This window comes from Leptodactylus fuscus, chromosome 8 (assembly GCF_031893055.1).
Source record: "Leptodactylus fuscus isolate aLepFus1 chromosome 8, aLepFus1.hap2, whole genome shotgun sequence".
NCBI lineage: Eukaryota > Metazoa > Chordata > Amphibia > Anura > Leptodactylidae > Leptodactylus > Leptodactylus fuscus.
The window spans coordinates 91,954,870-92,099,048 of NC_134272.1; the positions used below are offsets into that span (position 1 = coordinate 91,954,870).

Sequence of the window (144,179 nt, forward strand, 5' to 3'; positions counted from 1 at the left end):
TGTTATCGGCTCAGTGGTTAGTACAGTTGGCGGCTCAGTGGTTAGTACTGTTATTGGCTCAGTGGTTAGTACTGTTATCGGCTCAGTGGTTAGTACTGTTGGGGGCTCAGTGGTTAGTACTGTTGGGGGCTCAGTGGTTAGTACTGTTATTGGCTCAGTGGTTAGTACTGTTATCGGCTCAGTGGTTAGTACAGTTGGCGGCTCAGTGGTTAGTACTGTTATCGGCTCAGTGGTTAGTACTGTTGGGGGCTCAGTGGTTAGTACTGTTATCGGCTCAGTGGTTAGTACTGTTGGGGGCTCAGTGGTTAGTACTGTTATTGGCTCAGTGGTTAGTACTGTTATCGGCTCAGTGGTTAGTACTGTTGGGGGCTCAGTGGTTAGTACTGTTATTGGCTCAGTGGTTAGCACTCTTGCCTTTCAGCACTGGGATCCTGGATTTGGGTAACTTTTGCATGGAATTTGAATGTTCTCCCTGCGTTTGCATCAGTTTCTTCCCACATGCCAAAAATATACTGATAGGTGCAGAGGGTGCAGTCGCACCAGGGCCCAGGAGCCTTAGGGGGCCCATAAGCTCTTGCATCAGTATTGAGATTGCAGCTTCCATCTGGCCCATAAGCCAAGGAGACCCCATTATAGCCTATGGGGTCCGTGTGCTCTCACTGCACACCGCTTGCCAATGTGTTCCTTAGTCTATTTAAGAAGCCCCTATGCAGACTCCCCTGAACAGATTACTGATGCAGATGTGAACCAGGCCTTGGCTCCCATAACCATCACTATTAAGAATTTGCTGTAGGGATGAGGTAGGGGGCCCTGGACAAAAGATTGCACCGGGGCCCACAAGACTTTAGTTACATCACTGCAACTGACCCTTTTAGATGTTGGGGTGAAATGTTTATCATAAGAGGAAAAAGGCAGAGGCCCCGCATAGCGCCTGCCGCAAAAAAAAAAAAAAAAAAAAAAAAAAAAAAGAAGTTGCCTGCTTTTAGCTGAGCTGCCATTGACAAGCATTGAATAATTCTAAAACCATATTGGGCTGTACAACCTTATCTAGAGCCCTGGCGGCCTTACCTGCAGCTGAATCTAGACCTGAGGGGGACCCCTAATAAACACACCCGTCCTCCTATAAGGAGACCTCCTGTATATACTTGTTCTCGATAGGTTGAATACTTTTTATTTCACTCATTAGTTCAATTGTGCTTTATAAGAGACCCTAAAAGAAAGCCCGTGACCCCTCCAGAAATCATGTATTGCTCTGGATGTGTAGATCGATTGGGCTCCTGTTTTTCGGGTCCCCAAGCGAAGGCGAGACCCGGAGTAATGGTTATTGATTTTGTCGTCTCTCACATCATCTCCCATCTGCGCCATAATAAATCCCCCCATTGGGTGTAGACATATGAAGTGTGAAGACTTAATCCTGGGCTGCATTGGCTGCAGTTTGGTGTTGTTTTTAACCCCTTCTTGTTCATTTTCGATACATTTATTTTTGTGACCATTAGCTTCAATGAGAACAGCAACAATCCCCCCCCCTTCCCCCTTCTATCCATCCTTGGGAGATTATACTTTGTTTCATCCTGGAACACAAATGTAACAAATAGTGGAGCAAATCACAACAAAGGGCCAGAAAGGGTTAATGCAAAGACTAACTCTGAGGGTGATGAGAAAAGCCTAAAAGTTGTAATTGTGGGGGCTGCAGAGCAGAGGGGACCCCCTTGTGCTGGGGAAACTTCCCTAAAGAAGCCATTGATTGCAGCCTGTGTGACCACCCCCCTTCCTCCTGGGATGGGGGGGAGGGAGGCTTTAATAATGGTGTAAGCTGATGCCCGGGCAGTCTGCAGCTCAGCACCAGGCAGAGCAGACAGGGGAGCATGGCCCTGCTGGGGGGGAGGCAGATGGAGATCTGGGGGCTCTGCAGGAGGGGGGTGCACAGGCTCCCCAAGCTGTGGGCTGCAGAACAGGCAGTCAGGGAGGGGGCCAGGAGGGGGGAGGTGCTGGGGAAGAGTCTGGGGGAGATGCCAGGACCCAGCACCATCACCAACCTGCTGGAGTTCTTCTGGAGAGATGGCTTCAGTCGTATCCATGAGATCCAGGTAATGGGGAGGGGGGGGGGGACATCTTATCTATTCCACCTCTTTCATGTATTACTATGTTACTTCTATGGATTCTATAGGGGTGGGGGGCTGATTGGGGGGGGGGCATTGTCCATTGATTGTATTTTGTGGGGGGCTATTGCAGTATTGTGCTGCGACTATTGGGGACGCTATTATCACTATGACACTCATGCCTTATATTTGGGGAGGGGGGCTCTGAGGCTGCATTATTGGAGCTCTGTTTCTGGGGGTCATTGTGTATTCTTGCCGTATCCTGCTGTGACTATTGGGGGGGGGGGGGGGGTACTATTACGATGACATTTATGGGGAGGGTTCAATTAACCCCCTACTCTTATGTTTTGAGGTCTTATAGGGGAGGGAAGGGCAGCTCTATCCTTTTGGGGGGGGTCCTTGTGCACTATGATGATATCCTGCTGTGACTATTGGGGGGGGGGGGGGGGGGAGGTTAATTCAGGTTTTTTTCTTCAGGTGTCATCCATGTGGGAATCCCCATCAGTATCCGGACTGGTGGTGGCCGGCACTGGAGGGGTTAATGCTTGTGTTCTGCCGGTCTGGGGGTGCTGAAGGGGTTAAATAGTGTAATCAGCTGTTAACCCTCTCCTGTTCACCTCCCACGTGTTCTCATCTGTAGTTATACAACCGGGGGCGTGGCTACAGATCAGCAGGCCCCGCCCACTCGGGTGCAGATAAATTTAGGTGGGCGTGGCTGTTGTGAGTGTTTATATAGTGGAGTGAAACATTGTAGCAATCAGAGTAGTGGGAGTGTATCACAGCTGGGAGCTTAGATACACGGGCACATGTGGTGGGCATATACTGGTGAGCAGACAATCAAACAGAAAAGGCTTAGATACAGGGATCAGTATCACACAGGAAAGGCTTAGATACAGGGATCAGTATCACACAGGAGAGGCTTAGATACAGGGATCAGTATCACACAGGATAGGCTTAGATACAGGGATCAGTATCACACAGGAGAGGCTTGGATACAGGGATCAGTATCACACAGGAGAGGCTTGGATACAGGGATCAGTATCGCACAGGAGAGGCTTAGATACAGGGATCAGTATCGCACAGGAGAGGCTTAGATACAGGGATCAGTATCGCACAGGAGAGGCTTAGATACAGGGATCAGTATCGCACAGGATAGGCTTAGATACAGGGATCAGTATCGCGCAGGAGAGGATTAGATACAGGGAACAGTATCACGCTGGATAGGCTTAGATACAGGGATCAGTATCGCACAGGAGAGGCTTTGATATAAGGATCAGCATCACACAGGATAGGCTTAGATACACGAGCAGAGCAGGCTCAGCAGACAGTATCCCACATGATAGGATTAGATACAGCTTCTCCCATAGGGTAGCATTAGATAAAGCTGCCCAGTAGACCGTATCCCATAGCATAGGATTAGATACAGCTGCTCAGCAGACATATCACACAGTCCAGGCTCAGATACGCGGTTCCTGGCTGTTCTCTGCTGCTTTTGTCCTTTGTTCTCATCTCCATGGTGTGGACAGGTGTTTAGTATTTGGTCGCTGCAGCTCTCGGGGTAACCTAATCCTTTTTCCGTGTCTGTACCTGCACATTCATTGCTGATTTGTCTGCAGGTAGTCGCCCCAGATTAGTCGCTGTTCACATCTTGTTTTCTATGTTCCATTTGGCTTGTGCCCCAGGAAATCTTCTGGCGCCCACAATAAATACCTCTATAGGCGCCAGACACCCGGTGTATACAACGGAAGGACACACACTGAGGTCTACCTGTGACAGATGTGAGCAGAGCCCTGGAGTGTTTGCAGACGCTGCGGGTGCCGCACAGGTCTTATGGCTGAATCATGTAAAATAAAGGTTTCTCCTGTGAAATCTGCTCGGCCAGGTAAGATGGCTGCAAGTAGGGGGCGTAGCAATCCCTGCTGGGCCCTGGAGCTGCCCCTCTGCATGTTTTGCTTTGTGCACATCAAGTGACACCTCTGGATTTGTTGCAGATCCTCGGAGGAAATCTACACCATAAATTGACAGGTTGCAGATTTCCGATGTCCTAAAATCTCGTCCTCTCTGCTGCTACTGTATTTCTTACAGATTCTTCACCTGCAAATCTGCATGGAACATCTTCAGCGTATCTGCCACGTCTGAACATAACCTAAGCCTGCAGATGCGATCACTTTACAGGGCCACATATTGGAGCTTCCTAGGGTTGTCCAAATCAATTATTTTTCAGCCTGTGATTTGTGGGGGTCCAACACCTAGAACCTACACAGACAAGCTGTGCCAGAAGCTATAGCGGTGCTGGGGGGCCACACTCCGGCTGCTGCGCCCCTCTTATTACCTGCATGCCCTCCCGTATTCTGCTGTAACCTGCAGTGCCCCGGTGTTATCAGAGGGGCTGATATGTGCAGGGTCCGAGCTCATACTGACAAACTATCCTGTGTTAATTTTGGGAAAGACAACCCCTTTAACTGAGTTTATTATGGACAGCGCTGTATGAGCAGCTTGTTTTGTTCGGCTTCTGCCTCATTGATCTCTGTGTACACTGATCTAGAACCTCAGCCATGGTTGGTCTAAGGCATTGTTCACACATTGTGCCTTCTGTGCAGATTTTTGGATTGTTGTGCGTTACAATTGTGTCCGCTCTCGACAATCCTCTGTGAGAAACTGTACAAATCTCTCCTGTCTTGATACTTTGTTACATTTACCTGCACTGATACATTGTATCAATCTGGAGTTATTGTCTGCACTGGATACAATTGTAACAAACCCTCAGCTGTGAGGATCAGGTTCCCATTCACTGCAGCAGGCGCAGATCTTGAAATTTTGCTGAATGAGAACTTTTCGTTGCCCTTTATTTTCGGCTGACTGTTCCCTCCTGGACTCTGCGTTCGGTTCTAGGTGCCTCATCTTCCTCTAGTCACAGCTCATGCTGCGTCATTTCTGCTTGGCTGGTGGTTCTGATCGTTTTCCGTCACTGGGACCTGAAGGGAAAGGCTGAAATATTTACAAAATGACTTTATTTCGGCGCGCTCCCATTTAGTATTCGGGTTTCCTGGGCCGCTTGCCAAGCAGCTGCCTCGCTGAAAAATCCTGACAATTCCCCTTGTGAAATGGACAAATTAAATTCCTGAGTTATCCAGACAAATCCTTCCAGACGAATCTGAGTCTTAGCGTATCGTATTCGGCCTTGCAGAGTGACAACGGGCAGTGGCCGCCATTACAAAGCCCACTGGGGTCTCCATGAGATTCCCATGATAATATATATAGAGCTAAATCTGCTCCCCCATACTCCTGCTGCTATGGCTGTGTCAGTCTTCACTGCCATCCTATCATTCTATTCACAAGATGGTTTGTAACTTCTCCTACCGCTATTTTGTATCTTGTTCAGAAATTTCCTGTGCAGAACAACTGTAAAGCGTGCGAGCCTATCGCTGCAAAGTTTAGCAAATGTTTGAGTAAAGAGATTACATTTTTATTTTTTTCTTTGGATTTACATAACATGGACAAAGACCCACAATCCCAGTCTCTGCATCTGTCGTAGCCTGAGGAGGGATAACCTCCACCTTGGAAAGAATGACTCCACAAACCAGAGAGCAGCGTGCGGTTCCTTCATTTATTTTTTTTGCCGCCACAGAAATAAGCCGTCTTTTTCCATCCCACTCATTCCCACCCAACCCCTGACTTACACCTGCAGCGATGAGCGAGTGGCCCCTAGAATAGAGAGTGTGCGCCATCTGGTGGACAATGGTGTGTACTGTGGCCTAAGATTAGGAGGTGACCAGCAGGGAAACATTGAGTCTAGGATGGCGCACAGTAACCAGGGATATAATGTGGGGCCGATAGAACAGACTCTTATATACAATACTCTCTCCATTACAGCAAAAGCATATCCAGGAATATGGCCGAATCTTCAAGTCACACTTTGGTCCTCAGTTTGTGGTTTCCATTGCGGACAAAGACATGGTCGCTCAGGTTCTGCGAGCTGAAAGAGACGCCCCTCAGAGAGCCAACATGGAGTCCTGGCAGGAATACAGGGACCTGAGAGGACGATCAACGGGCCTCATATCTGCGTGAGTTATACCGGCTGTACATATATAATTATATACAGTATATACCCAGGTTATACCGGCTGTACATATAGAATTATATATAGTATATACCCAGGTTATACCGGCTGTACCTATATAATTATATACAGTATATACCCAGGTTATACCAGCTGTACCTATATAATTATATACATTATATACCCAGGTTATACCGGCTGTACATATAGAATTATATACAGTATATACCCAGGTTATACCGACTGTACATATATAATTATATACAGTATATACCCAGGTTATACCGGCTGTACATATATAATTATATACAGTATATACCCAGGTTATACCGGCTGTACATATATAATTATATACAGTATATACCCAGGTTATACCGGCTGTACATATATAATTATATACAGTATATACCCAGGTTATACCGGCTGTACATATATAATTATATACAGTATATACCCAGGTTATACCGGCTGTACATATATAATTATATACAGTATATACCTAGGTTATACCGGCTGTACATATATAATTATATACAGTATATACCCAGGTTATACCGGCTGTACACATATAATTATATACAGTATATATCCAGGTTATACCGGCTGTACATATAGAATTATATACAGTATATACCCAGGTTATACCGGCTGTACATATATAATTATATACAGTATATACCCAGGTTATACCGGCTGTACATATATAATATACAGTATATACCCAGGTTATACCGGCTGTACATATATAATTATATACAGTATTTACCCAGGTTATACCGGCTGTACATATATAATTATATACAGTATATACCCAGGTTATACCGGCTGTACATATATAATTATATACAGTATATACCCAGGTTATACCGGCTGTACATATAGAATTATATACAGTATATACCCAGGTTATACCGGCTGTACCTGTAGCATTATATACAGTATATACCCCACTACATGTATATAATCTCTTACCGACCTCCTTATTCTTGGTCTCTCTATAGGGAGGGTAAGAAGTGGCTCGCCATGCGCAGTGTTCTACGTCAGAAGATCCTGAAGCCTCGGGACGTTGTTGTCTATTCCGGGGGAATTAATGAAGTTGTTGTCGACTTGATCAAGAGAATCCGATTCCTCCGAACTCAAGAAGATGATGGAGAAACTGTGACCAACGTCAATGACCTCTACTTCAAGTACTCTATGGAAGGTGGCGCCTCTGTCCTCGCTCCTTCTCATGTTGCCATCTTGTTTTTCCCCCTCCTTACACACCCCCTGCCTTGTCTCCGCAGCCGTGGCCACCATCTTGTACGAGAGCCGTCTTGGCTGCCTCAATAACCGCGTCCCCCAGCAGACCCTGGAATACATTGAGGCCCTGGAGCTCATGTTCAGCATGTTTAAGACCACCATGTACGCCGGAGCCATCCCCAAGTGGCTGCGTCCCTTCATCCCGAAGCCCTGGGAGGAGTTCTGCCGCTCCTGGGACGGGCTCTTCAGATTCAGTAAGATTTGGGATTATTCTAAGCAGATTAATAAATATTTTTTGGATGTTTTTGAATTATTTTTTTCCTCTTTGGTTTTCATGTCCAGGTCAGATTCATGTAGATGATAAACTGAGGGAGATTGAATCCCGGCTGGAGAAGGGGGAGGCGATTAAAGGGGGTCTCCTGACGTCTCTGCTGATCAGTAAGGAGCTGTCTGTGGAGGAACTCTACGCCAACATGACGGAGATGCTTCTTGCCGGTGTCGATACAGTAAGTAGTATATGTATGACGGCGAGGTGGGGCAGGTCATGGGGGGCTAATATTTACCCACTACCCCCTCCTCCTTCTTCAGACCTCCTTTACTCTGTCTTGGGCGACCTACCTATTGGCCAAGAACCCACAGGTCCAGCAGACGGTGTACAATGAAATAGTTCGCAACCTCGGGAAGGACGTCGTGCCCACCGCAGAGGACGTCCCCCGCATGCCGCTAGTGAGAGCCGTCCTGAAGGAGACGCTCAGGTGAGAGGACGGGAACCTCCTGCAGTGTAAAGCATGGCGGTTCTGTAGTATCATACAAGATCTGACCACTGTAATATATAAAGGACCGGCGTATATTCCAGGCATTACACTATAGACCTCCATTCTTTACACTGCAGGCTGGATCAAGGGGGAAAAAAATCTGAGGACAAGTAATCCAATGTGTATGGCCTGTGTATTTCCTCAGTCTTTGGGGTGCCCAGAGCTCTGACTTATACCGGGGCGCACTGGTCACGGTCTGTAGTTCACTTGCCAGCACATGTCGGCCATCTCTTGCTGACCGTAGTCCGAGGACTGTTTCATTTTGCTTTTGGATAAGCGGCGTCTGATCTGTCTTGAGATGTGTTTATAAAGACTCCCTGACTAATGCACCTAAACATGGCGGGGTGATGGTGCTTAAAGGGGATGTCTAGGATTAGGAAAACAAATTTGTGTTCTTTCAACAACTTCTCCACAGGTTGTTGTATTCTATTGAAGTGAATGGAGCTGCAATACCACAAACAACCTGGGAACAGGTGTGGCGCTGTTTTTGGGAATGAGCTTCAATATTTTTTCTGATTCTTGAAGTGTCTTGATTGGGTGATATGTTTGTTTTCAATGCTCGGGATGATGAGTCAGAGGACCAGAACAACAGACAGACCACTCACTAGAACATCGGAGATCTATATGGAGCTTTGTGCACCCAAAACAGAGGACTTCATCATCCACCAATTTCAGGCAGACATTGATCCTTAGACTCCCGGCATGTGACTCTGAGCTGCTTTGTATATTGTGGACAGCACATTGATCCCTTATATTGTAATCTCCCCAAACGCTCGCCTGTGTATGACAATGGTCAGTGTATGGGCTGGGAGCCCGGGCCAAGCTCACAATGGTCAGTGCAGGCAGCACACGGATATCATACATGTGCCTTCCAGCCACGGACCCGGCACATACATGTAGCTTTACCCCTAGGAAGGAACTTTCTGTAACTTAATAAATAAAAATGATTGCATTTTTCTTTTCTTAGATTATTTCCAGTCTTACCGGGGAATGGGCGAGTGACGCAGGACGACATGGTTATCGGAGGATATTTCATCCCTAAAGGAGTGAGTATCATGAGCTGCGGCCATGACCGGGTCTATGCAGAAGTTTCCCAGGATTCCTAGCAGGGCCTGCAGGGTGTAAGAAGTCCCTGTACGTAAGACAATGGTCCGCCTTCCAAGGGAAAGTTCTGCTACGTCTCAGCCTGGCCTGGGATACAAGCACTCAGCACTAGCTGTATACACGACCTGCAGACATTGTATCCGATCTGCGCACAATCTGCTACAAGTATTTTCAGAATTGCAATGTTACGGTTATCCGTTTTCTTGGAAAGCTGAATGTCAGTACAGACACCGTAACTGTTGCCACCCAGCTTTCTCAGAAATTTCAAAGCCAAATCTGCTTTTTGTGTCAGGTCATGTTTGCAGAACTGGCAGCTTTGCCGTGCAGGATTTTAGTAAAGCTGGGTGACGAGCTATAATACTATAGCAGAGATCTCACCGCTCCTAGTGAGTGCAGCCATGACGGGTGTTTTCTATGTGTGCCCCAGACCCAGCTGGCTTTGTGCCATTACTCCACCTCCTATGATGAGGAATACTTCCCGGCAGCAGAAGATTTCCGGCCCAGTCGCTGGTTACGGCACGGACACCTGGACAGAGTCGAGAACTTTGGCTCCATTCCCTTTGGCTATGGAATCCGCAGCTGCATTGGGAGAAGGATCGCTGAACTGGAGATTCACCTGGCGCTTATACAGGTAGGTGGCGCAGATGGAGTGCAGGTGATGTACACAGCCTGCCCTGGGGTATGTTATGTACGTCCATATGCCAATGGGGAGACCAGACCTGATGTCCCTGGTGCAGACGTTCAGCTCTAGCCCCCTACTCTGCACAACTTCTCTTCATGGCTCCTGGCCAAGGCTCACTTACAATGGTCGGTCTTTGTGTCCCTGATGGTCTAGGGCAGGGGTAGGGAACCTTTGGCTCTCCAGCTGCTGTGAAACTACAACTCCCATCATGCTCCATTCACTTCCATGGGAGTTCCAAGAAAAGCAGAGCCAGTATGCATGCTGGGAGTTGTAGTTTTCAACAGCTGGAGAGCCGTATGTTCCCTACTCCTGGTCTAGGGCAATCGATAACTATACTTGTAGATGGATACCAGGGCAGTAGAGGGGTTAATAGTCCATGCCTGGGGTCTAGTGGTCACTCTGCAGACTCCAGTGTTGTCCTGGCTGCACAGATCATAGATATGAGATCGGGAGAGAACTATGCAGCTGGGACTATATGGCTGCAGAGTTCTCTTATGATGTGCAAAGAAATTCAGGAGTCTTCTGACCAAGAGGAGAGATGACTGTGAGCAGCTGTGGTCTTCCCTGGCCAATAGGTCTGGTCAATGCTGTAAATCTGTCTTCAGTGATCTCCCCCTAGTGGTGCCTGCCGGTAGACCGAATCCTATTGTTGTAGTATTATTGGTGCAGAATTTTAGATTAAAACAAAGACCATGAGTGCACCCTAGGCCTTCACAGTATATAATCGGGGTCTCCTTTTATTTCACAGCTGCTGCAGAGTTTTGAGATCAAGACCTCCCCGAAGACACAAACGGTCCTTCCGAAAACACACGGACTGCTCTGCCCAGCGGGGGCCATCAATGTACGTTACGTGGACCGTGAGTGAGGGCGCTGACTGTGGTGCTCACTGTAACTGTAGGACTACAACCTCCAGCAGGAAGAATTTTAATATTTCAGACTTGTAATTTTTATACATATATTTTTTTGGGGACTTGACCCCTCCCCTCCACCCCATGTGACTTTCATCTGGGCACAGACATGAGATCAGACGTCGCAGATGATTATACAGAACTTTTCACTATTCTTTATACATGTTGTGCTCTCTGTAACCCGAGGACTACCATCTCCAGCAGGAGGGTTTTTAAATTTTTATTTTTTTATTCTGGACCTTTTAAATTTTTTGCTCCCTTTTGTCTGCGGCAGCAGAGGAGCCTTTATATCATTCCAAACCTTGTACTGTACGAAGAAGCCAAGAACTGACACTTTCCCAATGTTTCCCCTCTCCAGGTTATTGGACTCCGGTTACATTAGGGTCCCATGTTATTTTGGGGTAATATTAACCCTGCAATGCCCGTTTACCCATTATGGAACCTGCTACAGGAACAGTAAATGATCTAGTGGGTACTTGCAGGGGTGGAGGGTGTATAAGGGTGAGCTGCGGGGATTTTAGGGGAGTTATGTCTCCTCTTGGTGCAACCCCGCTGGATTCTGCAGACAGACTGGAGTCTTCTCCCCATTGGTACCCTGATAAATACGTCTCCATACAATGTATGACCGACCAATGCAGAGGCAGCGTGACTATATAGTGCAAGGCTGCCACTAGGGGGCGATCAGCAGCTCTGTAACTTGGGCCCATCTCTATGTAGCAGTGTTAGTTTAGGGCAGTGCAGAGCTTAAAGGGTTATTCCATGTTGGCCTTTACTATGGCTGCCCGAGGTCACTGAGATGCCTAAGCCAGAACTCAGCCGTCACAGTCTTGTAATACCCCTTTAAATGTATAGCAAGTCCTACTGCCTCCTTTGGCGTGTGTGTTCCAGAAGTTTCAAACCTGATGCAATTGTAGCAAAAACTCAGCTGTGAATATTTCCACTCCCTAACAGTAAATCTTGGAAATGGTCTGTACAGGGCGCTGGGCATTGTGAGAGAGGTCGTGTTCACACCAGGCAGTGTCCCTCAGTGCATTGCATAGCAGTAACCACTAGGAGCTCCCTAACCTGGTGTGAACGCAGCTCTGGGTGTGACTGGAGTAGATGAATTTCTGGGGCTATAAGACTGACTTCTCTTCTGGAATAGAGCTGTGAGATCCAGATGTAGCAGAGCTGGATTTGTTATTACACCGCTATCCCAGGTCGGCTTCACTACGGGCTCTATAGTCACTGGTGCCTGGTCACAGTATGGGGGGTATATCGCCTGATACTAAAGCACCCACATACCCCCCCCCCCCCACCTCCCCCCAGTTACATTTCCGTGACGAGTTTTCATGTTAAAGGCGTAAAATTTTTATTAAAAAAAACATAATTCCACTTTTTGATTTTATATCTGTGACGACTCATTTGGCAGCGGATCAGACTTGGACGTTACTTGTGTCTGGTGTTTCATGGGATGTTTTTATAAAATACTATGTGACCCCTCCCCCCCAATGTTTTATTTATGTAAGGACAGGGCACAAGCAAAGGGCCAGTTTCCCCCCTCCCATACACCTGCACACTGGGCTCCGCTGAGCATCCATGTGTTCTCTATGGGCAGAGCCTTAGTGATGCCTCCAGACCCCGTTCTGCCCCCCCCCCCCCCACATATATCCTTCTATATTCTCCTCTAGACCCCTCTGTCAGCACTTGATTGAAATCCAGCAACCGATTCATGGACACCCCCCAAACCTGCCAACACAGGAGATATGAGCGCCCCCCCCATACACATGTAGCAGTTGGAGTTCCCCTGGTGTCGGTGCAATGTGTCTGGGCTGCTTTCTGTCCCCCCGTAGTATTTGTTACTTGTAGTGCTGATACTTTGTACACTGTCAGTAATACATATTATTGGTTTATGTCAGTGCTTGTTGTTGTTGGCTATAGCTGGGGAGTAACAGGCGCAATGTAAGTGAGGTCTCTGCAACTACTGCCCTGAGACCGTGGGAGCCGAGACCGCGCCACTGCAGAGTATACAGCGCTCCTCTTCACCATTGTACTCTACTCTTCTGTGGATGGGTTGGAGTCGAGACAGTCCTCTAAATGCAGGGCTGTCCTGTGGGGGCCACCATGGTTATGGTCCTATGGTTAAAGTGGCCCCAATGTCAAGGTAAGCAGGGCCTGGTGGTCTGATGATGATGATGATGATGATGATGATGATGATGATGATGATGATGAAGAAGAATTCCTTGTGTATTTCTACTATAGAGAATATGCAAATCTGTCTTCCATTTTGTAATTAGGAAGTCAGTGCCTCAGTCATGCAGCCCAATAGGGGGCGCTCCCTTTAACATCATGCCCGACCTTCCCAGAGGCCTTTGTTTGCAATGATGTTGGGATTTTACCAGGTGCAGTCTCTCAGCCAAGGACAGCTGTTTAGATGTTATTGCATCTTGTCAACTCGGCGCAGAGAGGACTGATCTGGCAGAGGTGAGAGGCTTAGACAGGGTTAGGGGGATATTGTCACTACATAGGGAGAGACCACCATTTAGGTGTGTGGAGTTATATTAAGCCATTAGCACTCCACTGTGCAAAGGAACATGGGAAGAATATGCAAATCAGTCTTGCATATCCTCAGGGAGCGCCCTCTATTGGGCTGCAGGACTGAGGCACTGACTTCCTAATTACATCATGGAAGTCAGATTTGCATATTCTTCCCATGTTCCTTTACACTGTGGAGCGCTCATGGCTTAATAAGACTCCACACACCTAATAGGTGGTCTCTCCCTATGGAGTGACGATATTTCCCCCCCCCCCCAACAATTTCTACTCCCTATTTACATTTTGGGAGAAAGATTTGCATATTCCTCCCATAATCCCTTGCAGTGGAGCAACTATGGCTGTATAAGTCTCCACACACCTAATAGGTGGTCTCTCCATAAGGATGGACATTATCCCCATATTTCTACTGTCTGAACTTTCTCTGAGCGGCTGAATGACGGGTTGTGCAAATATTTACTTGCCTGCCATCTAGTGGTAAAATAAGAACATGCAGTTGATCCTTGGCTGAGGGGTGTCCATTCACCTCCCACCCCTCCTCTTTTTGGACTGTCAGAGACCCTTCTAGTTCACTGGGTGAAAGCCTAACATTTCTTGTCTTGTCATTTTCTTGACTTGTTAGATTCTGGGACAATATTCCTGTAAGATTTTATTAATGCTTCATCGATTTCCAAACTCCAAAAGAGGGACCTTTATGGAGTCAAGAGGGGCTCGGCTCTAAGTGGGGCCAAAATGGGGACACTTGGGCGGTTTTTGTGAGCAAGACTGTCTGATGTGAAGCTTATCTATTGCTGGCCCCTGGGGGGGAAGTGGGGCTGGTTTATTGAGCAATGCCAGGGGCCGGTATCTAACTAGTCACAGGATCAGTTATTTGTTGAGATTTCCATTTTTATGTCCTAATTTTCATCACCGAATGTTCTGTGTTTTGCATTTCATGCCCAGGACTCTATAGATGCAGCAGAGCTGAGTTTGTTGTTTGCACCATTGGGCTAGTTTGCTAATCCAGTCACAGACGTTGCCCCGGATCTCTCCCAGTGGTTTCTTGTCGTGTTACTTTGTAGCGCACCTTGAATCTCGCACCCCACCTTAATCCTTTTGACAAGGTGCATATATCTGTCTACTCAGTAACTTTACATAGGACTGCAGCTGCAAAACACTTCATTATTTCCTGTGCAAGTTGAATGACTAACTCGGCTCCACTACATCTGTGGCCAGGCAGGAGAGAAGGTGCAGAGCCTATATGGACACATGACGGCTGCACCATTGTCACACATTGTCACCCTGTCCTAAATACAATCTCCGCCATTGTATCTGACAGCCCAGATAATTTTTCTCCCCGCCCCCACCCTGCGGTTGGTGCAGCATGTGCCTATATGGTAATGTTCTGGCTCTTTCTGGGGCCCGGAGTGGAGCTGTCACTATAGGGGATCCAGACACATTTGATCTCCACGTTTTAATCTCTGGATTGTAAACTTTCACAACTCTCAATGAATCAAAGACGAAAATGACAGTAAGAATGTAAACAGGGAGCGAAAGAAAATATCCTGACGAGAACCATGTGACCCCCCCCCCCCCCCCAACTAGATGTGATCAGTGGCTGAATAATCTGCAGGCTCCCAGTGCATGATGGGAGTTGTAGTTTCACAAAACCTGAGTGTGTCGGAGAGAGTTGGCCTTCATGTCCCATGAATATAACGGGATAGAAACTTGTAGAGAATTAAAATGTTTTGCAAATATCAACTATTATAAATTTTGCAGAGTTTTAAAGGTTTTCTCTAATTATTGTGGGGGGGGGGGATGTCTTTTGTCTTAATCGGTTGTCAGTGGATACGACCATGAATGTTCTACAGTCTGGACCTTGTCAGAAACCGAGCCATGATGTCCTTATTGTGGTCAGATTATCTTCTCATACATGTAGTGTCCCCTCCTGATAACCAGCCATGATGTCCTTATTGTGGTCGGGTTATCTTCTCATACATGTAGTGTCCTCCTGATAACCAGCCATGATGTCCTTATTGTGGTCAGGTTATCTTCTCATACATGTAGTGTCCTCCTGATAACCAGCCATGATGTCCTTATTGTGGTCGGGTTATCTTCTCATACATGTAGTGTCCTCCTGATAACCAGCCATGGTGTCCTTATTGTGGTCGGGTTATCTTCTCATACATGTAGCGTCCTCCTGATAACCAGCCATGGTGTCCTTATTGTGGTCGGGTTATCTTCTCATACATGTAGCGTCCTCCTGATAACCAGCCATGGTGTCCTTATTGTGGTCGGGTTATCTTCTCATACATGTAGCGTCCTCCTGATAACCAGCCATGGTGTCCTTATTGTGGTCGGGTTATCTTCTCATACATGTAGCGTCCTCCTGATAACCAGCCATGGTGTCCTTATTGTGGTCGGGTTATCTTCTCATACATGTAGCGTCCTCCTGATAACCAGCCATGATGTCCTTATTGTGGTCGGGTTATCTTCTCATACATGTAGCGTCCTCCTGATAACCAGCCATGATATCCTTATTGTGGTCGGGTTATCTTCTCATACATGTAGTGTCCTCTCCTGATAACCAGCCATGGTGTCCTTATTGTGGTCAGGTTATCTTCTCATACATGTAATGTCCTCCTGATAACCAGCCATGATGTCCTTATTGTGGTCGGGTTATCTTCTCATACATGTAGTGTCCTCCTGATAACCAGCCATGATGTCCTTATTGTGGTCGGGTTATCTTCTCATACATGTAGTGTCCTCCTGATAATCTGCATTCATGGTCATATCCATAGATAAAAGCTTTAAAACTCATAATTTATAATTATTTGCAAAAAAACCCCAAACATTTCATTGTCTACAAATTCTAAATCTGGTTCTGTTCATAGTAAAACCTCTTCTTCCGATTGCCTGGTGCTGCACTGGCTTCTGGATCTCAGGATAGATATTTGGGGTCTCTTCTGATGTATCTGAGCTGTCAGGGCTTTCATTGGGTGCAGTGAGACACTTTATTGCATAGCTGGAGGTCTTATAACAAGGCTCTTCCTGCTATAGGTGAAGGTCACAGCTCTCTATATTGTCTACCAGAGGTATAACCTGGGCCTTATGTGCACGTTATATGTGGCCCCTTTAGCCTCCATGGCCCACTTGTGCCTTCTATCACCACCATCCGTTATAGTTACCCTTGTCCACTAACCATTGACCTACTGTAGATCTGAATGTAGTCCTTTATAAATGTGGCCACCAGGTGGCGTCCCCCTCCAATTGCGAGCCATATATGAAGGTTGGATTGTTGCAGGGTTTGCACTTTGGGTTGATTTGATTGCACTGAACAGTCTCTGTGGCACCTGCTATTAGGACTTTACTGTACAGCCCAGCTCATTGATTTTCACTTGAAAAGACTGAATGGAAACACAAACTGTGGTCACAATAGCTGCAAAGTTACTCCTTCTAATGTAGCCCTCAAATAAAGAACAATGTCCCTGCAAAATAAATCCATCACTACTACACTAGGCAATTCCCTGGCAGGGCCTCATATGGACGGGGTGAGGCTTTTGGGGATCCACAGCTACCAATAGAATTCATGCACATTGCAGGGTTCTCAGTTTTTAGCATAAAATGCCACAAACCAAGTCAAAGCTTCTTCTTGCTATGAATGGAAGGACCTGTCACATGACCATGCAAGTTCTGAATAGGTAATGTCATATGACTACAATGATCCAGGGCCTAAAGTTTGTTTAATCCAGCCATGAGAACTAGGCACATCTACCATTCAGAATTACTAGAAAGATGGGTGAAAGATAGAGAATCGGATACCTAAAGTATGGCTCCAATAAACTTGAGGATGCCACGACTAATTTAAAGGGATACGGTCCCATAAGCAGGAATGCAGGAACGTCTCTGGTCCTGAAGGTCTTCGCTCTGGTCTCCATTCCCTCCTCAGACATCTGTTTATTTTCCACCACCGCTCGCTCTCATCTCTAGTTCTGTAAAATCTCAGATCCAGTAACAGTGGAAAAGTCTCGAGAAGAGAGAGAATGGAGAATAAATCACTTTTAGGTTCATGTCAAACATCCAGATTTTAACTGGGATCAGAACAGCCAATCAGCAGCGAGCGTTAATCAGGGTCGTGCACGTTACATTGTATCCAGTTGTATCTGTTTGGTCGCTACAACAACGGTTCACGAGTTACATTTATGGCTCTAAGACTGAGAGAAAGACCAAAGATGAATTATTTGTATTAATGATGAGGGATATTTATAGGATTAACGAGTGAGCAGAAACCCCAAAAACAATCTACACAGTATAATATAGGAAGAAAGGCAAAACTGACATCACAGGGGAAACCTGGTTTGTAGATTCGCTTGAGATCTCGTTGCATCAGATTTCGATAACTGGGCGGCTGAATACAAATCTCCCCCGCTCTGAGGAGCAGCACCCTGCCAGGAGGAATCTCCAGCGCTCAGCACTCAGTATTTTGGGACAGGGTTATAATTAGATAAGATATCATGAGCACATTCTGATCTTAAAGATCTCCGACCACTGCGAGGAATCTTGTGCAGGATTCTCGGCCACCTGCCCTGGTAATCCCGGGGGTATAGACATGGCCGCATCTCCCCTGCCTAGGAACTCATCATAGAGCAATCTATAATCTGATGGAATAATAATAATATTCCCTTTATCTGGCACCTGAAGATCTTAAGAAATGATATTATCAGATATTCAGACGTAGATAGAGATATAAGAGATGGATTATGCTGGATTGAAATAATTGTACTTTGTGCATAGATGTGTACAACTGTAATCCTATCCTATCCTATCCTATCCTATCCTATCCTATCCTATCCTATCCTACTAATATTATAAATGTGAATGTTCCACTATCACAACCAAACGCCTGTACGGATTTGGCTGAGATTTCGCCCATACCTAGATATTTAGCTGGAAGGAATGATAGGCCACTTCACCAGATGCACACTCCCCCGACAGCCCCGCCAGGACCGGCAAAGCGATATTCCGGCTCCACTGTAGGGCCTCAGATCACGTCCTCACAGGTCTGTCAGCGGCGTTCCCATTTGTGCGCAGCAGGTCTGGGCGGGCTTGTGAAGAAGCGGCCCAATACGTCCAAGGCAGTCTGTGGACAGGCCACTTTCCTCTTTGTGACCTGGCCAACATGGCGGCTACTCGCGGCTCCGGAGCTGCCTGCTCTGCCTGGCCAGACCACTCGGCGGCAGTGACTGGGCAAATTCCCTCAGGACCCGACGTGGCTGCGCAGCGGCACTCAGCGAGAGACATAACGTCCATCAGCTCGGCCAGCGCAGTACGTACACCGGGACACTCTATGGTGCGGGTACGGTGAGCAAGGGCAAAGCATTTGTGCCCCTGGCTAGCGTGCGGGAAAATGGTGCGCAGGACCCACCTTGGTGGATTCAAGAGGGGGCTTGGCCACGCGAGGCAGCGGGAGCACGGGAGAAGGGTTGCCCGCTCAGCGCCTCCGCCAACCGACGGACAAAGTGACAGGCAGAAGCTAGTATTCTATAGTTTATACTGTTGCATTTTACTTATTGTGTTACTGATAAATTGCCACGGACCAGAGATAACAACACAGCAGCTATAATGGCCGTCCTCTAGTCACACAGAAGCCTCAAAGATGGAGATTAATGAATTGACCATGCCCGAGGAGTCTGAACATAGAGAGGGATAACTGCAGAGAGATTGTCTTTTGAGGAGTCTACAGATGCAGAGTGAAGACTATGGAGAGACCGCCCATGAGGAGACTGGAGGTGGAGACTGATGACTAAGAGACCGCCCATGAGGAGACTGGAGGTGGAGACTGATGACTAAGAGACCACCTCTGAGGAGTCTGGACATAGAGAGGGATAACTTCAGAGAGCTTGTCTTCCAGGAGTCTGGAGAATGAAGGAGAAGAAAAGAACAGTCTGCAGTAAATACAAGGCAATTAGGTGGAAAAGACAGAAGGAAGAAAACAGATCAGTAGAATTATCAAAGTGTCAGACAAGTCACATCTGATATCCTGCTATGGTGCGGTGTTGTTAGATATTGGTCACAGGTTGAAGGTCAAGTGACTTTTTTTCACCGAAAATTTCCCTTTTTTTTTTCCTTTTTTTTTTTTTTCCAGCCAAATCGCAGTCCTAAAAAAATCATGTGACACCGGCAGCCGCACAACTGTTTTAGATGCTTGACTTGTCACTGGTAGCCGTAACCTAATTCTGTGAGATGTGTTCAGACAATGGCTGCAGTGAGTGACCCTGTGTCGGGCTATCACTGACCGCCCTGCTGCAGCGAGTGACCCTGTGTCCGGCTGTCACTGACCGCCCTGCTGCACTGAGTGACCCTGTGTCCGGCTGTCACTGACCGCCCTGCTGCAGCGAGTGACCCTGTGTCTGGCTGTCACTGACCGCCCCTGCTGCAGCGAGTGACCCTGTGTCCGGCTGTCACTGACCGCCCTGCTGCACTGAGTGACCCTGTGTCCGGCTGTCACTGACCGCCCTGCTGCAGCGAGTGACCCTGTGTCCGGCTGTCACTGACCGCCCCTGCTGCAGCGAGTGACCCTGTGTCCGGCTGTCACTGACCGCCCCTGCTGCACCGAGTGACTCTGTGTCCGCCTGTCACTGACCACCCTGCTGCAGCGAGTGACCCTGTGTCTGGCTGTCACTGACCGCCCCTGCTGCAGCGAGTGACCCTGTGTCTGGCTGTCATTGACCGCCCCTGCTGCAGCGAGTGACCCTGTGTCCGGCTGTCACTAACCGCCCTGCTGCAGCGAGTGACTCTGTGTCCGCCTGTCACTAACCGCCCTGCTGCAGCGAGTGACTCTGTGTCCGGCTGTCACTGACCGCCCCTGCTGCAGCGAGTGACTCTGTGTCCGGCTGTCACTGACCGCCCTGCTGCAGCGAGTGACTCTGTGTCTGGCTGTCACTGATCGCCCCTGCTGCAGCGAGTGACTCTGTGTCTGGCTGTCACTGACCGCCCCTGCTGCAGCGAGTGACTCTGTGTCTGGCTGTCACTGACCGCCCCTGCTGCAGCGAGTGACCCTGTGTCCGGCTGTCACTGACCGCCCTGCTGCAGCGAGTGACTCTGTGTCCGGCTGTCACTGACCGCCCCTGCTGCAGCGAGTGACTCTGTGTCTGGCTGTCACTGACCGCCCTGCTGCAGCGAGTGACCCTGTGGCCGGCTGTCACTGACCGCCCCTGCTGCAGCGAGTGACCCTGTGTCCGGCTGTCACTGACCGCCCCTGCTGCAGCGAGTGACTCTGTGTCCGGCTGTCACTGATCGCCCTGCTGCAGCGAGTGACTCTGTGTCCGGCTGTCACTGATCGCCCTGCTGCAGCGAGTGACTCTGTGTCTGGCTGTCACTGACCGCCCTGCTGCAGCGAGTGACTCTGTGTCCGGCTGTCACTGACCGCCCTGCTGCAGCGAGTGACCCTGTGTCTGGCTGTCACTGACCGCCCTGCTGCAGCGAGTGACTCTGTGTCCGGCTGTCACTGACCGCCCTGCTGCAGCGAGTGACCCTGTGTCCGGCTGTCACTGACCGCCCCTGCTGCAGCGAGTGACTCTGTGTCCAGCTGTCACTGACCGCCCTGCTGCAGCGAGTGACTCTGTGTCTGGCTGTCACTGACCGCCCTGCTGCAGCGAGTGACTCTGTGTCCGGCTGTCACTGACCGCCCTGCTGCAGTGAGATCTGTCATCCCTGGCCAGCTGGACCTTCTGTATCAACCACTGATTAACCCCTCCCTCATTAACGCTCCATCTCTGACTCATTTCTCGACCATTTGTCGTCACCGAGAACCCAAAGACACAAACACTTAAAAACCCTAAATTTATCTTTTACTTCAGTGCAATCTGGAGAACAGCTGAGGATTTTTCTGGGGCCCCGGGGGTTAGGGAAACCTTGCGGAATAATGGTAGGGGCGTCCAGCACCGCCATGTTGGGTCCTTGTGTGACCCAGATCTCCCAGTAATTCACTGATCGTCTTCTGAATCATCAAGACAACTCGTGTGAAATAACGATCACCCCCAACATCTCCCCAAGACCGAACATCTCCCCCTTCAAATAAATGCAGAAGATTCACTGAATAGTAAAGACTTTGTGTCTATTCATCACCAACTTCTCTCAGCTGAGGGTTTGTTACTATTGTATCCAGAATAGACAATCCTCAGTAACCTCAATACATAAGAGGCACAAACTGCAAACAAATATACAATGTGTGTGTGTATATATATATATATATATATATATATATATATATGTATGTATTCAGATAGATAGATAGATGATTGATTGATTGATTGATTGGAGATAGATAGATGATAGAAGGGGCCACACGGTGGCTCAGTGGTTAGCACTGCAGCCTTGCAGCACTGGAGTCCTTGTGTTCAAATCCTGCCATGGGCAAAAAACCATCTGCAAGGAGTTTGTATGTTCTCCCCGTGTTTGCATGGATTTCCATCCCATATTCCAAAAAAAGACATACTGATAGGGAAAAATGTACATTGTGAGCTCTGTGTGGGGCTCGCAATCTACATTTAAAAAAAAAAAAAAAAGATAGATAGGAGATAGATTAGATAGATAGATAGAGAGATAGATAGGAGATAGATAGATAGATAGATAGATAGATAGGAGATAGATAGATAGATAGATAGATAGATAGATAGGAGATAGATAGAGAGATAGGAGATAGATAGATAGATAGATAGATAGATAGATATTAGATAGATCGCAGTCACATGTGCTGATACTAATGTATATATGAGTATATTTTTAGGCCGCCTCTTGCAGTATTATGCTGACTATATCTCCTGTGGCCTCACCTGACCTCGGCCGTACACCTGCTTTCGGGCTGCGTTTCAGGGGGCACCTGTTGGGTTTGTGACCCCGCCGTCCTCCTCTGAATGTCACGCTCTCCTTTTAAGCTTCCTCAAGAGCAGATTTTTAGCAACTTTAAAGAAATCTCCACTTGTGAACATTTCACTACTTATTATATCATGTTACAGAATTTCTCAGGCTATATACTATATATATATATTCACTTTATCTGAAAAGTTTTACATTTTGTTTTCGGGTATTTTGGGGGGTTTCTGTCCATGGAACATTCTGTTAGACCAAAGTTCAGGCTGTCAGTTACCAAGAAGAGGATTTTGAATGCTGCTCTGGGTGTGACTAGAGTCCAGGGCGTGATGACTAGAGATGAGCGAACAGTGTTCTATCGAACACATGTTCGATCGGATACCAGGGTGTTCGCCATGTTCGAATCGAATCGAACACCGCGTGGTAAAGTGCGCCAAAATTCGATTCCCCTCCCACCTTCCCTGGCGCCTTTTTTGCACCAATAACAGCGCAGGGGAGGTGGGACAGGAACTACGACACCGGGGGCATTGAAAAAAATTGGAAAAAGTCATTGGCTGCCGAAATCAGGTGACCTCCATTTTAGACGAATAGTGGATTTCAAATCAGGGTCATATGAGAATGTGAACTTTGTGACTATGAGACAGGGATAGCTGTACAGGCAGGGATAGCTAGGGATAACCTTTATTTAGGGGGGAATGTTATTAAAAATAACTTTTTGGGGCTCTATCGGGTGTGTAATTGTGATTTTTGTGAGATAAACTTTTTCCCATAGGGATGCATTGGCCAGCGCTGATTGGCCGAATTCCGTACTCTGGCCAATCAGTGCTGGCCAATGCATTCTATTAGCTTGATGAAGCAGAGTGTGCACAAGGGTTCAAGCGCACCCTCGGCTCTGATGTAGCAGAGCTGAGGCTGCACAAGGGTTCAAGCGCACCCTCGGCTCTGATGTAGGAGAGCCGAGGGTGCACTTGAACCCTTGTGCACCCTCGGCTCTGCTACATCAGAGCCGAGGGTGCGCTTGAACCCTTGTGCACACTCTGCTTCATCAAGCTAATAGAATGCATTGGCCAGCGCTGATTGGCCAATGCATTCTATTAGCCCGATGAAGTAGAGCTGAATGTGTGTGCTAAGCACACACATTCAGCTCTACTTCATCGGGCTAATAGAATGCATTGGCCAGCGCTGATTGGCCAGAGTACGGAACTCGACCAATCAGCGCTGGCTCTGCTGGAGGAGGCGGAGTCTAAGATCGCTCCACACCAGTCTCCATTCAGGTCCGACCTTAGACTCCGCCTCCTCCAGCAGAGCCAGCGCTGATTGGCCGAATTCCGTACTCTGGCCAATCAGCACTGGCTAATGCATTGTATTGGCGTGATGAAGCAGTGCTGAATGTGTGTGCTTAGCACACACATTCAGCTCTACTTCATCGGGCTAATAGAATGCATTGGCCAATCAGCGCTGGCCAATGCATTCTATTAGCGTGAACTGAGTTTGCACAGGGGTTCTAGTGCACCCTCGGCTCTGCTACATCAGATTGCTACATCTGATGTAGCAGAGCCGAGTGTGCATCAGATGTGTAGTTGAGCAAAACTGACTCAGCACTGCTAAGTCTCTGCATTCGCATAGGAATGCATTGGCCAGCCTTCGGCCAATCAGCGCTGGCTCTGCCGGAGGAGGCGGAGTCTAAGGTCGGACCTGAATGGAGACTGGTGTGGAGCGATCTTAGACTCCGCCTCCTCCAGCAGAGCCAGCGCTGATTGGTCGAGTTCCGTACTCTGGCCAATCAGCACTGGCCAATGCATTTCTATGGGGAAAAGTTAGCTTGCGAAAATCGCAAACTGACAGGGATTTCCATGAAATAAAGTGACTTTTATGCCCCCAGACATGCTTCCCCTGCTGTCCCAGTGTCATTCCAGGGTGTTGGTATCATTTCCTGGGGTGTCATAGTGGACTTGGTGACCCTCCAGACACGAATTTGGGTTTCCCCCTTAACGAGTTTATGTTCCCCATAGACTATAATGGGGTTCGAAACCCATTCGAACACTCGAACAGTGAGCGGCTGTTCGAATCGAATTTCGAACCTCGAACATTTTAGTGTTCGCTCATCTCTAGTGATGACGATTAGTGGAAGGTTAGGATTACAGATTCTGATTTTCTGTTACTTTTGTTGCTGTATAAATCCCTGATGTAATATTCTGGGTTATCGGCTTTATCTTATTGCAGATAACATTCCCTCTCACCGGATTAATATTAACCCTTCAGCGTCCTGTGAATGACGCCACTTACTATTGTAGCTGGACCTTGATCTTTGACCATTGTGTCCCGGCAGTTCCATCAGGATTTTCTCACTTCTCCTGGTTAAAGTAAAACCACAGCAGAGCGGAGCTGGTCCGAAGGTGAAAGATCAGAGGCCGAGCGATGGGACAGGGACCCGTCCGGTGCGGCCTATGACTCAGAACCCCCATCGTGCCCTATTCTTTGCATTGACTGTGAGGGCACGTTCACACATAGAAATCTGTCATGGATGTGGCTACAGATTCTGCTCCTGAATCCGCTGCAGATTCTGCTCCAAATTTGCCTCCCGTTGTTTTCATTAGGAGGCAGAGATTGCAGCAGGACGCTGAGAAGAATCCCGATCCTGCCGAGTACAGAGGAGGAATTTCGCTTCACTTCTCGCAGTGTGAACATACCCAGAAAGCAATGTGTCACCAGAAAATAATTGATTTTTTTTAAACCAAATTTTTTTTATGAAACATTTTTTTAAAGAATTTTTCTTTTTATTATTTCATTTCATGTCACTATTCTATCCTGCAATATTTACTCAGTATTAAGCCTAATAATAGACTGACACTTGCAAATTCTGTAGAGATTTTCTTTCCAGCACTCATTTCATTTATTTTACAGACTAGCTTCTGCCTGCGACTTCGTCTGTGGGTTGGCGGAGGCGCTGAGCCGTGGAGAGGGCAACCCTTCTCCCGTGCTCCTGCTGCCTCGCGTGGCCGGGCCCCCTCTTAAACCCACCAAAGTGGGTCCTGCACACTATCCTCCCGCGCGCTAGCCAGGGGCATAAATGCTTTGCCCTCGCTCACCCTACCCGCACCATAGAGTGTCCTGCTGTACGTACTGCGCCGGCCGAGCCGATGGACGTGGTGTCTGTCGCTGTGTGCCGCTGCACAGTCATGTCGGGTCCTGAGTGAGGTTGCAAAGTTGCTGCCGCTGTCGAGAGAGTGGTGTGGCCAGGCAGAGCAGGCGGCATGGCTGCAGCGCTCCGGAGCCATGAGTAGCCGCCATGTTGGCCAGGTCGCAGAGAGGAAAGTGGCCCGCCCACAGACTGTCTTGGACGTATCGGGCCGCGCCGCTTCTCCACAGGCCCGCCCAGAGCCTTCCGCGCACCAATGGGAGCGCCACTGACAGACCTGTGAGGACGTGATCTGAGGCCCTACAGCGGAGCCGGAGTATTGTTTTGCCGGTCCCAGCGGGGCTGTCAGGGGAGTGCGGGTCTGGTGAAGTGGCCTATCATTCCTTCCGGCTAAGTATCTAGGTATGTGTGAAATCTCAGCCAAATCCGTACAGGCGTCTGGCTGTGATAGTGGAACAAACATCCAAACACACAAACACTCACATGTATAATATTAGTAGGATAGTGTTACAATAAACAATAACACCTTTATAGATAACACCAATGCAGCATCATGACATCACTACTGACAATAAATGACGTTGCATCTCCTCCCCTCCCCCTCCCCGCCAGTCTATTGCTGTCTATGGCCATGACTAGGCCGTAGGGCAACCTCCATAATCATGTACAGAATATAGAGTAAAAAAAATCTACAATTACAAAATAAAAACAGAAATATGTTTTTAAAAAATTGGTGACATTTTCCCATTTAACTTCTGCCAAAGCTGGGATTTCCAATAAATTAAAGCTAATGATGATAAAAAAATAAATAAAATTAATAATAATTTAACCCTTTAAAGGTTGCCTGCTTGGTAGTCCTCATGTCAGGACCTCCAATGATCAGCAATAATCTGTAGATGAATCTTGCAACAAGTGTTTGGTTTCCCTGCAGCGCCACCACAGGTGATACAAGGTATTACTATGCCCCTGGTGACATCAATGGGTTGTCCAATTAATACAGGGATGTCTTGGGTCCTCCAGAGTGTGAGATGTCTTTGCAGCTACTTTGACTGATCGATGAGGATCCTGAATGGGAGACCCCTGTGTTAACTCTTCACATTGCCCTAATATTAGAATAGAATGTCTACCCTGGACCACCCATGTAATGACCAGATATTATACCATCTGCCATGATTTAATAAGCTTATAGCATCATCAGCTTCCATAGAGATGTAGATCACACAGTATCAGGCAGATACATTGTAACAAATACATGACATTGTGGTCTGCACCCCATCAGGACCCCATGAGGGCAGGGTAGGCAGTGCTGCTATGAGGGTCCCAAGCAAATAAAGGACCCATAAATACAACTGCAATATAATGTGTCTGCGACACAATACCAACCTGTACTATATGGGAGCTGCAAAGGTTTATTAAGTAGAGGGTTGCGATAAATCCCTGAAAAGCTGAATATTTATAGATTTGTTCCTCTCTAGTATCATAAGACATAGCTGAGGTTATCACCTTGAGCCCAAGCGCTGATCGACTAGAAGAAGAGCATGAGAGGAGAGTCCAGGTTATGTTCATGGTGCCCTGTGTGATATACTCTGTTAGTGTCCACTATATCCATGATATACTGTCATATACTGTAGATATAGCCATATACAGCTATACACAGGCCAAATATATCTCTATCATACAGTTACTTAAATGATAGTGCTACACAGTGCCAGCACAAAATACGTCTGTAACTAAATACCACCATACAGTGCATAAACAACTTTAACCATAAAATAACCTAACACTGCTGTACAGTAATAATACTGCATTATAATTAATCCAAGCAATATAAATAAAACTGCAATATAATACATGCAACATAAATAATTTTGCAATATGTCTACAGCAATAAAATATAAACCATATAAATAATATTGCAATATACTTGTGCAATATAAATAATACTGCAATAGAATTAATGTAAGCAACGTAAATGATACTTCCATTTAATATCAGCAATATAAACAATACTGTACAACCCTCATAGATTGTAAGATTGTATTGTATTATTTTGTTTGTACCTGCACCTCATGATTTGTAATGATGTGTTAGTGTTACATAAAAAATGTATTATTATTTTTATACTGTAATAATAATATTCTAGGAAATATAAATACTACTGCAAGATAATGCAAACAATATAAATACTGCTGCCATATAATATAAACAATACAAATAATACTGCAATATAATACAGTATAAGCGATATAAATCATACTACAATGTTACAAGCAATATAGGTATCACTGCAATATATTATAAGCAAAATAAATACTGCTGGCATAGAATATAAGCAATATAAATAATACCGTAATATAATATAAGCAATATAAATAATACCGTAATATAATATAAGCAATATAAATAATACCGTAATACAATATAAGCAATATAAATAATACCGTAATACAATATAAGCAATATAAATAATACCGTAATATAATATAAGCAATATAAATAATAGTGTAATACAATATAAGCAATATAAATAATACTGTAATATAATATAAGCAATATAAATAATACCGTAATATACTATAAGCAATATAAATAATACCGTAATATACTATAAGCAATATAAATGATACCGTAATACAATATAAGCAATATAAATAATACTGTAATATAATATAAGCAATACAAATAATACCGTCATATAATACAGTATAAGCAATATAAATAATACCGGAATATAATATAAGCAATATAAATAATACTGTAATATAACACTGGCCGACAAAAAAACACTTTTTGAAAACTTTTTTTTGTCTGGTAAGGTGATTTTAAATGTTTTTTTAGGTGCTGATCACAAATCTGCAATTAGTTTTTCTGAATTTAATTATAAAACCATTTCTGAAGGAGCAGATTTATGTACAAAAGGACACATAGGGATAGAATTCTAGGAGGGAGGGGGTTGTTAGTAAATGGTAGAAACAATGTAACAAAACCAGGTTCTTATCAGTTCTCAGGGTCTTAGGTCAGTGATTGCTGTAAGATGCCATAAACCCATGTGACAGATTTAACCCCTTCTCCAGTCTGTGAAGCAGGGTCTTAAGTTTTTACTCATAAATCCGTCGCTCTTTCCTTGATTTAAAATTCCCTCTTAAAATCAAATCAGTCGTTTTGTGCGTGATTGAGTAACAAACATCCAAACACCCAAACCTTCACATCCTACTAATATTATACATGTAAATGTTTGTATGTTTGTATGTTTGTGTGTTTGTTACTCAATCACGCAAAAATGGCTGAACGGATTTGGATGAAATTTGGCACATAGATAGTTTGTAACCTGGATTAACACATCGGCTACTTTTCCCCCCAGTAAATGACATGGCTTCACGACTGTTATGATTTTGTGTTCATATACTATATTACACTGCTCTTGCCAGCAGAACTCTCTCAGCTAATTGGAGTTTGCTGATCAAGCCAGGTCTGTTATCTCTACATATAAACACACAGATACGACTGCGTCCATTGTGTGCAAGCATCTGCATATTATCTGATCTGCTCCAGTGCTGAAATACTGAGCTGGGAAAACCCCTATAATCCAAATTGGCAGTTTGCCAATATTAAACATGCTGGGAAAAAGAAAATCTAATTTCTCGCAAAATTCTAAAACAACAACAGCTATGAAGGAAGCCAGACGTCACAGAGTTCTCCTCTTCTCTCATCTTCAACTTGTACCTGATAGACGGATACAACAACATCACAACATGAAAGATGACCTCAGTGATGGCAAAGAACACAGTGTATACTGCCCACAGCAGGGGCAACATGGCACATAGAGTGCAGGGCCACAGGGCTCTCCGGGGTTGGTTTCCTGTGTATAAATAATGTCACAACAATCTTTGAGGTTAAAAGTTAGAAACGAAAACAAAACTCCTAATAGTTCCAATATGTGTTGTGTCTTGTAGTAAAAACATCAGCAAAAAGTCTCTTCTTTATTGCAAAATCGTAAGTTCCACATTTGTTTCCACTTTGTGATTTACAGTTTTGTTTTCTAAAGAAAAACGTGAAAAGCCGCTCAGTAATACACAAAATAATTCCATCAGCCCTGATATAAGTCTATAGTGGGCAGTATTACAGTAGTTATATTCTTGTACATAGGAGCAGTATTATAGTAGTTATATTCTTGTACATAGGAGTAGTATTATAGTAGTTATATTCTTGTACATAGGAGATAGTATTATAGTAGTTATATTCTTGTACATAGGAGGTAGTATTATAGTAGTTATATTCTTGTACATAGGAGGTAGTATTATAATAGTTATATTCTTGTACATAGGAGCAGTATTATAGTAGTTATATTCTTGTACATAGGAGGTAGTATTATAGTAGTTATATTCTTGTACATAGGAGTAGTATTATAGTAGTTATATTCTTGTACATAGGAGCAGTATTATAGTAGTTATATTCTTGTACATAGGAGCGGTACTATAGTAGTTATATTCTTATACATAGGAGCAGTATTATAGTAGTTATATTCTTGTATATAGGAGCAGTATTATAGTAGTTATATTCTTGTACATAGGAGTAGTATTATAGTAGTTATATTCTTATACATAGGAGTAGTATTATAGTAGTTATATTCTTATACATAGGAGTAGTATTATAGTAGTTATATTCTTGTACATAGGAGTAGTATTATAGTAGTTATATTCTTGTACATAGGAGGTAGTATTATAGTAGTTATATTCTTGTACATAGGAGCAGTATTATAGTAGTTATATTCTTGTACATAGGAGCAGTATTATAGTAGTTATATTCTTGTATATAGGAGCAGTATTATAGTAGTTATATTCTTGTACATAGGAGTAGTATTATAGTAGTTATATTCTTATACATAGGAGTAGTATTATAGTAGTTATATTCTTATACATTGGAGTAGTATTATAGTAGTTATATTCTTGTACATAGGAGTAGTATTATAGTAGTTATATTCTTGTACATAGGAGTAGTATTATAGTAGTTATATTCTTGTACATAGGAGTAGTATTATTGTAGTTATATTCTTGTACATAGGAGCAGTATTATAGTAATTATATTCTTGTACATAGGAGTAGTATTATAGTAGTTATATTCTTGTACATAGGAGCAGTATTATAGTAGTTATATTCTTGTACATAGGAGTAGTATTATAGTAGTTATATTCTTGTACATAGGAGCAGTATTATAGTAGTTATATTCTTGTACATAGGAGGTAGTATTATAGTAGTTATATTCTTGTACATAGGAGCAGTATTATAGTAGTTATATTCTTGTACATAGGAGGTAGTATTATAGTAGTTATATTCTTGTACATAGGAGTAGTATTATAGTAGTTATATTCTTGTACATAGGAGCAGTATTATAGTAGTTATATTCTTGTACATAGGAGTAGTATTATAGTAGTTATATTCTTGTACATAGGAGCAGTATTATAGTAGTTATATTCTTGTACATAGGAGCAGTATTATAGTAGTTATATTCTTGTACATAGGAGGTAGTATTATAGTTGTTATATTCTTGTACATAGTAGTATTATAGTAGTTATATTCTTGTACATAGGAGCAGTATTATAGTAGTTATATTCTTGTACATAGGAGGTAGTATTATAGTTGTTATATTCTTGTACATAGGAGTAGTATTATAGTAGTTATATTCTTGTACATAGGAGTAGTATTATTGTAGTTATATTCTTGTACATAGGAGGTAGTATTATAGTAGTTATATTCTTGTACATAGGAGTAGTATTATTGTAGTTATATTCTTGTACATAGGAGGTAGTATTATAGTTGTTATATTCTTGTACATAGAAGTAGTATTATAGTAGTTATATTCTTGTACATAGGGGCAGTATTATAGTAGTTATATTCTTATAGATAGGGCCAATATTATGTTAATTATATTCCTGTATATAAGGGACAGAATTATCTTAGTAGCATTCTTGCACGCAGGGACAGTATTAGGGTGCATGCAGACTACGTAACGCCGGGCGTGTATGAGAGCCGTACACGCCGGCGTTACAGCAGGGCTGCCGAGCACTTCCCATTCACTTCAATGGGAGCGCTCGTAAACGCCGCTGTTACGAGCGCTCCCATTGAAGTGAATGGGAAGTGTTCGGCAGTCTGCTGTAACGCCGGCGTGTACGGCTCTCATACACGCCCGGCGTTACGTAGTGTGCATGCACCCTTATAGCAGTTTTATTTTTTCCATGTGTTTTGCGGCCTTTGAATTGCTCCCTAATTACAGAGAACCTTTCATCACCTCCATCCATTTTAGTTTTTGGCATCTGTTAATAGTCGCTCCTCCACTAATTCCAGCATAGTTGGATTTTTCTCTCTGGCCTCCACCAACCTAGAGTAAAAAGCGCAGGTAGTTTTGGTGCCTGGTGTGCTATTTAAGCTCTATAATGTCAGGTGGGCGGGGTCAGCCATGGTGTGTGATTCAGAGCTCTAATCCAGGCAGTCACCTTAGAATCCCACCCCTTTGTCTGCTCCTGCCTTACACCGCCCTCCTGACAGTACAGATACTAATAGCACATCAGATACCTAAACCAACAGCATTGATTGCTCAGGATCGGTGGGGTAGAGAAAATACCAGATATCAGTGGGGCAGCGACTATTACTGGATGTAAAGAGCTGGACTTGTCCGAGGTGGTGGGACGTCTTCTTTAAGTCCCCTTTATCTATGAGGTTCCATTGACTTGCCAGGATTGTACCAGGTTGCAGCTCGTCCTGGTAACCAGTAGATTTTTGTGAATGGAATTGTTTTGATAACTGTTTAGCTGCCATGTAATAGATGACAGTAATGGCTTTAGATTTCGGTCCATCGCTTCTTGTGTCTCATTTGTTCTATGGTTTGGTATAAAATGTGTCTGAGTAATATAGTTCAATAAAATACAGTGAATAAAATAAAAGCAATAATAGCCGTCTGTACACTGTAGAACTACACATCCCAGCATGTCTTGACCTTTGATGCAGGTTACTACTGAACTGTAGTCATAAGTGACTATTTTGCATTTCCTATGTTATTACATACAGAACCTTCATTGCACAATGCATGATTATGGATTCCTCTTGTATTCTGAGCTGCCTCCTAGTCCTAGGCTTAAGATTGTTTACATGGGCCCCTCCACCCTCCTGATCCCTGGCACAGCAGATGGCTGGATGTGTCACTGTGACACTGCAGAGCCTGCATACACCTCTGCTTTCCTCCCAGCACTGCCCCTTTAAGGAGTTGCTAGCTGCTATGTGCACTGTCTCTTTAAAAGGCTGATCCAGCAGCCAGGAGGGGGGGGGGGGTATAGCCATTGTTTCTGCCAAAGGTTTTTTTTTTTTTTTTTCTCTCTCTCTGATCTGATTATTTTAACTCCAGTTAAAGGAAAGGCAAGATGGCTGAGATGGGGAAGGGAGTCTCTGCAGGGAAAATAGCCAGCAATGTGCAGAAGAAGCTCACCAGGGCACAGGAGAAGGTAAGGCTGCCATGGGGTGGTGGGTATGGAGATCAGGGTGCTGTGACAGCAGCAGGGACAGGCTGGGGCTTCACTGACAGCTCCTAAAGGGTCAGCTCTGCCTTGTAATCTGATGGGATATAATCTGCAGCTCTGCACTGTATAGATTGGTATAATCCACAGGCAATGAGCAGAATCTATGGCAGGGGCTGGGTAGAGCCGCATGTATGAACTGCAGCCACTGACAGCGTCTTCCTAGAGTGTCAGCTCTGCATAGTACAGTATAATCTGTAGCTCTGCATAGCAGTACCATGCACCTATAGAACCTGCAGTAAGCTTCCTGCAGGGTAAAGTGTAGTATAATGTACCCACAGAATCTGTATTATAGGAGTGCATTGAGAGCAGGGTGTAAGGACAGGGGGCTGAGGACACTATCACAAAATGTCAGCTCTGCAATGCCATATGGAGCAGTCTTCAGTAGCTCTGCATAGAAGTAATGCAGTGTAGGATGTTATGTAAGGAAGCAGCCCATTGCACCGACTGATCTCCAGGTATTAGCTGTAATCCTCCTCCATTTCTAGAGCAGCCAGGGAAGACAATTGCAATGTAGGAAGGAGGTTGCTGTGACACTCAGTAACATTTACTGTCATTGAATGGCTGGGAAATCGATGTGACAGCAGAGGAGGTTTCCTGCAGAGGAGCAGCAGATCTGTGTGTGTTACATTGTTACAATGAGGCTTCCATGTTGTGTAAATAAGGATACAATAATGTTCATACAGGAGATGGTGCGGAGGATTTAGTGGCTTCTCCTGTTGCCAGTGTTATATCAGTAATGATACGGTGGGGTCTGCTGGTAATGACATGGTGCTTAGTCTACCTGTAGATGGTGGGTGTATAATTAACTGTATCACATGATGTCAGGGCTGTCACATAATATGGGGATTATTAATAGTTGCACTTATAATATATCTGTCATAATATTTTGGCACTAGGCAAGTTCAGTGGTATAAAGGGGTGTAACCTCCCCCTCCTCCACCCCCCTCTCTGTTGCTTGCTCCCTATATAATCTTTTCTATAGGTTCCTGTGCAGAACATGTCTCCCAATAGCCTTTGCTTTAGCACCTCTGTCTGTATGCAAGCCTTGCAGAATATGTCATGTCTATAATGTGTAGTGTTACGTTAGGCCCCCATTATAGCGCCCCTGTCTGTATACTCTATAGTATATATCCTTAGGCTCCTGCTATAGCATTCCTGTCTGTATATAGTCCTTGCAAAATACATCACTGCTATCCTATATAATCTTAGGCATCTGGTATATCACTTCTGTCTATATACAGCCCTTCCAGTATGTGTCTGGGCTATATTATATAACCTTGGGCCCCTGCTATAGCACCTCTGCCTGTATACAGCCCCTGCAGAATGTGTCAATGCTATAGTATATAACCGTAGGCCCTAATATAGCATCCCTGTCTATATACAGCCCTTATACCACTGTAGTGTGTAACTTTTAGGTCCCTGTTCTAGCACCCCTAAAGTATATATCCTTAGGTTTCTGCTATAGCACCCTGTCTGTATACACTTTAATATATAACCTTAGGTCCCTGTTCTAGCACCCCTGCCTGTATACACTATAGTATTTATTCTTAGGTTCCTGTTCTAGCACCCCTCCCTGTATACAATATAGTATTTAACCGTAGGTCCCTGTTATAGCACCCCTGTCTGTATATGGCCTTACAGTATATATGTAACTTTTGGATCTCTGTTCTATCACCCCTGTCTGTATACAGCCCCTGCAGAATATGCCATCTTATTATAATAGTATAATGTAACCTTAAGCCCCTGTCTGATATATGGAAGGACTAATAGAGTGTGCTGGAGGGTCTCCACCAGTTTTCTCAGCCTCTCTTTTCCTTGCTCTGGGGGTCCATACAAATGGCATCTCCATGGACACTATATGGCAGCACATAGTGGCCCTATGGTTTGTGTTATGGACCCCTAGGTAAGCCATACGAGTCCATGAGGCACCATATTCTATCCCAGAAGAGAATACGTTGCCATATATTTTACACTGTGGACTATATAGATTTGTGGTAAAGACTTTCTCCTCTATTGTACAGTATTGGCCTATACAAGCTATGGGTTCTGTATTATAGATCCCCAGTATGGCTGTACATGTGCCCTAACATACTACAGATGTAAGTATTATTATATAGTCACCAATCATATGCTCATATATGGAATATGCAAGTTCAGCCCTGTGACTGATATATGGAATCCTCCACATGTGCTAGAGGTCAGAGGTCACTTCTGGAATTTGGAGACGTTGTCTATGCAACATATTGCTCTGTCACCTAAATACCATGTTATTATAGTCATTGCAGGAAGGAGTTTGGTGTAACTGATGGGGCCCCTACTTACCTTGTGGCATTTAGACCACTAATATACTTTGTGTGTTTGGGCCCCCACACGGCGTGGGGCCCAGTAGTGACTGCTACAGCTGCACCGTGCAGGGCTCTGCCTACAGGATCCCGGCCCCTGATTGATATATGGCTGGAGGAAACCTGGACTACAAGTAGATCAGAGGTCACAGCTGGTTTTGGAGACTTAGCTCACTCTGCACACTTGATGCAAGACCTATATTTAACCTATGAGTTGCTGTACTACATTAGGTTCCATGCTGGGGGGTGCAGAGGAAACCATGTCTGAAGGAGACAAATGCTTCCTGTGCTAGGCTCTAAAATAGCAGCCGCATCCAGACATGGAGGTTCCCTGTCCCATTCTTGTCCCCCTCCCCATACACATACGGAGACGAGGGAATATACACTATAATACCTTGTATATTTGTCATCTCCCATATTGTATCATGGGGTTAATTGTCACATGACTTCGCACACCTGACGATCACACCTGTGTAAGGACAGATGCAAAGAGGCGGAGTCTGACAACTGCTAGCTGGTGCGGGAAGTCTGTTATCATGGAGATTACAGCCACTAGTTGCTACAATGTAGAAGCCATATTGTATCCCTGAGTACAAGACCTGTATCCTGCTGTATACAAGGAGCAAATACAGACATTTAGCAAGACCTCTATGGCAGGTTTCTGCCATGTCCTTAGTGGGCCCTTTATTAAGACTGGCATACAAAATGCCAGTCTTAATAAATAAATAATAATAATAATTAATATGGATTTTTTACTTAGATTTTTCTTCTTTTGCTTGTAGGATTCCTTAAAGTGATATTGTACATCTTAGTGATTAGATACTATGGGGCTGGAGTGGACCCTCATGCAAAAGCTTTACTTGGGCCCATCACCTACCTCTATTCTGCCCTGTATACAATCTACATACAGTATACATGTCCATTGTAGTATAAATTGGGGCCCCCACTTCTCATGTGTTGTCTATCATTCCATCTCTGGGCCCCTGAGACTTGAGTATCTGGCAGTATGTGCCACCTCTGCACCCCTATAGCTAAGCCCCTGCATTGTATAGTGGGATACATTGTTTTGCAGTATTCTATCTTTGTACACTGCCCTGCACCCCCTTTAGCTGACCCCCTGCTGTATTCTTGTATATAGGACTTCTCTGAATGGGCGATGGTGTTGGTCCCTTTAAGCTAGTGCCTTAGATTTTATCTTCTTTGACCTCTGACCTCATCTTCTTGCAGTTTTCCAGCTATTTGATCTTAAAACTTTTTGTCGTCCTTTCCCAAGATTCCCAGAGGAAATGAATTATTGGCGAGTCGTGTTTGCCATAAAATTCACAGCGTTCCAGAAATGTCAATATCAAAGAGCATCTAGTGGCGCGCCCTCCGCAGGCCACATCAGTCCCCGCGCTCATATGTGGCCGCCCTCTGCGCTTCCCCTACCCATGAGAAAATAACAGATGGCGGAGAATGGAAAATGAAGTGGGATTGTGATGTGTGGCCCGGGGAGTGTGGGAACCGGTCGGCGACTAGGCCGGGCTCTTATCTTATATACCATCATCTTATACGTGTCACCGCCATGCCAGGTTCCCAGAGTTACTGATAAGCCAACCTTTGTGCCAGGTGCTATTACCCGGGCACCCTGCCATTCTCACGGAACATTTACCCCATCAGTCACCGAGTCTTCCTCTTTTGTAAAAATTATTTTATATAGAAATATCTCATTCTGGAAAAGCTGGGTGACAACCAAATCGGCTACGTCCATGTCCAACTTGTAGGCAGCAGTATATCTCTAGGCTTCAGTACAGTAAAACTGCAACTCCCAACATGCTCCATTCAGTTCTATGGAAATTGCCAGAGCAGCGTGCATGCTGGGAGTTGTAGTGTCACGACAGCTGGGGTGCTGATAGATTCTGACTTTTGCTCTAGTCCTTTTATCTGCTGGGAGAGCTGGGTTAATACCACAAAGGTGAACATATTGGATATTCGGATTTTCAGAAGCAAATCTGTCTTAATCTTGTAAGGTTATGTTCACATGGTGCAGATTTGTCTGTAACAGTCCAAGGACCTAAACGGGATTGCAGAAATCTAAGCAGCATTCATGGGAAGGATATTCAGTTGTGGAAAATGTTGCAACTAATCTTTAGCATGTGAATTCATCCTAATACTGAATGGGGGATGTAATACTGTATATGCTATGCAGAAGTCTGGCAAAGCTGGGTGATGGCCCCCTGAGGGCTGGAGTGGTGGCCATTTTGGTGGTCACCCAGCTTTCTCAGAAACTGAATAGAATTTAGAATGACACAAGGACGTATAGTTACTGGGAATTAATTTATTTGATATCAATGTGGCAATACCAGCCCTGACCTATGACCCCTGTGACTTAGTCACATACATGACCTCTGACCTGTCACATGACTCTACTTGTCCCTGACTCCCTCAGTACAGACTGTACATTCCCTTGTGGTATATTACATGATCATATCATACTCTGAATGTGTCCCAGCCTGCTCCATATATGAATGCAGAGTCTCGCAAAGCTGGGTGGCAGCCCGTGTCCAATGCATATGGAGTTTGTAGAAGTCATTTCCCGCTGCCTGGCATCTACTGGCGCTGTGCAAGATGGACTTATTGGTTTGTATCATTGCATCCTGGGAAAGCTGAGTACCTGGGTAACCCATATAACAGTAGTGGTGTCTGTGCTTATCACTCAGCTTTCCCAGATATGAAAAAGGCGGCTTTTCTTATTTATCCAGCAGTACATTACAACTAGATTTACAGATTTGCCATTCAAGATTATGGAAAGGAGGGTGATCTGAACAATAAGGGTTAACGTGTCTGCATTTGCATTTCTAATCCAGGATCACCCTACAAGTCACCAAATTTGTCATTCTGGAGGATGGGAAAGCTGGGTGACAACCCTATAGAAACTGTAAGAACATTGTGTTCATTCACCTGCCCGCCATGTAACCGATATCAGTAAGAAAACTCAGGATCGAATTTTAGGTCCAAGTTGTTGTTTCCCTTTAAGTGATTTTGGCGCCTGGCGAGGTGCGATCTTCTCTTGTGATCACTTTTCGGTTTTATCTCTTTGTGTCTTTTTATAATGAACAACTTGAGAAATAAATGTGCAGTTCTGAGTGGCGCCGGCAGCTGCGGGGGCCGAGATGTCACCGGGCCAGCTTTATTTAAAGGGATGATCACAACTGCTGCAGGAGATCAAACAGGCTTTTATATTTGGGGGCCTCTTCTCGCCTCCCCCTCTCTCTCCATTTCTGCAGACCTCAGTCCTAGGACGTCTCAGGGATTGCACCTGTTCGCAGGTATGACATGGGCCTGAACAGCTGAACGTCCTCGAGGAGGCAGAATGACAAGCACCTGTCAGGCCGTGTTCACACACAGCTTGTTCTAGCAGGACCTGCGCAGATTAGCTAAATTCATGAATCTATACATTAATTTCACTGCATAGGAATGGCGGCTGATCACATAAATGTACAATGCAGGCGAAAATAATGACAAAGTGCAGCAGAAGGGAAAACGAATCCGCCCCATTAAGTAGTGACTCCTAATATCAGCTGAATATCTCTGCTATCTGTCAGTGAATGAGGACGTTCTTATTAACAGCCGGAGACCGAGCAGCTTTCTTAGCCTAAGGCCCGGTTCACATCATGTATTTCTTTTTTCCAGTGCAGTTTTGGTGCAGTTCTATCTGTGCTGTGTGAATGCACCCTTATGACTCCCATTATAAGCAGCAGTGCAGCCGCTGGGAATTTAAGGGAACACTTCCAGCAATGGCTCCTCTCCCTAAACCCTCTCCTAACTGGAAGTGCCCCTATTCCTGGACATACTGTACATTGGCGGGGAGGGGGCTTCCTGGTACGTGGAGGAGCAGGAATGCTGACTGTCACTTCTCACTGTTAATCTGGATGGGGGGGGGGGGGGGGTCAGTATATGATGTCATAGCAGTGATCCATAATGTCAGCTGTTGCTGGGGGGGTGGGGAGCACCTGCTCTCGGTTCTAGTCGTCCTCACAAGGGGGTCACCTCTGAACCCTGCGCACAATCCCCGCTATTTATGGACACGGAATCCCTTCCACTCTGGATCCAGCTGCTGCATCGGCCATTGACAGGTTTAAAGCCCAGCGGCCCCTTTAAATATGGAGACCTAATAGTCGGCGCTCCCTCTGCGGTTCTGTCTCATCAGCTTTACCGCATTGTTTTCCTGCACCGCGTTTAATTGCTCCAGATCCCAAAGGTAGAAGCCTGGGCGTCCTGGGGATCTGCACAGAAACATGGAAAGGAGACCCCATAAAGCGGCTGGAGCTGGCAGATACTAGGTTGTCATAATAATATGCCATTACGGCTTCCAGAGAGGTCGTCACCCAGCTTTCCAGACGCCTGAATGGCAAATCTGCTTGGTTCTGCTTTGATAAGAGAGGGGGGAAGAAATTGTCTGGGGCATCTAGAAAAGATGGGGGGGGGGGGGACTACTGCGGCACATGTAATAAGGTCTGCTGGCGGCAACTATCTATCTATCTATCTCCTATCTATCTATCTATCTATCTATCTATCTATCTATCTATCTATCTATCTCCTATCTATCTATCTATCTATCTATCTATCTATCTATCTATCTATCTCCTATCTATCTATCTATCTATCTATCTATCTATCTCTCTCTCTCTCTATCTATCTATCTATCTATCTATCTATCTATCTATCTCCTATCTCTCTATCTATCTATCATCTATCTATCTATCTATCTATCTATCTATCTCCTATCTATCTATCTATCTATCTATCTATCTATCTATCTATCTATCTCCTATCTATCTATCTATCTATCTCCTATCTATCTATCTATCTCCTATCTATCTATCTATCTATCTATCTATCTATCTATCTATCTCCTATCTATCTATCTATCTATCTATCTATCTATCTATCTCCTATCTATCTATCTATCTATCAATCATCTATCTATCTATCTATCTATCTATCTATCTATCTCCTATCTCTCTATCTATCTATCTATCTCCTATCTATCTATCTATCTATCTATCTATCTATCTCCTATCTATCTATCTCCTATCTATCTCTCTATCTATCTATCTATCTATCTATCTATCTCCTATCTATCTATCTATCTATCTATCTATCTATCTATCTATCTATCTATCTATCTATACCCTGGATTGTGTCACTATTTTTGGCACTACAGTGGCCTCAGCATTAGTTTTTGCCCGGGTTCTCAGGCCGGACCTCTGACCTATAGATTTGGCACACAGGGTTGGATTCTGGTTCAGTGCTGAGCTCGACAATCTTCTCCCCATTTCCGGTCTTTTCTCCAGAACAGCAGATTTCACCCCAGACACAACACTCCTGATACTCCAGATATCCCTCAGAATATTCCGTGTGCTGGTCGGGTACACGTGGGGATCAGATTGCACTCACACACAGCGCTCTTATTACTCAGCGTTTCGTGCACCTCCGGCTGTCTGCTGATGGAAGGACATTATCTACCCACTATGAGGCAGAATAAATCCATATTTAGAAATCTCCGTCCCCGGCTTTGTAGTTGTTTGTTTTTCTTCATTACTGTAGCGTTGCTGTCGGTCGCAGATCTGTGGTGAACCTCAAGATTTAGCCTTAAAATGATAAAAACCGCAGCGTAACAATATCCGTTACCGACTAATCAGTCAAGGGGAATCTAATCCAAGACTAACAGCTGCAGTGATGGGTCATGTGCTGGACCCTGTAAGGTGGATGGTGTATAAGTGGGGTATTTGGGTACTCTTAGGTGCCAGGCCCTTGTGCACTGCTCAGTCCTTGTGTATCTGCCCATCCTTCTGAATATGGTGCATTGGTCTCCAGCAGATACCACCTGCACCCACTGACGCCTGGTCCTCTTGGCACAACTATTGAAACTTCTATGATCAACCATAGACTCTGAGGTGAATGAGTCTGGATTAGAAGTAGCTGCCAGATGACATCATCAAGTGTAGACTGGATACAATCATCCCACATTGATACATTGTTGCAATTCAACATTTGCTGGACATTAGAAGACACCAAACAAACAAACAAACCCTGAGACTTTCCAGTTGCCCCAAGTAAGGAGAAAAAAAATCCTTCCTGACTCCAAATCTGGCAATCAGTATAAGACTCTGGATCAGCTTGTCTTTACCAAAATTTAAAACCCATAACCCGAAATATTTTTACATTCAAGAAAGACCCTTTTGAACTGACACAATGAATCCCCCATCAGCTCATCCTGGGGCGCTGAGGTTCATAGTCTCTCTGCTCTTACAGTAAAGAATCTCTGTCTATGATGCGAGTGAAGTCTTCTTTCCTCTAGGCATAGAGACCCCCCCCACCCCTATTTTCTGTACATGATTATGGTGGCGGCCATCTTGCCTGAGCTTCTCCTCTACTCTGTCAACAACATTTAGTGATCTGCTTTACAGCATAGCCATGGCCCCTGTCTGGAGCCGACTCTTTGGGAGGGTTTTCTAGTCATGTTGTGTGTAGGGAGGGGAGTAGATAAGTAGTGACCACATCTATGGACAGTAGTGATGTAATAATGGCTCAGTGGTGTTATCTATAGAGGTGTTGTAGAGTTGGTAATTTTTTTTTTACCCAACTCCAGGCATAATTGGTCCTGACTCCACAGCCCTGGTTGGGACCACAATAAGGACTGATGTAACATGGCGGACACTGTCGGCTTCTCTATTCATCGCTTACTTTCCTGGCTGCCTTTTGCTGGTGTGATGTTTGCCCTCATCTTATATACCCCCACTACTCCTACATCAACAGTAATTCAGGGTCTCGCTCTTCTGATCATCTCCTGTCATTCTCAGAACATGAAGTCTCACAAGAAAAAAGTGAAACTGCAGCTGCATCCCCCTCCTCCCGCTCTAGTTCTAGTCTCTTAGGTGTAGGTTAGAAGATGCCACTTACCCTTATGTTGTCTATCACAAGGTATTCTATATCCACATTTACTACCAGTTCATGAGTCTAAACTTCCAATGAAAGGAACGCTCTCGGCTTTAAGGGTTAACCTACATTATTGTAGAATCGGGATATTAAAAGTTTAATTTATCTCGGTGGCCAAGAAGGGAAATCTCCTTTAACAATAACTCGTTAACGGCCTGAGACGATCCCGGGAAGATCCGGCGCTTCCTGTTTAGACAGAAATATCATTCAGCATTATATACTGACAGTAATGATGAGCCGAGCAGCGGCGGTGTCGCTTCCAGAACACGGTCTCGTGACTCAGCGCCGCTTCACTGATTGTAGCCGCATCTTATAACAAGGGATTCCATTGGATTCTAACAGTATGGCGGCCTTGTTACTGCTGCCGGGGAAGTCGCCTGCTGCTGCTTATAGCTGGATAAATAGCCAGACAGGATGACAGGCCAGCGCTCTGCTCCTAACACCCAATGCTGCCTCCCTACAAAGAGATGGTGGAGGGGAAGGAACAGTTACAAGACAACATAGCCGGCTGTGTCATTCCTGAGCTGTAGAATCTTCCAGATATATTTGCTTTTCTACTTGCAGGGGTGGTTTTAGTTAGTAGAGCAGCACTAGGTGGCAATAAACTGGGTCAACCATGGGATCGGAGCCTGGGTTTGCATCTAGGCCTCGCCTAAACTGGCCCATGAAGTCCAGAGGTTGATGTGCAGCAATTCTGTGTAATTGGTCAAGATACCCCTTATTAGGAATTTTCTACAGAATCCTCCCCCTGAATCTGCAGCTGATTTCCCCCAGAATCCGTCTGAATTTGGCCCTCCATCGTGGCTAGTCCGGGGCCGGATACAGTGGCAGAAAATGAAGAGGAATTTCCGCAGTGTCATCTCACCCCATGACCGGTTGCAGATGGACGGCTGTAAATTAAAAGCAGGGGCGGCACGTGCAGGACTTGGGGATGTTCCCCATGTGCCGGCTGTGCTTGCATTGCTGCTTTCATTAAATAGGAGCCACGGAAGCACAGGCCACAAAATAGGATAGGAATAGGACCTGTTACATATTTTGCGGCCCAGACTGTTGGCCCGCATACAGGACCGGGAAATTCACAGTTGTGTGTACGGGCTCATAGAAAGGAATGGGTTGAGTGTGGGATCCATGAAACACATGGAGAGCGCCCTGACCACAGCCAGGGTCATCTGCAAGGGGATTTAAAGTCAGGATTTTGCTCCCGGTGTCCTCCATGTCTCAGATTGGTGCTTCGTTGTCAGAATGAATGGCGTCTGTTCTCATCTACAGAATAGATGAAAGGGAGTACAACTGTAGGATCCGACTACACCGGGGTTTTTTTTTTTGCAGTCTGCAACCCTGGAAACCCATAGTCTGACTGCAAATTGGAAGAGTTTGAATGTAGTTTATTTTGCAACGTTTTATTCTTGTCTATTGTAGCTACATTGAAACACTAAAAATCCATTGGCTGCAACACAAAAGACAAAACCTTTCCACCTATGACTGATCTTATAGATAAGTTGTCCTAGACAGGTTTGTGCCACGTCGGGGTCACTCCTAGTTGTACCTTATAAATAATGATCCAAAATACTGGCCATGTGAACGGGACCTTACACAGAATCTTTACCAGAAGTGACTATTTATAACCAAAAACAAGATTGGACCAAATTACAGAAGTAATAACAATCATGTTCCACTTTTCCTCTTTTTCTGGCTTCAGTCCAGTTTTGGCTGAAAATCTCCCACAGTGTGAAGTTTGCCGCAGGAGGGAGAAATCTGTGCGCAAGTTCAGGGTTTTACACAAATTGGGAACTATTTGCTATAAATATCCGCTCGCTGCCGAACATACTAAGGAACTTCCATTTCAGTCTTAGACTAGACGCACGTGTAATGCAGTGCCCCTGAGGCCGCGCGCACCCCTAACCCCTTACTACTGTATACTGACCCCTTATTACTGTATACTGACCCCTTATTACTGTATACTGACCCCTTATTACTGTATACTGACCCCTTATTACTGTATACTGATCCTCTGCTCTTACCCCTGACCGCTGACTCCTTATTACTGTATACTGACCCCTTATTACTATATACTGACCACTTATTACTGTATACTGACCCCTTATTACTGTATACTGACCCCTTATTACTGTATACTGACCCCTTATTACTGTATACTGATCCTCTGCTCTTACCCCTGACTCCTTATTACTGTATACTGACCCCTTATTACTATATACTGACCACTTATTACTGTATACTGACCCCTTATTACTGTATACTGATGGACCTCAGCTCTCACCCCTGTGCCCTGACTCCTTAATACTGTATACTGACCCCTTATTACTGTATACTGATCCTCTGCTCTCACCCCTGACCCCTTATTACTGTATACTGACCCCTTATTACTGTATACTAATGGACCTCAGCTCTCACCCCTGTGCCCTGACCCCTTATTACAGTATACTGACCCCTTATTCCTGTATACTGACAAGCCTCTGCTCTCACCCCTGTGTTCTGCAGGAAGGGAAGATCCCCCTATAATACATCATGGCTCGGTGACGTGTTATGTACCAGACATGTGCACATCTGATCATGTATAAGAAAGTAAAGTTCATGCTCCTCTCTTAAAGGGGACCTGTCACTAGAGCTGAAAAGACCAATGACCTACATAATTTGTTAGGCGATGTCCCCCGGAGCATTTTGGTGTGTTGTTTATCCAAATCTGTTCAACTATTTCAAAGATATAAGCCCTGTTAGCGCTGCTGCAAATAAGTATCTGGTACAAGTGGTCCCTGGGCCGGGGTCTTTGCTGAATGTCATGGAGTATTACTGAAAACTTTGGAATGGCTGAACGGATTTTGATAAACAGGTGACGGCAGCGACCGTATCTCTGGGCTTTTCGGACCTGGTGACAGGTTCATTTTAAGGGAATTTTTAGAGCAATATAGAGATGTAAGCAACGAGGATTTCACATGTCTGCTTCTATGACGTGATAGGACGTGAGTGGAATCCCCTTTTACATTAAAGCCTTATTAGCACTCCATGATGTTTGCAATAGGGGCGGAGCTGTGACTACCGTTATCAGGTGAACACTCTTCCTTAAGATTCTACAAGAGGGGAAGGGACATCAAAAGGGGCCTCAGTCCATCTACAGCCAAGTTATATTGATTTTTGTATTAGAAGTCCTGTTCTTGAACACATGAGGGCACTTTACATGTATATTCTTAGAGTGAATGTACAACCATTTAAAGGGATTGTCTAATATTAGAAGAAAGGGTCTGCATTTTCTTCCAGCCTTGGTGCCACTCTCCACTCTCCACCTCATTGGTGCCGCTCTTCACTATGGCTGTGTCTGGTGTTGCAGCTCAGCCCCATTCACTTGAATTCTAGACCCAGCCCATTGACAAAATTAGGCTGCTAAAAGTATGATTGAGCTGCGCCCTCATTGCAGACATGACAGTGTGTGTCTGTGTGAGCGTAGACCGCCATATATCTCCCCAGTATGAAGTGTCTGCGGCTCTGTATAAGGTCACGGCTAGGGCTACACGGCAATGTTAATGGTGCAACAAAATGTTTCAATGTATCTCGATGGAGTTACATTACGTAATATTGTGCAACTGCGACGAGACAGTTGCAAAAAAATTGAAACCTATTGGATTTTGTCGCATGTGTTTTTTTACTATCGACTTCTAGTCGCACATTGGTTGAGTTTTTTGTATCTGTTGTGGCACCGGTGAGGTCGCGGTGCTGCTCCATACACTAACCTTAGTGAAGGGGTCACAGAGCGACCTGGCGATGTTTGGTTGTGTGATAGGAGTCGTCGCCATCTCTGTGTAGCCCTAAGTCACAGACCAGTCACACAGCGGATTTCATTGCACAACTTCTGTGAGATTTTTTGTTGTGAGAGACGTCACATGAGGTCATACGTTGCAGTGTGGCGCCGTAGAAGAACGTAGGAATTCTTGTTGTGTGACTTGTCATTCTTAAGTCTCTGTGTAGACCTATTGTAATGAGTGTAAGCTCTTTTGCAAGTTTTAAGTCTGAGACGTCTAAAACAGCCCAAGTCACTGGGTCCAAGATTCAAGGGACTTAAATCCTGAGCAAATGGAAGTTCCCATCCCCCGCCCGCGGTATCTTCTGGCATTTTTCTCTGACAGTGACTAAGGATATATCACAATAGATTGACAATTGAGGATAATTCCACCCAATACACCCAAATTGTTGCTCGAATTCTGGGTTTTCCGCCTCCTATAATGACAGGTTTGGGCGCCCCTGCTATAATATGGCATCTTGGATGCCGCAGTGATGGGGGTTGCAGGTTCTCCTACCCTTGGCTAGGCCACAACATCCCGGGCACGGCCACCTGTACAAGGCATTGAGCTGCTGCCTACAGTTGGCTTACACTTAACCCTTTGAGACCAGACATGGCTGCCATAAATAGTTGCCCTCATTTGCAGTTTTGCCATATGACCTCATCACGGTCTCCTCTGGATAGAAATATGTTGAGTCCTTTGTGCAGAGTCTGAGGACATGAGGATCCCATTCACATCTCGGGATAATCTCCTGCCTACTTTTTCTGTCCTTTGCGAGCATCACATGGGAATGCGGAGCAGCTGCTGGTAATTAAGCCCCACGTCACCGTGTCGCCCTCCCGTGCAGCTGTCACATGGCAGTACTCTACTGAGAGTCATCTCTCCATGGCAGGGGATACTGCCGTACTGGGCTACACTGATACGTGACAGCCGCCAGCCTCATGGTTTATAATGGGGATTGGCTGCACCCTGTTTTTGGGAATCTGCAGATACCGGCGCCTATGACTCACTTTTTGTTACAATTTTCCAAACCCTGATCAGTGCTATTTAAGTTAGAAGTGGTCAGAATCTCTCCCCCGCCCCGAGGCCCAAGCCAACATAGATACCGTTATACAGCTGTTTACGCCTCATAAGCTCCTTAAAAATAGTGACAGGGTCCGAGCAGGTGCAAAGCTTAACCTCTTACTGTAAGGGAGTCTAACGGAGAACAGCTGAGTATAATGAATATAACTGAGCGTTATTGTCTTACTGATAATGGGGGACTGTACAGTAACAAGGGTGAAGGTCAAAGGGCATCTGAGATATCAACACCACTGGTGCAATAGTCATTCCTAAGGGGTTGTAAAGACTAAAGTAATATGGCCAAACCCTTTATTTATTTTATTCAAAATATTGCGCGCTCTCTCTCTATATGAATATAACTACTATAATACTACTCCTATGTACAAGAATATAACTACTATAATACTACTCCTATGTACAAGAATATAACTACTATAATACTACCTCCTATGTACAAGAATATAACTACTATAATACTACTCCTATGTACAAGAATATAACTACTATAATACTACTCCTATGTACAAGAATATAACTACTATAATACTACTACTATGTACAAGAATATAACTACTATAATACTGCTCCTATGTACAAGAATATAACTACTATAATACTACTCCTATGTACAAGAATATAACTACTATAATACTACTCCTATGTACAAGAATATAACTACTATAATACTACTCCTATGTACAAGAATATAACTACTATAATACTTCTCCTATGTACAAGAATATAACTACTATAATACTGCTCCTATGTACAAGAATATAACTACTATAATACTACTCCTATGTACAAGAATATAACTACTATAATACTACTCCTATGTACAAGAATATAACTACTATAATACTACCCCCTATGTACAAGAATATAACTACTATAATACTACTCCTATGTACAAGAATATAACTACTATAATACTACTCCTATGTACAAGAATATAACTACTATAATACTACCTCCTATGTACAAGAATATAACTACTATAATACTGCTCCTATGTACAAGAATATAACTACTATAATACTACTCCTATGTACAAGAATATAACTACTATAATACTACCTCCTATGTACAAGAATATAACTACTATAATACTGCTCCTATGTACAAGAATATAACTACTATAATACTACTCCTATGTACAAGAATATAACTACTATAATACTACTCCTATGTACAAGAATATAACTACTATAATACTACTCCTATGTACAAGAATATAACTACTATAATACTACCTCCTATGTACAAGAATATAACTACTATAATACTACTCCTATGTACAAGAATACAACTACTATAATACTGCCCCTATGTACAAGAATATAACTACTATAATACTACTCCTATGTACAAGAATATAACTACTATAATACTACCTCCTATGTACAAGAATATAACTACTATAATACTACTCCTATGTACAAGAATATAACTACTATAATACTACTCCTATGTACAAGAATATAACTACTATAATACTACTCCTATGTACAAGAATATAACTACTATAATACTGCCTCCTATGTACAAGAATATAACTACTATAATACTACTCCTATGTACAAGAATATAACTACTATAATACTACTCCTATGTACAAGAATATAACTACTATAATACTACTTCTATGTACAAGAATATAACTACTATAATACTGCTCCTATGTACAAGAATATAACTACTATAATACTGCCTCCTATATACGAGAATATAACTACTATAATACTACTCCTATGTACAAGAATATAACTACTATAATACTACTCCTATGTACAAGAATATAACTACTATAATACTGCTCCTATGTACAAGAATATAACTACTATAATACTGCTTGTAAATATATGTACAAATCTCTCCTATGACGGTGTTATTTCTGTCCTATGGCGGTGTTATTTCTGTCCTATGACGGTGTTATTTCTGTCCTATGGCGGTGTTATTTCTCCCCTATGACGGTGTTATTTCTCCCCTATGACGGTGTTATTTCTCCCCTATGACGGTGTTATTTCTCTCCTATGACGGTGTTATTTCTCCCCTATGACGGTGTTTTTTTCTCTCCTGTGACGGTATTATTTCTCTCCTATACTGTATCTGTCTCCTGCCGCTCTGTACTCTGGATTTCCAGGTCTCTGTATTTGATGCTCCGGACACTCCTCATTGCTTTTCTGCAGGTGACATCTTCGGTGGGGCTGATGACATGAGAGCGCCGCTCTGAGAATAGACCGCACACTTGCTGGATGAGACAGCTGGAAATGATGGGTGATACAGTAATAAGTTCTGGACCTGACATTTCCCTGGCAGGGGCGCCGCCCGCCCACACTCAGACCCCATTTTGGGGATTTGGTCTGGGTGACATTTTGAGAATGGCTGCTCTCGGGCTGTCTAATTATAGACTGTCATAGTTCTCAATGGAAAAGAGAGATTGTTAATGTGTCGCTTTTGCTGAAGATCCCGCAGTGAACATGATAGCAGTGGCTATAGGAATGACTTACCCCCTCCATGAGCTCCTCACTAGTCACCGGCTATTGAGTAGATACATTTGTGCATCAGGTTTGTGGGCTAGAGGGATGATCTTGTGGCACAGATTCGGGGCCAGGGTCTCTCTTGTGCCAAACATGCGTTACAACCCCCGTGGGCGCCTCACTTGTTACATTGTGTGAAGATATTTATTGGGCACTATATGAGGTCAGTGACGTAAGCGCCATCAGCTGTTGTATAGAAACCCCGTATAACACAATTCTGGATCCCTGCGTTGGTGATATGCAGGCACTGTATGGCACTATTATTAAGTCACCATATGGTGTTATCATCAAGGCACTGTATGGCGTGATTATTAATACACTATGGTGTTATGTGGACACTTTACGGCACTGTATAGTGTGACTATATAGCTACTATATGACACTGATATTATGTAGCCACTGTGACATTCTTCTTGAGTCACTATATGGTAGTATTATGCAGTGTATGATTGTATCATGTATATACTTCATAGCGGTATTATATAGACTCTCTATGGCAATATTCTTTATGCATCATATGGCAATAATAGTGTTATAATGTAATCACAGCATGATATTCATCTAACTGCACTGTCTGGTACTATAATGTAGATATAGTGCGGTGTTTTATATGACAACTATATGGCAGAACTGCTAGTATCTCTATGGTGTGATTATGTACCTGCTTTATGTAGGATCTGCACCATATGGCGGTATTATTCTAGATCTCCCATTCCAAAAACCTAAAAGGTCATCACAAATATTGATAATCCCTGCTGAATGTTTGTTCCGCTTTCTGTTTCCTCTACAAATATTTGTTACAATTTATCAGGGAATACGAGAACAATTTGTTAATCTTCTATTTTCTGTACACAATTCTGGTCATTGTGTATGAAGGGGGTGAATGGTGAACTCTATCAACCACCTATAGACTTCTATGTGAGAGTGTAGTGAGCATGCTGTGTAACCATTGCAGAGGTGATGATACAGGGAGGAGGGGCTGGAACATAAGCATTTCTATGTGAGAGTGTAGTGAGCATGCTCAGTGACTTGTGCAGAGGTGATCATACAGGGAGGAGGGGCTGGAACATAAGCATTTCTATGTGAGAGTGTAGTGGGCATGCTCAGTGACTTGTGCAGAGGTGATCATACAGGGAGGAGGGGCTGGAACATAAGCATTTCTATGTGAGAGTGTAGTGGGCATGCTCAGTGACTTGTGCAGAGGTGATCATACAGGGAGGAGGGGCTGGAACATAAGCATTTCTATGTGAGAGTGTAGTGGGCATGCTCAGTGACTTGTGCAGAGGTGATCATACAGGGAGGAGGGGCTGGAACATAAGCATTTCTATGTGAGAGTGTAGTGGGTATGCTCAGTGACTTGTGCAGAGTTGATCATACAGGGAGGAGGAGGAGGAGGGGCTGAAACATAAGCATTTCTATGTGAGAGTGTAGTGGGCATGCTCAGTGACTTGTGCAGAGGTGATCATACAGGGAGGAGGGGCTGGAACATAAGCATTTCTATGTGAGAGTGTAGTGGGCATGCTCAGTGACTTGTGCAGAGTTGATCATATAGGGAGGAGGAGTAGGAACTGGTACATAAGCATTTCTATGTGAGAGTGTAGTGGGCATGCTGTGTAACCTGTGCAGAGGTGATCGTACAGGGAGGAGGAGGAGGAGGGGCTGGAACATAAGCATTTCTATGTGAGAGTGTAGTGAGCATGCTCAGTGACCTGTGCACAGGTGATTGTGCAGCAAGTTGGTGGTTGTTCAGCTTGCCTTTAGGAGAATTATGGCCAGTGATGGATCCTGTGTGACATGGAGAATAAATGAGGACATGCTCCTAGTGCATTTAGGGACATCCTCCTATATCTGGCTATACAAGCTGGATACATCAGTGTTTCACAATGGACATATGGAAGGTATAGCCTGGGGATTTGGTGCTGGCTACTCGTAACCTTTACAGACGTTTCCTCCAGGAATCTCTCCATGGATGGAACATTCTTCAGGGAATTACATTGAGCTTTGCGGCCAGAGAACATTTCAGTGGCCCAGAAGTCGGAGGCAATGAGACGTTTCTGCTGCGGCTACCAGTCCTGTATATCCTTATGAGTGCAGCCGGTGTCCTATATACAGAGGAGATGAGGATCTGATATATAGGAGCCCTGCAGTCTAATAATATCCCCTTGTCCACCTGTAGGTGCTCGTGGTGTCAGTGTTACATTTACCGCCCTGGTGTAACTTTGGTTTTAGTTCCTCTCTTTCACCTTGTAGGGCAAAGGCTATTTCCTCTAAAAAGTACCAGGAAGCAGAAGTCTCCGGGCTATCGATTAGTGACAATCCTTACAGCACCCCTAGTATCACTCAGCTTTCTCTGGATCCTGAATGGCCTATATTGTTATGCATAGTTCTATTACACACCTTTGCTTCCTTACTTGTATTTCTCCTGTGGGTCAGTCTTTACTGCAGTTCTGGCATTCCATTCAGGAGCCAGGAGGACACTTCCTCTTCAACTATAGAGCTGTATGTCAGCACATTGCGTCTCCTGCCCCTCCTGCCGCCTTTTAGGGCGAGGCCTTGCTGATTTTTTCTGGGATTCCCAGTGATTCTTCTATCCGCCAAAGTACTGCCATAGATATTTCAGGTATGAGTTTGTAAGCTCAGGCGAGTTTTAGTTTTTGAGGTTTATTTTTTTGCACCCCAGATTACTGCATCACCCACAATGCACTGCATACTTGGGGCTCCATCAGGGCTCCGTCTAGTAGTCTGGCCCTCCTAAAGCTCATTCTAAGTCAGTATTTTGGAAATCAGGATTTCAGTGTGAGAATAAACGAGTCTGACCGCCAAATGGAACTGAATACGGATTTCAGCTTTGGCTGTGACTAGAGTATAAGATGTGACTCGGGTTCACTACAATGAATTGCACATTTTTACCAATTGAATGACTATTTCTTGTAGATTATACGAGGAGCTGGACCTTGTAGTATCAGGACAGGTATACGGAGGATTCTCTTCCATTGACCCCACTGACTACAAACTCTGTGTAACATCTTCACTGCCCACAGGAGAGACTTCAGATCCCCAGACCTTGTAACCAAATCCAGATGTTAAAAATAAAACTGCTGAGGCTCAACCTGATCCTGTTATCTGAGAGCTGGAAATCTATAAGGGCCCCGATGAAGCCATTTGGCAGGAAGAGCGAGGGTGGAATTAAACGCTGCGCCGTATATCAGGGGAAATGATGGAGGAATCGGCTATAAAATATAAGTTATCAGGAGGAAGATGTGACTGGCACCTGTCCGCCCCCGAGACCGGGCATATCACAGCACAGCACGTGGTCACATTGCTACTCTGTTACACAATTTATATATAAAATTAAACTGCACAAAAAGTGTTGTCTCTGTATACATATATATCCATACTGATCCTGAGTTACATCCTGTATTATACTCCAGAGCTGCGCTCACTATTCTGCTGGTGCAGTCACTGTGTACATACATTACATTACTTATCCTGTATTATACTCCAGAGCTGCGCTCACTATTCTGCTGATACAGTCACTGTGTACATACATTACATTACTTATCCTGTATTATACTCCAGAGCTGCGCTCACTATTCTGCTGGTGCAGTCACTATGTACATACATTACATTACTTATCCTGTATTATACCCCAGAGCTGCGCTCACTATTTTGCTGGTACAGTCACTGTGTACATACATTACATTACTTATCCTGTATTATACTCCAGAGCTGCGCTCACTATTCTGCTGGTACAGTCACTGTGTACATACATTACATTACTTATCCTGTATTATACTCCAGAGCTGCGCTCACTATTCTGCTGGTGCAGTCACTGTATACATACATTACATTACTTATCCTGTATTATACCCCAGAGCTGCGCTCACTATTTTGCTGGTACAGTCACTGTGTACATACATTACATTACTTATCCTGTATTATACTCCAGAGCTGCGCTCACTATTCTGCTGGTACAGTCACTGTGTACATACATTACATTACTTATCCTGTATTATACCCCAGAGCTGCGCTCACTATTCTGCTGGTACAGTCACTGTGTACATACATTACATTACTTATCCTGTATTATACTCCAGAGCTGCGCTCACTATTCTGCTGGTACAGTCACTGTGTACATACATTACATTACTTATCCTGTATTATACTCCAGAGCTGCGCTCACTATTCTGCTGGTACAGTCACTGTATACATACATTACATTACTTACCCTGTATTATACTCCAGAGCTGCGCTCACTATTCTGCCAGTGCAGTCACTGTGTACATACATTACATTACTTATCCTGTATTATACTCCAGAGCTGCGCTCACTATTCTGCTGGTACAGTCACTGTATACATACATTACATTACTTACCCTGTATTATACTCCAGAGCTGCGCTCACTATTCTGCCAGTGCAGTCACTGTGTATACATTACATTACTTATCTTTGATGTGCTGATCTTTCGGGATGTTCTCTCAGTGCTCGGCTCTTCTATTCTGTGACCTCGTGCCCCCGCTGTGCTCTTCCCGCTGTGTATTTAGGTCAGGACTCCTTGCTCCTTTGCTCTATAACTTGGTCTTTTTAGTTTAGTAAATTACTTTTCCAAGTCTTTACTTGAGGTGATAATGTCGCAGCAGGCGGCCGGGGGAGAAGTCTTCTGGAGGCGGTGAGGTCAGGATCACACATGGTCCGAGTTCTTCACAGCACCAAAGATGATCCTTCACCTGCAGTAATAGTAGTGCAGATATTACAGAAGTGTCCTCAGAGAACTCCGGGCACTTCTGGACTTCTTATCTTTTCAGCTTTGCCGTGTAGACTGGGATAAGATGAGCAGAGTCGCCTCATTAGCTTTATGGGCTGTGAGTGTTGATGGCCGCTCTCTTATACTGCTGGAGGTCTAGATCGCACCAGATACTGACACTGCACACTGTGCTCTTAGGTAAGGCCTTGTCTGTTGCTCCCCATCGCCCCCTATCACTAGTGGAGGACGTTGTACCCCATTGCTTCCTGGAGACTGTATTAGTCTGTGGACGCTTTTCTTTCCTTTGACTCCCATTCATGTCTCTACATACAGGCCATCGAGGAAGGAAGTGTCTCCAATATGGCCGCCCCAGGTAGAAAATGTAAAGATGAAACACAAAGGGCTACAACATCCAAATACAGAACCAAGGCAATAATTCTTGTCTGAAGACTAAAGTCTATTGAGTGGCTCTAAGATGAGACACCTGAGACCTCCCCTTTAATATAAGCCCCTCCCCTCCATTCACCTGGATGTCTCTCTCACAGACCGTCTGAGACGGGATCGGGGTGATCTTCACCCCTCTAATAGAAACTTATAATGAGGCCGTGCGGTGACGCGATGTGACACTTCTGCTCCTGATCTGACAACTCTTGTAGACTGTGTTTGTATCAGATCTACCATCTACGTCTCTGTGTCCTGCCAAGTGTACGGTATATACTCTTCTCCTACAATCTTCAAGGAGTTGTGCAAGGCCGGAGTCTTAAAGGGTTTCTTTCTGGTGTGGCCATAAATCTCTGATAGATCGGGGTCACTGACAACCACTTTCACTGCTCGAGCGACGCCGTTTCCGTAACTCCCCTAGAAGTGAATGGAGACTCAGGGGATGCGCCGTTTCCGTAAAGCCTGACCTTAGATGAAAGTCTAGTCAGTGAGATTGGGTCCAGTATTGTAGTAGGGGGTGGAGGTGTCATTTTAGATTGTAGGACAGTATATTGGCGCGGTATAGTGGTGTTATTTGGTTACTGTAGGGTTGTATTATTTGGTCACCCTGTGGTTGTATTATTATGGTACAGTATGGTGGTATTATACGGTCAGTGTACTATCAGTATTACTCGCCAGCTCTGTGGTTAGCTTTATATTTGGGCACTATATGGCGGTATTATTTGTACGTGGTTCTATTGCTCACTATACAATTGTGTTCCGTTACTTTTTATTGTTATTGTATCCGTTTTAATCTTTCGCCTGTGGTCCGGTTTTTCCTAGCCTCGAGCCTTCGCTGTCCCCTCCCACTGCCGGCACAAAGGATATGTTTCATCCATTATATCAAAGTAATTTCCCCCTGTTGATAGAGAAGCGCAGTCCTCTCACGCGCCTGATATAAAATACGGGAGATTCCTTCTCGGATCATCTTTTTCATCCTTTCGCCATGGAAACAATCTATTTATAGATAAAGAATGGCGTCTACTAGAAAGTGAATGCGATGAGCGCAGACGGAGAAGGACACGGGCGATCACCGGGGCTGGGGAGCGACAGCAGCTGACATCGCAGGCCGTCACTTGTCCAAACAGACGGACATTAACCAAAAGCGGACGCCATTATTTATCCTGGTGAAACAGTGTCTGCATTGGAGACAATATTTAGGGGGCCAGACCCCTCCCACGGACCATTACGTAAAGGATTTAGAGTTCTTCCATAATATGTAGTAGGAGTTCAATGTGTCGGCCTATCATTAGGCTTAGTGGCCAGAGTGAAATCTGCAGGATATAGTAGATATGCATTAGGAAAAATTCTTTAAAAATATAAAAACTGCTGATACATTCCCTTTAAATGCACTGTCATCCCCTTTAAAACTTGTTGTTGAACTTTCACTTCTACTCTTCTTCCCTGAAAAGTTTGTAAATTTTGGAAAGGATGACTCACAGGGGGCAGAGGCGGCACGTTAGGAGCAGAGCGCTGAGGTTCTTCGCTAGGTCTGCGGTCAAACATCTGTTTTTCCAATTTTTTTTGCATTCCGGGCTTTCAGGGACAGATGAGCTGATGCCTTTGGTTTGTAGTCAGTAACTGCTCGTGTTTGGCCGCTTTTCTAATGTTTTTCGTCATGTAGGGAACGTCTCCAGAAATGCAGCAGAGCCGCCCATGGATCCTCCTAATAATGTACCAGGGGCAGTTCCTAGAGAGCTTAGAGACACGTTCAGCTCTGCTACATCTGGATGTGAAATCGTTACAGGGAATAATGACGCGATTCTTCTCATTTCCTTTCCCTTAAGGGAATATTCACACACAGCAGTTTTTCTGTGTCTGCCCCAAACCTCTCAATGGAGCTGCACTAACCAACGTGCTCTTCACCAAAACAGCTGCACTCAGGTGCCCGGAACAGAATACTGCGCCTAATCTGCAGTATGTGAAAGTGACATAAATCAGCTGGGTGCTATGGATATAAATATTGCTACCCCCAAGATGAACTATTACTAGTGGGGGTAACTATGCCAGTGGGTGTGGGTAACATAGCCCCCATACATTTCCATGAGTTAAGGTCTGACTCCTGAGACCCCCACCGATCAGCTGTTTGGGTGAGCACTGCGACCTCTTCACTACTTACCATTCACAGCGCCCTATTTTGCATAGTGGCAGGGCCTGGTATTGCAGCTCAGCCCATTTACTTGAATAGGACAGAGCTGGTGCTGTACTATACACGACATGTGACCCCCACCATGACATCAGAGGTTCAGACAACTCCATTTAACCCTTGTGTAATGAACATTTCTGCAACCTTGTAACATACTTTGCATTTTAGTTCAATTGTAAGACCTCTTCTTGCTGTCAGTGAGTGGAAAATGTTCCCATCCGGACACTAAACCCTTGTTCTTTTCATTTAGTCACTGCTGAGGGGCTTGTTACAGTGTGTCAGCGGTCAGTGTAGGTGTCAGTCCAGGATCCAACATGGCAGACTTGTACTGCTGGAATTAGCTTGCACAGGACTGCCTGCACTGATGCATTGTGGACATGATGAGGATTATTTACATAGGACTGACAACTCCTGACTCTGAATCTAAGCTGGGCCAGAATCTGTGTTTGCTTGTAGGAGCCGGTCTGTTATACTTGTGGGCAGGTGAGAGATAAGAATTACCTGGAGCTTTACTTATCTTGAGGAAGAAGAATGTCCACCCAGTCCTATCACAGCGTCCTGGGATTTCTGCAAACAATGAATGAAAGAAGTGCAGTGTGTTACAATATAATTCACCCTGATATCGTATAGATACATTGTATATACATATAGATACAATGTATCCTTCAGTGTTGTTAACATGGTGACTGAGACACAAACTGTTTGTATAGTCCTTTTGGTCTGTAGACTAGCAGTGTTATCTACCTTGTACCTCTAGTTGTTGCAGAACTACAGCCCCCAGCATGATACCTGTAAGGGTTGGAGTTGTAGTTCCTCAGAGCTCCAGGTTGCAGATTAACCCTTTCTTCCACCAACATTCTCCAGGAATCTTTATTTGCTGGCAGTGACTCACTCCTATACATCTTAGGGCTGATCCGAGAGATGTCGTCACCTTGAGGTGTGTCCGATTGACAATAAGATTTCCTCCCCCGTCACCTGGGCGTTCCATTAACATTACTGCACAAAACTGGTGTTACAGCAAAATTACTTCATAATGGGTTTCGACGCGTCTTGCAACACTATTGATAAATGTACCCCATGTGTCTCTCCTGGTATATAGATACAATGCAGGAGAAAATGGGAAAACCGAGACCTACAACATGGTGCACGGAGGAGAGGTGTAATGTGAAGCTCCTGGGCCCCAGTGCAAAATGGGGCCCCAACCTACCTCATGTCATTTAGAATAGCCTCCTATTTTATGGAGCAGAGGGACCTTTAGGGTCCAAGAACCAATTGCAACTATAGTGATGCCCCTGGTATAGAGGTAACCTGCAGCGTTAAGGGATTGTCCACCATTAGCATCTAGTTGATTCTAGGAATTCTCGGGGTCAGGGCTCTCCAAATTCCGTACATAGGTAAACGTTGCTTGATAGAAATCTGTCTGTCTGCAACCACCACTAGGGGGAGCTCAGGAGCCTCCAACATGGTATTGTTGTGTACCCCCTCCCATCTTAATGAAGTATATGGCATGGACAAACGTTGCGGTTTGCGTCACCTACACATGTCCTAGATGTTAGAACGCTGTCTACAGAAGATGGCTCCATTGACATTTCCTGAGGACAAGGTTCTTCTTCCTTGCACAAAGCTGTTTGTATGAAGATGCCGAGGGGTTGCTCATGTGAGGCCCTTTTAAATGATACGACTCCAAAGACTGATATTGTGAGACAATGTCTGTACAGCGCTGCGGAGTATGATGGCGCTATATAAGAGAAATAAATAAATGAGCAGTAAAATGTAACAGCAGTGAAGGATTCTGGGAAGGTCAAATCCTGCTCATGTCATGTGAGGTCAGAGGCGCAGAGCGGTAACATGTTACATACACGGACAAGGAAACAAAACCTCAGCTCGCAACGTGGTACACAGACATTTCCTGCTCGGAAGAGACAAATAATAGTAGAGACGTATTCCCCGTGTTATAGCGGCAAAAATACAGAAGTCAAAAATGTCTCATTGTCCTCAGGATCAAAGTGTGAACACTGGACTAGTATCAAAGGAAATGACTCAGGAAATATGTAATACCGTAAATCACTATAATACTGACAGTGTGCAGAGAAACTATACTGCTATAATACATTCTCAATGGATGAGCAGTTATATACTTGTACATAGGAGTAGTATTATAGTAGTTATATTCTTGTACATAGGAGGTAGTATTATAGTAGTTATATTCTTGTATATAGGGGCAGTATTATAGTAGTTATAGTCTTGTACATAGGAGGTAGTATTATAGTAGTTATATTCTTGTACATAGGAGCAGTATTATAGTAGTTATATTCTTGTACATAGGAGGTAGTATTATAGTAGTTATATTCTTGTACATAGGAGGTAGTATTATAGTAGTTATATTCTTGTATATAGGAGCAGTATTATAGTAGTTATATTCTTGTACATAGGAGCAGTATTATAGTAGTTATATTCTTGTACATAGGAATAGTATTATAGTAGTTATATTCTTGTACATAGGAGCAGTATTATAGTAGTTATATTCTTGTACATAGGAGGTAGTATTATAGTAGTTATATTCTTGTACATATGAGTAGTATTATAGTAGTTATATTCTTGTACATAGGAGTAGTATTATAGTAGTTATATTCTTATACATAGGAGTAGTATTATAGTAGTTATATTCTTGTACATAGGAGTAGTATTATAGTAGTTATATTCTTGTACATAGGGAGTAGTATTATAGTAGTTATATTCTTGTACATAGGAGGTAGTATTATAGTAGTTATATTCTTGTACATAGGGAGTAGTATTATAGTAGTTATATTCTTGTACATAGGGGCAGTATTATAGTAGTTATATTCTTGTACATAGGAGCAGTATTATAGTAGTTATATTCTTATACATAGGAGTAGTATTATAGTAGTTATATTCTTGTACATAGGGGCAGTATTATAGTAGTTATATTCTTGTACATAGGGGCAGTATTATAGTAGTTATATTCTTGTACATAGGAGGTAGTATTATAGTAGTTATATTCTTGTACACAGGAGTAGTATTATAGTAGTTATATTCTTGTACATAGGAGTAGTAGTATAGTAGTTATATTCTTGTACATAGGAGGCAGTATTATAGTAGTTATATTCTTATACATAGGAGCAGTATTATAGTAGTTATATTCTTGTACATAGGAGCAGTATTATAGTAGTTATATTCTTGTACATAGGAGCAGTATTATAGTAGTTATATTCTTGTACATAGGAGCAGTATTATAGTAGTTATATTCTTATACATAGGAGGTAGTATTATAGTAGTTATATTCTTGTACATAGGAGCAGTATTATAGTAGTTATATTCTTGTACATAGGAGTAGTAGTATAGTAGTTATATTCTTGTACATAGGAGGTAGTATTATAGTAGTTATATTCTTATACATAGGAGCAGTATTATAGTAGTTATATTCTTGTACATAGGAGGCAGTATTATAGTAGTTATATTCTTATACATAGGAGCAGTATTATAGTAGTTATATTCTTGTACATAGGAGCAGTATTATAGTAGTTATATTCTTGTACATAGGAGTAGTATTATAGTAGTTATATTCTTGTACATAGGAGTAGTATTATAGTAGTTATATTCTTGTACATAGGAGCAGTATTATAGTAGTTATATTCTTATACATAGGAGGTAGTATTATAGTAGTTATATTCTTGTACATAGGAGCAGTATTATAGTAGTTATATTCTTGTACATAGGAGTAGTCGTATAGTAGTTATATTCTTGTACATAGGAGTAGTATTATAGTAGTTATATTCTTATACATAGGAGGTAGTATTATAGTAGTTATATTCTTGTACATAGGAGCAGTATTATAGTAGTTATATTCTTGTACATAGGAGTAGTATTATAGTAGTTATATTCTTGTATATAGTAGTAGTATTATAGTAGTTATATTCTTGTACATAGGAGTAGTATTATAGTAGTTATATTCTTGTACATAGGAGTAGTATTATAGTAGTTATATTCTTGTATATAGGAGTATTATTATAGTAGTTATATTCTTGTACATAGGAGCAGTATTATAGTAGCTATATTCTTGTACATAGGAGTAGTATTATAGTAGTTATATTCTTGTATATAGTAGTAGTATTATAGTAGTTATATTCTTGTACATAGGAGCAGTATTATAGTAGTTATATTCTTGTACATAGGAGGTAGTATTATAGTAGTTATATTCTTGTACATAGGAGTAGTATTATAGTAGTTATATTCTTGTATATAGGAGTATTATTATAGTAGTTATATTCTTGTACATAGGAGCAGTATTATAGTAGTTATATTCTTGTACATAGGAGCAGTATTATAGTAGTTATATTCTTGTACATAGGAGCAGTATTATAGTAGTTATATTCTTGTACATAGGAGGTAGTATTATAGTAGTTATATTCTTGTACATGGGAGTAGTATTATAGTAGTTATATTCTTGTACATAGGAGGCAGTATTATAGTAGTTATATTCTTGTACATAGGAGCAGTATTATAGTAGTTATATTCTTGTACATAGGAGCAGTATTATAGTAGTTATATTCTTGTACATAGGAGCAGTATTATACTAGTTATATTCTTGTACATAGGAGTAGTATTATAGTAGTTATATTCTTGTACATAGGAGGTAGTATTATAGTAGTTATATTCTTGTACACAGGAGTAGTATTATAGTAGTTATATTCTTGTACATAGGAGTAGTAGTATAGTAGTTATATTCTTGTACATAGGAGGCAGTATTATAGTAGTTATATTCTTATACATAGGAGCAGTATTATAGTAGTTATATTCTTGTACATAGGAGCAGTATTATAGTAGTTATATTCTTGTACATAGGAGCAGTATTATAGTAGTTATATTCTTGTACATAGGAGCAGTATTATAGTAGTTATATTCTTATACATAGGAGGTAGTATTATAGTAGTTATATTCTTGTACATAGGAGCAGTATTATAGTAGTTATATTCTTGTACATAGGAGTAGTAGTATAGTAGTTATATTCTTGTACATAGGAGGTAGTATTATAGTAGTTATATTCTTATACATAGGAGCAGTATTATAGTAGTTATATTCTTGTACATAGGAGGCAGTATTATAGTAGTTATATTCTTATACATAGGAGCAGTATTATAGTAGTTATATTCTTGTACATAGGAGCAGTATTATAGTAGTTATATTCTTGTACATAGGAGTAGTATTATAGTAGTTATATTCTTGTACATAGGAGTAGTATTATAGTAGTTATATTCTTGTACATAGGAGTAGTATTATAGTAGTTATATTCTTGTACATAGGAGCAGTATTATAGTAGTTATATTCTTGTACATAGGAGTAGTATTATAGTAGTTATATTCTTGTACATAGGAGCAGTATTATAGTAGTTATATTCTTATACATAGGAGGTAGTATTATAGTAGTTATATTCTTGTACATAGGAGCAGTATTATAGTAGTTATATTCTTGTACATAGGAGTAGTCGTATAGTAGTTATATTCTTGTACATAGGAGTAGTATTATAGTAGTTATATTCTTATACATAGGAGGTAGTATTATAGTAGTTATATTCTTGTACATAGGAGCAGTATTATAGTAGTTATATTCTTGTACATAGGAGTAGTATTATAGTAGTTATATTCTTGTATATAGTAGTAGTATTATAGTAGTTATATTCTTGTACATAGGAGTAGTATTATAGTAGTTATATTCTTGTACATAGGAGTAGTATTATAGTAGTTATATTCTTGTATATAGGAGTATTATTATAGTAGTTATATTCTTGTACATAGGAGCAGTATTATAGTAGCTATATTCTTGTACATAGGAGTAGTATTATAGTAGTTATATTCTTGTATATAGTAGTAGTATTATAGTAGTTATATTCTTGTACATAGGAGCAGTATTATAGTAGTTATATTCTTGTACATAGGAGTAGTATTATAGTAGTTATATTCTTGTACATAGGAGTAGTATTATAGTAGTTATATTCTTGTATATAGGAGTATTATTATAGTAGTTATATTCTTGTACATAGGAGCAGTATTATAGTAGTTATATTCTTGTACATAGGAGCAGTATTATAGTAGTTATATTCTTGTACATAGGAGCAGTATTATAGTAGTTATATTCTTGTACATAGGAGGTAGTATTATAGTAGTTATATTCTTGTACATAGGAGTAGTATTATAGTAGTTATATTCTTGTACATAGGAGGCAGTATTATAGTAGTTATATTCTTGTACATAGGAGCAGTATTATAGTAGTTATATTCTTGTACATAGGAGCAGTATTATAGTAGTTATATTCTTGTACATAGGAGCAGTATTATAGTAGTTATATTCTTGTACATAGGAGTAGTATTATAGTAGTTATATTCTTGTACATAGGAGTAGTATTATAGTAGTTATATTCTTGTACATAGGAGTAGTATTATAGTAGTTATATTCTTGTACATAGGAGTAGTATTATAGTAGTTATATTCTTGTACATAAGAGCAGTATTATAGTAGTTTCTATTTGGTACATAGGGGCAGTATTTCCATCTGTGCTTCCTCTTGAGGTCATTCTTATTGTCACCATTTAGGTTTCTGCACCAGTGATGTTAATATTGCTAACTTTGATAATAGATAACACCAATCATATTTCATTGGGGTATATGTTTGTTAAATACACACACACACACACACACACACACACACACACACACACACACACACACACACACACACACACACACACGGGGGAGGTCGTTACAGTGTTACTATAGTTATACTGTATCTCCTGCAGTGGAGAGAGGACACGGCTGCTGAGCCCTAGATATACTGTATACTGATAAGTGACAAGTATCTGTAAGCGGCCACTTTGTCATTGTCATCACTTGGACTTGACTGACGTCCTTTGTCTCTATTAGTGGCCGCAGTGTATTTAGTCAGGACTAGTTGTGTATCTGGTGTGCTGTGTATATACAGTATGTGTATATGTGTATATTTGTGTGTGTCTGTTCTTTTTATTCCCCTGTACTATGTAGAGTTTAGTTGCACAAAGTATTGTCACATTTCCCTAATTTTAGATTTTTCCTGCACAAATTAGATCTGCGCTACCACCTGACACTCGCTCATGTCCATGCTCTGTATGAGTTTGGTATCTGGCCGCCATGTTTATGTGTGGCTGGCATTTCCCCGCTTGGCACTTGCCCAGTTTATAAACCACAGGCAATATTTCCTATTCCAGAAATTGATAGCCAGTGACCACGAAGACCGGGCATTCATTGTAGTGTATGTGCCAATCGACAGGGCTTGTGAATCCGCGTAAATCCCTGTGCCAATTCCTGACTACAAACTGATGTTTTCTAATGAGATGAATTTATGGAATTGCTGTTTTTGCAGTTTTCTAAGATTCTAGTCCAGGATCAGTCTGTGTTTTGTAAGATTTGGGCCCCTTGTAAAATGAAGAATTTTCAATAAGATCTCAGCGTCACACCCGGTATCTCTTGTGGATAAAACAAGTAATGTTGTCCAGATTCCCCTGGATTTGTGTCATGGCTGTGGTTGTTTATGTCACTGTTGTGACATTTATCATTACGGTTACCAGGGCCGGCGTGTCAGGACCTGGGAAAGCTCCAGAGTTACCGCAGCCCATTGCGTTTGGGGTTTGGCCGGGGTGTAACATGAGGGGCTGCAGTTGCGCCCGGGCCCAGGAGCCTTATGGCTGTTCCTAATATGTGCAGACTGGTATGTAATGGATAAAACTATTCTAGTTCAGGTGTCTGATACAGACTTTGCATTGGGACCCAGACGTTTTGCCATTACGCCTCTAGGGTTGGGGGATTGCAGCCGGGGCTGTCCGATCTCAGTAGTTGGGTATATTTCTGGAAGATTTCCAGGGACGTTGCAAATATGGAAGCATCACAATGAATCTGACCCGTCCTAGGGCTCAGATATAGTCACACAATCCCTGTGTAAAAGTCTTATCCAGCAGATTCTTTAGGCTTGGGGTAAGGGGGAGTAGAGTGTTACGTGAATCTGTAGTGGGGTCCCATGTCTAAATAGTGACATATATTTTCCAATAGACATTGCCATCTATTACAGTATTAGTATTATTGGACACCAGGCAGCAGCAATGGGCTCTATTGAAATGGTTTACGTTGACCCTCCATTGATCCGGCACAGTTGGATTTTCTCCTCTAGATCCCACCCTTCACAGCAATCATTTCTGTTAGTTCCAACCCTCAATACGCTAAGTAGGTCTCTACTGTCAGGTGGGCGGAGCCTGTCCAAGAGCACTGATGGCTGAGGAACGGTGGGGGCTGGGGAAAAAATTCCCATTATTGCACCAGAATCAATGGAGCGGCATCTATTAAAGGATGCAAAGAGATGGAGGTGGTAAAAGGGGGAGGGGAGGGGGGGGGGGGATTTTGCATATTGTCGCCCCGGTAAACAAATTAACAATTTCTTTTTATCTCTGCTTTTATTTTTCTCCAGGTATTACAGAAACTCGGGAAAGCAGACGAGACAAAAGACGAACAGTTTGAGCAATGCGTGCAAAACTTCAACAAACAGCTGGTGAGTGACAATAAAGCGCCGCGCCATTGTTTACTGGACCAGAAGGGGAGACGCGGAGGAGGCTGTGCCGGCAGTGCTCACCGGGCTGTGCCAAACACTTGGCATCTGGCACTCTGTACATCATCTATAGTAATGTAGGGAGAGGGTAGGAAACTGCGGACATGGAAATCTCCTTTGACATGAGAGACGGGTCTGTCACATCCCTAATGGTCGCCCCTGAACTTCCATTAGTACTGGAGCAATTCCATCAATAATCCTACAGCAAGTACTACCCATGTAAGCAATTGTCTTGGAAAGCTTCATACAAGGCAATTGCTGATGTGCAATAGTTACCAACATGTTCTGCCTTACTATAGACTTTATTTCATTGGACATTATATGAGGGAGTCGCCCCCTGATCCCAACAATGGGGTACGGGCAGAGAGTCGGCCACATATGGTCGGTAACCCTCGAGATCACTGAAGGGTCCTATGGTTTAACCCCACAAATCGACTAGGTTTATATCTAATAGGTAATCCATAGACCTCTATTGGGGGTCCTGTCCTTACGATAGGTCATTAATATTTGATTGTTGGGGGTCTGACACCTGGGACAGTCACAGATCAACTGGTTAATGTGGCCACAGCATTCAGGTGGGCACTGAGTCCTCTTCATTGAATACCCAGCACAACGATGTAAAGTGTATTGAGGCTGTGATGGGTTTTGCAGCTCAGCCTCATTCACTTGAATGGGACTGAGCGGCTGCTGTACCATATGACGATGAATGCAATATCATCAATACAGGGAAGATACAACAAACACACAAAGAAATACAGGGGCTGCAATAAAAATGGGAGTGCACAACAAACAGAAGAGACTGCAGCACTTCAAGCAGCTGATCTGTGGGGGTCCTGGGTGTCTGACCTGCACCCGTCACATATTGATGATCTATCCAAAGGATAGGTTGTAATTATATAAATCCAGGAAGCCCCTGTAATCCCGGCCACAGTTTTTAACCTTTCCTAATCTTCCATTGTTTGCCCTGTTACTTATTATCCCTATAAATTTCTCTGCTTTCCTATTGACATTTCACAACCTGCTGAGAATATAATGTTCTGTGGGTGTAATAAATGTGTCAGGGGGGAATTGATGTCATTGAGGAAAAAATCAGAGCTGGGAAGGAGCCAAAACATGACAATGCAGACAAAGGGTAACAGTCAGACTAATATGCCTGGAGAGGTGTGAACGTAAGGTGCGTACAGCTGAACACGTATCCCTTTAAGTCTGCTCAGTGCAGGGCTCTTTCTCTATATACCTGGAGTGGTGTGAACCTCTGTGCATGCAACTGAATGCGTATCCCTTTGTCTGCTCAGTGCAGGGCTCTTTCTCTGTATACCTGGCATTGGAGTGGTGTGAATGTCGGTGCATGCAACTGAACGCGTATCCCTTTAAGTCTGCTCAGTGCAGGGCTCTTTCTCTATATACCTGGCAGTGGAGTGGTGTGAATGTCGATGCATGCAACTGAACGCGTATCCCTTTAAGTCTGCTCAGTGCAGGGCTCTTTCTCTATATACCTGGCAGTGGAGTGGTGTGAATGTCGGTGCATGCAACTGAACACGTATCCCTTTAAGTCTGCTCAGTGCAGGGCTCTTTCTCTGTTCTCGGCCCCGGAGCTGACATGTGATTGTTGGCAGTGCAATGATTTCATCCAGGAAGCCATGATGTGTCCTGCAGGATGTTTTCATCATAGAAGACACCCAGATAGAACTGACTTACACTCTGAATGTGCAGACGAGATGCTGAGCAAGGACTTGTGGGTCACATCCAGGACAACATCTGGAAGCTGGAATCTCATCAGGGATCCGAGGTGAAGAAAGTGATGAAGATGATGAAATTCAACTCCAGATGGAAGAAAAACATAAAAAACAGCTCACGTGCCGGGGTTGATGGAGACAACGTTGCATTTCTTTTACGATCGTTACGCCATAGTTGTGCTCCGGTGGAATGTGGAGCGTTTCCTAACGTTTCCGGCTGGTATCTTTAGAAATGTTCCAGTCCACGGCTCCAAACACTAGGCAGTCACTTCATCTCAGGTCTCGCTGCCTCCGGATTCCTTCTACTTGGCCACTGACTATGGACATAGAGAATCCCCAAAATAATCCCTATTTGAGAAAACCTGAAGATCTTGGGCGTGGAACATCATAGGGAAGACATGAACGCCAAGCATTAACCATTCCACCTACGGCAGGTTCTCACCCTAATATAAAGGGTCTCCTCTTTGTATCTCTTTCATGACCCCCTTGTATAGAGGAATAGCGGGTGCAGAAGTGCTGGTCCCTCCTGTATTCTAAAGGGCTTATGGTAGGGGCATGTGCTTGGTGTCTGTAGACAGGTTGGGGAGGGGGATGCATGAGCTCACACCTCCCACAGCAAAAGGGTCTTTGAGCTTCCCTCTGTAGGGGCGACCCCCGTTATACGTATATACTCGTGGATATCTGGTGCACGACCTCCATTGTAGACTCAACAACCACGGCTGATACATTAACTGCGAAGTATTTGAGAGGTCGCCAGGTCTTTGCTGATCACAGGCATTAAGGACCCTGATTTTCCGGCAGTGCATGGGTGCCGCCATTTTGGGGAGGACCTTCTCTATAACCGCCCACCTACAGATTAGATCCATTGCATCTGGCCTGGACAACCTGACACACAGGCGGCATTGAGAGCGTGATGTTTTTGTTATCCCCCCCCCCCCCCATGTTTTCTATGCAGCGTGAGTCATTGTTTTTGAGGATGGAGACAAGTTGCCTCCTCTGCCCCCTCAATATCTTCTGTGCGCAGACAAAAGCAAATAACAAGGATGGAGCGAAAATCCCATGAAATGTTTGACTCGTGGCCAGTGGGGGGTCTTCAGCGATAGCGAGGAGACCCCCAGTCCCCCCCCCCCCACTCCAGGTTCTGTATGTGCTGCAGTATTGGAATCAGATGACCCTTGTAGAGCGGAGCTACAGATAGAAAACACATGTGTCTCCCCCGCAGCTGGATGACATACACAACTCTCCTATAGAATCATTATTAACCACTGCCGTGCCAAAGGGCCGCCCCCTGTTTCCACAGAATCCAAAGTACATTGTGTCACAAATGTCCAAACTGCTGGAGACCTGATCCCGACAAATCATTGCAGCCCGGGGACAAACACAATTGAGAATTTCTTATAATCATGCATTCTATGAAGACTCCGAAATATGGAGCCCCTTAAAGACTAAGCGTCCTATATTCTCCTCTGACAAGTTTCTTAATATGTTCCTGTATTTTCTGATGCAGAGCTCCAAATCCCCTGCAGAATTAAATGATAGAAATCTGTCTGCCTGCACCACCACTATGGGGCGCTCAGGAGCTGATTGCATACAATGTATACATTGAACTCCATAATAAATCTGTATTCAGCAAGTTCCTGAGCTCCCCCTAGTGACGGCTGCTGGCGCACACTATTTACACAGGGTTTGGAGCTCTGGATCAGTATAATGTGGAAACCACTATAAAAATAAATGTGAAAAGTTAATCTACTCTAATCTACTAAAAAAATGCTCTTTCCATTGACAACTTTTCTGGAAACGTTGGGTGACCACTATACAGCTTTTCACCCAGCTTACCCAGGAATCCTGACCTGCCCTTCTATGACCGGGCAACTAGGCAGATTTGCCGTTCGGAGGAGCTAACCCTTGGCCGGTCCCACTCTTATCAAACTAGACTTGGGGTACAAGGTGATAAATTGGGCACATTGCCATTGTTTAGCCCCTATTTTTAGTTCCTTTGTACGATGTCATGTGACCGTGATGTGTGGTTATGGCGAGCAGGATATCACAGGCAGGGGACATTGTTACTTTACCATCTGATACATTGTAACAATATTAGTCTGTTTCTTTTGTTTTCTATTTTTGGAACATAACCCCCAATTTTATTTTACAGACAGAAGGCTCAAAACTTCAAAAAGACCTGAGGACGTATCTGGCGTCAGTAAAAGGTAATTCCTGGCAGATGGGAAGAGTTTGCCTTTTATCTATATGTAGCTGCAGATTGATGAGGAGAGAATAAGAGAAGGATCTGCACGAGAACAATCTCCAGACACGGCTGCAGGGCAAATATCAAGCATCTGGGATTCCGTGCTTGCAACAACTGCAGCTCATGCAGGTCTTGTCCCAGCTTTCCCAGACTCCTGAGAGGATATTTTATCTAGTTACCTACCAGTATAGGGAGTGAGGAATGTGTGGCAACATGTCAGCCTAGTCGGTGCAGCACCTTCCAACAAATTGTATAGAAATACACAGTAAGCTCTGCACAAGGAAGGGACTGTACAGATTTCCAGTCATGGCTTCAGAACAAACATTAATCATCTGTACAATCCAGATAGCAGCAATCGCAGCATCTCAACTTTCCCAGACTCCTGATAAGATATTTCATCTAGTTATCTACTAGTTTAGGTAGTGGGGAATGTGTGATGGGGGATAAGTCAGCCCAGTTTATGTAGCACCTTCCAACAAGTTGTATAGAACTACTGTACACTGTAAGCTCTGCACAAGGGTCATATCACTAGTAAGGATTGTGTGGGTACATAGATACACTGGCCTATATATATGGAGATAATAAGAAAAGGTTCTGCTAAAGAACAATTTCCGGTCCTGATTACAGAATAAACCTCAAGCATGTGGCAATCCGGTTCTGGATGCCACCTCTGTGTCCAAAAAAACCAAACCCAAATAGTAAATGGTTAACTGGCTTTGGTTGTCCATTTCGTCAGGTTGTCGGGGACTATTCCCATTGGTCTCACCAGAAATGACCTACTTAGGACCCAGCCAAGTTTTCTTATTGATTACATTATTAAACACGGTTTGATTTTCCATGTCTTTCTATATTTTAAGAAATGGGCCTTATCCCATATCCCATAAATCTATTCTGTATCTAAGCTCCGACTATCACTCCCATCATGCACCAGGGTTGGGGCACAGATCTTATGTTCTCCTCAGGCCTAGTGGAGATTACTGAGCTCATTGTCGCCCCCTGCTGAGTAATTTAGGGGTTGGTCAGTGACTACTATTTGCAGACAAGGATTTCACTTTCCAGGCGGCCTCAGCTGTTGTCCTGTCACTCTCCGCTGACCCACGGGCGTTGAATGGCCGTTCTTTCCTCTGCTTGCTCTGCATTAGTTACAAGTAATTGGATCCTTCCTATTTTCTACTATACGTAGGTGGTGAAACTGGATCTAGACCTTGTGTCTCAGCACACGGGGTAAAAACCAGGCACAGAAATAAGTTATCTCTTCTCGATCAGGGCAGGGGTGCTGCTCATCCAAAGTGGAAAATTCCTTTAAGCAATGCCTATACAGCAGCAGCATACACCAGATTAGTATTATACTATAGCCTATACATTGGTTATACATCAGACCGTATGGCGTAACCTTATACTGTACAGACCGATCCTATTTGTGTTGCCCAGTGTCCTTGTTACACAGACAAGGGGAGGTGCGGATATTATATAGACCTGTATATTGCTGATTTGTTTCCTCTATATATTTAGGTCTCTTATAGTTTATGGGACAAGTCATAGAGACAGTTATAGATAATAGCAGTACCCGCGGCTTCGTCTGCGGAACCCTGACCCCCTGCGCGACCCACCTGTAGCGCCGCGCAGGCTTCTTCCTTTGCCTTGTGTCCACAGCTGCTCCCTTTTCCTCATCTCCCCCCTGGCGCCCGCCAACCCCCTTTTTTCCTACTCACTCCCTCATCTGCTCGCTTCTTTCTCCTACCCCGTGCCCTTTTTCCCCCTTAGCCCCGTGCCCCCTTCCCCCGTGTTACCTACCCCCTTTTTCCACCACCCCATGCCCCCTTCCCTGTCTTACCTACCCAGTGACCCCCTTCCCCCCCCCCCTGACCCTGTGTCACCTTTCCCTCCACCAACCTGTGCCCATGGCCTCACCAAACCCTGGGCTCCCTGTGCACTGATGTCACAGGGGTGCCTATGAGGGCCCCCTCCCACGGCAAGCCATGTGCCCCCATTCCATCTGTGGGCACTGTGGCGGCCCTATCCCCGTCCCCCTTCCAGGGGCCCCCGGGTTTACTTGCCCAGGCCCCCCCATTCCCGCATCCCACACTGGACCGGCAACCTCCTTACTCCCAACACCCCACCCTCTCCCTTCTCAAAGTCCCCTAACTCGCCTGTCATCACAACCCTTCTCCTGCGGCCGAATGACACTGTAGGTAGCCCTGAGCAGACATCGGCGACATCCCCGATGGACATGTAGAGTCCAGAGGCCACCACCTTGCAGGCTCTTGTATATCATAGAAGTATTGTTATGCTGCCACCTAGTGGTCAAACTGCATTATCACTGTTGTATTATAGGACATGCTGCAGGAGCTTTGGGTCACATGGTCGTCCTGTGCAGATCCTCACTATTTTGCTGTTTAGAGCATTTTTGCATTAGGGGTTGTGTTCATGTTCTGGTGCAATGGTGATGCCCAATCAAAGGTGCTGATCATTGGTCCATACAAGTATTGCTGTGCTGCCGCCTAGTGGCCAGACGGTGCTATTAATTGTTAATACATGGTAGTACATCCTGCAGGACCTTTGACTTACAAAAAATAAAAAAAATAAAAATTGTCCCTCTCTGTATTACAGCAATGCACGAAGCCTCCAAGAAACTGACAGAATGCCTGCAGGAGGTCTACGAGCCCGACTGGCCCGGGAGAGATGAGACGAATAAGATTGCAGAGGTGAGGGGGACTTTTTTTTTTTTTTTTTTTTTATTGATTTGAGGTTTTTGCTTCATTTCATCTTGACTTTTCACTTCGACAGCTGATCACTGGGGTGGTGTTGGACCCCAACTCATCTGATGTCATTGATCTATCTTTAGAATAGGTCATCAATATTTTTGGGCTGGAAATCTCCATTATATGTAATTGGCTACAAATTTTAAAGGTTTTTTTCTATGAATATAATGTAATGTGTCATTCTGTCTGCCGTTCTGGTGTATCTAAGCCTCTCCTGTCGGATACAGCCTCTTTTGTCTCTGTCTCTCCAGTGCAGTTAATGACTTTGGTTTTATCGGGTGATTTTCTACAATTTCTATATAAAGTTTATTAGTGGGCGCTTCACTGCTGTATTAAATCATCGGCACCTGATATCAGGATCGGCCGAACTTTGGCGCGGACTGATAAAGTATGTGACCCCCGATCGTCACGAGACCAAATATGCGGTTTGATAAAAATCCAAACATGGGATGAAGCCAAATGTTCTGGGTCTGAGCAATGTGAAGATATTCGAGCAAAGTCTTCTGTTGTATCCGGAGGAGGAATCTTACTGCAGACTCTATACAATGTAACGTGTCTGTTCTTAAAGGGCCACACAGCCCAAAAGACATCACTCCATTAATGATCAGCAGCAGAAAAGAAGGGGCTGAAACTCTCAGTCCTGGGGATAGGAGACTACAAGTAGTGATCAGGAGCCATCTCCTTGTGCTATGCTGTAGCCTGATAACAGGGAGCAGGAGATTGCATTCCCCTCTCCAGTGAGTGTAGAAGATTCTGTTATTTGGGAAAGAACATAGAACTAACAATTGCAATGTTTCCTTGGCCAGAACAACGACCTGCTGTGGACGGATTATCACCAGAAGCTCGTGGACCAGGCCCTCCTGACAATGGACACCTATCTTGGCCAGTTCCCCGATATCAAGGTAAGTGGCCAATAAGGATCATCCGTTATATGTGACCACCTCACCTCTGAGAACTGACCCAGATGACTCTTTCCTTTCCTTTCCCTTCCTTCCTTCCTTCCTTCCTTCCTTCCTTCCTTCCTTCCTTCCTTCCTTCCTTCCTCCCTTCCTTCCTTCCTTCCTTCCTCCCTTCCTTCCTTCCTTCCTTCTTTCCTTTCCTTTCCTTTCCCTTCCTTCCTTCCTTCCTTCCTTCCTTCCTTCCTTCCTTCTTTCCTTCTTTCCTTCCTTCCTTCCTTCCTTCCTTCCCTTCTTTCCCTTCTTTCCCTTCCTCCCTCCTTCCTTCCTTCCTTCCTTCCTTTCTTTCTTCCTTCCTTCCTTCCTTCCTTCCTTCCTTCCTTCCTTCTTTCCTTCCTTCCTTCCTTCTTTCCTTTCTTCCTTCCTTCCTTCCTTCCTTCCTTCCTTCCTTCCTTCCTTCCTTCTTTCCTTTCTTCCTTCCTTCCTTCCTCCCTCCTTCCTTCCTTCCTTCCTTCCTTCTTTCCTTTCCTTTCCCTTCCTTCCTTCCTTTCTCCCGTCCTTCCTTCCTCCCGTCCTTCCTTCCTTTCCTTCCTTCCCTCCCTCCATCCTTCCTTCCTTCCTTCCTTCCTTCCTTCCTTCCTTCCTTTCCCTTCCCTTCCTTTCCTTCCTTCCTTCTTTCCTTTCCCTTCCTTCCTTCCTTCCTTCCTTCCTTCCTTCCTTCCTTCCTTCCTTCCTTCCTTCCTTCCTTCCTTCCTTCTTTCTTTCTCTCACTCCCATCCCCTTTTCCTTATTTCCTTCCCTTCTTCCTCAGATCTCTCCTTCCTTCCTTCTTCTATATTCCATATTGTGACCAGGATAACCGTTCTCGTCTCTTCTTTTCAGTCGCGCATTGCGAAGCGAGGGAGGAAGTTGGTGGATTTCGACAGCGCGAGACATCACTTTGAATCCCTACAAAATGCAAAAAAGAAAGATGAAACAAAAATTGCCAAGGTACGTCCGGATCCTCAGTGCAGTATAGACGGATTCCTCACATCTTGCAGCTGTCTTCCGTAGTAACCATACATTTTCACGGCAGCCTCTGGTTACTTTGGGACTTCCTTTGGTTATTGCTCCGGATTGTGGCAATCTGATGTGGTCACTTTGTCGCTACGTCTCTCGTGGTTGTGATGTCATTGCCTGTAATGACAGGGCTTTCCTTAAATACAAGTTCTGCTTTACGTACAATATTATAGTTGAAAATAACACAAACCTATAAATACTTTATCTCATACTGATCCTGAATTGTATCAGATCTTGTACTCCAGTCACTTCACAAGCTGCAGTCACCATTTTGCTCCTTCTGTCTGCTACTCCTGTGGTCCCCGCTGGTTCAGTATCTGCAGAAGCCTCTGTGGTGTTGCATTGCTAAAGACCACAATATGATTGCAGAACTGTGCATGCAGCTTTGGTTGTGACTGGAGCGAGACATGATGTATCTCAGGAGCAGAGTACATGTAAGCTATGCGGAGTGCCCCTTTAAATCTTCCTCGAGGTGTCTTGTGCATGATGATTAACCCTGATTTGACACAATCCAATGTCTCCACATCCTGGAGTTCTGACTAATGGCTCTTGTTGTTCTCCGCAGTTCTGATTTTGTCTGCACCAATGGTTCTTTCTGTGTGGAAATCTAATAGCTTGTCTCTTGGCATGCGGCACAGGATGGCGACCCCCTGGCACCCGCCGCCCGGTGGCCTCACTCACTGTCACATATTGAAGTCTCTTCTTCTCTTCCTTTTTCTGTCTCTTCTTTCTGTTAATCGCTTGCAGCCCGTGTCGTTGCTTGAAAAGGCCGCACCGCAATGGTGCCAGGGGAAAATACAGGCACATCTGGTTGCCCAGACTAACCTGCTCCGAAACCAGGTGACTCCCTGGATCAGCCCTAACCCTGCATGTGCAGATAGTCAGTGCGTGTCTCCAGAGCTCCGCTCAGTCTCAGCAGCCTAAGAATACATAGCTGCTACCAATACTATAAGATCACCTCCAGGGGCAGTGAGCTGCTGTATCTAAGCCCATCATATGTTATCCTATCTGCCAGGAATCTCGTAATTTTCTCCCAGGCTTTTCTGCAACAAAGGATGAGAACAAAAAAAAATCAAATTCCTTTGCGTCCAAAAATTTCTGCAAAGGCAAAAATTTCCATGGTTTAACCTTGAACTGGCCGCTGCAGACTGAGCTCAGATCTGTGTGTGTGTCGTATTGCTCGAGGAGTGTCACATGACCTCAGTGCCGGATCTCACCAATCTGATACCCATCAACAATGACCTGCATCAAAAATACACAAAAACCTTCATGTGTCAAGTTAAACTTTGCTACAACTTATCCGTTCTATAATTCTCTAAATCAAAAATCCCAACATTTTCAATATCTCTGCTTTCTGTCATTGAATTGGATTCGTCATTGCTTATAGACAGACTGACAATGTGCCTGGTGCCGTCCATCGAAGATTTCTAGTTAGTGATTGTGAGCAGAGATCTTAGACTTGGAGACATTCATTTAAAGTCACAGAACGTCTCTTATACAGGAGATAAGCTTTATGTGCTACAATGTGACATTATGTCAGGAGAGAACTCCCTGTAGCCGCAGTGACCTTGTGTCCTGCCCTGAGTCCTGTCACACTCCAGGTAATTGTGTGTCCGTGGTGTTCAGTAGAGAAGTCTACATTGTATCTTGTGTGTTGTTACATTGCATCTTGTGTGTTGTTACATTGTATCTTGTGTGTTGTTACATTGCATCTTGTGTGTTGTTACACTGTGTCTTGTGTGTTGTTACACTGTGTCTTGTGTGTTGTTACATTGTGTCTTGTGTGTTGTTACATTGTGTCTTGTGTGTTGTTACATTGTATCGTTTTCTGCGGTTACTGATCTTATTTCGAAGCCATATCAGACTCCCATCCTTTGCGCTCTCTAGCTTCCCCTCCTGAACGTCACTTTCCTCAGCATTGGGGAGGAGTAAACAGATATTTTCTAAAGAAATAACGGGAATAAGAATTGTGTAAAATAACAGAGCAGCAGAATCCATTATCATAGGAACGAGAAGAAAAATATTATTATAAAATGACAAAACAAGAAGTTACAAAAATTACCAACTTTTTATTTATTTATTTATTTACAAAATTGGCTCTGGTTGTCTTAAGACAGTATTGGGCCAAGGACAATGGCTGGAGAGAGGCTGCGAGTAACAAGACGACACATTCATTCTCTGTCCCACCCAGGTACAAAGAGACCAATAGGGTTTTGAGAAAAGCCCATGAGGGGAACAAAGAGAACCCTCCACCCTTCATGTGTAAAGTACTGCCCATGACTTTCCTACAGTCACACGAGGGTTCATGTCAGGTGGGGTCAAAGGGCATAGGGTGGGATGGGGGAGGGTCTTAGGGCACTGACCAACTGCCCGACTGTCTAGTCTGTCTTGGGCTTTATACATTGACTATAGGCCCCTGTTGCACATCTCTCCAGCACAGCACACAGAGCACAGCACATCTCTACAGCAGAGCACAGCACACAGAGCACAGCACATCTCTCCCGCAGAGCACAGCACACAGAGCGCAGCACAGCACACAGAGCACAGCACATCTCTCCAGCAGAGCACAGCACACAGAGCACAGCACATCTCTCCAGCACAGCACATCTCTCCAGCACAGCACATCTCTCCAGCAGAGCACAGCACACAGAGCACAGCATACAGGGCACAGCACAGCACACAGAGCACAGTACATCTCTCCAGCAGAGCACAGCACACAGAGCACAGCATACAGGGCACAGCACAGCACACAGAGCACAGAGCACAGTACATCTCTCCAGCAGAGCACAGCACACAGAGCACAGCACATCTCTCCAGCAGAGCACAGAGCACAGCACATCTCTACAGCAGAGCACAGCACACAGAGCACAGCACATCTCTCCAGCAGAGCACAGCACACAGAGCACAGCACATCTCTCCAGCAGAGCACAGAGCACAGCACATCTCTACAGCAGAGCACAGCACACAGAGCACAGCACATCTCTCCAGCAGAGCACAGAGCACAGCACATCTCTCCAGCAGAGCACAGAGCACAGCACATCTCTCCAGGAGAGCACAGCACACAGAGCACAGCACATCTCTCCAGCAGAGCACAGCACATCTCTACAGCAGAGCACAGCACACAGAGCACAGCACATCTCTACAGCAGAGCACAGCACAGCACACAGAGCACAGAACATCTCTACAGCAGAGCACAGCACACAGAGCACAGCATATCTCTCCAGCAGAGCACAGCACACAGAGCACAGCACATCTCTCCAGCAGAGCACAGCACACAGAGCACAGCACATCTCTCCAGCAGAGCGTACCCACAAGCACTGAGAGAGCAATAAATAGAAACATAGACATTTTTAATGTAAGGGACAGAATCCTGGTGACACTTCTTGGTCTCATGTTCTTCCTCTTGTGTTGAGTAGGCCGAGGAAGAGCTGCTAAAATCCCAGAAAGTGTTTGAGGAGATGAATGCCGACTTACAGGAGGAGCTGCCTTCATTATGGAATAGGTAAGTACCAGAGTGTAAGACGCCAGAGTCTAAGGTCGTGTTCAGACAATCTGCAGCTTGTGGTCAATAAGTAGGAACATCCGGTGTGTGAGAAGTGTCTGTCAGTGTCTGGAGCGCTGTGGAGTATGATGGCGCTATACAAGTAAGCAGAAATAAATGAATAAATCTCAGCTTCCTACACCGACACATTGTAACAGACCCTCAGTTGTGTGAGCACAGATAGGACATAAGAGGAGGTCGGCCTTTCACAGACGGCGAGCAGAGGAGCAGCTCAGACACAATAGACCATACATTGGGTTTTTGGATGTTTTTGGCATCCCATACACCGGAGCCGCTTATGGCGAGGGTTAGTCACTAGTTCGGTATTAGGCAGAATATTGGCAGCTGCTCTGGATGTGATCAAGTCCCGGAGCTCATAAAATCTCCAATTCTACGGAAATGACAGCGAATGTTTTTGTTGTATTTGGCAGCCGTGTTGGTTTCTATGTCAACACATTCCAGAGTATTGCGGGGCTGGAGGAGAACTTCCATAAAGAGATGAGTAAGGTAAGACCCCGGCCCCAGATGGGACCCCCAACTCCACATTGTTTGTTTCTGTAACTTTTCAGTGTTTATTGCAGTAATTTATTTTTGATGATAAATTCTTCTCTGGGGCGGCCATATTGGAATACAGTGCAGAGTGTGTGCGCTTTATGGCAGCTGCAATGAATGGGAGTCAATGGACAGAAAAGCATTCATAGACTTAGATGGGCTACAATACCGCTGTGCCATATAATGATAGTGAAGTGGCTCTGCGTGTTCTGTCCCAGTCTGTACGGCAAAGCTGAAAAGTGAATAATAGAAAACAAGGCGTCATCCTGCTGTAACTGCCCTAGTGGTGGGTGCGAGAACTGCAATATTTCTTTTTTGTATAAAATAGCAGCCAAAAAAAATAAAAAATTAAAAAAAAAACAAAACATGAATTAATTTTGCTGAATTTTCTGTTGATAAATTCCTTTTAATTTTTGCAGCTACATCAAAACCTCAATGATGTCATGAAGACACTGGAGACTCAGGAAGGGAAACCTTCCACTAACGCCTATACTGTGAAAGCCCAGCCGAGGTGAGTGGAGGAGTCTGGAGGAGGATGTGGAGTTGTGTCTGGCTCAGTGCTCGGTACTTGGATCCTGAAGGGCATCTGGAGGAATGTTTGGTGCGTTAATGTCCCAGCCCGACTCTGGATATTGGAGTCTGGTGCATTATCTGGAGCAATGTCTTGTGGACTGTCTCTGTATTGTAGAGAGCATTGTCTGGAAGAATTTCTGGAGCATTGTCTGGTGTGTTATCTGGAGTTGAGCATTGTTTGGTGCATTAGCGCACTGACTCCAGACAGTGGTGTAACCTGAAGTCTTGTGGGCCTCGGTGCAATCGTTTTTCTGGAGCCCCCTACCTAATCCCTGCAGCGAGTTTGATGGAGTTTGATCCCCCTTAGTGTGGTTCAGGTAATCTGGGGGTCTCCTTGGTTTATGGGCCAGATAGAAGCTGCAATCTCCATACTGATCCCAGTGCTTATGGGCCCCCTAAGGCTTCTGGTCCCCGGTGCGACTGCACCCCCTCAAGTTACGCCCCTGTTTCAGATATCTGGAATAGTGTCTGGTGTATTTTCTGGAGCAGTATGTGTTGTGTTATCTGGAGCAGTGTCCTGGTGTTTTTTTCCGGAGCATTATCTGGAGTATTAACTGCCATATTTTCTAGACAAGCACCTTGCGCAGCAAATGGGGTGTTGTCTGGAGGGGCGTCTTTAGGTTTTGCGGATTTTTTCCTTGCATTTTCTGGAGCAGTATGTGTTGTTATCTGGAGCAGTACCTGATGTATTTTCTGGAGGAGTGCCATCTGGAAAAGCGTTATCTGGAGCACCTTCCATCTTTTTCCTGTATACTTCTGACTTCTATTGGTCTGGTACCCTAATATGTAATCTGATTCAGCGCGGTCACTTCTGGGTGCGGTTTGTGACTTGACCTCTAGCTCAGGACTGCCTCATCAGCTGACTCCTTGACATTTGGTAGGGGTCTTTGCTCATGGACCCCCCAATGATAAGATCTTGAGTCTCTGAGCCCTTAAAGGTGTACATGCCTTATAATTCCATCTGAAGAGTCATCAGACATATCACCTGCCGCCTTGTATCTGGGTCTGTTTTTGTAAGTGAATCCACAGGATAAATTTGTTTTTTGCTTCCACCTCTTGCATAAGTCACATGTGGGCGGTGGGGGAGGGGGGTTGTCGCAGTCCATGACTCAGACCTCACACCTTAATACACAGCTTACATTTCATGACCCCTTCCCCCCCCCTGGGCAGCTGAGTGCAAGTAGCAGATCAACATCCAAGATGTAGAAGAGAAGTGACAGCAGAACTTTCTAAATGAGATGTTTCATAAAATCCTGGTTTTCTGGTCATTGTCACCTAAGTTTCCCTGACATGCCTCTAACCTAATATCAGGTCCCATACAATATATACAGACGTGACCTCCCTGACCTGGAATTTATTTCCAGACTACAATTTCTCATGAGAGCAATTCAATCCAACATTGCAATATTCTAACAAACCCTAGACAGTTCCTAGAACAACCACCAGGTGGCCACACATAGATACGTATAGGATAAGCATCTCGTGACAGAGTATTGAAAAGCTGCTCATCTCATAGCACACATATATGGACACGTCCAGCCAAGAGCTGCAGGTAAAGTACATATGTAGCGAGCAGTTCCCTTGTGGCCCCCAGGTCCTGGCAGCAGGACCCCCACCATCAGTTTATCACTTAGGACCTGCAGCATAGCACTTGGCCTAGATAAAGGACTCCTCTAAATTGGGGTATCCATAAGTGGGTGCAGCTTTAGGTCTGCCCTGGTAGCCAGTCAGATTGCAGCGCTTATAGGACCTTGTTTTCGGGCAGATTTTTTTTTCAATGGTCGATTTAATTTTTTTAAACGATTCTGAATTTCTTTGCAATAATTTGTTGTAAACTTTTCCAATCATTAAAGTAATTGCCCCCCTGACCCTCCCAACAGAAAGAAAGCAAACCTTTTCTCCCGACTGAAACTAAAGAGGACCAGGTAGTGACCGCAGCGGCATGGCGCCTCGGCGAGGAGCGTGGATAACCATGTGTGTAGTGTGTGACTAATAACATGGCGGCCGCCGTATCCAGCTACGGAAATCTTACATTTACCCCTGGAAATAACCTTAGTTTCCCCCATTGCATGACTGTGGTAGCGCCCAGCCTGAGCTTTGGTCCAATGTCTATGACCTCACTTCTGATATTTGAGGTGCAGGAGGACTCCGTGACGTCACTCGCCAGCTAACTGGGTGGGATATTGAGTTGGTCTATGTCATAACCCATTAATGCGCCTGTTTTAGGTTTTTCTTGGAGTTTGCATGCTTTTATAATGATGGAGATGATCTAATGCAAATTTGCAACCAATGGTAAGTGGTCGTGGCTTGTCACGTAACAGATGCTCCCCAGCACTGGGAGCAACTGCAGGTACAACTTGGTCTTGTCCCTTTGCATGCTCCATTTGATGATATGAACTACAAGGTACATCAGCCTAAAACGTTCCCCCGTTATGACTGTGGTATCTGAAGGTTCATTGGCTGAGACGTTGGTGATCCTAGGACACAGCGCCCCCACAGTCCGGGCAGAGATCTTTTGCGCTTGTGTTTTACTTGTCTATGTTCCTTCCTCAGTGACTCCAGCCCTGCAAAGGCAAATAAGACTCCATCCTCCCCTCCGGATGGACCTCCTGCCGCCAGTACAGAGCCCAAGACCACCAACCATGAGGAACCAGCTGCTGCCGCCTCCTTCTTGGTGGACACCCCATCTGTGGTTGTGTCCAAGTCGCCTTCTCAGGTATCCCAAGACTAAAGTGTCCATCGGTAGCGTTTGTAGGAACATTCTGTGTCTTATTTTGCAGCTGGATTTTCTTGAGGATGTATTTCAGTGTAGAGCTGGTCATAGATGTCCAGATTTCTAGCCTAAAATTCCACCAAAATCTGGTTGGACAAACTTCCAAGTCACCAATGGAGGAAACACAAGTGATTATTCTTATGATGATCCAACTGAAGTCAGTCAGATATGTTGATCTAGTTGTAGGATTCATCTCTTGGTTCTTTTGAATGCCTTTCTTATAAGGGCTAACTCTTGATGTCCATGGCCAGCGCTAAGGTTTTATACATACATTTGTCTAAAGACCTGTCTTATAGACAAATCAGATGAGAACGTTGGAGAAGTCTATGAGTTTGGGTCCCATTGATCCCCCCGATGAATAAAACCTGTTCTCTAAAGGTTTGGGTGGTCTACAAAGCACCATTCATGGATGGGATCATTGAAGTCTCAGCTCATGGACCTCCAAGATGAGGGTAGATGTCGCTGTCCTCAGTCCATCATAATGCCATCACCTTCTGTCTTCCACCATGGGCTTGTCCGTGGATCATTCGTGTTGCCTTCATCATCTGGAGCATTACATGGTGTGATGTCACCAGTTGTAGACCTTCAGGATTTCACTTGATTATCTCCAATAATCAAGTTCTGACTCTCCAATCTCTGACTTCACCTTCTCCTGACCTCCTTCACCCTGTACCGGTGACCGACTGGTGTCTCCACTTTTCCTGCTGCATCTTAGATCTGTTCTTCTGCAGAGCTTGCTGGTGGTCCAGGCTGTAGTGACTGGTGGATCACATTCACATGGTGCGCTGCGCTCGTATAGCTACAGAGTGAATGGAATATTATCTGTACCCCATCACCTTCTATACAATCACTTCTGTGGCTCTATGCAGGTTTTTTTTTGTGAATGTAACTTGGCGTACACTAAAGTGTGTACGTGTCTTCTGCTCACCTGCAAGAAACTACAGTAGATACAATGTAACTAGAGATTCTATCTATCTATCTATCTATCTATCTATCTATCTATCTATCTATCTATCTATCTCCTATCTATCTATCTATCTATCTATCTCCTATCTATCTATCTATCTATCTATCTATCTCCTATCTATCTATCTATCTATCTATCTATCTATCTCCTATCTATCTATCTCCTATCTATCTATCTATCTATCTATCTATCTATCTATCTATCTCCTATCTATTTATCTATCTATCTATCTATCTATCTATCTATCTATCTCCTAATCTATCTCCTATCTATCTATCTATCTATCTATCTATCTATCTTCTATCTATCTATCTATCTATCTATCTATCTATCTATCTATCTATCTTTCTCTAATATGCAGATGACCCAGTAATATGTAACGACAGACATAATTTACTAGCTTTGCTCTCTGCTTTCTCGCCTCTGCGCTCTCCTCCTATTCCTTCTATGTGTCCTGGCAGGATAGTGGGGCCGCCTGCCTTGGCTGCTTGTAAAGGGCACAGGGCTGGAGGCAGTTACTGATCTGCTGAGCACATTGTTTGCGCTGCTGATTTCTCTTCTGCTTCCTTATTCTTCAGAAATCCTCCATTCTGCGACATTGCACATCAGCAGTAATAAGTCACTGCCCGGGGTGAGCGCTGTCATACTGCTCTGCAGCCAGCACTGCTATAACCCGAGGATTGTACAATAAGGAAGCTGTAGAAAGCAGTGTATACACTATATACACCTGAGCTGTGAGGTCACAACATAATGATATAGGAGAGCACTGGCAGAGAGACGGCAGTGGAATTAGTCACTTGTACATGAGCTTTCCATAGGGACAAGGGACAGAAGGGGTCACATTAGGGAGAGACTGGTGCAGGGACATATTAGAACAGACATGTCCTGCTAGGAATTCTGGGTAAGGAATACAAATAAAGAGGAATTTGCTCCTAGCGCCACCTATTGGAAGGAGCGCCCTATAGATTATACACTAAGGTTTTTTTTTTTTGCAAACCAGGTATTAATCTGTGAGTAATAACCAACCACATTGTCTCAAATTTATGCCCTAATGTTTCTTTGACAACCAGCTATTAATCTATAGGACACTCCTTCCAATGGGTGGCCATAGGGACAAGTCTATATTTTGTTTTGAAAGAGCAGCATCGCCACCTGCAGGTACAAAGTGGAATCCATAGAGTTACATTCATGGGTCGTAATCCTCCCTGCCGGCTAGAAACCTCATCAGATAGCTTTGGAGAAATCCATTTCTCTCCTGTCATAGCTCAACATGGAGTGCAGGTTTATTATTTTGTGTCCCCCTCCCCCATTTGTTAGACCCAAGAAAAGGGGGGGGGGGGCAGTGACAACACCTACACAGTTTCTGTCTTAAAGCAAAGTTTATTTATTACAGGGAAACAAGTTGTAACATTTTGTCATTTGTAAAAAATTGCAACATAATTTCTAACAGTAAGAAGGATCCTAAACGTTACATTGTACATGAGCCCAACCAGCTTATACAAAGTGTCCGGAGCCCCGTTCTGTGTCCGCCTGGTGTCCATTTTGCTTTGAATTCTTGTAACTTTATTTGGTTGTGTGTCTGTATTGTCAGTGCATAATAATCATTGATATTTTTAAGGTTCATCCATTGCTGCGGTGACTTCACCTGACATGTGATGGATCCTTAAGTTCTGTGTTGTCTTTTTTTTTTTTGCTAATTATATTTTTGTATATTTGTCCCCTTCCCCTTTTTTTTCTTTTTTTTTGGGTGGGGGGTTGTGTGGATTGTCTTTGCTATTATTTTACTTGCATGTAGCTGAGGAAAGGCCCTCCGGTTCCACCGCCACCAAAACATACGCCTTCCAAGGACATCAAGCAGGAGAATATCATCGGTCTGTTTGATGACAATTTTGTGCCCGAGATAAGTGTGACCACCCCCTCACAGGTCAGCGGCTGCCGCCCACCCCCCTCCACTTACTAACACTTGCATGAGAAGCACAGGAGGTGTCACTTAAGGAGAAGGGACCAGAGGGGATCGGGGACTGTTCACATCCAATGTTCCTGAATTAGTGTCCTCAATGGACATCAAGTTACAGATCATTTCCACCTACATATAATGCGGAGTAATTTAGTAAATGTTATGTCTTCTACTCTAGTCACATCAGGAGCTGCATTCACTATTCCTCTGTCATATCATGGCCTATAGTCCAGTCACCTCCAAAGCAACATTTATTATTCCTGTTACGTGTTTCCTTACACTATAGTTACATCCAGAGCTGCAGACACCATTATTCTTACCCCTGGTCAGTATCTACACACCTGAGCTCCAGTCATACGTTGCACTCCGATGTCTTGCATTAAGGGAGATGTAGTTATCACTCTGATCTGACCCTTAACGAATGCTGTGAAAATACTGAATGCAGCTCTAGGCGGGAGTAGAGTAGAAGACATCACTTGAAATCAGGATTAACAAGTTTTGCAAAATTACTCACCGTTGCATTGAAACTGAAAGCAGAAACTGTGACATGTGATGCGTGTTCTCTGACATGTTACTGGCAACTATCAGTCACTGCAATGGGGGGACAAGTGATCACATGACACGATCAGAATATTTTAAAGTTTGGGGTCTGGTCTCTGCATTCTGTGAGGAGTGACACCTCTAAAATATTGGCCTGCAACTTGCAATTCAGCTAAAACTACAACTCTCCGCATGCCCTGCCAGCCACAGGTTGCAGACTGCTGCGCTATTACTGGCGGACACTGGCTAGAATGCACTGGGGGGAGATTTAGCAAAATGGCTGCAAACCTTATCAGGTGCACAAACAGCCAATCAGGGCGCAGCGTTCAGAGGAATCTGATTGCGTGACCAAAGATCGCCAGGTCACCCTGAAACTGGTTTACTATTGTAGGTGAATTGTGACCCTGAGGGTTCTGTAACTTCTATTTGTGATAAGATTGGGCACTGCGGGATCTTTCTGAAGCTAGAGATCACAATCGTAGAACCCCCCGGGTCACAATACAACTCCATTCACATACATTGATGAAGGGGTCACCTGACGACACGGCCATCTTTTGGAGCCGCGGCAAATGTTGCCTTGTAGCCCCAGTCTCATTGACTTGTAGTCTATTATTTCACTGGGAACTAGTGAGGTCTCAGAAGTATGAGGCATTTGCCCCAAAGAAGTATTGGCGCCCCCATCCCATAATTGGGATGGACTTTAGTTATAGAAATTTCAGAGTGACTATGGGTATAAATGCAGAATTTCCACAGTCCTGCTTCCTGCCATCCATCTTTGGACTATGGAGTTCTGGACAAGTGAAATTTTCCAGTTAGTCCCAAGGGGCCACTGTCCGCTGGGCCGGTCTCTGTGCATGTCTGCTGTTCGCTGTTTGCATGCTCTTGTGTTTTTTTTTTATTGTGCACGTGGTTTTTATGCTATAAGTAACGGTTTACAGAAGCTTCCATAGCAATGTTACGGTCCACATGTCGTCGTTCCCTTGCAGGTAGAGCTAACTTTATGTTCACGTCACATCTGCTTTATCGATGCACTTCAGCAGACCATATCACCAGGCGTAGATGTACTAGGCGGTGACTCTATTGCTCCTCAGCGTTGCCTTTAAAAATCCCAATGATTTTTCCCATGGACGATCTAGAAGACCTTATGGACCATTGTCTACGTACGGTGGTCAATCTCTTCATTGACTGTTGTGTATGAAATCCGAAGGCTCAACATATTCTTCAGAGACGTTGTATCAGGGGACTATAATGTCTCTGGTGACCTCCGTGCATGCCCTGAGCTCCTACGTCCAATGCTCTTCTGTTCTTTCGTTGTGGCATGTTGCGGGTTGGACGGGTTGGATTGTCTTCATAGTTAGGTCTATAGTTCCAGCACCCGAGCACTCCAAGGTCTTTTCCTACATATCCTTATTAACATTTGTCTAACTTTCTTACTAACCTTTTCCTTTGTGCTGCAAAGTTTGAGGCCGTGTGGCCCCAGGCAGAAGAGCCCAGTTTGTTGGATCTGGACTTTGATCCCCTCAAACCTGACTCCAGTGCAGTCCCTGCAGGTTCTTCCCAGGTTTGTGGTGCCTTTTGCAGAAAGGCTTATGAACCTTGGATAGATGGGAGGGTGAATAGGTGGATGGATGAATGGCTGGGTGAAGGGGTAGGTAAATGTGTAGGGGGATTGAGGGATGTGCGGGTAGATGGGCAGATGAAGTGGAAGAATAAGTGAGTGTATGGTTAGGTGAATGGGTCAATGGATGGGTAGGCGGATAGATAAAAGGAGGGATAGTTGTGTGGATAAATGGATGGATAGGTGCACGGATAAATGGATGGATGGGTGGATTGATGGATGGTTACTTGAATGAATAGGTAGATGGATGGGTAAGTGCATGGATGATGGGTTTTTGGATGGCTAAGTAAGTGGATAGATGTATGTAAGGATTAAGGGAAAGGTTGGATGAGTGAATCTGGATGGGTTTGGACAGATGAGTGTCATAGTATAGGTCATAGTATATGAAATGATATAAAGAAGATACTGGTAGTTATTGGATATATGACATGGCCTGTGTGATGAATAGAGAGATGCTGGGTGGATGGACAATGGTCTAACAGATGGGCAACTTATGTGTGACGACCAATAAATGTCACGGAGATCCGCTTTGGTGCCCCTATAAATATCTGTCTGTTCTTTCCATTCTTGCTGCATATCAGCCTCTGCCGTGGGACCTGTGGGAGGTAAGAGACCCGACTAACCAATAACGCTCCCCGTTACATCTGACATCTTCACAACTCATCTATTCCTATTGAGCTCCAATGGGCACAGTGCTGCACATAGGGGCTGCATACAGTAATGTAACCGCCATCCCGAGGTCACAGAGCGCTTATCTGTTTGAGGAAGAGCCTTGTTTTCCAGTGTTTGGTCATCCTCATGACCTCTTCATCCCTGGTGTCCACACCAGTACTGTACCTCTCTACCCCTTACACTGACTCTTCTGTCCTTACCCGTTACTTCTGCACCTTGTCACTGAATTGTCTCCCTCGATCTGTTTTGCTAAGAGATTTGCCAGGAATGATAGGAATGAGGCTCGATGAATTCCGCTGGATAAAGTTGATGATCTTTGTGCTGAGGTTCTCGGCCCTGCAGACTTCATCTAAGATTTGTCTACAAAATTCCCTCAATAAATAATTAAACAAATGTATTTTTTCTCGGAGGGATCCACTGGCTGTTAAGCAGAATGTGTAGTGACCCCGACTCTATTACCACAGCTCCCAGGAATTGGGGGAGTCGGAGTCTGGACTTTCGCTCACCGGGTCCTTGTATGATTAACTTTTCACTTGGCCAAATGGATGAGTTAAGGATTTGGCTTCTGTCCCAGGCGCGACTGTCCAGTCAGGTGACCTTAGATGGTGTCCAATCAGACATGATTGAGAGAGTCTTGTCGCCCGAACACCTGCACGACTGAGATAGACGAAATTTACTGCAACAACTCTAAGAATGAAGAACATTAACTGCAAAATCTAGAAATCCCCAGTAAATATCAGTCCTACAAATCTTTCAGAATTATTACAATTCCCATTGGTTTTCCAAGTCTACAATTTTCCCAAATTTGCAGCAATGGGTGGTGGTGGGGGTATAACTAGGCAGACTAGTAATTCAGGACTCTGCTCTTTACAGTTTTGTCTAGTAACTTCCCAAAGTGGTGAATTAGCCGAAGGGTCTGGATGACACCGCCCGGTACCATAATGGGAGGTCCAGTTTGACCTTTGGGCCTCACTTTATTGACCACACACCATCCTTTGTATCATATTGCTACATTGTTTCATGTTACTGGACACTTGGTAATAGTTCCATGATCCAGTGACCATTCCATGAAGCTTAGTCCCCAATACAAAAGCTAGAATGATGGCCAATCCAACCATCCCATTGTATTTGGAACATTTCTCTTACACATAGTAGTAGAGCAGCAGGGGCCTGACGGACTCCAGAGCCCAGGAGCTAAATACATCCTCTATAACCCCTTTAGTTACTCTCCTTTTGTCCAGTTTTTGACCACTATCTCCTTGGTGCTCTGTTGATTTTCCTTTGAAACTGTCTTAAAGGGACTCTTGTTTTTGGTCTTGGCCACTGATAAATTAATATCCCAGACAATAAAAGAGAGAATCGATTAAACCTGTGACTGATCAGTCAGTAGAGAGAGTAGTCGCCAGTCCATTGCCAGCAGATCCTTCACCGTGATCTTCCTGTTGACCTGACTGCATGTTTTGTCTGTTCTTATCTCCTTGCCTGGCCCTTCTCCTTCCTTGTCTTATTCTATCTTATTGGCTGCCAGCCTGAACAGAATCCACCTGGCAGCTCGGACCAGGGCGATGCCACTTTTGTAGTAGACTGGTCCAGCCAGCCTAGTGAGTTTGACCAAGTAAGTAGACCTTATTATTCTACCTGGTATTTTAGGCGTAGTGTCCAGCTGATCACCAGGACTATCCAGACGACCTGTGCCATGATACCAAATACATAACCAACCATCTGTGCCGACCATTGATATCCACATAGACTCACCGGGAGTGCTCATAGACCTCATATAATAGGTGGCTGATATCATCCTTGGCCACCTTCTTCACCCTTGACCAATGAAGGTTTATGGGGCCAGTCTATTATATCAACCATATTATGGTCACAATGGGTTGCCTGGTGGCCTGGTGATCTGGTATCTAGTAGTCCGGTATGAAGACATCGTAGTCAGAGCTTTCCCCATTCCTAGTAATAGACTATGGTGGCCTGGACTGGTGGTGGTCATTTTGTTACCTGCAGAATATTCAACCGTTATTATATCGCTATATATTGATACATTTTATATTATCTCAAGGAATGGAGGATTTACACCAGAACTGACCAGTATTTGGATAGGTCTCTAGGGATATAATGATTATCGGTGTCGACCATGTTTTATGTTTGGGAAGAGTTATGCCATTCAGGGGAGGGGTTATGCCATTCAGGGGAGGGGTTATGGCATTCAGGGGAAGGGTTAGGGCATTCAGGGGAGGAGTTAGAGCATTCAGGGGAGGGGTTATGGCATTCAGGGGAAGGGTTGGGGCATTCAGGGGAGGGGTTGGGGCATTCAGGGGAGGGGTTATGTCATTCAGGGAGGGGTTAGGACATTCAGGGGAGGGGTTAGGACATTCAGGGGAGGGGTTAGGGCATTCAGGGCAGGGGTTATGGCATTCAGGGCAGGGGTCATTGCATTCAGGGGAGGGGTTATAACATTCAGGGGGGTTTTGACATTTAGGGGAGGGGTTATTATAGTTTAGAGGAGGAGTTATAGTTTAGAGGAGGAGTTATGTTTGTGGTAGGAATTATAATATTTAGAGGAGGAGTTTGGGCATTTGGGGAAGATACTAAGTAATATAGAAGTCCTGACGTGTGAGGGGGTTATATACGTGTGGGAGGAGTTCTTGTACTTCAGAGATGTATTATGTACATATGGGCGGAGTTCTTATATTTATGGGAGGGGTCATGTGTGAAGGAATAATTTATATACGTTACATGGAAGAGTTTCTTAACGCTGAAGCTCGGCCAAGATAATCTGCGTCTTCTAGAGATTACATTGTTGAATCCATTCCTGTCTGATCGGAGTGCGCCCACAGTGTGCCCGTTACCCCCAGATTGTAGGCGGCACCCCTCCATATTGCACTGAATCTTTACCATTATTTCTGCTCCTCTTGTCTTCATATGGAGGGGACGATGATTCCTGTGGTTTATGGACTAACAATTCTGCTATTTCAGCCTCCAGAACCCGCTCCGGACACAACACCTAAAAAAGAAGCTGAGGTCAAACAAGTGGTCGAGGAGAAAGATCCCAACGTAAGTCATTGGGGCTCTGCATGGGATCTATAGGTCACCAAGGTGCTGGAAATAAATCCTGTAATTTTCTCTCTGGCCACTAAGCCTAATCATGGACTGACACTTGCTAATTCTATAGGGGTTTTCCTTGAAGCAGTTACCTCATTTATATCACAGACAGTATTACAATAGAAGATAACCCCTGTATAGATAACACCACCGATACATCATTACATCACTACTGACAATACATGATGTCACAGTTTGTTTCCTCCCCCTCCCTGCACAGAACATGCCAGAAAATAAAAAGAATTAAAAAATTTTTTTTTTTGTTTTAATAAAGAAATATTATAGTGAGACTTGGTGGGACTTTATGGTGAGCGTCCCTATGACAGCTCTGACGTGACACATCATGAACAGAATGACAAAAACACTATAGGGGAAGGTTGTGCAATGTGAATTTTTGGCTCTCCTGCCATATGTCCATATTATTCAGTGGCCTTATCATTGCTTTGCAGCAGTCCAGCTCGCTTCCCGCTGTCGTGGTGGAGACCTTCCCCGCTACCGTGAATGGTACTGTAGAGAGCGCACCGCCAAAGGCGAACATGCCGGCAGGATTCCTCTATAAGGTACAATGGTGTTGGGTGGAAATGCAAATTCTCAAAAATTTCTCGGGAGTTTTATTACTTGGGCGACGGATCTGATAGATTTTTTTCCACATTTGCGCTCATTATTGGGATGTGTCTTCTCCTGTATTGCGGCTCATTGATGTTTGTTTTTCCTTCAGGTTCGGGCCCAACATGACTATGGAGCAACTGACAGCGATGAACTAAACTTGAAAGCGGGAGATATTGTTCTAGTAACTGAGTTTGACAACCCGGAGGAGCAGGTATGGCCGACATCACTATCTAGCACCTATAGACCTCACTATATGGCACCTATAGTCCTCACTATATAGCACCTATAGACCTCACTATATGGCACCTATAGACCTCACTATATGGCACCTATAGTCCTCACTATCTAGCACCTATAGACCTCACTATATGGCACCTATAGACCTCACTATATGGCACCTATAGTCCTCACTATCTAGCACCTATAGACCTCACTATATGGCACCTATAGTCCTCACTATATGGCACCTATAGTCCTCACTATATAGCACCTATAGACCTCACTATATGGCACCTATAGTCCTCACTATATGGCACCTATAGTCCTCACTATATGGCACCTATAGTCCTCACTATATGGCACCTATAGACCTCACTATATGGCACCTATAGACCTCACTATATGGCACCTATAGTCCTCACTATCTAGCACCTATAGACCTCACTATATGGCACCTATAGACCTCACTATATGGCACCTATAGACCTCACTATCTAGCACCTATAGACCTCACTATATGGCACCTATAGTCCTCACTATATGGCACCTATAGTCCTCACTATATGGCACCTATAGTCCTCACTATATGGCACCTATAGACCTCACTATATGGTACCTATAGACCTCACTATATGGCACCTATAGTCCTCACTATATGGCACCTATAGACCTCACTATATGGCACCTATAGACCTCACTATATGGCACCTATAGTCCTCACTATCTAGCACCTATAGACCTCACTATATGGCACCTATAGTCCTCACTATCTAGCACCTATAGACCTCACTATATGGCACCTATAGTCCTCACTATCTAGCACCTATAGACCTCACTATATGGCACATATAGTCCTCACTATATGGCACCTATAGACCTCACTATATGGCACCTATAGACTTCACTATATGGCACCTATAGACCCCACTATATAGCACCTATAGACCCCACTATATAGCACCTATAGATATGGAGGCCAGGTTAGGACAGGTTCATACTACCAGTATTAATGTCCGTTGCTGTCATCCTATGACTTATAGTGTGAATGTAGCCACATATAGCAAGAAGTCTATGGAGAGGGGAAGGGGAAAAGGAGGCTGCTGGAAAAGACACACAAATAACTGCAGCTTCTCTACTCTGCTACACTGCGAGGGAGCTCGTCTGACACTGCTGGATCTTCAAGATAACATTCTACCACTACATAGTCAATTAATCAATTACCAGCCTCCTCCATAGACTTCTGTATGTGAGAGGAGTATGGAGTAGAGGATCCTGATAAGCAGAGAAGGAAATAGATTTCTATAATAAGATATATTATAAAGTTTCTTGTAATTACCTATACTATTAATTGGGGGGACACGTAAGAAGGCTGAGAACCATTGGGCTATTCCTCCCAACTAACTCATACACATGAACCCTCAGCTCAGCTTATAGTGCATGTACTTTCCACGGGGTAGCGAGCCATTGCCAGACACCTCTGACAGTGACTTATCTCCCCCTTAGAGTAAAAAGATTGGGCATATTAAGATTCAGCATGCCTGATCCTGCTTTACCAGCAACCTCTATCAGGTGGAGTTAGAAGGCCCCAATACCTACAAGCTAGTTGCAATGGGCCGCTTGGGCAGAGATTGTTCCTATGTGTACGGGCACCTTTAGATTCTGCTTGAAGATCACGGTAGTAAAGTAACGCGAGGCTTCTCATGTCACCGTCTCTTCCAGGATGAAGGTTGGCTGATGGGAATTAAGGAGAGCGATTGGCAGCAGAATAAGGAATTTGATCAACACAAAGGAGTCTTCCCAGAAAACTTTACAGAGAAATACCAGTGAGGAAGAGCGGCCCTTTACCTCGGGGATATAATGCAAATTTTCTGTGAAAATTATCAAACCACGTCTACCCTATGAACAATTAACCCTACAAGTGTCAACTTCAAGGTTCAGTTCAATAATAGGCGCAAGAATAGTCAATAGATACAGTTCCTGGAATGCTATAACTTGTATGTTTGTGCCCCATTCCCACACCTGGAGGAGAGTAGGTCCATCATTCGTCTGTTACAGCTTGATCGCTTTCCGGAGGGTTCCCCGTCTTTGTGGTTGTTATGTGAGAATGCCAAATTGGGTGTGAATTGTACAGTGTGTGCCTATGACAGTGGAGACGGCCATTGTGCGTCCAACCACCATCGGTCTAGTGAGGTCACTAGGGAATTTCTAGCCGTTGTCTCTTCCAATATGGCTGCCTACATTGCGCATAGTCACATTCAGGGATGGTATTGTGGAGTAGCCATTTTTTTTGGATTGCGTGCCTTCCATTAATATCAAGCTTGGAGAAGAAATAGAATCCTGTAACCTTCTTATACCTGCAGATCATTGTCCGTGTCCCCATAGCCATGGTCACGTGCACTGGTCTCTGGGGTACGGATATAATGGTGGTGACCCCTGCCTGTGTCTGCTCAACTTACATTGCTCCACTAAACCCATGAAATATTTGGACAGCTCTGCCCCCCACTATAGGGTGTGATCCTGAACGTGGGCGTCTTGTTTTTATATTTGATATACTGGGCAGGGACTTCGCTCCTTCTCCGCTCTAGAATCCGGATTCTATACCTATCTATATATATTAAAGCCTAATTCCAGAGAACACACAAAGTATCAATATTACATATCAGAATCTATGGATGTAGCATTAGTTCATGTTGTCTAGCAACTACTTGCCTTCAACTCTGGGTGACTACCGAGTCAGTCCATGTAGATAGGAACACTGAAGGGGTCACGGGAAAGTTTTCTCTGCTGTACGGTAGACTGACTGTACGGTAGACTGAAAAATATGGAAGAGAGAGGGAAAACGTTCCGTCATATTGAAGAAATAAATGTTATGTGCAATGTACGAAGAGGGGGCACGAGGGGACACCGCCGAACAAGCGGAGCTAGGCTTTAATGGATTGATAGACCTTCCATAGCAGAAGCTTTGTGATTCCACACGGCAAGTTTTAGGATTTTTATAAAAAAAAAAGTTGCAAAATTTTTGGGAAAAACAAAAAAAAAATCTGTTAAGTCCTGTATCCATGACTTTATAAGGAGACGGGCTGGGCCGGCCATTATGGTTCACAATTCTACTTGAGATGGTCGGGACCCCAGATTGTGTGTTCTGCTGCGACGGATACATTGTGAACTCCATTGTTCTGGCGTCTCTCCTCACTTGGGGTCCCATAGCAATGGTCATCTTCTGCAGGATGGTCCTCACCAGGATCACATGATCTAAAACTATTAACGGCGACCACAAAAATTAAAAAAATCAGAAATAAATTTTGAGAAATTTTTTTGTTAGAGAATGAAGGATCTGTCCAGTAACTTCTCCCCCGGAGTGCTCATTGCCTTGTATGATTTTACTGAGTTTTGTGATGTTTGTTATTAAACTATATCCACTTGTGAAGTCGTCGTCCACACCGACTTTTATTTTTGAATTATTACTCACTTGTTGTTGTTGTTTTTTTCTTATGAGCTGTCCAAATGTTTTATGGGAAGTGCCGGAGATTGTAACGCTTCATATTTGCTTCCGTGGGCTGGATCCCAATAAATGATGTGGCAGTCGCTAGGTCGGTTCTGTTTGAAGATTCCGCTTTGGTCCTGGTGGTCTAGTGCTTGCTATGCCCCCAGGAACAGAAGGGCCCACAAAAATCAGGATTTTTTTTTTAAAAAAATTGTAGTCTGAGTAGAAAATGACGCTCCTGGGTCACAAGCCGAAATTGTCATTAGGATTCCCTACTAAGAGACTGGTTTCCTTGTGTAGATACAGTTTGGGCCCCTCTAGCGTTAGCCCCTATGAGGAGCCGGAGCATCAAATTTAATATATTGTAAACTGACATTACAAAAGAGAGTGGAAAACCCTATAAAAACTATAATGTGAGCTATTAGCTCGATGACTTGGGCTATCGGCATCATACTTAGTATCTCTGAGTTAATAAGGCAATGGGCTGTGGTTTATCTCAGTGTTCTGATGAGAAGGAGTCAGTGCCAGAAGATAACGTAACGTTTTCACATCTAAGGCTGGTCCTACACGACCGTAATGTAAGTCCGCAAATGGTCTGCAATTCAGGGTTTACAATTGCGGACCATTTGCGGACACATTATTCTCAATGCGGCCTCTTACACCACCAGATATTTTATCCGTGGTGTGGCCGGGCCGCAACTGTGGTCCGCAATTTATAGAGCAGGTCTGTAATGCCCGTGAATTGCAGCACTGTACTGACTCGCCCATAGAACTGTATGGGCGAGTGCGGCAGGACACGGACATCTGCGGAGTGTAGGTTGCCGATCAGCGACATGCAGACTGTAGAATCATTATAGTTGTGTAAGACCAGCCTAAAGTTGCAATTTAGATAAGATCTCAGCAGTTTGAACTCTGAGGTAATAGGCCAGGGCTCTGAGGTAATAGGTCAGGGCTCTGAGGTAATAGGTCAGGGCTCTGATGTAATAAGCCAAGGGCTCTGAGGTAATAGGTCAGGGCTCTGAGGTAATAAGTCAGGGCTCTGAGGTAATAAGTCAGGGCTCTGAGGTAATAGGCTAGGGCTCTGATGTAATAGGTCAGGGCTCTGAGGTAATAGGTCAGGGCTCTGAGATAATAAGCCAGTGCTCTGAGGTAATAAGTCAGGCCTCTGAGGTAATAGGTCAGGGCTCTGAGGTAATAGGTCAGGGCTCTGAGGTAATAAGCCAAGGGCTCTGAGGTAATAGGTCAGGGCTCTGAGGTAATAGGTCAGGGCTCTGAGATAATAAGCCAGTGCTCTGAGGTAATAAGTCAGGCCTCTGAGGTAATAGGTCAGGGCTCTGAGGTAATAGGTCAGGGCTCTGAGGTAATAAGCCAAGGGCTCTGAGGTAATAGGTCAGGGCTCTGAGGTAATAGGCCAGGCCTCTGAGGTAATAGGTCAGGGCTCTGAGATAATAAGCCAGGGCTCTGAGATAATAAGCCAGTGCTCTGAGGTAATAAGTCAGGCCTCTGAGGTAATAGGTCAGGGCTCTGAGGTAATAGGTCAGGGCTCTGAGGTAATAAGCCAAGGGCTCTGAGGTAATAGGTCAGGGCTCTGAGGTAATAAGTCAGGGCTCTGAGATAATAAGCCAGTGCTCTGAGGTAATAAGTCAGGCCTCTGAGGTAATAGGTCAGGGCTCTGAGGTAATAGGTCAGGGCTCTGAGGTAATAAGCCAAGGGCTCTGAGGTAATAGGTCAGGGCTCTGAGGTAATAGGCCAGGCCTCTGAGGTAATAGGTCAGGGCTCTGAGATAATAAGCCAGGGCTCTGAGATAATAAGCCAGTGCTCTGAGGTAATAAGTCAGGGCTCTGAGGTAATAGGTCAGGGCTCTGAGATAATAAGCCAGGGCTCTGAGATAATAAGCCAGTGCTCTGAGGTAATAAGTCAGGCCTCTGAGGTAATAGGTCAGGGCTCTGAGGTAATAGGTCAGGGCTCTGAGGTAATAAGCCAAGGGCTCTGAGGTAATAGGTCAGGGCTCTGAGGTAATAAGTCAGGGCTCTGAGGTAATAAGTCAGGGCTCTGAGGTAATAAGTCAGGGCTCTGAGGTAATAGGCTAGGGCTCTGATGTAATAGGTCAGGGCTCTGAGGTAATAGGCCAGGCCTCTGAGGTAATAGGTCAGGGCTCTGAGATAATAAGCCAGGGCTCTGAGATAATAAGCCAGTGCTCTGAGGTAATAGGTCAGGGCTCTGAGATAATAAGCCAGGGCTCTGAGGTAATAGGTCAGGGCTCTGAGGTAATAAGCCAAGGGCTCTGAGGTAATAGGTCAGGGCTCTGAGGTAATAAGTCAGGGCTCTGAGGTAATAAGTCAGGGCTCTGAGGTAATAGGCTAGGGCTCTGATGTAATAGGTCAGGGCTCTGAGGTAATAGGCCAGGCCTCTGAGGTAATAGGTCAGGGCTCTGAGATAATAAGCCAGGGCTCTGAGATAATAAGCCAGTGCTCTGAGGTAATAAGTCAGGCCTCTGAGGTAATAGGTCAGGGCTCTGAGGTAATAAGTCAGGGCTCTGAGATAATAAGCCAGGGCTCTGAGATAATAAGCCAGTGCTCTGAGGTAATAAGTCAGGGCTCTGAGGTAATAGATCAAGGCTCTGAGGTAATAGATCAAGGCTCTGAGATAATTGGTCAGGGCTCTGATGTAATAAGCCAGTGCTCTGAGGTAATAAGCCAGTGCTCTGAGGTAATACGCCAATGCTCTGAGATCTAAGATGAGGGGACTGACTTAATTCCTCAGCATTTATTAACCCCTTATAAACAGTCCCCCAGTTTGTCCCATTGACAATGACACACTCCAGGGTGTAGCGCCCTGACCCGTGTACGATGCGTTTATTTCGGAGACTGTCCGTGACTCTAAATGACCGATGACCACATAAAGGTTAAGTAGAAGGAAAGGCCCATCCTCCAATGGGACAGGCAAATCCCCAGCGGTTACGGGCACTACACCAGGATCGGCTCGGGGCCGTGTTTTTCTCTGTCTTCACATAAAGGTTAAGAAATGTTGATCATTTCAGCTTGACCCTGCGGCCCACCCTGTAAGCTCCGCCCCTACGGCTTCCCATGGCTCCTCCTACCGTCACTCCTGCGCCCTGAGACGTGAGCCCCATTAACCCTTTGTGTTTTTATAAGGACTGTGTGCGTGTGCGTGTTCATTCATAGCTAACAGAACTGTGATGATTTTATACTGTATTACGTGACCCGCGAGGGCCGTCGTGAGCGTGTTATGTACCTAGGACAACGCCAGGAACAAGCGATCCAAAGTTTAGTCGCCTCTCTGCCGCAGACGCTGCTGTGACTTTACTACACACATGGTATTGCATTACTTGACCGGTCTGCAACATATTATGATATATATCTATATTTTTTGTCTATTATTATTATTTTGTAACGAACACTATGACGTCTGACAACGGAGGGAAGAATGAGGGCGAGAGAGGGGCGAGGGGGGCAGAGAATTTATTTATGGCATGTAGTATATATTAGATAATTTAAGGTGTACGGTCGCCAAGAGACCGCGGAGGGCGCCATTTTCTGGTTTATCGTGTGAATGAATAAATCAGCATGAGGCATTGAGAGGGTTAATCCCCGATACAATCGCACCATGGGGTGTAACATGGGCGCCATAATGACGAATATATCTGCTCCTTTTTAATACGCAATTAACTCTCTCTATATATTGTAACATTTCAGAATCTTCGGCCCGTGCCGCCATTGTTGGCCACATTGTAACAAAGATAAAACCCGCCCCATTGATCCATACCGCACCCAGAATGGCGGCTTCCTCGGGATCAGGCTTATGGTACATTTTAAAAATAAAAGAGACAACAAGGGGTTAAGTTTACAAGAAATCAAAGTTCGTTCCTCAGACGAATGGTCGTGTCTATTATAGCGCTGTCAGCCGCCGATCACCAATGTGGCCGCCATGTCGTATGGTGACGCGGTTTAGCGGTTTTGATAATAGAAGGACTGGCAGAAATTCTGATAGAATATTGAGGGGGAGAAGATTCCGAAGGGGATGTGTCCTATTGTGTTTTCTGGCTCAGGTATAGGCTTGTCCTGAATACATTGTTACACCTGTTCACCTGTTATGTTACATCCAATAAAGAGTTATCCCCAGCTGCTGGCTCCGCCTCTTATATTAAGGCTGGCGTACCGCGCCCATGTCTGCTGCTCACAGATTACACTGCATAGCCCTGTCATGTGATCACCACAATCAGTGAGCATTGGTGATACTGGAAACTACTAGACCTTCATCGACATTTCAGAATCAATGTATTCAGTCATACTGCCCCCTGCCCCCTGCAGCTGTGTACTGCACATTACAGACCTGTCACTTTAAGGAAATTCCACCTATATATAGGTCTTTTTTTTTTTTTTTTTTTAAGGGAATGTTTAATTTTTTCATGTACTCAAACCAGATCATTAAATCTGTCACTTTTTTTTTCTTTAGTCTATTATCTGTCCAAGATTACGGGGGCGGCCATCTTGCCTGAGCTTCATCTACTCTGTTAACAGCATTTAGTGATCTGCTTTACAGCTGTGGTAACAATATCCCTGAGCGGTCTCACTGAGGTCTATGGAGAAGGAGGAGATAAACTGTGACATCATCTATTGTCAGTAGTGATGTCATGATGGGTCAGTGATGTTATGAAGGTGAGCACTGCAAAGAAAACCCCTACAGAATTGGCAAGTGTCAGGCTATTATTAGGCTTAGTAGTCAGAGTGAAAATTGCAGGATTTAGAACTTTTTAAAAAGAATATAAATAGTGTCATGGGAGATTCTTTCAAATAGCTTCAAAAAGTATTTAAAAAAAATATGCTGAAAACTTTATTCAGGTCGTCTTCCGGTGACATTTTAATTCCCGAGCTGAGTTGTCACATGACTGTAGGCTCCTCCCCACTGATGGCTTATTGGACAACAATGAAGCATACACAAATGCACAAAGTGAATCTGCACAAACCCCAATGAGGAGCGACTGAGCAAAACAATAAAGAGTGAAAAGAACAAAAAAATGTAACGGAAGAAAATCACAGAAGCCAAAGAGCAGTAAGTAGTGTGTACGTCACCCCGACATTGGGATTTACTAGTCTGGTGATTCTCTTTTTTGTGTTCCTTTATGTATGTGCACATTACTGGTGCCACTTACTATACACTTTTACCTACATGTTTCACTACTATGCGTGCTGTCACCCAGCTTTCTAGAAATCCTGAATGACATAAGGATTGTCATACAAACTACAAAACTTTCACAATGGATACATTTATCTGCATGTTACACTGGCCCATATTTACTATTGTAGAAGTGGGTATATACAGGCGCGGGTAAGGTTTTCGTACTGTGTATAAGGTATGGGATATAAAATGTAACTTTGTATCTTGTTGCTCTAATTCTGAGAATACGTGAGACTTTTGTGTTGAATGTAATTTGTATTTGAGCTGCTATATATACGGTGTTGGTATAAACTGTACATAGTGTCTTTGGGACAGAGGGATTTGAAGTTAATATACCTCGATATACGACATTGTATGCTTTGTTATTTTCTGCCAGTAGTGTGTTGACATTTTTTTGTTACTTTCCATATTCTGACAGCAGTCACTTTTTTATTTGTCTGTGTCGGGGGATCTTTTTTTGCGGGGCCGGGTGTAGTTTTTAGTTGTTGCATTTTCGGGAAATGCTATTGGTTTGATCACTTTTGATTGATATTTGTATGATAATGAAAATAGTGAAAAAAACTGCGGTTTTGGACTTTTCAGTATGTTTGCCGCTACGGCGTTAAGCGTCCAGGCAAAATATTTGTATAGCTTTGTAGAGCGGGCGATTTCGGACACAGGGATACCTAACATGTATGTGTTTCACAGTATGTAACTACTTTTATATGTGTTCTAGGGAAAGAGGGGTGATTTGAATTTGTAATACTTTTTATTTTTTATTTTATTTTTTTTTCCTTTTTTTTTGTTTTGGTTTTTGCATTTATTAGACCGCCTAGGGGTATTGACATGGTTGGGTGGTGTTGCGAATTGTCAGAGCGGTGGCGGTCGGCAAACATGGCTGCTCCGGAGCGTTAAAGAGAGCCTCCTGGAGTATCATTAAGGTAAGGGGCAAAGTCGTAAAGTATATGTATATGTTATTGTGTGGGGCTAGGGGCGAGGCTGTAGAGGGCAATATGAATTTTGTGGCTTGCTATGGTCCAAAGTGTGTGAGATTGCAGAGATGGTGGTGTGAGTTTGGGTTTCGTGGGGGTCCTGGCACAAACGTATGTGCGCTATTGTGACGAAGAGTAGCCTATTGCGCAATCGGGTGTAGTAACTATGTTTGTGGAAACTTTCAGCCAAATCGGTCGAGCGGGTTTTGCGTGATTGATTAACAAACATCCAAACACACAAACCCACAAACATCCAAACTCACAAAGACAGACAATCTGACACTACTCCAGATTAATCACAGTGATGGACACTAATCCAGATTGATTACATTGACGGACACTACACCAGATTGATCACAGTGACGGACACTACTCCAGATTGATCACAGTGATGGACACTAATCCAGATTGATCACAGTGATGGACACTACTTCAGATTGATCACAGTGACGGACACTACTTCAGATTGATCACAGTGACGGACACTACTCCAGATTGATCACAGTGATGGACACTAATCCAGATTGATCACAGTGATGGACACTACTTCAGATTGATCACAGTGACGGACACTACTCCAGATTGATCACAGTGATGGACACTAATCCAGATTGATCACAGTGACGGACACTACTTCAGATTGATCACAGTGACGGACACTACTCCAGATTGATCACAGTGACGGACACTACTCCAGATTGATCACAGTGATGGACACTAATCCAGATTGATCACAGTGATGGACACTACTTCAGATTGATCACAGTGACGGACACTACCCCAGATTGATCACAGTGACGGACACTACTCCAGATTGATCACAGTGACGGACACTACTTCAGATTGATCACAGTGACGGACACTACTCCAGATTGATCACAGTGATGGACACTAATCCAGATTGATCACAGTGATGGACACTACTTCAGATTGATCACAGTGACGGACACTACTTCAGATTGATCACAGTGACGGACACTACTCCAGATTGATCACAGTGATGGACACTAATCCAGATTGATCACAGTGATGGACACTACTTCAGATTGATCACAGTGACGGACACTACTCCAGATTGATCACAGTGATGGACACTAATCCAGATTGATCACAGTGACGGACACTACTTCAGATTGATCACAGTGACGGACACTACTCCAGATTGATCACAGTGACGGACACTACTCCAGATTGATCACAGTGATGGACACTAATCCAGATTGATCACAGTGACGGACACTACTTCAGATTGATCACAGTGACGGACACTACTCCAGATTGATCACAGTGATGGACACTAATCCAGATTGATCACAGTGATGGACACTAATCCAGATTGATCACAGTGATGGACACTAATCCAGATTGATCACAGTGACGGACACTACTTCAGATTGATCACAGTGATGGACACTAATCCAGATTGATCACAGTGATGGACACTAATCCAGATTGATCACAGTGATGGACACTACTCCAGATTGATCACAGTGATGGACACTACTTCAGATTGATCACAGTGACGGACACTACTTCAGATTGATCACAGTGATGGACACTAATCCAGATTGATCACAGTGACGGACACTACTTCAGATTGATCACAGTGACGGACACTACTCCAGATTGATCACAGTGACGGACACTACTCCAGATTGATCACAGTGATGGACACTAATCCAGATTGATCACAGTGACGGACACTACTCCAGATTGATCACAGTGATGGACACTAATCCAGATTGATCACAGTGACGGACACTACTTCAGATTGATCACAGTGACGGACACTACTCCAGATTGATCACAGTGATGGACACTAATCCAGATTGATCACAGTGATGGACACTAATCCAGATTGATCACAGTGATGGACACTAATCCAGATTGATCACAGTGATGGACACTACTTCAGATTGATCACAGTGACGGACACTACTTCAGATTGATCACAGTGATGGACACTAATCCAGATTGATCACAGTGATGGACACTAATCCAGATTGATCACAGTGATGGACACTAATCCAGATTGATCACAGTGATGGACACTACTTCAGATTGATCACAGTGACGGACACTACTCCAGATTGATCACAGTGATGGACACTAATCCAGATTGATCACAGTGATGGACACTACTTCAGATTGATCACAGTGACGGACACTACCCCAGATTGATCACAGTGACGGACACTACTTCAGATTGATCACAGTGATGGACACTAATCCAGATTGATCACAGTGATGGACACTACTTCAGATTGATCACAGTGACGGACACTACTTCAGATTGATCACAGTGACGGACACTACTCCAGATTGATCACAGTGATGGACACTAATCCAGATTGATCACAGTGATGGACACTACTTCAGATTGATCACAGTGACGGACACTACTCCAGATTGATCACAGTGATGGACACTAATCCAGATTGATCACAGTGACGGACACTACTTCAGATTGATCACAGTGACGGACACTACTCCAGATTGATCACAGTGACGGACACTACTCCAGATTGATCACAGTGATGGACACTAATCCAGATTGATCACAGTGACGGACACTACTTCAGATTGATCACAGTGACGGACACTACTCCAGATTGATCACAGTGATGGACACTAATCCAGATTGATCACAGTGATGGACACTAATCCAGATTGATCACAGTGATGGACACTAATCCAGATTGATCACAGTGACGGACACTACTTCAGATTGATCACAGTGATGGACACTAATCCAGATTGATCACAGTGATGGACACTAATCCAGATTGATCACAGTGATGGACACTACTCCAGATTGATCACAGTGATGGACACTACTTCAGATTGATCACAGTGACGGACACTACTTCAGATTGATCACAGTGATGGACACTAATCCAGATTGATCACAGTGACGGACACTACTTCAGATTGATCACAGTGACGGACACTACTCCAGATTGATCACAGTGACGGACACTACTCCAGATTGATCACAGTGATGGACACTAATCCAGATTGATCACAGTGACGGACACTACTCCAGATTGATCACAGTGATGGACACTAATCCAGATTGATCACAGTGACGGACACTACTTCAGATTGATCACAGTGACGGACACTACTCCAGATTGATCACAGTGATGGACACTAATCCAGATTGATCACAGTGATGGACACTAATCCAGATTGATCACAGTGATGGACACTAATCCAGATTGATCACAGTGATGGACACTACTTCAGATTGATCACAGTGACGGACACTACTTCAGATTGATCACAGTGATGGACACTAATCCAGATTGATCACAGTGATGGACACTAATCCAGATTGATCACAGTGATGGACACTAATCCAGATTGATCACAGTGATGGACACTACTTCAGATTGATCACAGTGACGGACACTACTCCAGATTGATCACAGTGATGGACACTAATCCAGATTGATCACAGTGATGGACACTACTTCAGATTGATCACAGTGACGGACACTACCCCAGATTGATCACAGTAATGGACTCTACCCCAGATTGATCACAGTGACTGATGATAAATGTATAGTAAATCTGATGTATCTTTACACTGTTTACACCACCTTTCAGTTGACTTTTTTGGATCCAGAAATTTGGTAGTGCATTTATGTTACTCCCATTTTTTTTTTTCTGAGAACACACCTTAATGTCTAACAGGTCAAAAAATTTAGCTCAAACTAATGCAATGTGGCAAACTAAATGGTGCCACATTGCACCATATTTACACCATTATCTAGTGCTATCTACAATAGTAAATCTGATCCATTGTAACAAACTATCAGGAGAGAGATGTGTGCACCTGACATATGTATGTTCTATCATCTAGATTGTACTGTATATAATTGTCACGAACCCTCAGCTGTGAGAAGTGTTGGGTCAATGCAGATTTTCAGCCTCTCGTCCCTTTAAGCAGCCAGAGATACTGGAAAGATTAGTAAGAAAAGATATTAGAGAGTTGCAGAACTTTCTATACAAGGTTGTAAAACCAAATTCCAGTCCATAGTTTTAGTAAGTGCCCCGCCCTCGTTCCCCTGTAATTACCCCGATTCCTCCGAGTATGGCCATTTCCCATGCAGAGTACTTATTATTTATCTATTTCACCTCCTCGTCCAGGAGAAGACGAGATCTCAGCGCCACGTTTTCCTTTAATATCGGTTTTATTTGCTTTTTGGGAGTTTTTTAATCACTTAATTTTTTTGCACATCAGCTTAAAAAGCAAAAATCTGCAAAGAGCAGCAAAAAGGGCGAGTTATAAACCCCACATGGGTCACAGGGCGTCCATAACCCGAGTCACCTGCACAGGCAGCAGAGTCTATGGAGCAGATGGTGCAGGTTTAGTGTCAGTCGTTTACCCTGCGCTAATAAACCCTGAAATCTGAATCTGTAATGAAACTGCAGCTGTAAAGGGAAGAAGCATAAAAATACAGATGACATCATCAGGTCTAAGCTTGTAAATGCCTATATCACATCACTGAGAATACAGCCTATCCGTATACTAGAGAGCGGTGACATCACCACTTCAGGCGGCGCTATGCCAGGGCCCCGGGGAGGGTGAAATTTTTGCTTACCTAAGCCAGTCCAGGACAAGCTGTAGTAGGTTCACCCCTGGGCAAGGCTCCTCTTATAGTGCGGGACTCCTTGTATAGGGCTGTGCTCCTCTTGTAGGGTGTGACTCCTCGTATAGGGCAGGGCTCCTCTTGTAGGGTGTGACTCCTCGTATAGGGCAGGGCTCCTCTTGTAGGGTGTGACTCCTCGTATAGGGCAGGGCTCCTCTTGTAGGGCGGGGCTCCTCTTATAGGGCTGTACTCCTCTTGTAGGGCAGGGCTCCTCTTGTAGGGCAGAGCTCTTTATATAGGGCTGTGCTCCTCTTGTAGAGCGGTGTTCCTCTTGTAGGGTGGGGCTCCTCATATAGGGCTGTGCTCCTCTTGTAGCACGGTGTTCCTCTTGTAGGGTGTGACTCCTTGTATAGGGCTGTGCTCCTCTTGTAGGGCGGTGCTCCTCTTATAGGACTGTACTCCTCTTGTAGGGCGGGGCTTCTCTTGTAGGGCTGGGCTCCTCGTATAAGGGCAGTGCTCCTCTTGTAGGGTGTGACTCCTCGTATAGGGCTGTACTCCTCTTGTAGGGCAGGGATCCTCTTATAGGGCTGTGCTTCTCTTGTAGGGGCGGCTCCTCTTATAGGGCTGTACTCCTCGTATAGGGCGGGGCTCCTCTTGTAGGGCTGTGCTCCTCTAGTAGCGCGGTGTTCCTCTTGTAGGGTGAGGCTCCTCGTTTAGGGTGGGGCTCCTCTTGTAGCGCGGTGTTCCTTTTGTAGGGCAGGGCTCCTCTTATAGGGCTGTGCTCCTCTTGTAGGGTAGGGATCCTCTTGTAGGACGGGGCTCCTCTTATAGGGCTGTGCTCCTCTTGTAGTGCAGTGTGACTCCTTGTAAAGGGCTGGGCTCCTCTTATAGGGCAGGGCTCCTCTTACAGGGATGTACTCCTCTTATAGGGCGGGGCTCCTCTTATAGGGCTGTGCTCCTCTTGTAGCGCGGTGTTCCTCTTGTAGGGTGTGACTCCTTGTATAGGGCAGGGCTCCTCTTGTTGGGTGGGGCTCCTCTTATAGGGCAGGGATCCTCTTGTAGAGCGGTGTTCCTCTTGTAGATCAGGGCTCCTCGTATAGGGCTGTGCTCCTCTTGTAGGGCTGTGCTCCTCTTGTAGCGCGGTGTTCCTCTTGTAGGGCGGGGCTCCTCTTATAGGAGGGCCTTGATTGTGTAATGATTATTGCTTGCTAACCTGTCTCTTGTGATTGTATATAATAATACCGCATGTGTTTGCTGCCTCCGGACTCCAGGAAATGCAGATTTCATAAAGTAAATGCAATCTATTATAATAACTGTTTTTGGCCTCGTAGTTCCCGCAGTTCTCTTGTGTACTATATAGCGATGTTGATGGGGGGGGGCTATATAGTTCTGTTCTTATATATTGGGGGTGAATACTTTCCTCCTTCTATATTAGACTCTGTTCTCATCCATCATTCTCGGCTCTATACAGACAGTACACAAGGAATCGGCGCCGAGGCCGGACGTAGCCAGCACAATTTTGCCTTCATTTACCGGGGAGTCCCTCTCCAATTATCCGGCGCACAAGAGGGACTCATCCCCTCACTGGAGGCCGCGTTCTTTCTTGCAGTGGTTTTTAGATGTGACGTTTATTAGCTCTTATTTCAGACGGTGACATTTTTATTGTTGTACCTAAAGTTTTTATGACCTCCTTCAAAACGTATTTATGGCACGAGGGACTGGCGCTCACAGCCTCTGTGATGATAGACGTGGCACCGAGGAAGGAGCAGGGACGAGCGCAGCTCCCTGGCATCACAAAATAAATGTCAGAGCTGGAATATGTCGCTGCAGAGCGCTTCATGGCGAGGATACTAAGTGGCCTTGGAGCTCCGCAATGCAGGTTGTTGCTTAAACTGATGGAAACGTCTGACAACTCAGAGGCTCAAAACTTCGACCGACCGACCGTGCTGTCAGTGCTGCAAGTCAGGGAGATGGTCGCAGTGTATATGGTCGTATCTGGTTTATAAGATCTCCGAGATGAGGCGTAGGGTGCGCCAAAATACATCCCGTGAAAACCAAATATTGGGGGTAATTATCAATCCCTCTAGGCAAGGTTACTGGTGCGGAGAGATGATCCTGATCTGCACTTTATTGGGTTGAATGTGCGCAACAACCTCCAGTCTGTGCCCCTGTGTAGAGGAAGCAGTCAGTACTGGACCCTGGATTATTAGGGGGTCCCAAATGTCCCCCTCCCCCCAAAAAAGACTACTATTCTATATGATACAAGGTTGGTAGGGGCCCCATGACAGATTTTTTTTACTGGGGTCCAGGAGCTCCCAGGTAACAATAAGTCAGATCAGACACTTTGAGAATTCTGGTAGAATTGTCAGAAGTAAAAAAACTGGCACAGAAGGGATTGATGAATTCCCTGCATTCTGTCCCGTAAAACCGAATTCTATAAGACATTCTGGGCAGAAACATCACATTGTGTGACAAAGTAACATTCTGTGTCAGATAGAATCTGCCAGGTGACATCGTATATGATAAATAACATTGTCCCACGTTTATCAAGGAAAATGCGCCTCGAAAACGGCCAAAAATCTGCCTCAATGTAGCGGTATGTTTGGTGCACTTTGGCACATCTCCGCCTCTGCGGCAGGCTCACGACTCGATGTAGATGGACCAGGGGCACCGGTTTTACTAGAACTCAGTAGTGTTGAACGAGTAGTATTCGAATACCTCGCCAGCATAGGAATGCGTGTAATCGGCCGCACGCCAAGGGGTTAAACACTTTGAATATTCGATGCGTTTAACCCCTTGGTGCTCGGCCAATTACATGCATTCCTATGCTGGCGAGGTATTCGAACGAATGCTACTCGCTCAACACTAGAACTCATGACAGTCTTACCCCCCCCCCCCCATTGTGTGTTACAAAAGTCAAAAGTTACATTCTGTGCAACAAAGTAACATTATAAAATATGTACAATAAAATAAAGACAAACTGATATTCTGTATGAAGAAAGATTTCTGTGATGTAAATGTCAATTCTGTGCAGACAATATGATCCCGTAAATATATTTGTATCACCGGAGGCGCAGATCGGGGCTCAATCCTTATATGTGAACGTGCGGCGAGGACTTCCCAAGCGCCAGGAGACACCAGAGCGCCAGGAACACCCTACATAAATACTCCCTCACAATAGCCCCCTTATATTAATAATGCCCCTGCTTGCCCTAATGACCCCTTATATTATTACTGCCCCCCCCCCCCCCCCCCCCGCCGCCTCTTCTTGCTGTGTCAAAGGGATTATGTAGATATAGACAGTGTTACATAGATGTGGGTCAGACAAGACATCAGACTCAGACTCATCCGCTCACTCTCAGACAGCAGAATACTGTATGACATGTTATATACCCCTAGATTCTTCTAGTGTAACAGCTGGATGTGCAATGGCGCCATCTAGTGGATTCATCCTGATAATACATCAACTTCTGTAAATATGGAAAGAGCAGCAATGCACCGTGGAGCTGAAGAAAAAATATTAAAGACTGAGGCCCCACATTGGAGAAACACGGCTTGGAGCAGATTTTGTTGCATTATTTTTTAAGCTAAAGCCAAGAATGGCTACAAAAGAAATGGGGAATGTATAGGAAGCTTTTATACTTCTACCTTCTGCTCAATCCACTCCTGACTAGAGATGAGCGAACAGCGTTCTATTGAGTACATGTTCGATCAGACATCACGCTGATCGCACTGTTCGATTCCATACAAACACCCAGTGGCGGATCCAGTCTTTGCGGGGCCCTGGGCAATTGACTTTGGCGGGGCCCTACTTACTGGGGGGGTCTGGGGGTCCCCCCCAGGATTTTTTTAAAGCATTAGCCCAAAAAATGCATTTTTGAGGCGTTTTTTTAACTAGTTAGCTGTGCTTGCACACCTTATAAAACTGACCTTATTTGTGTACTATTAGCTGCATTGGAAGCGTGCACGCAAGGTCAGTGGCATAGAAGCACCACCAAGCCTCATGCTTGTAACCCATACCTCCCTTTTGAAAATAAGAAAGATGGAGAAAATGTGCGGCGCGCCGCAGCAAACTTGGCTCCACCCACTTTTATGTTGACTCCGCCCATTCTCATTCATTTTTCATGTGCTCCCACACAGTATAATCCTCCTACAGTCACCTGTAAATTATATGTCCCCCCTCCATCTCTCCCCCAGTTTCATATACACCCCTCATCTGCCCCTAGTTTCATGTCCCCCCCTCCATCTCTGTCCCCAGTTTCATGTCCCCCCGTTTCTGCCCAGTTTCATGCAATTCACCCCCCTTCATCTGCCCCGTGTCATGCTGTTCTCCCCGCCCCCTTCATTTTCCCCAGTGTCATGCTGTTCTCCCCCCTTCATCTGCCCCAGTGTCATGCCATTCTCCCTCCCCCTCATTTGCCCCAGTGTCATGCTGTTCTCCCCCCCTTCATCTGCCCCAGTGTCATGCCATTCTCCCTCCACCTCATTTGCCCCAGTGTCATGCCATTCTCCCTCCACCTCATCTGCCCCAGTGTCATGCTGTTCTCTCTCCCTTCATCTGCCCCAGTGTCATGCTGTTCTCCCCCCTTCATCTGCGCCAGTGTCATCCTGTTCTCTCCCCCTTTATCTGCCCCAGTGTCATGCCGTTCTCCCCCCCCCCTTCATCTGCCCCAGTGTCATGCCGTTCGCCCCCTTCCCCCTTCATCTGCCCCCAGTTTCATGGGCCCCCTATATTATGTTCCATTTTAATGTTTAACTAAAAACAAAAACAAAAAAACACTCTCCTTCCCTCGCTCCCCCGCCGCTCTCTCCGCAGTCTCACTCATACACATATTGTAGACGCGATGTGACGTCATCACATGGCTGCTACAAATGCCGGAGCGCAGCATTAAAGTAGGAGCTGAACTTTGACAGCTCCTGCTTTAAACGCCTATGTATTCAGATCATCGCCGATGAGTTAAAATCGGGACATACCTCCCGCCAACCAGGACCATTTTGTTAGGTCCGGGCCGCGCCGCGGGGCCCCGCTGGGCGGGGGCCCCAGGTGGTTGCCCGGCTCTGGATCCACCCCTGTGTAATACCACCCATTTATGAGGACATGACTGGTCTAGGTATAGGACACATATAGGACCTGCTCCATAATTTGCAGCTCTTCAATGTGGCCCTAACACACAGCCGCAAAAACAATGGCCATGTGTACTGGGCCCACTGAAATATAATAGTACAAACTTTTATCCACAATTGAGGATGACGCTGGGTTCACACATAAGAGTTACTGATATGTGAGAGACATGGAGGTAATAATGAAGTATCTTCATGATTATTACCCCCATATGTCTCACACATCAGTAACCCTTATGGTGAAGTACACAGGGGGTTAATGTGAGGGACATGATGGGGTTAACTGCTATTAATATGAGGCACAAGGAGTTACTAAAACTAAATGAATAACTCCAAATGCCTGACATTAATAGGAATACTAAGTGTAACCCCCCTCCCCCCACCAGCCTGTACCTGTGTGTTCCTTCTTTACTTTCAGTTTGCTGAAGCTTCCTCTTCTCCCTCTCACGTGTGCAGGATGGCAGGGATCTTCTGTAGAGTGATAAGCTCCACCTCCTGGGCGCTCCTCACCCTCTCATTGGTTGACAGAGGGCAGCCAGAGAAGGGGGTGAGGAGAAGCTTCCTGACAGCGCAGAGTGGAGCTTCCTGGATGAATAGCTGCAGCTCCCTGCGCTGACTGCTCTCTGTTAGCCGCTGCTGCAGTGCTGGGGCCCTCGGCAATTGCCCTGCCGACCGACCCAACCTGCATTTTGTTAGGTGCGGGCACTGCCGTGGGGCCCCGCTAGGCGCGGGGCCCCAGGCGGTTGCCCGGCTCGCCCGGCCCTGGATCCGCCCCTGCAAACACCGCGTTGAAAATGCACTTACAGTTCGATTCCCCTCCCACCTTCCCTGGCGCTTTTTCTGCACCAATAACAGCGCAAGGGAGGTGGGACAGGAACTGTGCTGCTAACTATCGACCCGTCTCTAACCTCCCCTTCATCTCTAAACTTTTGGAACGCCTGGTCTATTCTCGTTTAATCCACTATCTCTCTGCTAACTCTCTGCTTCACCCCTTACAATCTGGTTTCCGCGCTCTGCACTCTACTGAAACAGCTCTCACAAAAGTCTCTAATGATCTACTAAAGGCTAAATCCAATGGTGACTTCTCTCTTCTTATTCTTCTGGACCTCTCGGCAGCTTTTGACACTGTTGACCATCATCTGCTCCTCACTATGCTCCGCTCAGTTGGCCTCAATGACACTGCGCTCTCCTGGTTCTCCTCTTATCTCTCAGACCGCACTTTCAGTGTATCATTTGCAGGCTCTGTTTCCTCCCCTCTTTCCCTTGCTGTTGGGGTTCCTCAGGGCTCGGTCCTCGGCCCCCTGCTCTTTTCTCTCTACACAGCCCCCATTGGACAAACCATCGCCAGATTTGGCTTCAGGTACCATCTTTATGCTGATGACACCCAATTATACACATCTTCCCGGGACATCACCCCTGCACTCATACAGAACACTAGTGACTGTCTCTCTGCTGTCTCTAATATCATGTCCTCGCTCTATCTGAAACTAAATCTCTCTAAGACTGAACTACTACTGTTTCCACCATCTAACAGATCTGTCCCTGATATATCCATTGCAGTCTCAGGCCTTACTATAACTCCTAGGCAGCAGGGCCGCTGCCTCGGGGTCATGTGTGACGCAGACCTTTCCTTCACCCCTCATATTGAATCACTCGCACGTTCATGCCACCTCCACCTCAAAAACATCTCCAGAATACGCCCTTTCCTTACCAGAGATACACTAAAGACACTTACTGTCTCTGATTCATTCTCGCCTTGACTACTGTAACTCCTTACTTATCAGTCTTCTCCTCACTAAACTCTCCCCTCTACAATCTATTCTGAATGCAGCGGCCAGGCTCATCTATCAGGCTAGGCGCTACAGCGATGCCTCCGGTCTGTGCCGGTCACTACAGCGAGGCCTCCGGTCTGTGCCGGTCACTACATTGGCTGCCTATTCATTATCACACTCATCCACAAGGCTCTCCATAATGCCGCACCGCCATACATTTCCTCCCTCATCTCTGCCTACCGCCCAACCCGTGCTCTCCGCTCACTCAATGACCTAACACTTACATCCTCTATTATCAGAACCTCCCCCGCTCGTATACAAGACTTCTCCCGAGCTGCACCACTTCTCTGGAATGCTCTACCCCGGACAATCAGATTAACTCCCAACAGGGCTGCCATCAGGAATTTTGGGGCCCCATACAGCCTAAGTGTCTGGGGCCCCCCCGCCGCCATTTTAAAACTACTTTATTTTGCGTCATACCAATTCTGTATTACATTTCCCTTTATTTAGCAGCATTACAAGGCTTAATCAGATTCTATTTGCAGGTACAATCTGCTACGTGTGACCGCGCCTATAGAGAGCCAACACCATCTATAAGAGCCTCCTAATAAATCCTCAGGGCTTATTCACATTGCGTTTTTGGCCTCCCTTGCCGGGATACGTTGGTAACCAGTCAGAATCAGCCGTCAACTTATCCCTGCACGAAGAACTGGCCATTAAAAAAAAGGGGGCCTGCAGTTCTCCGTGCAGGGATAAGTGGGGAGCTGATTGTGACTGGTTACCAACGTATCCTGGCAAGGGAGGCCAAAAACGCAATGTGAAAACTCCTTTAAAGTGAAAGTCCCACCCCCAAACAGGCTGCTATGCAAGTAACATAGCGGCCTACATCATTATTAATACAAAGCACACATAGCTTTGGAGCTATTGTGTGCTTTGTAGTTCTCCAGCTAAAAACTTATATATTATTGCCCCAGTTCCCTCTCCGCAGTGCCGCACACCCGATGCCCCAACAATCCCCCTTCCCCCCCGTCCACCTTCTAACATCTTTCCATTGCCCCCTGTACCCATACCTCCCAACTTTTGAAGAACCACAAGAGGGACAAAATGCGCGCCGCTGCAAATTTAGCCCCACCCACTGTTATGTTGACTCCACCCATTCTCATTAATTTTTCATGTGCCCGCACACAGTATAATCCTCCTACAGTCACCCGTACATTATATGTCCCCCCTCTATCTCTCCCCCAGCTTCATATACACCCTTCATCTGCCCCCAGTTTCATGTCTCCCACCCAATCTCTTCCCCCAGATTCATGTCCGCCCATCCATTTCTGCCCCCAGTTTCATGTCCCCCCTCCATTTCTGCCCCCAGTTTCATGTTCCCTCCATCTCTGTCTTGTTTCATGTCCCCCCTTCTCTGCCCCCAGATTCATGTCCCTCCATCTCTGCCCCCAGATTCATGTCCCTCCATCTCTGCCCCCAGATTCATGTCCCCTCCATCTCTGCCCCCATATTCATGTCCCCTCCATCTCTGCCCCCAGATTCATGTCCCTCCATCTCTGCCCCCATATTCATGTCCCCTCCATCTCTGCCCCCATATTCATGTCCCCTCCATCTCTGCCCCCATATTCATGTCCCCTCCATCTCTTCCCCCAGATTCATGTCCCTCCATCTCTGCCCCCATATTCATGTCCCCTCCATCTCTGCCCCCATATTCATGTCCCCTCCATCTCTGCCCCCATATTCATGTCCCTCCATCTCTGCCCCCAGATTCATGTCCCATCATCTCTGCCCCCCAGATTCATGTCCCCTCCATCTCTGCCCCCATATTCATGTCCCCTCCATCTCTGCCCCCAGATTCATGTCCCTCCATCTCTGCCCCCATTGTCATGCCGTCCTCTCCATCTCTGCCCCCATATTCATGTCCCCTCCATCTCTGCTCCCATATTCATGTCCCTCCATCTCTGCTCCCATATTCATGTCCCTCCATCTCTGCCCCCAGATTCATGTCCCTCCATCTCTGCCCCCAGATTCATGTCCCATCATCTCTGCCCCCCAGATTCATGTCCCCTCCATCTCTGCCCCCATATTCATGTCCCCTCCATCTCTTCCCCCAGATTCATGTCCCTCCATCTCTGCCCCCATATTCATGTCCCCTCCATCTCTGCCCCCATATTCATGTCCCCTCCATCTCTGCCCCCATATTCATGTCCCTCCATCTCTGCCCCCATTGTCATGCCGTCCTCTCCATCTCTGCCCCCATATTCATGTCCCCTCCATCTCTGCTCCCATATTCATGTCCCTCCATCTCTGCTCCCATATTCATGTCCCTCCATCTCTGCTCCCATATTCATGTCCCCTCCATCTCTACCCCCAGATTCATGTCCCTCCATCTCTGCCCCCATTGTCATGCCGTCCTCTCCATCTCTGCCCCCATATTCATGTCCCTCCATCTCTGCCCCCATTGTCATGCCGTCCTCTCCATCTCTGCCCCCAGTGTCATGCCGTCCTCTCTCTGCCCCCAGTTTCACGTTCCACATTACACTGACTGACTTACCTTCTCCTTCGTTCCCTCGCAGCTCTCTGCGCGCCTCTCTCTCTCTCTCTCACTGGCGCACAGTTATAGACGCGATGTGACGTCATCACATCACGTCTACAAGCCAGTAGCAGCGGCGGCGGCGAAGCGAGGAGCTGACACAGGTCAGCTCCTCGCTTCAGCCGCATATGTGTCAGCAAGAGAGGCACGCAGCGGCGAAGCAAGGAGCTGACCTGTGTCAGCTCCTTGCTTCAGCCGCGTATGTCTTCAACTCAGATCTGCGTCCTCTGGATGCAGATCTGAGTTGAAATAGGACATACACAATGACTGCTACGGGCGCCAGGGGGTCGGCACACGGTGGCGGGCCAAAACCGGGCCCCCCCCCATTTTTCAATTTGGCCGGGCCCCTGACGCCAGTAGCAGTAGTACTGCCCTATCGGCGGCACTGACTCCCAATTTCTACAGTTTCAAACGCAAACTAAAGATGCATCTGTTCAGACAGGACTATCACAATGTCTAACGTAAACCCTTAACCTTCCTCTGTCCCCGCTCCCACATTACCCCACATGATATGATGTCATCTCATGCTACCTGCATAGGTCCAAGCTCCATCCACATGTTACAGGACACGACTGTCGACGGCTCATAAAGTCTTATGTTTGTGTAATGACAGTCACCCCTATTACAGAAGTGTCTGACCTCTGCATAAGCAATGCCGCCCCTGCTACCTCTTGTGTCACCCCCTCTACCTCATAGATTGTAAGCTCTTGTGAGCAGGGCCCTCAGTCCCATTGTGCGAAATGACTTTCTTTGTAATGTATCTTTCTGTCTGTATTTGAACCCTACAATTGTACAGCGCTGCGGAATACGTTGGCGCTATAGAAATAAAATTTATTATTATTATTACGACAACGGAGGCCATGAAAAAACTAGGAAAAAGCCATTGGCTGCCGAGGACATGTGACCTCAGATTCAAACAAACAGGTGGCATCAGCTCCGATTCATTCTGTACTTGCACTTAGTTAGAGACAGACGTCTGCTGAGGGCGAGTTAGGTTTTAGATTCTGCTAGGCCGGAATAGCAAAGAAGAAGAACTACAACACTAAAGGGAGAAGCTGGAACAAGCTTTGTCTACCCACAAACGCTAAAGTGGGATTCACAGCAATTAAGCCAGGCTGTATCTGCACAACCCAGCTTTCCACGGTGGGGATTAAGCTAAGTGGGATACACTAAATTATATGCCCATGTACCCTATATACACTTAATCCAGATTTCATCAGTGTGTTCTCCCACCCCTGAAACTAAGGGGTATGCACTGAAATTTTCAGCCCATATACACTATATATGCTTCATCCACATTGTCACGGTGTGTACCCCCCAAACCATCAAAACCATCTAAAAATGAGCAAGGCTACCGGTAAGGGTCGTGGACGAGGCCGTGGGCGAGGGCGGGGGCATGGGAATGCTGCTGGGGAGCAAGGTCGCGGTGAAGCCACAGTGCATTCCGCGCCTACTCCTCAGGGGCAGTGAGTATTGTGGTTCTTCACAGTCCCCGGCTTGCTGGCCACATTAAGTAGACTGCAGGGCACAAACCTAACCAGGCCCGAGCACCAGGAACAGGTGTTACAATGGCTGGCGGATAATGCTTCCACCACATTATCCACCAGCCAGTCAGCCTCTACCTTCTCTCCTCCTCCTACACAACAGTCTTGTCCTCCTTCCTCCCAACATGCCCAATCTTCCCAGCAGAGTAATCTCAACTTTCCCTGCTCCCAGGAGCTGTTCTCTGGTCCTATAACTGCCCCTCCATTTCCCGATTCCACGGAGCTACCAGACGACTTTCTGTGTCCAGATGCCCAAGCACTGGAGTCTCCTCCATCTCCTGTTGATTTTGTGGTGGTTGACCAGCAACCCACCCTCAGTGACGATGATGAGACACAGTTGCCATCAGGGCAGCCTGTTACCATGTGCGGTGTGCAGGAGGAGGAGGCGAGAGAAGAATTGGCAGAGGAGGTGGTGGACGATAAGGACACTGACCCAACCTGGACAGGGGGGATGTCCAGCGGGGAAGGCAGTGTTGATGTTGAGGGAGGTGCAGCACCAAAGAGGGTGGCTAGAGGCAGAGGCATGTCCAGAGGCAGAGGTCAGCTGCTTCACCGAAGCCAGGCCACAGCCAGCAGGGCCCAAAATGTTCCCTATTATAGCCAGCCCATGAACCCCCCCCCCCCCATCGAAGACACGTGTGGTGTCTCCACACCATGTGGTGTGGAGATTTTCAAGGAATGCGCGGAGGACAAATATAGTGCGGTTTTCACAATTTGCCACTCGAAACTGAGTAGAGGCTCTGAAAAGAGCAACGTTTCGACCACTTCCTTGCGCTGTCTTTTGGAATCCAAGCACTGGGCTCAGTGGCCGAGAGCAAACATAGGACAATCGTCATCCGGCGTTGCCGCCACTGCCTCTTCCACTGTTGCCACTGCTGGCGCTGCAGTCCAGAGCACCAGCCAGGACACCGCAACATCTGGCCCTGCCACTTTGGGGACTTCTCCCTCATCCTCCCCTGTTCCTGCCTTATCTCCTTCTCCTGTACCATCAAGCACCTCCTCCCAGCAACCCACCATCTCTGAGACATTTGAGCGCAGGCAAAAATACAGCGCTAACCACACACATGCACAAGCCTTGAACGCGCACATCTCCAAACTGCTGGCCCAGGAGATGTTGCCGTTCCGACTTGTGGAAACTCCAGCCTTCCAGGAGCAGATGGCAAGTGCGGCACCTCGCTATGCCGTCCCTAGCCGTCACTACTTCTCACGGTGTGCCGTCCCTGGGCAAAAAAACATCTACAAGGAGTTTGTATGTTCTTCCCGTGGTTGCATGGATTTCCATCCCATATTCCAAAAAAGACAAACTGAGTGGGAGAAAAAAAAAGTACATTGTGAGCTCTAAATGGAGCTCACGATCTACATAAAAAAAAAGAATATAACTACTATAATATTGCTCCTATGTACAAGAATATAACTACTATAATACTACTCCTATGTACAAGAATATAACTACTATAATACTACTCCTATGTACAAGAATATAACTACTATAATACTACTCCTATGTACAAGAATATAACTACTATAATACTACTCCTATGTACAAGAATATAACTACTATAATACTGCTCCTATGTATAAGAATATAACTACTATAATACTGCTCCTATGTACAAGAATATAACTACTATAATACTGCTCCTATGTACAAGAATATAACTACTATAATACTACTCCTATGTACAAGAATATAACTACTATAATACTGCTCCTATGTACAAGAATATAACTACTATAATACTACTCCTATGTACAAGAATATAACTACTATAATACTACTCCTATGTACAAGAATATAACTACTATAATACTACTCCTATGTACAAGAATATAACTACTATAATACTGCCCCTATGTACAAGAATATAACTACTATAATACTACCTCTTATGTACAAGAATATAACTACTATAATACTACCTCCTATGTACAATAATATAACTACTATAATACTGCTCCTATGTACAAGAATATAACTACTATAATACTACCTCCTATGTACAAGAATATAACTACTATAATACTACTCCTATGTACAAGAATATAACTACTATAATACTACTCCTATGTACAAGAATATAGCTACTATAATACTGTCTCCTATATACAAGAATATAACTACTATAATACTACTCCTATGTACAAGAATATAACTACTATAATACTACCCCTATGTACAAGAATATAACTACTATAATACTGTCTCCTATATACAAGAATATAACTACTATAATACTACCTCCTATGTACAAGAATATAACTACTATAATACTACCTCCTATGTACAAGAATATAACTACTATAATACTACTCCTACGTACAAGAATATAACTACTATAATACTACTCCTATGTACAAGAATATAACTGCTATAATACTACTCCTACGTACAGTGGCGTAACTAGGAATGGCGAGGCCCCGTGGCGAACTTTTGACATGGGGCCCCCCCGACACCGAAGATCTCGACCGAGTCCCTCCTACGCATTCCTGCGCGCTCTATTATGTCCCATAGTGGCCCCTGCACACAGTATTATACCCAATAGTGGCCCCTGCACACAGTATTATGTCCCTTAGTGGCCCCTGCACACAGTATTATACCCAATAGTGGCCCCCTGCACACAGTATTATTTCCCATAGTGGCCCCTGCACACAGTATTATGTCCCATAGTGGCCCCTACAGGACTAAATACTGTCACCGCTGACCGCTATACCAGGACAAATTGTGGATAAAAAAAAAATCTGGTCCTGTGCATTACAATTTAGTAACTCCATGTGCCTCATATTAATAGCAGTTAACCCTATCATGTCCCTCACATTAACCCCTGTGTGCCTCAGCATAAGAGTTACTGATATGTGAGAGACATGGAGGTAATAATAAAGTATCTTCATTACTATTACCCCCATATGTCTCACATATCAGTAACTCTTATGGTGAGGCACACAGGGGTTAATGTGAGGGAGATGATGGGGTTAACTGCTATTACTATGAGGCACATGGAGTTACTAAAACACAAGTAATCCCCCCAAATGCCTGATAGTAATAAGTAACCCCAGTACGTACCTGTGTAGCTTCAGTTTCATTTTCCTGGAGCAGCTTCTTCCTCTTCTCTTCTGTGCAGGACGGCAGGGATAAGCCCCGCCTCCTCCTCTCATTGGTGGGCAGAGGACAGCAGAGAAAGGGAGGGGGGGGGGGGAGAGGGAGAGCGTCCTGCAGCGCTGACAGGAGACAGAGCTGAAGCTCCTGTGTCTCAGCCGTTGCTGCAGCTTCGGGGCCCCCTGTTGGTGGAAAGTATTCCACCAACAGGGGGCCCCGATCATTATACTCGGGGGTCCGAAAAGACCTCCGAGCATAATGATAGCAGCTGTCACCGGGCCCCTAATGTCCCGGGCCCTGTGGCAGCTGCTACCGCTGCTATGGTGGTAGTTACGCCACTGCCTACGTACAAGAATATAACTACTATACTACTACTCCTATATACAAGAATATAACTACTATAATCCTACCCCCTATGTACAAGAATATAACTACTATAATACTACTCCTATATACAAGAATATAACTACTATAATCCTACCCCCTATGTACAAGAATATAACTACTATAATACTACTCCTATATACAAGAATATAACTACTATAATACTACCTCCTATATACAAGAATATAACTACTATAATACTACTCCTATATACAAGAATATAACTACTATAATACTACCTCCTATATACAAGAATATAACTACTATAATACTACTCCTATATACAAGAATATAACTACTATAATACTACCTCCTATATACAAGAATATAACTACTATAATACTTCTCCTATGTACAAGAATATAACTACTATAATACTACCTCCTATGTACAAGAATATAACTACTATAATACTTCTCCTATGTACAAGAATATAACTACTATAATACTTCTCCTATGTACAAGAATGTAAGTACTATAATACTACCGCCTATATACAAGAATATAACTACTATAATACTACTCCTATGTACAAGAATATAACTACTATAATACTACCTCCTATGTACAAGAATATAACTACTATAATACTTCTCCTATGTACAAGAATATAACTACTATAATACTTCTCCTATGTACAAGAATATAACTACTATAATACTACCTCCTATGTACAAGAATATAACTACTATAATACTACTCCTTTGTACAAGAATATAACTACTATAATACTACTCCTATGTACAAGAATATAACTACTATAATACTGCTCATATGTACAAGAATATAACTACTATAATCCTACCTCCTATGTACAAGAATATAACTACTATAATACTACTCCTATGTACAAGAATATAACTACTATAATACTACTCCTATGTACAAGAATATAACTACTATAATACTGCTCCTATGTACAAGAATATAACTACTATAATCCTACCTCCTATGTACAAGAATATAACTACTATAATACTACTCCTATGTACAAGAATATAACTACTATAATACTACCTCCTATGTACAAGAATATAACTACTATAATACTTCTCCTATGTACAAGAATATAACTACTATAATACTACTCCTATGTACAAGAATATAACTACTATAATACTACTCCTATGTACAAGAATATAACTACTATAATACTGCTCCTATGTACAAGAATATAACTACTATAATCCTACCTCCTATGTACAAGAATATAACTACTATAATACTACTCCTATGTACAAGAATATAACTACTATAATACTTCTCCTATGTACAAGAATATAACTACTATAATACTACCTCCTATGTACAAGAATATAACTACTATAATACTACTCCTTTGTACAAGAATATAACTACTATAATACTACTCCTATGTACAAGAATATAACTACTATAATACTGCTCCTATGTACAAGAATATAACTACTATAATCCTACCTCCTATGTACAAGAATATAACTACTATAATACTACTCCTATGTACAAGAATATAACTACTATAATACTACTCCTATGTACAAGAATATAACTACTATAATACTGCTCCTATGTACAAGAATATAACTACTATAATCCTACCTCCTATGTACAAGAATATAACTACTATAATACTACTCCTATGTACAAGAATATAACTACTATAATACTACCTCCTATGTACAAGAATATAACTACTATAATACTTCTCCTATGTACAAGAATATAACTACTATAATCCTACCTCCTATGTACAAGAATATAACTACTATAATACTGCTCCTATGTACAAGAATATAACTACTATAATACTGCTCCTATGTACAAGAATATAACTACTATAATCCTACCTCCTATGTACAAGAATATAACTACTATAATACTACTCCTATGTACAAGAATATAACTACTATAATACTGCTCCTATGTACAAGAATATAACTACTATAATACTGCTCCTATGTACAAGAATATAACTACTATAATACTACCTCCTATGTACAAGAATATAACTACTATAATACTGCTCCTATGTACAAGAATATAACTACTATAATACTGCTCCTATGTACAAGAATATAACTACTATAATCCTACCTCCTATGTACAAGAATATAACTACTATAATACTACTCCTATGTACAAGAATATAACTACTATAATACTGCTCCTATGTACAAGAATATAACTACTATAATACTGCTCCTATGTACAAGAATATAACTACTATAATACTACCTCCTATGTACAAGAATATAACTACTATAATACTACTCCTATGTACAAGAATATAACTACTATAATACTACTCCTATGTACAAGAATATAACTACTATAATACTACCTCCTATGTACAAGAATATAACTACTATAATACTTCTCCTATGTACAAGAATATAACTACTATAATACTGCTCCTATGTACAAGAATATAACTACTATAATACTTCTCCTATGTACAAGAATATAACTACTATAATACTGCTCCTATGTACAAGAATATAACTACTATAATACTGCTCCTATGTACAAGAATATAACTACTATAATACTACTCCTATATACAAGAATATAACTACTATAATACTACCTCCTATATACAAGAATATTACTACTATAATACTGCTCCTATGTACAAGAATATAACTACTATAATACTGCTCCTATGTACAAGAATATAACTACTATAATACTGCTCCTATGTACAAGAATATAACTACTATAATACTACCTCCTATGTACAAGAATATAACTACTATAATACTGCTCCTATGTACAAGAATATAACTACTATAATACTGCTCCTATGTACAAGAATATAACTACTATAATCCTACCTCCTATGTACAAGAATATAACTACTATAATACTACTCCTATGTACAAGAATATAACTACTATAATACTGCTCCTATGTACAAGAATATAACTACTATAATACTGCTCCTATGTACAAGAATATAACTACTATAATACTACCTCCTATGTACAAGAATATAACTACTATAATACTTCTCCTATGTACAAGAATATAACTACTATAATACTGCTCCTATATACAAGAATATAACTACTATAATACTACCTCCTATGTACAAGAATATAACTACTATAATACTGCTCCTATGTACAAGAATATAACTACTATAATACTGCTCCTATGTACAAGAATATAACTACTATAATACTACTCCTATATACAAGAATATAACTACTATAATACTACCTCCTATATACAAGAATATTACTACTATAATGCTGCCTCCTATGTACAAGAATATAAGTACTATAATACTACCTCCTATATACAAGAATATAAGACTATTTTTTGGGATTTTTCTCATGCTCCTGTCCTAGCTTTCTCTCTTTTATATGATGCCGCCTGTCACTGTTTCTTTCTGCCAGTATTGCACACAGATGTCTGTAGGTTCTTGCTGTGGATCATCTTTGAGGTGACCCTATGGCGGATTGCACAGCTCCTGACATGCTTCAGATTTCTATCTTGGAGGATCTCGGCGTCTTCCTCATAGTTTCCTCCTTTGTAGTGTAGAATACATAAGTGGGACTCGGGGGGCAGATGGCGGGGGGGGGGGGGGGGGCTTCTATTGGAGGAGCCTGATCTTATTGTGGGCCCGGCCTTAGTCTTGGTGTGGAGACTCATCAGATGGATTCATGGAGTGACCTGCAGCTGACAGACGTAAGATCCTTCGCAGACATCACACGACAGTATTGTGTGTAACGGTGATGCGGATGAATATTTCATGTGGTGTCGGGTGAGTCTTGTCTGTCAGAATCGTCAGCATTCAGCTGCAGCAATGTAAGAAAAGTAACAAATCACAAAGATTCCACAGGAAATGGCAACATGTATCTTAAAGGGAACCTGTCAGCAGGTTTGGGACACTCAGTTTCCAGCCTGCCCTCTTGCCCAGTGGTTTTGTGTCTCATTCACGCCTCGGCCAAGTCTGCGCCCCTGAGGTTTAATACTCTGTACACACGGCATTACCAGACACTGAAACCTTGGTGCATAAAGATATACTGCTTGTTTAGTGCTCCCACACTTGCTGACAGGATCCCTTTAACAAATATTGGTGAACTTCCAAAAATGCTTCTGCCCTGAGCCACTAGAGGACAGTACACATGTAGGCAGTGTGTGGCAGGTGTATGAGCTATGTACAGGCAGGCGGTAGAGTCTGACTGTTGCTGCAGCAGGAGCGGACATTGCACCTTTCCGATTCTCCAGCCTACCCAAAGTGTTAAACAGGGCGCTCAGCTCGCCCCTGCTTCAGTGCTTGTGCAAAGTGTGGCTGCAGAGCACTCCCATAACTCGTACAAGTCCTTCCTCACAGTACTGACGTAAAGCTTCACATACAGCAAGCATGTCCAAAGTCCGGCCCGGTGGCCAATTGTGGCTTGTACTCAAATTTCCACTGGTCTGCAGCCTCTGTTATAAAGTGAAGCTCCTCAGCACCGGTGATCACAGCAGGCTAAGTATGGCCCATTGGGATACACGGAGCCTGTGCCCTGCAAGCTGAGGACCAAATACTTACCTGTCTGGTCTCCGGCACCTCCTGGAGGAACATGACGTAACCAAAGTGCACCCGGAGCAGGGAGACAGAGTGGGAGCGGGGAGCAGACGGGTAAGTAAAACTGATATAGGGGGGACCAGTGAAGGGGTCACTCTATGTCCAATACAATGGTCTCTTCACTATTCCTCCATCCACCCCCCCACCCCCCCCCGCCATATAGTGGCCTCTTCATTGGTCTGCCCCATACTGTATGCATGGGGACCAGTGATGGGGCCACTATATTATATGGGGCAATGATGGCGGCTAATATTTGAGCTAGATTCGGCCTATTTACTGCAGTCCAGATCTCACATTAGTGCAGGTAAATTATTTGTGAAGAAATTCTAAAGTCTCAGTGAATTTATTTTGGTCTTTCGAGGGATTGTGGAAAAACTAATTTAGATTTATTTGTATTTTGTGTGAAGGAATGAAAAGTCATAAAAATGTCAGAAAATAGTTCATTTGCATTTCATGTTAATTGCTGAAAGCAGGTCTGGCTGAGTGTTCAGCCCCCTCACCGTCCCCTCACCGTCCCCTCACCGTCCTCTCACCGTCCCCTCACCACCCCCTCACCGTCCCCTCACTGTCCCCTCACCATCCCTTCACCACTCCCTCACCGTCCCCTCACCGCCCCGTCACTGCCCCCTCACCGTCCCTTCACCGTCCCCTCACCACCCTCTCACCGTCCCCTCACCCTCCCCACCCTGCTCTCAGGAATTGGCTCTGCTGACTTTTGGCTCATGTCCTCACAGACGAGCGGCTGCACGGATTGCACCAATGTCCCAGACCAGACTTATCTCTTATTGCCTCCCTGAAGGGCGTAGAAAAACCTGCCGTTGGGGGCTGCTCACAGGGAGGAATTTGTTCAGCAAAAAATTTCAGCTTCAGGAATTGTGAGATTTTTTTCTGCTGGTCAAAAACATTCAAGGATTTTGATGCTGAATATGAAGTGTAATTTGTCGCTGATGGGCCCCATTGATGGGGCAGGGCCAAATTACAAATTCCGCTTCCTATTCTGCATTTCGACAGAAGCAACAAAATCCAAAGCAAAGAGCGCAAGTCCCAGAGACGGCTGCAAAGCACATGCACAAATGCACACACAAATTTGCAGCCTCCTTCTTTCACTTTTCCTTTTTCTGTTCTTTTTGTTACTTAAATGCAACATTTATTTTATTCCGGGAATATTTCCAGCTGTGGCTGCCTTCTGCAGAGCGTCCACTGGGGGGCACTGACACAACACCAATCCCCGGCCTGTCTGCGCCATCTGTATATTGCAATCGTATCTCCTAGCTGATAAAATCTCCTGGAGAAAGTGGAGACAGAGCCCCATAAAGGCGGCATCTATCTGCCAGTGGGCAAACAATTCCTTGTATATACCTCATTTTTACAGTTGTGCTTTATTACACGCTGCTCTATTCTTATACATATTTTATTATAAGCGAGAGTTTATTGTAATCACTCAGGATTTGTACTGTCACATATCAAGGCTGCGGGGTTAACCCTCTGTGGCCTGGAGAGCCGGCGGGAAATAAAGCGCCGTATATACCATTGCTCATCCCTGACAAGGAGGCTTTGTGCATATGGTAATGGGACCCTACTCGGTGCTTTGGCTGTGTTCAGAGTATAAATGGGCCAAGAGCCGCCTGTTCTGTCTCATCGCTGCATTTATGACCCTGCGGAGGGTACGGAGGTCTGGAGAAGATATTTCTAACAAGTCTAATAAATACGAGGACACTCCGAGACTCAGGTGGAGCCAATATCCCACATTTACCCTCTTTGTGAAATTATGATGGTACATACTACTGGAAAATATCCAGCACATACCTTTCCTGAAACACTCTGCGCTGCTGGGGACCCACCATGTAACGCTCAGTTCTGTGACCTCCCACAAGATCATAACACTCCTCTCCTGAAATACTCTGTGCTGTTGCTGTAGCCCCTGCCCTTTCCAAAAAAATAACGTTCAGCCTCTGATGTTCCTCAATATCAGAACAGTCCTGTCCTGAAACACTCTGTGCTGCTGGGGATCCAGTTCTGTCTACTATGTAACACTCAGGCTGTGACCTCCCACAAGTTCAGAATGCTCTCCTGAGATACTCTGTGCTGCTGGAGACCCTGCTCCTTCTAGTATAGTGACCTCCCCTATAAGATTAGTACACTCCTGTCCTGAAATACTCTGTGCTGCTGCAGACCCTGCTCCTTCTAGTATAGTGACCTCCCCTATAAGATCAGTACACTCCTGTCCTGAAATACTCTGTGCTGCTGGAGACCCTGATCCTTCTAGTATAGTGACCTCCCCTATAAGATCAGTACACTCCTGTCCTGAAATACTCTGTGCTGCGGACCCTGCTCCTTCTAGTATAGTGTCCTCCCCTATAAGATCAGTACACTCGTCCTGAAATACTCTGTGCTGCTGGATACCCTGCTCCTTCAACCAAACAACACCCCCCCCAGTCTGCTCCCCCACAAGATCAGAATAATCCTTTTCTGAAATACTCTGTGCTCCTTCCACTATGATGTCTCCCAAGATCAATACCCCGTCTCCAGAAATCCTCTGTGCTGCTGGGCTTCTCCTGCCTGTGACCTCTGACTTGTCCCTATTTGCTTCCCTCCATCCAGGTCCATGCGCTCGCCCGCGGAGGATCCGCCATTCTCTCTCATTGCACATTTACCGCTCTGCCAGAATCCTTGTGCAGCCTTCAGTGTTACACTTATGAAGAGGATAATGAGCGCAGCTCTGGGGGCGTGAATATTTTATATCTTAGCACAAAAACACAATATTGTGCTGCAAAATGCAGGAAATCTGAAGGCTGCGAGAAGTAAAATGTTCATCTGTGTGTAATAAAGCGCTGCCTGCATGTTCCCTTAGTATTCACGCCCCGCGCCGAGGCTTCTCTGCCATGAAAAATTACATTTTAATATGGCTAAAGGATCCAAGATCTGATTCCAGCGTCGCTATTACCGCCATTGTGAGAGCGTCTCCGTGCAGACGCGGAGAGAAGGCGGCGGGGGCGGAGGGAACACGATTTTACGATGACAGAAAAGAAATTTGCAACTTTAAAATATAAAAGTTACTCATCGTGATAAGAAAAAAATCCTGAGCGGCGGCGCGAGGGCGTCATGTGATGTCAGCCGCCCATAGTCATCGCGCTGTCAGGTGGCGGTCACCGCTATACATAGATGAGCAGTGTAGACCGCCAGCCTCATGGTATAAACCTATCAGTAACCAAATGTAACACCAATATCTGGAGAATGGGGCAAAAGTGAAGTATATACAGCTCAGGACATGCCCTTTAAGGAGGACCTTTCCCCTCCCCCACCTGCTCCAGTTCTTGCATCCTTCAATAGGTGGCGCTCCGCTGATTCTGACACTGTTGGAATTTTTTCTCTAGCCCCTACTGTTACCAGACAATCAGTTTAGCTATTTCCAGCACCCAATATGCTAATTAGGCTAAAGGAGGAGGTCCTTGTCCTCCTGCATCAGCCCAGGACCGCCCACTTGACAATACAGAGCTTAAGTAGCATACTGGGTGCTGAAACTAGCAACTCTGATGGCTCAGGAATGGTGGGGGCTAGAGGAAAAATTCCAACTGTGCCAGAACCAATGGAGCGCGGACTAGTCAATGCAAGTATTCAGAGGTGGAGGCGGTGAAGGGTTTAAATAGCATGCGACAGCTGCAGATGTGCCACAGCCCAAATCAGATTATCAGAAAACCGCTCCATGTATATTAACCTATGGATTTCTAGACTCTTCTGTGATGATACATGTTATCCTTAGGACAGGTTCTCAATATCAGATGGGTGGGGGCATTATGCCGATCAGCCCCATCTGATATTACTGGCCTACCTTCCCCCATACCCCCCCTCCATCACTAGCTCTGTCCATAGGATTCTTTGTGCTGTATTGTACGTGCAAACTTTGCAGCTGCCCAAAGACTCAGGACCCTTCCTACTAATAAGGGGGGCGCAGGATACAAGGATTACATTAGCAGGTCCGGAGAGGTGACGGGTCCTCTATAATCCGGGACTCACAGCTGAGATCTCCTCTAGTTGTAAATATTCCCTTATGTTTTCTCCCCCCCCCCCCCAGCCCAGACCAACATGATGACGTCTCCAGAGTTTACCTAAAGACCCCGGACCACACCCTAGAATAAGAGTCACAGGAATAAATGCAGAATGCAGAATCTGACACTGTGCACTGCCGCGCTGCTCAGGTCTTAATACTGTCAGGTCATCCATCTATAACAAGATCTGCACCCACATGATCATGTGACCTTATCTGTGCAGGTTCACAAAGAGGATTATTTGCAAAAACTGCAATAAAATCCTTGATATGCATCAGTGTGGGACTCTCATCACCTCTATTATGATCTGCGCCCACTTTACATGGAGATGCATAATGAGCCTTCACCAGAACAATACAGACATGAAATATTATTGGCGTCCACTCCTGGATTGTTCCTGGGCTCCAGGCTATGACCCAGTAAGGGCAAAAATAGTAAGCAGGCAACTCAGCTGACAAACAGGGGCAACCCGACCACTGAGTAGGGAGCCATGACTGATCCAGCATCCTGCAGGCTGCCTCCATACCACCTCCTCTGCCCCATGTACACACGTAGGGGTTGTCTATACACAACAGGTATATATACAGTATATATATACATCCAGACTGCTGTCTTCTGTTCCGCTATCCCCGGAGCTGTTCACACTTAGCTTTATTACTTATTCCTTTATAGTCAGGTTTTACTTTTCTTCGCAGACCCTGGAATGGAGTCTTCATATTATAAAGGCGTCCGGGGTATTAAAACCAATATTTATTAAGGGAAGATTGTTTTGCTTGTGAGGTAAGGAACGTCTTGGCTGTGATTGTGAATGTCTGTTCAGATTAGGGAAGGCGTCAGTCGTGCGCCGGCCGCGGCTCTTCCAGGGATTTCTACCGATGTGAAATGGTAATTGCAAACTAGAAGAATATATTCTCAGTGATACAATGAGAAGCCGCGACGTACCGCCGGAAAGATGGAAGGTGATGTGAGAATATTCACCCCCTTCCTAATGTTCTCTGTTCTACCGCACTGGGTCACCCCCTGATCTGTATGAGCCGAAATGCAAAAACAAGCCCGACCCGCAGGGAAAGCAAACAATAGGCTTCGGCTACATCACAGTCGTCGATTGTCACTGGTGGTAGAATATGCATAGGCAAGTTTTCTTGGGCACCGTTGCTGGTCCGATTTGGTGCAGTGAGGTCACTACCACTACTTCCCAGAGGTGAGGCTATGCGACAGTCCTGTGCTGGGAGATCACTACAAACATCCCAGAGCGATTTTGCCTCCTTTGCTCTATTTTCCCTGTTGTTATACATTCATACCCATGCTTTTTGGGCACCATTGCTGGTCCGACTCGGTGCAGTGAGGTCACTACCACTACTTCTCAGAGGTGAGGCTATGCTGTCATCCTGTGCTAGGAGATCACTACAAACATCCAGAAGCGATTTTGCCTCCTTTGCTCTATTTTCCCTGTTGTTATACATTCATACCCAGGTTTTTGGGCACCATTGCTGTTCCGATTTGGTGCAGTGAGGTCACTACCACTACTTCACAGAGGTGAGGCTATACGACAGTCCTGTGCTGGGAGATCACTCTACACATCCAAGAACAATTTTGCATCCAAACCTCTCTTTTTTTTAAGGGTAATAAGTTCACACGCAAGGTTTTTTGCTACCACTGCTGATCCGGTACAGTACAGTACAGTACAGTACGGTTACCACCACTGTCTCGGAAGTAAATTGTCCACCTTGCTTTCACTGGAAGCTTCACTTTAGTATCAAATTTGCCCATTATGGTCCATGTAAAGTGAGGGGGAAAGAAAATGATCATTGTGTTCCAGGGTTTTATGCCCAGAGGCTGCTCAGTGATCGGTTGCATTCCCTGTATGAGCTGTCAATCCCTGATTAGGACCGCCCACTGGACTCCTAAGAAAAATCAGAGCTATTATTCCATATATTACAAGTGCTACTGAATCTTTTCCCACAAACTTATATATCAATCTTCTCTGCTCCAAAACCTGCTGCTGCCAATTGCTCTGCATTCATGCTGACGGGTTCCCTTTAAATGTATCCTGCTTTTTTACCATTTAGCGGAATGGAAAGCAATTTACGGTGAGAGCGTACAGTCCCGTCACAGCGAGCGAAGTCTGTAAATCACCCGCGCGCCTCCAGGTCTTCCTTTTTCTTCGGGTGTCACCTGGGGTTAGTTAGCCGCGCCGGAACAATTGTGGGAAGTGAACTGCTCTGAAAAGAAGACGAAAAAATAAAAGGCTCCGTCCGCAGACGCATCTCTAATATTTTCAATTCAGGGCTGTGAAAATTGATGATTTTCTTTGTTATCAAAGCCGACAGACCTGCACTTATTTCTCCAGCCTGGCCCCGGCTGGCGGACTCAGTCATTATTCTGCACGGCGGCGTCGCACTGCACCGTCTATCTCATGTCCCATTTTTATGTTTTTTTTTTTTTTTTTTGCGTTGCTCTCGTTCCTGCCAGCTCCGATAAAACGGCTGCTCTGGGAGAGGAGGAAGGTGCAGCTCTTTTTGTCTGGCTTAAGTTTCATTGTTTAGTTTAGTAACGAAATAAAAACCTATTAAATGCTGCAAGCAAATGTCAGGGTACGTTGGGACGCGCGCTTTATTATTCAGCCGAGAGTTGGGCTTTGTGCTTGCTCGTATTATTTTTGTTTCGGATAATTAAAGTCGCGAACGGTCGCCTTTAGGACAAAATAAAACTCATTTGCATCGCGGGATTTGGTGCAATTACCTGCGTGCAGAACGGTTTGGATCGGGCGCGCATAGAGGAGTACGAGGGTCTTACCTCTGATGGGGTCTCCCACCCACTCTGATGGTCCATGATGATACAGGGGGTACATTTGGCAGCAGGTGTGGGTACACGGCTGCTGGTTTACCGGCACCTGATTCTACTGTTGGCAGCACCTGCCGAAACCTCCAATAGCAATGCACCTGCTCTGGACCCCGACAGCTCCCGCCTTATAGTGCCAGCCAGTGACAGTTCAGGAACAGCAGAGAAATGTTGTCACGGTCATTCCAGATTTTACAAAGGGCTGACATAAGACATTTGTGTATCTTCCAAATATTCACACCCACAGAAGAAAAAGCTTAAGTTTGGATAATATATTTTTTTGCATTTCAGAGACTATAATAGGAATGAGCTATCCTGGTTCCTGATTCTGCACACCCTCCATTGTTCAGCATGCACAGCGCCATACATGTGATCATGGCTGACTCTGGTATTACAGCTTATTGCAGCTCAGTTCTATTCAAGGGAATGAGAGCTGCAGTACCAAGTATTGCCACAACAATGGAAATTAGTAATTAGAATATTCTATATATCCTGGGGCCACACGGTGGCTCAGTGGTTAGCACTGCAGCCTTGCAACGCTGGAGTCCTGGTGTTCAAATCCCGCCAAGGGTCAAAAACCATTTGCAAGGAGTTTGCATGGATTTCCATCCCATATTCTAAAGACATACTGATAGGAAAAACTGTACATTGTGAGCTCTATATGGGGCTCACAATCTACATAAAAAAAAGAATATTCTATATATCCCAGAGTTATTACTTATATATTCCCGTACTTAGTTGCCACGTGTTCATAAGACTATATGTAAAAAATTGTTTGCTGTATATTTTCTGTAGCAAAATTTGCAACAAAACCACGTAGGAAAAGCCTCCCACAGTGGTGTAGACGAAAGGCAGTGCAGTAGAAATGGGGCATAAAGATGGTGCAATTTTGGGACAGGTCAATTTGCACCAGAAATTGTTCCACTTTCACATTTTTTTCAACTCTTAAGGCAAGGTGCAGCATTGCAGGAGGTGGGTGGAACAGAACAGGAGCTCAGCGTCAGAAACTGGTGCAGATTTCAGGTCATGTCGCTGACACGGGCCCGGATATGCCCCGATTACAAAAAACTATAGGTCTCATGATAATAGGGGTGCACCTGACCCCAGCACGGCAGACAGGAGTATTACACGTCAGTCTGGATGAATCTGTCCTGTGTATACAACACTCAGACAATCTCATTGACGTTAATGTTACGGGATTACACTCCCAATGTGTGTTTGATCCCTCAGGGTCTCCTGGTATGTGCGTCATGCAGAGAAGAACCAGAAACTGTTACAATGTAGAGACCTTACTGTACTACCGACTATAGGAGGCCAGAGCCCACTCATGGGGCATGGGCACAACACGTACCCACAGTACAGGAGATGACTCTTCTTTAATGATGGAATTCTCCAATTATAAAAAAAATTCAATGAATGAATAATCCAGGTGAAGACAAGAAACTTTGTAATAGATTTTATTAAAGACATCTGTTTCCATCTCCACTTATCAGGTTGATTTACTTTTTACATAGGAATCTATGGAGAGGTGAAAGGGAAGAGGAGGAGGCTCACAAATGACTCCAGTACATTGTGAGTGATGATGAACTCTTCTGGCACTGCTGTATCTTCAAGATAAGACTCTGCACAGAATACAGCAATAAATCAATTACCAGCCTCCTCTTCCCCCTTCCCTCTCCATAGACTTCTGTGTGTGAGCTGAGTCCAGACCGGGATTCTACATAGATCAACAGTCTGAGTGAAGATAAGGAGGGGAGAGCAGCCTAAAAAGTGGATATGGAAACAGATTTCCTTCGTAAGATAAATGACAAAGTTTCTTACATTCACCTGAACGATTCCTTTATGAAAAGTGGTTTTATAAGTGGAGGTGAGCTAGAATTTTGCAAAAGTGACAAATGCAGGAGGTGTTTCCAAGTGCACTGAAACCTGCAACGGAGCTGCGATATGTGCCTGATATTATGGACTTCTTATGTAGTTCCATCATACACAATCACATGGGGTATTAGTCCTGCGTTACCCCTGGTGGTCGAGAGTGGTTTAGCAGGTAATACCCAACATCTATGTAGAAGGGGTTAATATAGATACACCTGATATATGGCAATTGTGGGATCATTTACTATCCCTGGAGGTGAATGTGCTCTGCAGTCACATCAAACTATTTTATATTTTTTGGATGGTGCGGGGGCTACTGGGGTCTCAGGCTGGAAAGTCTCGTTAGAATTTAAGTTTTATTTAACAAACAGTCCCAGAATTGTTGGTTTCCTTCTAACAATTCCATCTCCCTGCCCTGCCACTAGGGGGAGCTCACTGCAAAGTGATGACGAATTCATACTGAGTGAGCTCCCCCTAGTGATGGAAGAAAGAATTGCAATTTTTATCTGAACTTTTCTTTTCTTTGACTACATAGAGGGGGTGCTACAGAGTCCTGTGAGTGCCCCCTGAAGGATTTTCACACATCAGATGAAATTTGTAATCTTGTAGATTGCAGAGCACAAAGTCTCCAGCGATAAACATTTGGATGATAAATAAGGACAAACTCACCCGTGAATACATCTTATGGGCACGCTGACTCACAATCCTGCTGCGTCTTTGCTTTTTTGGCCGCCTGTGATGTGTTTCGAGAGGTTCCAAAAATAGCCTTCATTTTTGTGCCTGATCCTGAAACAATTCTTATGTATCTGGGCGGCAGATCGAGGCCCTGAAGGAGTTAAAGGGAACATCTTGTAGAAGATTGAATGGGCCAAAAATAAAATAAAAAAGCAATGAAAGGAAAAGAATCGAGGAACAAAAGCCAAAGCCGCTCCCGATGCCAGGGACAACGCCGGAGCAGCCGCTGCAGCAATGGCCAATAATTGGGCGACTTCCTATGTACAAGAATCACATTTGTCATCGTGGGCAGCTAAAGTTATCCGGGCGACTCCCAGATCTGCAGCATTGGGACAGAATTGGTTAAGGAAGATCTGGAAGGGGACAAGGGCCAGGGGCAGGGTATTTGGGGTCTAGTGGTGGTCATACAGACATGGAAGCCCCCATTGTATGAGGCCGGAGGAGCGTCAGGTTCATGCCAGCACAACCTTGGAGAATCGAGCCTGGAAATAGCCAAGGCTGGCACAACAGATCCAATCTGTGCCCAGGAACATAAAATCTGAGACTTGTCGGGAGCCAGAAGAGGAAGATTGTATGTGAAGAGGAGCAAAGTGTTACAAGACTAGGAAATGGGCCAGAACTTGTCACTGCCTTATGGGGAACATCACGGGGGCAGATTGTATGACGGGACACTGGCAGGAAGCTAGGGATATAGCAGGCGGTATATAGGAGAACAGTGACTGTGAGACAAAGTCATTTGTTCTTCAAAAATTGCCTGATAGTCGCTCACGGTGTGGCGGTATTATTTATAAATCACATTGCAGTACTGTGACCAGTCTAGTGCTAAATCAATCCTTCTTTGTGTCTGCCGTCACCACAATTATTCGTTGGGCTCTGTATGGCAGAATTATTTAGGAATTCTATGGCAGTGATACTTGAACACTATGTGGCAGAATAGTTTGGGCATCAGTATTCTAATATTTGGCCACTGAGTGTTCTTTGAAGACTATACATCACTAGTGGCACATTTTGATGGACACCATATTGGACACTATTTGGCGGTAATAATTCAGTATTGTATAGAAATATTATCTGGAATCCATATGGCAGTATGGGGCCGTGGTGGTTTTAGAGGTCGGGTCAGGTCTTCAGGGTCAGTATATAGACATAGTAACAGAATATCACACAGAAGTTCTGGCTCCGCCTGGGATTTATACCGCACAATGTGACTCTCGTTGGATAATTTTGCATCTTCGAATCCCTTCTTCACTTTGCGGCCATCACTGCCATGCGATGACTTTGGGTTTTCGTTTGTTTTTGGTCGATCTCATTTGATTTTGCAGTTTCCAGTCCTAACCTGATACATCAGAGGTGAAACCGAATGTAATATTACTGCGCATTAATATGTCAGCGGTAGTTTTCTGCCTGGAGCCTCTGGACCATTACTGTAATTAAGGCCGCGCTTTACGTTAATGAGCGGATTCTCGGGGACTTTTGGCTATTTTGTAATTTGTTTTCTCATTTTCACGTCAGTCCCTCAGAATGTCGGGATTTAGATTTTTTCTCTCTCCAGTTCTTTAATTACTTTTAGTTCAGGTTGACTTGTTGTCTTATTCCATGTAATGAAACTTAGATGAAAAACATCTACACTCCGTCTAAACTCAATCAGTCCCGGAGCTGGAGACGGTGAATACAAAGCAGACACTCCAATCCGCCTAAGTGGAGGAAAAGAACTTGTTTGAGAAGGAGATTATTTTGCTTCTCGCTTTGTTCTTGGTCTCGGAGTCTTGTAACATTTTGCTATTTTGCAGAAACAAAAACAACTTGATGTTGCGAAAGGGTCTCCAGTTAACGGGAGGAAATCCAACCAGGGGACACAATGGCTCCCAAATAAATCCTGTAGGTGGAATCAATTCTGCAAATCCAATGTCATGAATGTATCTGTGGAAATAGAAACTATTGGGGGCACTTTTATTGGGCATCTATAACATACCCTAAGGACAAGATTCAAAAATATCCAACCTATGTCGTTTCTTCATAGACATCATCACTTTATAATGGGATTTAGTCAACTTTTTGAACCCCAGTCGCCTTATGTATAAGACATGCATTGGTCATTTGGGTGGATCGGGGCAGCAGGGGTGCAGAACTTGTGCCTGTGTCGGGAACTGATGCCTGACCAAGGCAAAGTGTCCCTTCGCTCTATAAATGGGTCCCAGCACTGTCAGTGGCATGTCGTAGGACATAGCGGAGGTTACAGATTTTGCATGGGGTCATCACATAGGTGAGGGGAAGGTTAAAGTAAGCCCTCAACAAGGAACCTTTCACCTGTAGATTTTGGAATTTTTGGAGACTGGAAATTCTAGCAGCATTCCCCTCTGCAGACTCTAAGCCGGTGGGTGGAGACTAGAGATGGCGAAACTCCCACGATTTCTTTAGTTTCGGGTTCTGGTGGCTCAGGATTTGTTTGGCTGATCAAGTTTGGAACAAAGTGGAAGTGAAATTATTATATTCTGGGATCATCACGCACATGTGACGATTGTGGTCCTATCACAGTCCTCAGCAGTGACCACGAGCACATGATGCCACCAGGAGAGCGCAGGATGCCATGAGGAGGACCATAAGAGATGAGGGGGGTAGTATAAATTTATTTTATTTTTTACATCTCCCTGGGCCTCTACCATTATACTTTGGAGTATGAAGAGACCCCAGAATATAATAATTTACTGCAATGCCATTTAAGTTGTTGGAGAAGAGTCTAAAATTACTTAGTTTATCTAAAAACCAAACAATTTGGGATATTTAGGTCAGACCTAAATTAAAAAAAAAACCCAAACAACTGAGTTCTGACTTGAAACTGAGCTATAGAGAAGCTGAACCTGAATGAGCCATTGACGCCCCTGTATGGAGACTTCAGCAGAACAAAGAGAACAAAGCTCCACCAGTTGCTGAGCCCAGCACACACGGCAAGGTCTAGAGTCGATACTTGGTGGATTTGCCACATAAAGATCTTTACTTATAGAATTTATTGACTGCCTCATCTTTTTTTTCTCGTTGCAGAACTTTCTCTTTCCTTTTCTTGCCCTCCACGATCCGGAGATGAACAATTACAAAGTTTCACTTCCCCTCTTTTCTCCTAAACACTTTTCAGCCTCACGACAATTGTCTCCATCTCGTACCAAAAAATAAAATAATAAAAGCAGCCATTTCAATGTTCCTTTCTGATCTGATTAAGATTGTAATAGAGAGAAACACAATTGCGAGGATGTTCTTCCGTCTTTCTGTGAAAGTCAGATGATTGCAAGATGGAAAAAACTGATTACATTTTCCTAAGAAGAAACAAATGAGTCTGCTTCTTGGCTGATTCTTCTGCTTTTCTCCTTTGGTTCTGACGTCTATTTATGTCCTCGACTCATTCTCTATGTTTGTGATATAAATGTGATTGCATCGACTGTCTCGGCAGCACATAACAAGTGGCAATCGCGCTCCTATTTCTTCCCTGTCTCCACATTGGATTGGATGTTTCTTCTTGCATCCTGTAATAAACTGTTTCTTATCTTAAGTAATTAGTAGATGAGGCTTCTGATCCAGACCCATGGAAAGACGACCACCGACCCCCTCACCAGTGATATTTGCCTCTCTGAGGGTAGAGGTTTACACCCATGCTTGGTTTTCCACTCTTCGAGATCTGAAAATGGAAACCCAATCCATGTAATAAGCAGTTCTAGACTATAATGGGCTCTGCCAGGTTTCCGCCCAAAAAATACTTGTAGGAATCACCAAACTGAAAGCCAATGTTGGTGTAAACCCAGCCTGACATATCAGTAAGGACCTCTTTGCCCATAGACATGACATGGGACTCAGTAAAAGATGGAGCCAAGGTCAAGATGCCCTTTTAGTGTTGTCAGTGTGAAGTTACTACCAAGTGAGTGTGTTCTATTCCTTATGACTTAAAAGTAGTCAGAAGGAACAACAAGCATTGGGGGCCACCAGTAATATATTGGCTAGAACCAGTGTCCACTGAGAACACCATTATGATTTTGGAAAGGCAATCCCTCACCACCAATGGTTGACCCCTCTGTTAACATACCATGGGGCCCAGTAGAAGATAGAGCTCAGGTCAGCATGGCCCAGTGGTGTGGTCATTGAGAAGACGTTATCAAGATTATATTCCATGTGTCTTAAAAGTGGTTGGAAAGAGTAACAAGCACTGGAGGCCACCAGTGGAATTGTGGCTTGCACCACTACGAGTTGAGGACACCATTTTGATTTTTACCATGATCTATATCAATGGACCTTCACCCGTGTGGCTCGCCATATGGCCATACACAGAGGTTACAATACGACACTCACATATATTAGTGTAGCAAATTCTACATTGAATATGCGGAAACGTTTGCAATTTCATAATTTATTCCTCCAAGTTTAGAATTTTTCCTTTTTTACTCACAGTGAACAGAAAGATGGGTACCATTGGTGTATATGACCCAAATCAGGACTCCTCCTGCTACGAGCCAAGCAAAGGTAGGGGCATAAGCCATAGGGTCATGTCACCCTCCTCTCCTACAAGGGATGAGAAAAGTTTTGAAGGGCAACAAGGTCTTGGGCACACCGATTGTAAGAGAGGTACAGAGGTATAACTGCATGTACCAACACCAGATCAAGAACCCATGTACACTTCTGCTACTACTTAGGTCAACCTGAGCAGCGCCCCCCATATTGTATTCACAGTTAGTAGCATGGAAACAGGTAGAGGCCATGTCGCCTTCTTCCTCTACAAGGAAATGGATGAAACTGGGAAAGGCAACAGAAGATATTATTTTATATTGGAATGGATGGGTATAATGGTATGAACCAATGAACCTGCAGCAAGTGAGAACCCAATTTCGATATGAGTTGTGGAGAGATCTTATTTTTCCAAAGGTTCTACAAAATGAGAAAAAAATGGGACAATGGCTAGTGGGTTATACTGTATAATGTAGCAATGGTGGTGCTGATGGTATATAATGTAGCAATGGTGGTGCTGATGGTGTATAATGTAGCAAAGGTGGTGCTGATGGTATATAATGTAGCAATGGTGGTGCTGATGGTGTATAATGTAGCAATGGTGGTGCTGATGGTATATAATGTAGCAATGGTGGTGCTGATGGTATATAATGTAGCAATGGTGGTGCTGATGGTGTATAATGTAGCAATGGTGGTGCTGATGGTATACAATGTAGCAATGGTGGTGCTGATGGTGTGTAATGTAGCAATGGTGGTGCTGATGGTATATAATGTAGCAATGGTGGTGCTGATGATGTATAATGTAGCAGTGGTGGTGCTGATGGTATACAATGTAGCAATGGTGGTGCTGATGGTGTGTAATGTAGCAATGGTGGTGCTGATGGTGTATAATGGTGTATAATGTAGCAATGGTGGTGCTGATGGTATATAATGTAGCAATGGTGGTGCTGATGGTGTATAATGTAGCAGTGGTGATGCTGATGGTATACAATGTAGCAATGGTGGTGCTGCTGATGGTGTATAATGTAGCAATGGTGGTGCTGATGGTGTGTAATGTAGCAATGGTGGTGCTGATGGTGTATAATGTAGCAATGGTGGTGCTGATGGTGTACAATGTAGCAATGGTGGTGCTGATGGTTTATAATGTAGCAATGGTGGTGCTGATGGTGTATAATGTAGCAATGGTGGTGCTGATGGTGTATAATGTAGCAATGGTGGTGCTGATGGTGTACAATGTAGCAATGGTGGTGCTGATGGTGTATAATGTAGCAATGGTGGTGCTGATGGTGTATAATGTAGCAATGGTGGTGCTGATGGTGTATAATTTAGCAATGGTGGTGCTGATGGTGTATAATGGTGTATAATGTAGCATTGGTGGTGCTGATGGTGTATAATGTAGCAATGGTGGTGCTGATGGTGTATAATGTAGCAATGGTGGTGCTGATGGTGTATAATGTAGCAATGGTGGTGCTGATGGTGTACAATGTAGCAATGGTGGTGCTGATGGTGTATAATGTAGCAATGGTGGTGCTGATGGTGTATAATGTAGCAATGGTGGTGCTGATGGTGTATAATGTAGCAATGGTGGTGCTGATGGTGTATAATGGTGTACAATGTAGCAATGGTGGTGCTGATGGTGTATAATGTAGCAATGGTGGTGCTGATGGTGTATAATGTAGCAATGGTGGTGCTGATGGTGTATAATGTAGCAATGGTGGTGCAGATGGTGTATAATGTAGCAATGGTGGTGCTGATGGTGTATAATGTAGCAATGGTGGTGCTGATGGTGTATAATGTAGCAATGGTGGTGCTGATGGTGTATAATGTAGCAATGGTGGTGCTGATGGTGTATAATGTAGCAATGGTGGTGCTGATGGTGTATAATGTAGCAATGGTGGTGCAGATGGTGTATAATGTAGCAATGGTGGTGCTGATGGTGTATAATGTAGCAATGGTGGTGCAGATGGTGTATAATGTAGCAATGGTGGTGCTGATGGTGTATAATGTAGCAATGGTGGTGCTGATGGTATATAATGTAGCAATGGTGGTGCTGATGGTGTATAATGTAGCAAAGGTGGTGCTGATGGTATATAATGTAGCAATGGTGGTGCTGATGGTGTATAATGTAGCAATGGTGGTGCTGATGGTATATAATGTAGCAATGGTGGTGCTGATGGTATATAATGTAGCAATGGTGGTGCTGATGGTGTATAATGTAGCAATGGTGGTGCTGATGGTATACAATGTAGCAATGGTGGTGCTGATGGTGTGTAATGTAGCAATGGTGGTGCTGATGGTATATAATGTAGCAATGGTGGTGCTGATGATGTATAATGTAGCAGTGGTGGTGCTGATGGTATACAATGTAGCAATGGTGGTGCTGATGGTGTGTAATGTAGCAATGGTGGTGCTGATGGTGTATAATGGTGTATAATGTAGCAATGGTGGTGCTGATGGTATATAATGTAGCAATGGTGGTGCTGATGGTGTATAATGTAGCAGTGGTGATGCTGATGGTATACAATGTAGCAATGGTGGTGCTGCTGATGGTGTATAATGTAGCAATGGTGGTGCTGATGGTGTGTAATGTAGCAATGGTGGTGCTGATGGTGTATAATGTAGCAATGGTGGTGCTGATGGTGTACAATGTAGCAATGGTGGTGCTGATGGTTTATAATGTAGCAATGGTGGTGCTGATGGTGTATAATGTAGCAATGGTGGTGCTGATGGTGTATAATGTAGCAATGGTGGTGCTGATGGTGTACAATGTAGCAATGGTGGTGCTGATGGTGTATAATGTAGCAATGGTGGTGCTGATGGTGTATAATGTAGCAATGGTGGTGCTGATGGTGTATAATTTAGCAATGGTGGTGCTGATGGTGTATAATGGTGTATAATGTAGCATTGGTGGTGCTGATGGTGTATAATGTAGCAATGGTGGTGCTGATGGTGTATAATGTAGCAATGGTGGTGCTGATGGTGTATAATGTAGCAATGGTGGTGCTGATGGTGTACAATGTAGCAATGGTGGTGCTGATGGTGTATAATGTAGCAATGGTGGTGCTGATGGTGTATAATGTAGCAATGGTGGTGCTGATGGTGTATAATGTAGCAATGGTGGTGCTGATGGTGTATAATGGTGTACAATGTAGCAATGGTGGTGCTGATGGTGTATAATGTAGCAATGGTGGTGCTGATGGTGTATAATGTAGCAATGGTGGTGCTGATGGTGTATAATGTAGCAATGGTGGTGCTGATGGTGTATAATGGTGTATAATGTAGCAATGGTGGTGCTGATGGTGTATAATGTAGCAATGGTGGTGCAGATGGTGTATAATGTAGCAATGGTGGTGCTGATGGTGTATAATGTAGCAATGGTGGTGCTGATGGTGTATAATGTAGCAATGGTGGTGCTGATGGTGTATAATGTAGCAATGGTGGTGCTGATGGTGTATAATGTAGCAATGGTGGTGCTGATGGTGTATAATGTAGCAATGGTGGTGCAGATGGTGTATAATGTAGCAATGGTGGTGCTGATGGTGTATAATGTAGCAATGGTGGTGCTGATGGTGTATAATGTAGCAATGGTGGTGCTGATGGTGTATAATGTAGCAATGGTGGTGCTGATGGTGTATAATGTAGCAATGGTGGTGCTGATGGTGTATAATGTAGCAATGGTGGTGCAGATGGTGTATAATGTAGCAATGGTGGTGCTGATGGTGTATAATGTAGCAATGGTGGTGCTGATGGTGTATAATGTAGCAATGGTGGTGCTGATGGTGTATAATGTAGCAATGGTGGTGCTGATGGTGTATAATGTAGCAATGGTGGTGCAGATGGTGTATAATGTAGCAATGGTGGTGCTGATGGTGTGTCAATAGTTCAGCCTTGTCCATATAGAGCAGGCTTAAGTGGAAAATTCTGCAGAGCTTAGTCCACCATGACCAGAGGAGGCTTGGACATTATAGTCACTCGTACACAATGGTCATTACTATGGCACAAGCTCATCTCATGTCAGGTTCTACAGTCAAGTCTTTACCACCAGCAGACTATCGGGTTCACCGCTGGACTGAGGAGGAAATTCCACGTTACCCCTTTTTACTATCCAGAGGTGGACTTGACCTCACTAACAGGATGGCAGACGACACGAGGACCTTTCCCTAACAAGTTGAGGACCCACTATTGATAGCCTAAGAACTCCAGAATTAGCAAACTAAGTGAGGAGTCAAGAACTGGAGGGTCCTTCTGCCCAGCGCTCCTACAAGGAACTGATATGGTCAACCACAAGAAGGTCTGAGCCCACGGTGGAGTGATGGGGTATGACTGCATCTTACAGGGCGGTCCCGGTTCTAGAACTCTCATAAACAACACAGATTAATTCTCCTCAAACGTCTCAGACTTCACGATGCAATTACTTTCCTTCTACAAGACGTGAAAGTTTTACTTGAAAGCTTTAAAAATATATGAGCGGCGAGGACGACTCTCATCTCGTGGAAAGGACGGCGCAATTTAAAAGTTTATGGTGTTTATTATTTTGCCCCGCAGGTATATAAAGTCCATCAAATCCTCCGCAACAAAGCAAATTGTAATTAAACTTTGAACCCTTTAAATACAAGTTGGATAATGTGACAATAAAGAGGCGGTAATTGCTTTCGGCTTGGGCGACCGGCGAACGCTTTCTCTTGCTGTCACAGACACATCAGCGGCGATTGTAAGAGAAGGGTTTGGTTAATGGACTTCAGGGCCATCGTGTGGTAATTGAATATTGATGTCTGCTACCTCATTATCTACATGCCGACCCAAAACGCCATGACGCTTTATCTCAGAAATAAGTAATGAAGTTTTAAACCCAGACCTCGGCGTCTGGTGGCCGCGCGTCACCCCCGACCACCTGGTTCTTCAGGAAATAACCGTCTCGGTAGATCGGCCGCTCAGAATGAATGTCAGCCCAGTCGACTCACTTTTGTGTTCTGAAACCGATGTTAATATGCAGAGAAATCTACCAGAGTGGATGAGACGGAGATAACTCTGCCCCGCTGAGCTTTAAAGCAGCATCGAATTAATGTGACTCTCGCAGTCAACCATGTGCACCTCCAGCTGGTGAAGTGAGACAATATCTCAGAGTTATAGATAGCTCCTTACCCACAATGCAATGCTGCACTGCTTACTATGCACAAATAAGACTGCTACGGTATTATCCCGGCATCCTCCAAAGTGCGAATCGTATACAGAGTAATCTAACACCAGGAATAGCAATACTAGTCAAATCAGAAATATTATATGTATTCTTAGGCATAGGGGGCAATATTATAGTCAGGGCCGGCGTTAG

General features: G+C 44.4%; 2 protein-coding genes across 8 annotated transcripts; both read left to right on the plus strand.

Moving 5' to 3' along the window:
- The first annotated feature begins 1,895 nt into the window (after positions 1–1,895).
- CYP27C1 (cytochrome P450 family 27 subfamily C member 1) lies at positions 1,896–10,934 on the plus strand. The gene is made up of 10 exons (XM_075285756.1): positions 1,896–1,939; positions 1,979–2,087; positions 5,973–6,163; positions 7,161–7,360; positions 7,443–7,652; positions 7,741–7,904; positions 7,987–8,153; positions 9,181–9,259; positions 9,745–9,948; positions 10,748–10,934. The coding sequence occupies exons 2-10, from the start codon at positions 2,010–2,012 to the stop codon at positions 10,862–10,864; spliced, it is 1,410 nt and encodes a 469-aa protein (XP_075141857.1). The 5' UTR covers positions 1,896–1,939; positions 1,979–2,009; the 3' UTR covers positions 10,865–10,934.
- A 21,830-nt stretch (positions 10,935–32,764) lies between these two features.
- BIN1 (bridging integrator 1) lies at positions 32,765–97,449 on the plus strand. Of its 7 annotated transcripts, XM_075284680.1 has the most exons (20): positions 32,767–32,920; positions 65,589–65,669; positions 69,615–69,669; positions 72,318–72,412; positions 73,276–73,371; positions 74,248–74,355; positions 75,172–75,264; positions 77,841–77,926; positions 78,397–78,472; positions 78,937–79,028; positions 80,971–81,015; positions 81,644–81,806; positions 84,626–84,754; positions 86,787–86,888; positions 87,527–87,550; positions 89,146–89,232; positions 90,597–90,674; positions 91,172–91,282; positions 91,441–91,542; positions 93,270–97,449. In XM_075284680.1, the coding sequence occupies exons 1-20, from the start codon at positions 32,840–32,842 to the stop codon at positions 93,375–93,377; spliced, it is 1,812 nt and encodes a 603-aa protein (XP_075140781.1). In that variant the 5' UTR covers positions 32,767–32,839; the 3' UTR covers positions 93,378–97,449. The 7 variants fall into 7 exon arrangements, with proteins under 7 accessions (XP_075140782.1, XP_075140781.1, XP_075140787.1 ...); XM_075284681.1 differs by lacking the exon at positions 80,971–81,015 and having other exon boundaries at positions 32,765–32,920; XM_075284684.1 differs by lacking the exon at positions 84,626–84,754 and having other exon boundaries at positions 32,770–32,920.
- Positions 97,450–144,179: the final 46,730 nt, after the last annotated feature.

Bases quoted from the DNA above. Each gene is read 5' to 3' on its own strand.
- CYP27C1 (XM_075285756.1), top strand. From the start codon at position 2,010: ATGCCAGGACCCAGCACCATCACCAACCTGCTGGAGTTCTTCTGGAGA. The intron at 7,653-7,740 runs GTAAGATTTGGG...TTTCATGTCCAG, and splicing joins GGACGGGCTCTTCAGATTCA to GTCAGATTCATGTAGATGAT. The intron at 7,905-7,986 runs GTAAGTAGTATA...CTCCTTCTTCAG, and splicing joins TTCTTGCCGGTGTCGATACA to ACCTCCTTTACTCTGTCTTG.
- BIN1 (XM_075284680.1), top strand. From the start codon at position 32,840: ATGGCTGAGATGGGGAAGGGAGTCTCTGCAGGGAAAATAGCCAGCAAT. The intron at 91,283-91,440 runs GTACAATGGTGT...TTTTTCCTTCAG, and splicing joins CGGCAGGATTCCTCTATAAG to GTTCGGGCCCAACATGACTA. The intron at 91,543-93,269 runs GTATGGCCGACA...CGTCTCTTCCAG, and splicing joins TTGACAACCCGGAGGAGCAG to GATGAAGGTTGGCTGATGGG.